General features: G+C 49.2%; 1 protein-coding gene and 1 pseudogene across 2 annotated transcripts; both read right to left on the bottom strand.

Moving 5' to 3' along the window:
• Positions 1-31,686: 31,686 nt before the first annotated feature.
• LOC149434974 (proteinase-activated receptor 1-like) lies at positions 31,687-110,058 on the bottom strand. Of its 2 annotated transcripts, XM_089663151.1 has the most exons (8): positions 110,001-110,058; positions 102,637-102,699; positions 91,108-91,170; positions 62,480-62,530; positions 50,604-50,621; positions 47,382-47,420; positions 46,189-46,245; positions 31,843-33,282 (listed from the first exon to the last, which is right to left on the bottom strand). In XM_089663151.1, the coding sequence occupies exons 5-8, from the start codon at positions 50,614-50,616 to the stop codon at positions 32,267-32,269; spliced, it is 1,125 nt and encodes a 374-aa protein (XP_089519277.1). In that variant the 5' UTR covers positions 50,617-50,621; positions 62,480-62,530; positions 91,108-91,170; positions 102,637-102,699; positions 110,001-110,058; the 3' UTR covers positions 31,843-32,266. The 2 variants fall into 2 exon arrangements, with proteins under 2 accessions (XP_089519278.1, XP_089519277.1); XM_089663152.1 differs by lacking the exons at positions 46,189-46,245; positions 47,382-47,420; positions 50,604-50,621; ... (2 more) ...; positions 102,637-102,699; positions 110,001-110,058 and having other exon boundaries at positions 31,687-31,910; positions 32,285-33,292.
• A 17,007-nt stretch (positions 110,059-127,065) lies between these two features.
• Positions 127,066-127,197, bottom strand: LOC149434973 (U2 spliceosomal RNA; annotated as a pseudogene).
• Between the last annotated feature and the right edge of the window lie 16,982 nt (positions 127,198-144,179).

Raw genomic sequence — 144,179 nt, 5'->3', positions numbered from 1 at the left:
TAAATAAACATAAAAATGATCCATGTGAATCAGGCCGGGTTCGGAGTCATACAAAATATTACAATTCTGAGGTAACATCTGCAAATGTCCATTCATAAAAAATACAGAAAGTCCATTTCAGTCTTTCAACGAATCCCTACTTTCCAAATAGGAACAACGTCTCCCCCCCCGCGTTCTATTCCTTCAGCCATGAAGTCCAACCCAAAGTCATCCCTTCCACCGGACAATCAGGTCCTTCCTCACCAGACAGCAATGCCGACCCGTGTCAAGAAAAGCACATGAATCCAAGCAGGGGCAGACTGAGAACTCATGGGGCCCCCAGGCAATAGGGGATCATGGGACCCCTGTGTCCTTGCCCACACTCAAACCACACCCAAAAAAGCCTATGAAAGGTACCAGGGGCATGTCATGGGGCCCCTTACTGACCCTGGGCCCTCGGGCAGTGCCCGAGTTCCCGAATGGTCAGTCCGCCCCTGGCTCCAAGTGATCTCAGGGGGAATCGTCCTCCACCTGTGTGCCGCTGCTCAGGACTCTACGGAGGACGAGTCACCCACAGGAAGAAATCGCTCACATAGTGCAGTACATGCAATACAAGGATTAGTAAAACCCAGAATCTACTCCCAGGTAAGGAGAACAGAAAGGCAGACTACAAAACACAGTCCAGGTGAACTCCCAATCAGCTGATACCTCTTGTAGGAAGGTTAAAATAAGTTAGGTGCTGCCCCCCCACATGGGGGGGAGGGGTAGGGATTAATTAGTCTTCCTGGTTTTGGTGGCATTCTTTGGACCTGGCCCACTGAGCCTGTAATATTAATTGGGACAGTGGTCCAGGGCCCAGGGAGCTGACTGGTAAAGTTGGAGGGAGGGGCGTTGTTGCAGATGCTGCCCACTTTAACCCTGGGAGATGTGACCAGTCCATGCCCTGAAGATGTGACCAGTCCATGCCCATAGAGTGTACCCGAAGATGCCAACATCTGCAGTCCTTGGAACCTTGGACTTTGCCATCTTGGATTCCACCCCTGCAAGTACACTGGGGCAGGTTAGGTTAGGGCTTTGGGATTACGGTGTTTTGTGGAACTTTTCTGCCTTGAACTGGTGTAATGTTTGCACTTTATTCAAAGTAAACTGTTGAACCTTGAATTCTGCCTTGTCTGAAGTCCTTCAAAGGGGTACAATGCAAGTAAACAGCACTGGTGTCACACTTGGTCCACTACTTGGGTCATTAACCATGGGGTATGAAGAGTAACCTGCTAAAGTCACCTTAATGCCCATTACATGTGGTTGCTACTAGCAACGGGAAGGTACAGGTCAGCAAGCAGCCTGTCTACAGAGTGTACATGGTGCAGATGGATTAGGTGTGAGGGAGATGTTGTCAGGACTCCCATTCCATTTCTCACAGCAACTGGATTGGAACTGCTTTGCAGTGGTCCCCATTCTGCACATGGAAGGTCAAGAGTTACAAGTGCAGGTTGAAATGCTATGTGCATGGTGGGGTCCAGCTAGAGGACAGGTGGCTGTGGTCAGTGTTGGGCACTGCCCGCCTAATTGCACGCTACCTGGAAGAAATACATCAGTACAGGAACCCCAGAGTATCTGAGGAATAGTCATGTGTAATGTACATCATGCATTGTCCACCTCGGATGTTGGAGGTCCACCTTTAGGTTGAATTTCCTCCACAATGACCACAGCCTTGTTTGAAGGCCTGGAGGCAATTTCCGGCATGTTGGAACAGGAAGGGGCCATCCCCAAACTCTTCCCACAAAGTTGGGAGCATGAAATTGTCCAAAATGTCACCTTAAGAGTTTCCTTTACTGGAACTAGGGGGCCAAGCCCACCCCCTGAGAAACAATCCCACACCATAATCCCCCCTCCACCAAACTTTACACTTGGCACAATGCAGTCAGGCAAGTACCGTTCTCCTGGCCACCACCAAACCCAGACACGTCCATTGGATTGCCAGACAGAAGAGTGACTGGTCACTCCAGAGAACACATCTCCTCTGCTCTAGAGTCCAGTGGCAGCGTGCTTTACACCACGACATCCGACGCTTTGCATTGCACTTGGTGATGGAAGGCTTGGATGCAGCCGCTCAGCCATGGAAACCCATTCCATGAAGCTCTCTACGCACTGTTGTTGGGCTCATCTGAAGGCCACACCAAGTTTGGAGGTCTTTAGCTATTGACTCTGCAGACAGTTGGTGACTTCTGCGCACTGTGCGCTTCAGCATGCTCTGACCCCACCCTGTCATGTGACATGGCCTACCACTTGGTGGCTGAGTGGCTGTTGTTCCCAGTTGCTTCCACTTTGTTATAATCCCACTAACAGTTGAGCGTGGAATATTTAGTAGCCAGGAAATGTCACGGATGGACTTATTGCCCAGGTGGCCACCTATCACGGGACCACGCTTGGAGTCACTGAGCTCCTGAGAGCGACCCATTCTTTCACCAATGTTTGTAGAAGCCGTCTGCATGCCTAGGGGCTTGATTGTATACACCTGTGTCCATGGAGGGGATTGGAACACCTGAATCACATGATATGGAGGGGATTAGAGCACCTGAATCACATGATATGGAGGGGATTGGAACACCTGAATCACATGATTGGGAGGGGATTGGAACACCTGAATCACATGATATGAAGGGGATAGGAACACCTGAATCACATGATATGGAGGGGATAGGAACACCTGAATCACATGATATGGAGGGAATTGGAACACCTGAATCAGATGATATGGAGGGGATTGGAATACCTGAATCACATGATATGGAGGGGATTGGAATACCTGAATCACATGATATGGAGGGGATTGGAACACCTGAATCACATGATATGGAGGGGATTGGAACACCTGAACCACATGATTGGGAGGGGATTGGAACACCTGAATCACATGATATGGAGGGGATTGGAACACCTGAATCACATGATATGGAGGGGATTGGAACACCTGAATCACATGATTTAGAGGGCTGGCCCAATACTTTTGGCAATATAGTGTATCTAGCCATGGGAAATGGATGGAGAAGTGACAGACTTACATGTCCATAACTCCTCATTAAACTAGGGACATATAAACATACTGCTACCCCAGTGCCAGGACAAGGTCATCCAGGGCAAAAATGCCAAACTGCGCCGCCCTTCCCCCGGTTCATGATGTGCAAGCAGAGGGGATCCTACACCCAACTGTCACTTACATGTCACAATCACTGCCACTGTTGCTGCTCCAGAAGAATGGTACCCCCATTGAGTGCGTCTAGAGAAGCCGCTTCTTCTGCCCACCCTTGTCCCAGCCCTGGCCTATCCACTACAACACCAAGGATGGTCCATATCTCCACACAACCTCAGAAGATGGACATCAGAATCTGAAAATCCCTAATCACTGATAGAACAGTCACTATTTAGTCCGCTATTCAACCCCTTCGGATGCAATGTGTCCATCTGGACTCTTTTAGTGAGATATCCCTCTGTTACCCCTCCCCAATGGGGTCCAAGACACTCAAGTAGTAGACTGGCATCCATATTATGTACTTCCCTATAGAGTAATGAAACACTGTGATATCACCCTACAATACTGAAATGGGGGTACTCACCCTCCGTCTCATTGTCCTCTATGGAGAGCGAGGTGGGGGGACACAATACATGATATCACCCTACAATACTGAAATGGGGGTACTCATCCTCCGTCTCATTGTCCTCTATGGAGAGCGAGGTGGGGGGACACAATACATGATATCACCCTACAATACTGAAATGGGGGTACTCACCCTCCGTCTCATTGTCCTCTATGGAGAGTGAGATGGGGACACAATACATGATATCACCCTACAATTCTGAAATGGGGGTACTCACCCTCCGTCTCATTGTCCTCTATGGAGAGCGAGGTGGGGGGACACAATACATGATATCACCCTACAATACTGAAATGGGGGTACTCACCCTCCGTCTCATTTTCCTCTATGGAGAGTGAGGTGGGGGGACACAATACATGATATCACCCTACAATACTGAAATGGGGGTGCTCACCCTCCATCTCATTGTCCTCTATGGAGAGCGAGGTGGGGGACACAATACATGATATCACCCTACAATACTGAAATGGGGGTACTCACCCTCCATCTCATTGTCCTCTATGGAGAGTGAGGTGGGGGGACACAATACATGATATCACCCTACAATACTGAAATGGGGGTACTCACCCTCCGTCTCATTGTCCTCTATGGGGAGTGAGGTGGGGGGGACAATACATGATATCACCCTACAATACAGAAATGGGGGTACTCACCCTCCGTCTCATTGTCCTCTATGGAGAGCGAGGTGGGGGGACACAATACATGATATCACCCTACAATACTGAAATGGGGGTACTCACCCTCCGTCTCATTGTCCTCTATGGGGAGTGAGGTGGGGGGACACAATACATGATATCACCCTACAATACTGAAATGGGGGTACTCACCCTCCGTCTCATTGTCCTCTATGGGGAGCGAGGTGGGGGGACAATACATGATATCACCCTACAATACTGAAATGGGGGTACTCACCCTCCGTCTCATTGTCCTCTATGGAGAGTGAGTTGGGGGGACACAATACATGATATCACCCTACAATACTGAAATGTGGGTACTCACCCTCCGTCTCATTGTCCTCTATGGAGAGCGAGGTGGGGGGACACAATACATGATATCACCCTACAATACTGAAATGGGGGTACTCACCCTCCGTCTCATTGTCCTCTATGGAGAGTGAGTTGGGGGGACACAATACATGATATCACCCTACAATACTGAAATGGGGGTACTCACCCTCCGTCTCATTGTCCTCTATGGAGAGTGAGGTGGGGGGACACAATACATGATATCACCCTACAATACTGAAATGGGGGTACTCACCCTCCATCTCATTGTCCTCTATGGAGAGTGAGGTGGGGGGGACACAATACATATCACCCTACAATACTGAAATGGGGGTACTCACCCTCCATCTCATTGTCCTCTATGGAGAGTGAGGTGGGGGGACACAATACATGATATCACCCTACAATACTGAAATGGGGGTACTCACCCTCCGTCTCATTGTCCTCTATGGGGAGCGAGGTGGGGGGACACAATACATGATATCACCCTACAATACTGAAATGGGGGTACTCACCCTCCATCTCATTGTCCTCTATGGAGAGTGAGGTGGGGGGACACAATACATGATATCACCCTACAATACTGAAATGGGGGTACTCACCCTCCGTCTCATTGTCCTCTATGGAGAGTGAGGTGGGGGGACACAATACATGATATCACCCTACAATACAGAAATGGGGGTACTCATCCTCCGTCTCATTGTCCTCTATGGAGAGCGAGGTGGGGACACAATACATGATATCACCCTACAATACTGAAATGGGGGTACTCACCCTCCGTCTCATTGTCCTCTATGGAGAGTGAGGTGGGGACACAATACATGATATCACCCTACAATACTGAAATGGGGGTACTCACCCTCCGTCTCATTGTCCTCTATGGAGAGTGAGGTGGGGGGACACAATACATGATATCACCCTACAATACTGAAATGGGGGTACTCACCCTCCGTCTCATTGTCCTCTATGGAGAGTGAGGTGGGGACACAATACATGATATCACCCTACAATACTGAAATGGGGGTACTCACCCTCCGTCTCATTGTCCTCTATGGAGAGTGAGGTGGGGGGACACAATACATGATATCACCCTACAATACTGAATTGGGGGTACTCACCCTCCGTCTCATTGTCCTCTATGGAGAGTGAGGTGGGGGGACACAATACATGATATCACCCTACAATACTGAAATGGGGGTACTCACCCTCCGTCTCATTGTCCTCTATGGAGAGTGAGGTGGACACACACAGAAGGATGAGAGGAAGACGGAGCTCCATCTCTGCACAGTGAAAGCACGAATAATAATGAGGAGACTTCTCTCTGTAGATGATGGGTTGGGTTCTTTATCTGAGTTGGAGGAGATGACAGTTGGAGATAATCTCAGCACAGACTTTGTGATTTCCCCAAACATGATCTCCATACATGATCTCCATACATGATCTCCATACATGATCTCCGTATGTGACGGCCAGCAGCTTCAAGCCAACTGAGCAGAGGATGAAATTGTCTCTCACCAACAATCCCATTACAGGGAATACCATTGTTATACAGACATGAGGGCCCGGAGCCCACACACCCTGTGCACGTCATGATGGACAACCTCAGGGTCCAGGCACATACTGTATATAATATGGTCATATTTCCATTATACATTACAAAATATATTGAATGATGGAGCAAATACTGGAGTCCTCTGTGTACCCCTCTGCATAGCAGATCCATTCGGCGATAAGAGAGCTGAAAACCAAGCTGGAGGGATGTCCACTCTTCTCTTCTTATAAGACTTTGATATTAAACTGCAGACTTCTCTGAATCAGATGGAAACGGAGATAATGGAACCTAAACTTACCAAATATGTTGTCTGAGATCATCAAGACCACGAAGGTTTTATCAGAGACTCACCATCCATCTCAGGCCCTTTACTGGAATACTCTTGGAGGACATTTATGGATGACTCTAGACATGAGATCCCTTTATGCCTCCATCCCCCATGATGAGTGTTGAGCTGAACATACCTGGGTCCGGTTTGAGACGGGTTCAGGTCATATCAGACACTAAATCTGATCCCCATAGACATTAGTGGGAGCTGAATGTTAAAAAACAGAGACGGCTATTTTCTAGGTTGGTTGGCAATGAATTGTCATAGAAATGGAATGGGGGGTTGGGCAGTATTGAAAAAAATGGCATTGGTTAGTAATGGTATGAATGCTTTAAGGATATCATTAAAAATACTGTCATTCCTTAAATACCACGAGAGATTCCCCGACCCTGAAGTGGCACATCTGTACGATGTATAGGACCTACTACAGCAACACTGAGGCTCCCGTCACACGTCAGCTGAAGCACTGACAACAAGGCGGAGTGCCTCTGGCCTTTGTCTTCTCATGGTCTATGATCACCACCAAGTAAAAACATTTTTTTTTTACTTTCTGATATAAAACATATCCAGAAATGTTTTTAAAAATAAAATCAAATTTCTTCATAAATTTTGCTCAAAATGTATTCTGCTCTATGCCTGCTGATTGGTTTGTGTGAACGTCATAGTGTCTGCATACTATGGGATATATACTGGAATTTGTATTTATTTATGGGTGTTAATAATAATAAATGAATGAATAAATGTAAAATAAATACACAAATAAATAAAAATATTCCTAAATAATTACAATGTAATAATAATTAACCCTTAACCTTAACTCCCTACCCGTAAAAGAGCAATAAAATATTAGAAACATAGAAGTGACGGCAGAAAAGGACTGAGTGGTCCATCGAGTCTGCACATTATTTTTTGTGTGTGTGCTTTGTTTTTGGGGGGGTTTGGGGGGGCTGTTAACTTTTGTCTGAGTATAAATCTATGCTTGTCCCAAGCATGTTTGAAGCATTTACTGTTTAATAATAACAATAACGAATTATTTTTATTATTATTATTGTATTTGTTTGTTCGCGATTGGGTTTATTTAATATTTTTGTATTATTATTATTATTATTATTATTAATAATAATAATGTATCAGATATATATTTTTTTAGGGTTGGGGGTTAAGGTTAGGGGTTCGTTATTTATTTATTATTTATCAATCATTATTTATTTTATTTATTTGTGTATTTATTTTACATTTATTCATATATTATTAATTTTGTTATTTTTAATTTGGGCAGAAAATCGTGCAAAATGCACGAAAGGTACCTTCTTATCTTGATGATGGCAGGGTCCTCTTCTCCTCATCTTGATGATGGCAAGGTCCTCTTCTCCTCATCTTGATGATGGCAGGGTCCGCTTCTCCTCATCTTGATGATGGCAGGGTCCGCTTCTCCTCATCTTGATGATGGCAAGGTCCTCTTCTCCTCATCTTGATGTTGGCAGGGTCCTCTTCTCCTCATCTTGATGATGGCAGGGTCCTCTTCTCCTCATCTTGATGATGGCAGGGTCCTCTTCTCCTCATCTTGATGATGGCAGGGTCCGCTTCTCCTCATCTTGATGATGGCAGGGTCCTCTTCTCCTCATCTTGATGATGGCCAGGTCCTCTTCTCCTCATCTTGATGATGGCAGGGTCCGCTTCTCCTCATCTTGATGATGGCAGGGTCCTCTTCTCCTCATCTTGATGATGGCCAGGTCCTCTTCTCCTCATCTTGATGATGGCAGGGTCCTCTTCTCCTCATCTTGATGATGGCAGGGTCCTCTTCTCCTCATCTTGATGATGGCCAGGTCCTCTTCTCCTCATCTTGATGATGACCAGGTCCTCTTCTCCTCATCTTGATGATGGCAGGGTCCTCTTCTCCTCATCTTGATGATGGCAGGGTCCTCTTCTCCTCATCTTGATGATGGCAGGGTCCTCTTCTCCTCATCTTGATGATGGCAGGGTCCTCTTCTCCTCATCTTGATGATGGCCAGGTCCTCTTCTCCTCATCTTGATGATGACCAGGTCCTCTTCTCCTCATCTTGATGTTGGCAGGGTCCTCTTCTCCTCATCTTGATGATGGCAGGGTCCTCTTCTCCTCATCTTGATGATGGCAGGGTCCTCTTCTCCTCATCTTGATGATGGCAGGGTCCTCTTCTCCTCATCTTGATGATGGCAGGGTCCTCTTCTCCTCATCTTGATGATGGCAGGGTCCTCTTCTCCTCATCTTGATGATGGCAGGGTCCTCTTCTCCTCATCTTGATGATGGCAGGGTCCGCTTCTCCTCATCTTGATGATGGCAGGGTCCTCTTCTCCTCATCTTGATGATGGCAGGGTCCTCTTCTCCTCATCTTGATGATGGCAGGGTCCTCTTCTCCTCATCTTGATGATGACCAGGTCCTCTTCTCCTCATCTTGATGATGGCAGGGTCCTCTTCTCATCTTGATGATGGCAGGGTCCTCTTCTCATCTTGATGATGGCAGGGTCCTCTTCTCATCTTGATGATGACAAGGTCGTCTGATCCTCATCTTGATGATGGCAGGGTCCTCTTCTCCTCATCTTGATGATGACCAGGTCCTCTTCCCCACAACTCTGACCCAGCGGTTGTGCTGGCGTGGAGGTGGGGGGCTTATCAGAATCTGGAACCTCCCTTTAAACAATCGGAGGGGAACCCAGAACCTGCCCCCCCCCTGTACATGTGTAAGGGGTTCACAGAACATAGCGATTCCCAGTAGAATTAGAACATGTAAAGCTCACAGACACAGTTTTCGAAAAGAAGTCCCAGGAAAGTCTCCCTCTGTACATCCATCATCAATGACGTCATCCAGCAATGTAGATCCACATCCATGATGTCCTCTGCCTGACAACCTGCCATATGACCATATATGGTCATGTCCATGGTAGGGACCCTGTCCTGCCAAGCCGGGTGTGAATTTTTGAAAAAAAATCATTTTTTTCCCATGATTTTTACGTGGGGTCCCTCTTAAAGTCCAAACCAGACTCAAACTGTTTGGTATAGAATTTGGGGGGACTTCATGCTGTGTTTTTGTTTCTTTTGTGTGGCACCCCCTTAAAAAGCCTTAGTATGAAGTAGGGGGGACCCCCATGCTTTTTTTTGTAAACTATCCCCACCTCCTTTGCTTTTATGGATGGGGATTTCTGCCCATGTGACTGGGGAGGATGATGTCATTGGTTGCAGGATCTACAGTAAGGAGCCACCCGACCTTCACCAGAGCCAGGTGTGGCGTGGTACTGCGAGGAACCCCCCAGTAGCGACAACCTGGCTCTCTAACACACCCATACAGGCACAGTGCAACCAAACAGCGCGCTGGAAGGACACGGGGTACCCACAGGATACTAGTGACCTACTGCAGCAAGCTAGGAGGGGGCCCTGGGGCAGAGGCCGCAGGGTACAGCGCAGGAGAGGGGGGATGCTGGGCAATGGTGTGGAGGTAGGGGGACTCAGCAAGCTAGAAGGGGGCCCTGGGGCAGAGGATGCAGGAGACAGCACAGGAGAGAGGGGGATGCTGGGAAATGGTGCAGAGGTAGGGGGACTCAGCAAGCTAGAAGGGGGCCCTGGGGCAGAGGATGCAGGAGACAGTGCTGGGGGGGGGGGGTGCTGGGCAATGGTGCAGAGGTAGGGGGACTCAGCAAGCTAGGAGGGGGCCCTGGGGCAGAGGATGCAGGAGACAGCACAGGAGAGGGGGGGATGCTGGGCAATGGTGCAGAGGTAGGGGGACTCAGCAAGCTAGGAGGGGGCCCTGGGGCAGAGGATGCAGGAGACAGCACAGGAGAGGGGGGGATGCTGGGCAATGGTGCAGAGGTAGGGGGACTCAGCAAGCTAGGAGGGGGCCCTGGGGCAGAGGATGCAGGAGACAGTGCTGGGGGGGGGGGGGGGGGGTGCTGGGCAATGGTGCAGAGGTAGGGGGACTAAGCAAGCTAGGAGGGGGCCCTGGGGCAGAGGATGCAGGGGACAGTGCTGGGGGGGGGGGGTGCTGGGCAATGGTGCAGAGGTAGGGGGACTCAGCAAGCTAGGAGGGGGCCCTGGGGCAGAGGATGCAGGAGACAGTGCTGGGGGGGGGGGGGGTGCTGGGCAATGGTGCAGAGGTAGGGGGACTCAGCAAGCTAGGAGGGGGCCCTGGGGCAGAGGATGCAGGGGACAGTGCTGGGGGGGGGTGCTGGGCAATGGTGCAGAGGTAGGGGGACTCAGGGGCTGCAGAGCAAACAATAGCAGGAAGCAATGCAGAGAAGGACAACAGCAACAGGAACTGAAGGGATTCACAGACAGAAACCAAAGGGAACATAACTGCACAGCCAGAGGGAAAACACTGAGAACAGAGACAGGATCAAACAGCACCCCAAATCTGGGAATACTCGGCGGCAGCGAACACCACAGGAACCTGAGGGGTCCGGCTTCCATGTGAACACTCGTTGCTCAAACACCAACACATGTCTGCAATTCCCTGTCCTGTGTTGATTCTGCACAGAGCAGTCCGGATCCTCCTCTTCTCGGGTCCCCCACCGGTGCTCCTGGCCCCTCCCTCCTCCCGGTGCCCCCGCAGCAAGCAGCTTACTATGGAGGCACCCTCTGCTCTGTGTGTCCATTCACATGGTTATGGTGGATATTGTGTATATAGGATTGGATGTGTGTCCATTGGGTAATATTGATCAGGAGGACGATGATGTCACAGCTGATATAGTATATGTAGTATTAAATGCATGCCCATTGGATGGCGGTGATCAGGAGGATGATTTCTGCCTATTGGGCGGCACTGCTGAGGATGATGTCTGCCTATTGGGCGGCACCGAGGAGGATGATGTCTGCCTATTGGGCGGCACCGCTGAGGATGATGTCTGCCTATTGGGCGGCAATGAGGAGGATGATGTCTGCCTATTGGGCGGCACCGCTGAGGATGATGTCTGGACTTCTATTGTATATTTCTTTCCCCACAATACTGTATATTAGAGCCAGGAAGGTTACATGGAGTCATGGAGTCATTAGTGTTGGGGAAAATCTAACGACATGAAAAGTGTGATAATATCTCAGCTTCTCCTCTGACTGACTTCCCCATCAGGAAGATCTGAAGCTTCTCAACGTCTGTCTGTAATCTAGATGAAGAATTCTGAATAATCCGATGATTGGTTTCCTCCGACACTCAGACATTGTCCTCCTGATATTTCTGGTATTGTCCTTCTATATTCTGCAAGTCACCATTCCTGAGGTCTTCCCCTATTAGGTACCCCACTATGGTCACTCCTGCTGATCAGAACTGCCAACTCAACCCAGAACCACCACCAGGTCCAAACTGGGACAAAAAATAGGCCCGGGCACTTTGGACTGAGCAGCCCAAAGCCTGGGGACCCTTTCCTCAGAGCCCGTTGGCGGGACGCCAGGGCTTGGTCGTAAGAGCGACCTTTGTGACCCTGGTAGTTCAGTCACTAGTGTCAGTAGGTTTTTATTTTCATTTCATTTTTCACTATTTTATATTTTATAATTTGTTTACATTTTTTTGTAAGAAAGAAAGAAAGAGGGAAAGACAGATAGACGGGGGAGAAAGGGAGAAGAGAGAGATAGGAGAGGAGAGCGAGAGGGGGGGGGGAGAAAGGGAGAAGAGAGAGAGAGGAAGGAGAGAGAGAGGGGGGGGAGAAAGGGAGAAGAGAGAGATGGGGGAGAAAGGGAGAAGAGAGAGAGAGGAGAGGAGAGAGAGAGGAAGGAGAGAGGGGGGAGAAAGATGGGGGAGAAAGGGAGAAGAGAGAGAGAGGAAGGAGAGAGAGAGGGGGAGAGAAAGGGAGAAGAGAGAGAGAGGAAGGAGAGAGAGAGGGGGGGAGAAAGGGAGAAGAGAGAGAGAGGAAGGAGAGGGGGGGGGGAGAGGGGAGAGAGAGATGGGGGAGAAAGGGAGAAGAGAGAGAGAGGAAGGAGAGAGAGAGGGGGGACACGGGGAGAAGAGAGAGAGAGGAAGGAGAGGGGGGGGAGAGGGGAGAGAGAGATGGGGGAGAAAGGGAGAAGAGAGAGAGAGGAAGGAGAGAGAGAGGGGGGACACGGGGAGAAGAGAGAGAGAGGAAGGAGAGAGAGAGGGGGGGAGAAAGGGAGAAGAGAGAGAGAGGAAGGAGAGAGAGAGAGGGGGGGGAGTGGGAGAAAGGGAGAAGAGAGAGAGAGGAAGGAGAGGGGGGAGACGGGAGAAAGGGAGAAGAGAGAGAGAGGAAGGAGAGAGGGGGGGAGAGGGGAGAGAGAGATGGGGGAGAAAGGGAGAAGAGAGAGAGAGGGGGGAGAGAGGAGAGAGGTCTTCTGCCCGATGACCCACCTGCCTCTGATGGTCCAATGCCCGATGACCCACCTGCCTCTGATGGTCCCCTGCCCGATGACCCACCTGCCTCTGATGGTCCCCTGCCCGATGACCCACCTGCCTCTGATGGTCCCCTGCCCGATGACCCACCTGCCTCTGATGGTCCCCTGCCCGATGACCCACCTGCCTCTGATGGTCCAATGCCCGATGACCCACCTGCCTCTGATGGTCCCCTGCCCGATGACCCACCTGCCTCTGATGGTCTGCTGTCCAATGCCTGATGACCCACCTGCCTCTGATGGTCTGCTGTCCAATGCCTGATGACCCACCTGCCTCTGATGGTCTGCTGTCCAATGCCTGATGACCCACCTGCCTCTGATGGTCTGCTGTCCAATGCCTGATGACCCACCTGCCTCTGATGGTCTGCTGTCCAATGCCTGATGACCCACCTGCCTCTGATGGTCTGCTGTCCAATGCCTGATGACCCACCTGCCTCTGATGGTCTGCTGTCCAATGCCTTTGACAATCCAGCCTGCCACTGATCCTCTGTGCGATGTCCAGTCTGCCACCCAGCCAGGTTTTCCTGACTTTGTTTCTGATGCCCAGATAGATTCCATCAGTTCTATGGCTGCTGCTCAGCTGAAATATAATGCAAAGGTTAAGTGATCACCGGCTAATAGGTCTTCATGGGCCTTTTATGGGTTACCTGCATGGCCTGAGATTCTTTTTAAGGTTGCCATGGTTGAGTCCCTCTGGTAGGGTGTTGCTTCTAGGGTGCCAAAGGTTGGTGGTCCAGACATAACTTCTGTAACTGTTAGCTGCATATGCCTTCATGGCCCTGGTAGTGGCGAATTTCTAGGGAATGGCGGAGTATCATTTGTGCTTTGTCATTATCTGGATGTGATTGCCACGACTCCGGGGGCACTAAGGGACCCGGGTTGGGTAACCAGTGCCTTGGAGAGACCTAGGTGGCCACTGAAGTGTGGACCAAATCCTGGAAACCAGGCAAGCTACATTGTTATGACAAGACACTTCGGTGTAAGAAGTCCAGTATTGTCACCTGACCCCAGTCCCTGCTGTCTTGTGGGACTTGGCGTATTGAATGTTGTGCCTCTTCGAGAATGTTGCCAACAGGTCTCCCAGCTGGTTGCTTGACCCCAGCGGTGGGGTGCCCAGCCAGTCACCTAACCCTGGAGGTAGAACACTTTGCCTATTGATTGATCTTGGCAACAGGGCATCTCACTTGGAACCCAGAACTTCTTCAGCTTATGAGGAACTTTTTCTCCATAAAATATGATTTTTGTTCAACTACGGCTGGTTGGAGCATCTGGAGGCCACTTCTTAGAGGGGGGGGGGGACTGTCAGGAATGAGTTCACCTGCTGGTGGCACTGTGGCTATAAGATCTATAGGCTGCAGTTCTGGCATCTCTCAGCAGCCGGAATCTCATGGTAATTTGGTGTCACCGGATGCTTTTATATAAATCTTGCCTGTGATTCTCCTCGTTGCCTTGGTGTTTGTCCGTGTGCTCCTGACCGGTGGTCCTGCGTCACCTCTCATTGTCCCGGCTTGCTGTGTTGACCTCCCATGTATGTCCCTGGCATCGCAGTCCTCTAGTCTTACCTTGCCGGCTGTAAATAGCTCAGTTATCTGGTTCAGGTCATTTATTGTGATCGCTCCCACCCATCTCCCTTCTCTGGTTTCCATTCTTGAGGTTTGGACCGTCTGGGTGAATGTGTGTTATATTGTTGTTTTACTGGCATTATCCTTTCATAGAGCACATTATATCCGACTCATGCCTGGTGTTGTCTGTGCGGCTCCACACGTCTGGTCACTCCTATTCCCCAGGATACCAACACTTGGCACTCCTGACAGTGGCCCCACAATCATGTTGGTAGGTAATTGCCCAACGTCTTCCCTAGACAGTCCTGTTGTGATGGTGTCTCTGCACAAATCAGTGTGAATGGAGGCTCTGCACAAATCAGTGTGAATGGAGGCTCTGCACAAGTCAGTGTGAATGGAGGCTCTGCACAAGTCAGTGTGAATGGAGGCTCTGCACAAGTCAGTGTGAATGGAGGCTCTGCACAAGTCGGTGTGAATGGAGGCTCTGCACAAGTCGGTGTGAATGGAGGCTCTGCACAAGTCGGTGTGAATGGAGGCTCTGCACAAGTCGGTGTGAATGGAGGCTCTGCACAAGTCGGTGTGAATGGAGGCTCTGCACAAGTCAGTGTGAATGGAGGCTCTGCACAAGTCGGTGTGAATGGAGGCTCTGCACAAGTCGGTGTGAATGGAGGCTCTGCACAAGTCGGTGTGAATGGAGGCTCTGCACAAGTCGGTGTGAATGGAGGCTCTGCACAAGTCGGTGTGAATGGAGGCTCTGCACAAGTCAGTGTGAATGGAGGCTCTGCACAAGTCAGTGTGAATGGAGGCTCTGCACAAGTCGGTGTGAATGGAGGCTCTGCACAAGTCGGTGTGAATGGAGGCTCTGCACAAGTCAGTGTGAATGGAGGCTCTGCACAAGTCAGTGTGAATGGAGGCTCTGCACAAGTCAGTGTGAATGGAGGCTCTGCACAAGTCAGTGTGAATGGAAGCTCTGCTTTAGGTGGTATTTTTGTTTTTCCATTTATTATGAAACTTTTATGGTTTAACACTATGTGGAGTTCTATTTTCCTTTACAGCAATGTGAGGAAGAGATGACCCCCATATCAGAGGTGGTTCCATCATGGGTGATATGTAAAGATTGGGGGATGAGATTGGAGCGTGATTGATAGTTCACACATTAACCACCTTCTTGAAATATAGAGGTCATTATGTTCAGGTAAGTTCCATAGTTAGTCTGGCTGAAAAAAGACAAAAGTCCATCCAGTTCAACCATAGAAGAAAGTTATAATCCTCCACCCACAGATGATCCAGAGGAAGGCAAACAACCCAGCAAAGCACGATCCAATCTCCTCCTGCAGGGGAAACATTCCTCCCTGACCCCCCGAGAGGCAATCAGATATTCCCGGGATCAATAATCGGATATTCCCAGGATCAATAATCGGATATTCCCGGGATCAATAATCGGATATTCCCGGGATCAATAATCGGATATTCCCGGGATCAATAATCGGATATTCCCGGGATCAATAATCGGATATTCCCGGGATCAATAATCGGATATTCCCGGGATCAATAATCGGATATTCCCTGGATCAACGTTCCCTATAAATGTTATATCCAGTTATATTCTGTGTATCCAAGAAAGGATCCAGGACTTTCCTACAGCAATCCACTGATTGGCCACACCCACCTCTGGAGGGAGTCTATTCCACATTCTCACAGCTCTTACTGTGAAGAAACCTTTCCATGCCAGCTGCTTGGGCCCCCCTGCGGGCCTGGGCCCCATACAAGAGGACTGGTGGACTTTCCTCCAGCAATCCACTGAGCTGGCCACACCCACCTCCGGAGGGAGTCTCTTCCACATTCACAGCTCTTACTGTGAAGAAAGCTGATCTCAGAGGTGGTGGAATCAGCAATACAAGGAGATTGCTGCACTTTCCCCGCATGATGTATAGAAGGCGTTTATAAGCCAAAAAGGTTCCAAAAGAGCACAACCTGTCATTTGCCATCACATACTACACCAGCCATTCCCCCCCCCTCAGGGTTCCTCCAGGGTGGGGTCTGCGTAGTTCCAGGTCCAAGGCAGTGACTAGACAGCACGGGGGGCATTCGGGGCAATTCTTCTCACTTGCTGCCACCAATGGGGCATTTCCCTCTGACCCACAATGACTCATCTTACCAGGGGAGCTGACATTTATTTCACGGGTTCCTCGGGGGCACAAAGGTTCTACTCTACTGTTTGGACTTTTTTTGACTCTTTGATATTTATTTGATGAAGGAATGTTTTGTGTTTATTTTACTTTGATACTCGGAGGGGCTTGTTTGACAAATGTGGGGATAGCAGTACTTTTTCTTTATTTTCAGAGGACAAGGGGGCGCTCCTTACATCTGGAGGAAAAGAAATGTCATCTCCAAACACGGAAAGGTTTCTTCACAGTAAGAGCTGAGAATGTGGAATAGACTCCCTCCAGAGGTGGGTGTGGCCAATCAGTGGGTTGCTGGAGGAAAGTCCTGGATTCTTATTGGATACACAGAATATAACTGGATATAACATTTATAGGGAAAGGTGATCCCGGGAATATCCGATTATTGATCCAGGGAATATCCGATTATTGATCCTGGGAATATCCGATTATTGATCCCGGGAATATCCGATTATTGATCCAGGGAATATCCGATTATTGATCCCGGGAATATCCGATTATTGATCCCGGGAGTATCCGATTATTGATCCAGGGAATATCCGATTATTGATCCAGGGAATATCCGATTATTGATCCCGGGAATATCCGATTATTGATCTCAGGAATATCCGATTATTGATCCCGGGAATATCCGATTATTGATCCAGGGAATATCCGATTATTGATCCCGGGAATATCCGATTATTGATCCCGGGAATATCCGATTATTGATCCAGGGAATATCCGATTATTGATCCCGGGAATATCCGATTATTGATCCTGGGAATATCCGATTATTGATCCAGGGAATATCCGATTATTGATCTCAGGAATATCCGATTATTGATCCAGGGAATATCCGATTATTGATCCCGGGAATATCCGATTATTGATCTCAGGAATATCCGATTATTGATCCAGGGAATATCCAATTATTGATCCCGGGAATATCCGATTATTGATCTCAGGAATATCCGATTATTGATCCCGGGAATATCCGATTATTGATTCCGGGAATATCCGATTATTGATCTCAGGAATATCCGATTATTGATCCCGGGAATATCCGATTATTGATCTCAGGAATATCCGATTATTGGTCCCGGGAATATCCGATTATTGATCCAGGGAATATCCGATTATTGATCCAGGGAATATCCGATTATTGATCCCGGGAATATCCGATTATTGATCCAGGGAATATCCGATTATTGATCCCGGGAATATCCGATTATTAATCCCGGGAATATCCGATTATTGATCCCGGGAATATCCGATTATTGATCCCAGGAATATCTGATTATTGATCCCGGGAATATCCAAATATTGATCTAGGCAATATCTGAATATTGATCCCGGGAATATCCAAATATTGATCCCAGGAATATCCAAATATTGATCCCGGGAATATCCGATTATTGATCCCGGGAATATCCGATTATTGATCCTGGGAATATCCAATTATTGATCCAGGGAATATCCGATTATTGATCCCAGGAATATCCGATTATTGATCCCGGGAATATCCGATTATTGATCCCGGGAATATCCGAGTATTGATCCGGGGAATATCCGATTATTGATCCCGGGAATATCCGATTATTGATCCCGGGAATATCCGATTGCCTCTCGGGGGATCCGGAAGGAATGTTTCCCCTGCAGGAGGAGATTGGATCGTGCTTTGCTGGGTTTTTGCCTTCCTCTGGATCCACTGTGGATGTCGGATTATACATTTTTTTATTTTTTAATGGTTGAACTGGATGGACTTTTGTCTTTTTTCAACCAGACTAACTATGTAACTATGTAATTTATAGATGTAGTACAAATCATTATTATTTCAGTCTATTATGACCCTAAGCCTGAGTAAAGCTTCTGGTCCAAATGGAATTTCTCTTGAAGTCTATAGAAGCAGCATGAATGTTCTAATCCCCGCTATGGCCAGACAAACGCCCTCAAAACAGGTTCTTGGCCTACCTCTTTGTAGGATGCAGTGATCTAGAGCAGCTTTTCTCAACCAGGGTGTCCAGGCAGCCTGGGGTGCCTTGAGGTTTCTTCAGGGGTGGCTTGGCAAAATGTCTAAAAATTGCCCAAAACTTGTATAAAAAACCTGCCTTTTAGTGACACAAAGCCACAGGTTTTCATTGTGTACCATTACGACCTTATAGCTGCTGCCACCCTGACAACCAATGACATCATCAGTTGATAAGGAGGCTGTCAGCTGCCTGCACAGCATCCTAGTTTGCCCCTCCCCCACCCCTCTCCATCAGTGCTGGGGTCACATTAGCCCCGTGATGGAGAAAAACCGGGGGAGAGGAGAAACATTGGGATACTAGTCAGTACCAGTATGCAGAAGTGTATTTGATTTGGAGGAATAAATCACCTCTAATGTTGGGGGTCCTCCATATGTGGGTGTTGCTGCGTTATATAAAACTCTTAGCATAGCTTTTCACATTTTGGAATGTGGGGCCTCGGGACTGTCTATAATTTTAAAGGGGGCCTTGACTGAAAAAAGGTTGAGAAACACTGATCTAGCATGTTGTATTTTATTAAAGAAAATCAGAGTAATTGCAAGATTTTGGGCTCCCTGGAGTCTTTTGTCATAATGTGCAAATATGCAAAGCCACTGAGGAAAGCAATATCTTCCATCTCTGTGATGGCCATGTTCTCCTCCATGGATCTCTGTGATGGCCATGTTCTCCTCCATGGATCTCTGTGATGGCCATGTTCTCCTCCATGGATCTCTGTGATGGCCATGTTCTCCTCCATGGATCTCTGTGATGGCCATGTTCTCCTCCATGGATCTCTGTGTTGGCCATGTTCTCCTCCATGGATCTCTGTGATGGCCATGTTCTCCTCCATGGATCTCTGTGATGGCCATGTTCTCCTCCATGGATCTCTGTGATGGCCATGTTCTCCTCCATGGATCTCTGTGATGGCCATGTTCTCCTCCATGGATCTCTGTGATGGCCATGTTCTCCTCCATGGATCTCTGTGATGGCCATGTTCTCCTCCATGGATCTCTGTGATGGCCATGTTCTCCTCCATGGTGGCTGATCCATCTTCTCTGGGTCTTCTTCCAGGTTCAGAGTTTTGGCGGTCTTGATTAGCTGGGCTGGGATAACTGTCATGCATGGGCATGGAGATACTTCTTCTGAGCATCTCTGATGGACGATACATACACAGTCTACTGCCATTAATAGGCCTCTGCCCATCAAGCATCTATACCAAACAGACGTCCCTAACTTTTCAATTGTAGCTCATCACTCCTCCTCATATATCTATGTATGAATATGGGAGCTTCATGAACCAGCACCAGAACTGTGTAAGGGTGCTCCATTCATGAACCATCACCAGACCTGTGTAAGGGGACTCCATTCATGAACCAGCACCAGAACTGTGTAAGGGTACTCCATTCATGATCCAGCACCAGAACTGTGTAAGGGTACTCCATTCATGAACCAGCACCAGAACTGTGTAAGGGTACTCCATTCATGAACCAGAACTGTGTAAGGGTACTCCATTCATGAACCAGCACCAGAACTGTGTAAGGGGACTCCATTCATGAACCAGCACCAGAACTGTGTAAGGGTACTCCATTCATGAACCATCACCAGAACTGTGTAAGGGGACTCCATTCATGAACCATCACCAGAACTGTGTAAGGGGACTCCATTCATGAACCATCACCAGAACTGTGTAAGGGTACTCCATTCATGAACCATCACCAGAACTGTGTAAGGGTACTCCATTCATGATCCATCACCAGAACTGTGTAAGGGTACTCCATTCATGAACCAGAACTGTGTAAGGGTACTCCATTCATGAACCATCACCAGAACTGTGTAAGGGTACTCCATTCATGAACCAGCACCAGAACTGTGTAAGGGTACTCCATTCATGAACCATCACCAGAACTGTGTAAGGGTTCTCCATTCATGAACCATCACCAGAACTGTGTAAGGGTACTCCATTCATGAACCAGCACCAGAACTGTGTAAGGGTACTCCATTCATGATCCATCACCAGAACTGTGTAAGGGTTCTCCATTCATGAACCAGCACCAGAACTGTGTAAGGGGACTCCATTCATGAACCAGAACTGTGTAAGGGGACTCCATTCATGAACCATCACCAGAATTGTGAGTCTAAGGGGTTTCCAAAGCCTAAAGGTGACCTTCGCCCATCCAGAGCACGAAGCTCCATGTCGCTCCTCCTTCCTCCTTCCTCCTGCACAATGTCAAACACAAATATCGCGCTTGTTTACCTTTTTACTTTTTTCATTTGTGAAGTTGGCTCCACCCTTCTAGGCGAGAATGACATCTTTTGTGCCGTGAAGCCTCCTGGGTCACGCATGTCACATATCCCAGGATGCTTCAGGTTCCATCCATACAACTGGAGGTGTGCCAACCCAATGACATGCTAGTGGAACCAGGCTGCCCAAACCAGGAAGAGAGCACCCAGCCCCCCTTCAGGACCCCGACTCTGGTAGCAGGACAACGCTGGATCTGATGGGCTGGTGAGTCTCTGAATTGAGGAGGACACTGCATGACCGATAAGAGTGGGGGAGGGGGGACTGGACAGGGTGACTGAATTTCCTCTCTCTGTTATCTGATATGAAAAACAACATCCTCTGATCACAGCGATTGGATGAGAAAGTTTATTTAGAAGAGAAGAGTTACAAAGTAAAAGTAAAGATTAGAAAGTAGATCAGAGATCGGCACATACATGTGAGGTCAGACATAGTCCATGTGCCAAGATGTGTCATCTCTAATCTAGGAACGTTGCAATGTATGATCTCCAAAAACATATCATTTTACCGCATTCATTGAGGGGTTGGATGAGTAACACGGAACAATGACCAGAGACGAGTAACACGGAACAATGACCAGAGACGAGTAACACGGAACAATGACCAGAGACGAGTAACACGGAACAATGACCAGAGACGAGTAACACGTAACAATGGCCAGAGACGAGTAACACGTAACAATGGCCAGAGACGAGTAACACGTAACAATGGCCAGAGACGAGTAACACGTAACAATGGCCAGAGACCAGTAACACGTAACAATGGCCAGAGACCAGTAACACGTAACAATGGCCAGAGACGAGTAACACGTAACAATGGCCAGAGACGAGTAACACGTAACAATGGCCAGAGACGAGTAACACGTAACAATGACCAGAGACGAGTAACACGTAACAATGGCCAGAGACGAGTAACACGTAACAATGGCCAGAGACGAGTAACACGTAACAATGACCAGAGACGAGTAACACGTAACAATGACCAGAGACGAGTAACACGTAACAATGACCAGAGACGAGTAACACGTAACAATGACCAGAGACGAGTAACACGGAACAATGGCCAGAGACGAGTAACACGTAACAATGACCAGAGACGAGTAACACGTAACAATGACCAGAGACGAGTAACACGTAACAATGACCAGAGACGAGTAACACGTAACAATGGCCAGAGACGAGTAACACGTAACAATGACCAGAGACGAGTAACACGTAACAATGACCAGAGACGAGTAACACGTAACAATGGCCAGAGACGAGTAACACGTAACAATGACCAGAGACGAGTAACACGGAACAATGACCAGAGACGAGTAACACGTAACAATGACCAGAGACGAGTAACACGTAACAATGACCAGAGACGAGTAACACGGAACAATGACCAGAGACGAGTAACACGGAACAATGACCAGAGACGAGTAACACGGAACAATGACCAGAGACGAGTAACACGTAACAATGACCAGAGACGAGTACCACGTAACAATGGCCAGAGACGAGTACCACGTAACAATGGCCAGAGACGAGTACCACGTAACAATGGCCAGAGACGAGTACCACGTAACAATGGCCAGAGACGAGTAACACGTAACAATGACCAGAGACGAGTAACACGTAACAATGACCAGAGACGAGTAACACGTAACAATGACCAGAGACGAGTAACACGTGACAATGACCAGAGACGAGTAACACGTGACAATGGCCAGAGACGAGTACCACGTAACAATGGCCAGAGACGAGTACCACGTAACAATGGCCAGAGACGAGTACCACGTAACAATGGCCAGAGACGAGTACCACGTAACAATGGCCAGAGACCAGTAACACGTAACAATGGCCAGAGACGAGTAACACGTAACAATGGCCAGAGACGAGTAACACGTAACAATGGCCAGAGACGAGTAACACGTAACAATGGCCAGAGACGAGTAACACGTAACAATGGCCAGAGACGAGTAACACGTAACAATGACCAGAGACGAGTAACACGTAACAATGACCAGAGACGAGTAACACGTAACAATGGCCAGAGACGAGTAACACGTAACAATGGCCAGAGACGAGTACCACGTAACAATGGCCAGAGACGAGTACCACGTAACAATGGCCAGAGACGAGTAACACGTAACAATGGCCAGAGACGAGTACCACGTAACAATGGCCAGAGACGAGTAACACGTAACAATGACCAGAGACGAGTAACACGTAACAATGACCAGAGACGAGTAACACGTAACAATGACCAGAGACGAGTAACACGTAACAATGACCAGAGACGAGTAACACGTGACAATGGCCAGAGACGAGTACCACGTAACAATGGCCAGAGACGAGTACCACGTAACAATGGCCAGAGACGAGTACCACGTAACAATGGCCAGAGACGAGTACCACGTAACAATGGCCAGAGACGAGTACCACGTAACAATGGCCAGAGACGAGTAACACGTAACAATGGCCAGAGACGAGTAACACGTAACAATGGCCAGAGACGAGTAACACGTAACAATGGCCAGAGACGAGTAACACGTAACAATGGCCAGAGACGAGTAACACGTAACAATGACCAGAGACGAGTAACACGTAACAATGACCAGAGACGAGTAACACGTAACAATGACCAGAGACGAGTAACACGTAACAATGGCCAGAGACGAGTAACACGTAACAATGGCCAGAGACGAGTAACACGTAACAATGGCCAGAGACGAGTAACACGTAACAATGACCAGAGACGAGTACCACGTAACAATGGCCAGAGACGAGTAACACGGAACAATGGCCAGAGACGAGTAACACGTAACAATGACCAGAGACGAGTAACACGTAACAATGACCAGAGACGAGTAACACGTAACAATGACCAGAGACGAGTAACACGTAACAATGGCCAGAGACGAGTAACACGTAACAATGACCAGAGACGAGTAACACGTAACAATGGCCAGAGACGAGTAACACGTAACAATGACCAGAGACGGTCATTTCTGTGATTTTGGAGTCTTGACCCAGATTGGGAAATGCCTCTGTACAGTATTAGGAGACAAGCCGTCTTTCTACAGAATGAATCACAACATGTTCCAGGGATCCTAGGGGACTCTAACAAGCCATTCCAGGGACCGTTCATAGATGACTCTAACAAGCCATTCCAGGGACCGTTCATAGGGTATACTAACAAACCATTCCAGGGACCGTTCCTAGGATATACTAACAAGACATTCCAGGGACCGTTCCTAGGATATACTAACAAGCCATTCCAGGGACCGTTCATAGGATATACTAACAAGCCATTCCAGGGACCGTTCATAGGATATACTAACAAGACATTCCAGGGACCGTTCCTAGGATATACTAACAAGACATTCCAGGGACCGTTCCTAGGATATACTAACAAGCCATTCCAGGGACCGTTCCTAGGATATACTAACAAGCCATTCCAGGGACCGTTCATAGGATATAATAACAAGCCATTCCAGGGACCGTTCCTAGGATATACTAACAAGCCATTCCAGGGACCGTTCCTAGGATATACTAACAAGACATTCCAGGGACCGTTCCTAGGATATACTAACAAGACATTCCAGGGACCGTTCCTAGGATATACTAACAAGCCATTCCAGGGACCGTTCATAGGATATACTAACAAGCCATTCCAGGGACCGTTCCTAGGATATACTAACAAGACATTCCAGGGACCGTTCCTAGGATATACTAACAAGCCATTCCAGGGACCGTTCATAGGATATACTAACAAGCCATTCCAGGGACCGTTCATAGGATATACTAACAAGCCATTCCAGGGACCGTTCATAGGATATACTAACAAGCCATTCCAGGGACCGTTCATAGGATATACTAACAAGCCATTCCAGGGACCGTTCATAGGATATACTAACAAGACATTCCAGGGACCGTTCCTAGGATATACTAACAAGCCATTCCAGGGACCGTTCATAGGATATACTAACAAGCCATTCCAGGGACCGTTCATAGGATATACTAACAAGCCATTCCAGGGACCGTTCATAGGATATACTAACAAGCCATTCCAGGGACCGTTCATAGGATATACTAACAAGCCATTCCAGGGACCGTTCATAGGATATACTAACAAGCCATTCCAGGGACCGTTCATAGGATATACTAACAAGCCATTCCAGGGACCGTTCCTAGGGGATTCTAACAAGCCATTCCAGGGACCGTTCCTAGGGGATTCTAACAAGCCATTCCAGGGACCGTTCCTAGGGGATTCTAACAAGCCATTCCAGGGACCGTTCCTAGGATATACTAACAAGCCATTCCAGGGACCGTTCCTAGGACCTATTACTGAGAAGTTCCATTGACATCCTAATAACATCTTTCTGCAAAGCAATCCCATTCTATGAAGAAGCCAACATCCACCTATAGTGTCCGCACTGAAAGGGAACCTCCACCCGATACTACAGCCATCCAACGCTCGTTCTTTCTTTTTGATTTGCTTTTCTATCTTCTGTCTACTTCCTGGTTTCCCTGAAGGCATTGATGATGTGGCCCCGGCCGCACAGTTGGCCCCTGAGAAGGCAACACCATCCGGGCCCTCAGGTAGGTCTTGCACCTCTTCGGCCAGATCTCACCGTATTGTCACCCTGCACATGTGGGATGAAGCACATAATGTCATGAACTCCATCTCACTAAAACTATATTGCTAGCTGACCCATGGCCGGATCTAGGGGGGTGCTGGGGTGGACTGTGCCCCCCATCAGATTTCTCCCCCCCAGGCAACTCCCCCCACCATGGTTGTTGTGCCTGAGAGAAGCTGCCCTAAACCTAGGAGAGGACTGGCTGCAGCTGTGAAGGCCGAGTGTCCGTGACGCTCACACAGACCAGCCAGCACAACCCCCCCCCCCCCGCATGGATGAGAGAAGAGAGGGATCTGTTCTGCCTTCTCCCCCCCCATCCTCTGTCTCTGCCCCACCCACACTGCAATCCCCCATGTGCAGCCAGTATTGGGCCTGACAGAGGGGATGTGTGAGCGGGAGATTGGAGGTACAGCCTCCTGCAGACCCATCGTGACTGCATGATTGATGCCTCTTCCTGAGCCTTCAGATCCCAGTCTGGGGAGAGTGAGCAGTCCGCTGAATTCTCCCCATCCCCCACCTGTCTCTCCTCTCCCGTTCTTCCAGGAGCTTCACACACTTACACAGCTAATTCCATGTCCAGATAGCACTTAGGGACAACTAAACTCTGATCTAAGGGGGCACTCTGATGGATTCTGATGTAAGGGGGCACGCTGATGGATTCTGATGTAAGGGGGCAGTCTGCTGGATTCTGATGTAAGGGGGCACTCTGATGGATTCTGATGTAAGGGGGCACGCTGATGGATTCTGATGTAAGGGGGCACGCTGATGGATTCTGATGTAAGGGGGCACGCTGATGGATTCTGATGTAAGGGGACACTCTGATGGATTCTGATGTAAGGGGGCACGCTGATGGATTCTCATGTAAGGGGACACTCTGATGGATTCTGATGTAATGGGGCACTCTGATGGATTCTGATGTAAGGGGGCACTCTGATGGATTCTGATGTAATGGGGCACTCTGATGGATTCTAATGTAAGGGGACACTCTGATGGATTCTAATGTAAAGGGACACTCTGATGGATTCTGATGTAAGGGGACACTCTGATGGATTCTGATGTAAGGGGACACTCTGATGGATTCTGATGTAAGGGGGCACTCTGATGGATTCTGATGTAAGGGGGCACTCTGATGGATTCTGATGTAATGGGGCACTCTGATGGATTCTAATGTAAGGGGACACTCTGATGGATTCTGATGTAAGGGGGCACTCTGATGGATTCTGATGTAATGGGGCACTCTGATGGATTCTAATGTAAGGGGGCACGCTGATGGATTCTGATGTAAGGGGACACTCTGATGGATTCTGATGTAAGGGGACACTCTGATGGATTCTAATGTAAAGGGGCACTCTGATGGATTCTGATGTAATGGGGCACTCTGATGGATTCTAATGTAAGGGGGCACTCTGCTGGATTCTGATGTAAGGGGACACTCTGATGGATTCTAATGTAAAGGGGCACTCTGATGGATTCTGATGTAAGGGGACACTCTGATGGATTCTGATGTAATGGGGCACTCTGATGGATTCTAATGTAAGGGGGCGCTCTGCTGGATTCTGATGTAAGGGGACACTCTGATGGATTCTGATGTAAGGGGACACTCTGATGGATTCTAATGTAAGGGGACACTCTGATGGATTCTAATGTAAAGGGACATTCTGATGGATTCTGATGTAAGAGGGCACTCTGATGGATTCTGATGTAATGGGGCACTCTGATGGATTCTAATGTAAGGGGGCACTCTGCTGGATTCTGATGTAAGGGGACACTCTGATGGATTCTGATGTAAAGGGACACTCTGATGGATTCTGATGTAAGGGGGCACTCTGATGGATTCTGATGTAATGGGGCACTCTGATGGATTCTAATGTAAGGGGGCACTCTGCTGGATTCTGATGTAAGGGGGCACTCTGATGGATTCTGATGTAAGGGGGCACTCTGCTGGATTCTGATGTAAGGGGGCACTCTGCTGGATTCTGATGTAAGGGGGCACGCTGATGGATTCTGATGTAAGGGGGCACTCTGATGGATTCTGATGTAATGGGGCACTCTGATGGATTCTAATGTAAGGGGACACTCTGATGGATTCTGATGTAAGGGGACACTCTGCTGGATTCTGATCTAAGGGGACACTCTGATGGACTCTGATCTAAGGGGACACTCTGATGTACTCTGATCTAAGGGGCACTCTGTTGGAATCTGATCTAAGGGGGCACTCTGATGGATTCTGATCTAAGGGGACACTCTGATGGATTCTGATGTAAGGGGCACTCTGATGGATTCTGATCTAAGGGGGCACTCTGATGGATTCTGATGTAAGGGGACACTCTGCTGGATTCTGATCTAAGGGGACACTCTGATGGACTCTGATCTAAGGGGACACTCTGATGTACTCTGATCTAAGGGGCACTCTGTTGGAATCTGATCTAAGGGGGCACTCTGCTGGATTCTGATCTAAGGGGACACTCTGATGGATTCTGATGTAAGGGGCACTCTGATGGATTCTGATCTAAGGGGGCACTCTGATGGATTCTGATCTAAGGGGGCACTCTGCTGGATTCTGATCTAAGGGGGAACTCCACTGGATTATGATGTAAGTGGTCACTGTCATGCCCACAGCAACTAGCTAACCGGGATGTGGCCCATGACTGGGGTAAGAGGGAATGAGGGGGACTTTGAGCATATAAGACCGGCCGTGATACACTTTCACAGCCCGCACTACCTCTGGCCACCACTAGAGGGAGACTCCACTCCAATCCAGCTGGCTGACCACACACAGGCAGATACGAATCTTATATACAATCTGGTGCACTCTAAGGGTTGGGGAGCAGCCTAGAAATTGGCGCACCCTTCTAGGATTCCTCCCGCTATCCTACAAGCTAGAATCCCGGTGTTAATCACTCTTCCACTGTCCACACACCCCACCCCTCCCCCACACCAGACACTCGCCTTCCCCACACACTCCCACACAGACATACAACAAAAGGTAGCTTGCCACCACCCAACAGTTTGTACGCAGAACGGTCTTCTGGGACACCCCACACATACACACAGATCTCCGTCTGGCAGATCTGCTACTTTACAATCTGCATGCAATCTGCCAACACGCAGTGCAATTGCATACAGATTGGCAATGAACTTAGACTGAGCACATAGACACTACAATACAATACAATCTAATCTCTCCGGAGAGATGAGCCCGAGCTTAGTACACAGAAGTCACTTATTAATTTTATGATCTAATATCCCGAAAAGTGGGCGGAGCATAAAATATAAACAAAGAAAAAATATTTACAGAAAATACAAAAAAGACAAAAAGACACACAATTGGCTATTGACTATAAAATAAAAAGGGAATAAAAACAGAAATAAAACTTTTACCGAGATCTATCCTGCGACTGGAGCAAGTCAGAGAAAGTCAGCGATCCGCCAGTCATGTGGAACCGGCTCTGTATGAATCACAACGTCCATAACTCAGGTCCTCAATTTAATGAAATATGGACATGGGCTGGACATTAGTCCTTGGCCAATCAACCCTGGGGGGTGTTCCTGTACCAGCCCACAGGACGTTCTGGGTTCTGAAGTCGATTGGACCAGGAACGGTTTGGATCACCAAGTCAGGCATAGAATTTCCGACACCAGCGCATCAGTCCGATGGTGACAGTAACAATCACTGGTCAGCTGTCGCAATCAGGCGCCATATAACCGTTTTCTGCGTTTCTCTGGGATTCTACAGAGGCTACAAATACAGTTTTACATGTAGATGTAGCCTACAGTGTGTCCAATCAGAAGGAAGTATTTTCATCTCTCTGCAACTAATATTTTAGCTTTTATGAGAGGTGAACCCAATTCCTCTGATCTGTGGATATAAATCAGAGCTGGCAGACAGATCGGAGCCCCCTCCTGGTCCCCTGCAGTTTCTTAAAGCTGAAATGGCTGGAGCTCTTCTTTTAGATTTCAAGAAGGTGGCAAACTGTGGCTACATACTGTAGGTGACAACGTTTTATTGGCATCCAGGTGTCACCTCCAGCCTAGAAGCTGCTCTGTCCTTTCAGATGCTGATTGGTGAACATATGTCTCTGACTGAATACTGAACACTTATTGGTGAACATATGTCTCTGACTGAATACTGAACACTTATTGGTGAACATATGTCTCTGACTGAATACTGATTGGAGGACATATGTCTCTGACTGAATACTGATTGGAGGACATATGTCTCTGACTGAATGCTGATCACTGATTGGTGAACATATGTCTCTGACTCAATACTGAACACTGATTGGTGAACATATGTCTTTGACCGAATACTGAAAACTGATTGGAGGACATATGTCTCTGACTGAATAATGAACACTGATTGGTGAACATATGTCTCTGACTGAATACTGAAAACTGATTGGAGGACATATGTCTCTGACTGAATAATGAACACTGATTGGTGAACATATGTCTCTGACTGAATACTGAACACAGATTGGTGAACATATGTCTCTGACTGAATACTGAACACTGATTGGTGAACATATGTCTCTGACTGAATACTGAACACTGATTGGTGAACATATGTCTCTGACTGAATACTGAACACAGATTGGTGAACATATGTCTCTGACTGAATGCTGAACACTGATTGGTGAACATATGTCTCTGACTGAATACTGAACACTGATTGGTGAACATATGTCTCTGACTGAATGCTGAACACTGATTGGAGGACATATGTTTCTGACTGAATGCTGAACACTGATTGGTGAACATATGTCTCTGACTGAATGCTGAACACTGATTGGTGAACATATGTCTCTGACTGAATGCTGAACACTGATTGGAGGACGTATGTCTCTGACTGAATACTGAACACTGATTGGTGAACATATGTCTCTGACTGAATGCTGAACACTGATTGGAGGACATATGTCTCTGACTGAATACTGATTGGTGAACATATGTCTCTGACTGAATAATGAACACTTATTGGTGAACATATGTCTCTGACTGAATGCTGAACACTGATTGGAGGACGTATGTCTCTGACTGAATACTGATTGGTGGACATATGTCTCTGACTGAATACTGAACACTGATTGGAGGACATATGTCTCTGACTGAATACTGAACACTGATTGGAAGACATATGTCTCTGACTGAATACTGAACACTGATTGGAAGACATATGTCTCTGACTGAATACTGAACACTGATTGGAGGACATATGTCTCTGACTGAATATTGAACACTGATTGGAGGACGTATGTCTCTGACTGAATACTGAACACTGATTGGTGAACATATGTCTCTGACTGAATATTGAACACTGATTGGAGGACGTATGTCTCTGACTGAATACTGAACACTGATTGGTGGACATATGTCTCTGACTGAATACTGAACACTGATCTGTAATAACATGGAATGAGACGAGATCTACAATGACATATTTCTACAGATCACATGACATCCCCACTACTGACACAATGATTCTACTCTGACATTTATGTCACAGGCACTACTTGGCCAAACTTCAGAGGGAACTCCGAGACCCACCCAGCGCCTCACAGCACTTATCTTTATAGCAAGGATAACAAAAGCAAGATCTTGGAAATCCCCCGGGATACCCTTTGATCTTTTGAAGGCCAAATCTTTCTGGATAATGCTTCATGAACGCCTCTCTGCCATTCTGCAGGATAAAATGCCCAGATTTGAAAAAACTTGGGATCCTTGGTTCGCTTACCTGACAAGGGCCCACCTCATCTGGATCTTAGTGAACCTTTTAGAGATGCGGGAGCTGCTCGCTGCTTTTCCTTTCTTTTTCTATTTCTATTACTTTTTCTATCCTTTTCCTTTATTCCTTAACCTTCTCTATTGTCTTTTTCTGCATGGTCTCTTGGCCACTTGGGAGGGCCCATGGGGCTATAGGATGGTCACCATGGACCATGTTCCTACCTGAGAAGCTAATTATTTGGATTAAGAGGGTTTAATGACAATGCTAATTTTAGGTTGGGGTGACCCCTCCCTTCGGGGAGAGAGACCCGTGGTAAGTTGACAGGATACTTAATATTCAGGGAATGCAGCCATGGCCTTAGCTTTTCATATGCCAGACTCTATGGATGTGACGATGCATGGAAGCCATGCAACTGTACTGCGCCATTTTTCTTGCATTGTACCGTTTTATTTCTGATTTGTTGAAACTTCCATAAACAGATTGGAAATGAAAAAAAGGGGATCATGTTCAATACTGTCATTTTGTTATTTTTCTATATAAAGGGGATCACTTTCTGGAGAAGTTCTGCCTCCTCCAGTTATATAATCTGGGAAATCTCAGGAGGTTTGTTGGGAATTCTCTGTATCTGGTCTTTATGGAGGAGGACCCGCTGCTGGTCTACTGGTGGAGGAGGACCCGCTGCTGGCCTACTGGTGGAGGAGGACCCGCTGCTGGTCTACTGGTGGAGGAGGACCCGCTGCTGGTCTACTGGTGGAGGAGGACCCGCTGCTGGTCTACTGGTGGAGGAGGACCCGCTGCTGGTCTACTGGTGGAGGAGGACCCGCTGCTGGTCTACTGGTGGAGGAGGACCCGCTGTTGGTCTACTGGTGGAGGAGGACCACCTGCTGGTCTACTGGTGGAGGAGGACCCGCTGCTGGCCTACTGGTGGAGGAGGACCCGCTGCTGGTCTACTGGTGGAGGAGGACCCGCTGCTGGTCTACTGGTGGAGGAGGACCCGCTGCTGGCCTACTGGTGGAGGAGGACCCGCTGCTGGTCTACTGGTGGTGTATGTTCTCTCTTCCATCCCAGCAGGCTGTACACGTGTCTCTGCCACTGGGAGGATGCGTAGTAATAGATCAGAGGATCCAGACAACAACTGACACTGCTCATACTGACACTGATGACGTAGACGATGTACAGGAAGTTGCCGGCTTGGTGATAGACCTTCAGGAAATGCATGAACCAAATGACATTGGCTGGGCCAAAGCAGAGGACAAACACACACATCACAACCACAGACAGGAGGACGGCTCGGGATCTCTTCTGGGCGCCCTTCATTTTTGGAGCGCTGAGACTGCGGACGATTCCAATGTAACAGAAGGTTGTGATAATTAAAGGCAAGAAATATAAAAGTGAGATAAAAAAGGGGAAAATGTAGTAAACATGAAACCTTTCAACCAATTCGGCATCCTGAACATCAGAACAGGTTGTGATCTTTAGGTCGGGAAATGTTTGGGTTTGTTGCGCTATGAGAATCGGCGCAGTGCTGGCCATCGATATCGCCCAGATGCAGCAACACACCAGCCAGGCTCGTCTCACTGTGCGCCAGGGAAGGGACTGGATTGGGTAGACCAGAGCCAGGAACCGGTCCACACTGATACTCATCATCAGCAGGATAGATCCACGCATGTTACTTAAATACATGGACGTGACAAATCGGCACATCCCTTCCCCCACCACCCAGTTATTTCCTGAGAATCGGTATACGATGTGGAAGGGAAGAATACTAACAAAGAGAACATCAGCAGTGGCTAGGTTCAGCAGGTACACCGCTGCCGGCTTCTTCACCTTCACCTTCACCAAGAACACGACGATCGCCATTATATTGAGAGGAAGAGCCACGAGGAGAACCACGGTATAGATGGAGGGCACAAACCTCGTCACCAACCAGCTGTTCATATACTCCCTAAATTCATGTAAAAATGTTTTTTGCAGTATGTGGACCTCAATTTGTTGGGTTGTATTCACCGTGGTTTCATTACCTGAAAACATCAAAATATGAGCTGAAGTCATCGTACGAGAAACATTTTGCAGCATTTTTTACATTACATCAAACAGGAGGACAGCTGTGATCTCTTGTGTGTCCCCTTAATGTTGGGTGCCCTGAGATCTGCTGATGACTCCAATGTAAGAGGAAGGTCACAGCAGATCTCGGGTTATATGCCTCGGCTCTAGAAGGTTGGACACTAGGCAAATCAAAAGGCACAGCAGCTCGTCTTGATATGGTCCTGTCCACCTTAGATGGGGGCTCCTTGATACAGAGTGTAAAATATTTGCCACGTGCTATTTCTGATCATTGACCTGTGGAGGTTGGGCTACAACTGGGTGCACTTCCTGGGATTAAACATTGGCGTAGGAATGCGTAATGATTACAGGAGGATTATGTGAAACTCAATTGGGTGTCGGCTATAAGTCACTATTGGGCAGAAAATAGCAGAGATACCGATCTTCCCACACACAGTGGGAGGCGTTTAAGGTTACTCTTCGAGGAGCGTTTCTGAAAACTGTTAGAGACCTTTCCAGAGCTTTGGGGGTGGACATTGCTAAGGCAGGGTCACAGGTAGCCTCGATGGAGTGCTATGTGCGCAATTCATCTCCAACCAATTACATAATGCGGCAGGAATGTTCACGTGCATATCGTCTGCTCTTGGCAAGACAATCTAGTAACAATCAATGACATCAATGTAGACACATTTTTGGTGGCCTTATGGCTTTGTAAGCAACACCCTCCTATACCCTGATATCTATTTTGCATCTCTGGACATCTCAGGGATGCACTGTAGAGGACTCCCAGGGAGTGTTACATATGTTTGAGCAGTTTTGTCAAGTTCTCTATCAATCACAAGGAGGGGTTTCAGATTCTGATATCTCCTCGTATCTCTCCTCTATTCCATTACCTAGATTGCTCAGGGAACGTAGTGAAGCATCGGATCAAGCCATTACGACTGACGAGTCTAAAGCTGCAATGGCTTCTTTCGCCCTTCATAAATCTCTATGGTTGGATGGCTACCGAATTGAGTGGTATCAAACATATAAGGAATTGTGGCTCTACTTACTCCGAGTATATAATTTAGCTGGACGGGAGGGAAAATGACCATCTTCTATGAGAGAGGCTTCTTTCGCTCTTTGTAAGTCGGGGTTGGATGGCTACCCAATTGAGTGGTATCAAACATAGGAATTGTGGCCCTACTTACTCCGAGTATATAATTTAGCTGGACGGGAGGGAAAATGACCATCTTCTATGAGAGAGGCTTCTTTCGTTCGTTATAAGTCGGGGTTGGATGGCTACCCAATTGAATGGTATCAAACATAGGAATTGTGGCCCTACTTACTCCGAGTATATAATTTAGCTGGACGGGAGGGAAAATGACCATCTTCTATGAGAGAGGCTTCTTTCGTTCGTTATAAGTCGGGGTTGGATGGCTACCCAATTGAATGGTATCAAACATAGGAATTGTGGCCCTACTTACTCCGAGTATATAATTTAGCTGGACGGGAGGGAAAATGACCATCTTCTATGAGAGAGGCTTCTTTCGCTCTTTGTAAGTCGGGGTTGGATGGCTACCCAATTGAGTGGTATCAAACATATACGGAATTGTGGCCCTACTTACTCCGAGTATATAATTTAGCTGGACGGGAGGGAAAATGACCATCTTCTATGAGAGAGGCTTCTTTCGCTCTTTGTAAGTCGGGGTTGGATGGCTACCCAATTGAGTGGTATCAAACATAGGAATTGTGGCCCTACTTACTCCGAGTATATAATTTAGCTGGACGGGAGGGAAAATGACCATCTTCTATGAGAGAGGCTTCTTTCGCTCTTTGTAAGTCGGGGTTGGATGGCTACCCAATTGAGTGGTATCAAACATATACGGAATTGTGGCCCTACTTACTCCGAGTATATAATTTAGCTGGACGGGAGGGAAAATGACCATCTTCTATGAGAGAGGCTTCTTTCGCTCTTTGTAAGTCGGGGTTGGATGGCTACCCAATTGAGTGGTATCAAACATAGGAATTGTGGCCCTACTTACTCCGAGTATATAATTTAGCTGGACGGGAGGGAAAATGACCATCTTCTATGAGAGAGGCTTCTTTCGCTCTTTGTAAGTCGGGGTTGGATGGCTACCCAATTGAGTGGTATCAAACATAGGAATTGTGGCCCTACTTACTCCGAGTATATAATTTAGCTGGACGGGAGGGAAAATGACCATCTTCTATGAGAGAGGCTTCTTTCGCTCTTTGTAAGTCGGGGTTGGATGGCTACCCAATTGAATGGTATCAAACATATAAGGAATTGTGGCCCTACTTACTCCGAGTATATAATTTAGCTGGACGGGAGGGAAAATGACCATCTTCTATGAGAGAGGCTTCTTTCGTTCGTTATAAGTCGGGGTTGGATGGCTACCCAATTGAATGGTATCAAACATAGGAATTGTGGCCCTACTTACTCCGAGTATATAATTTAGCTAGACAAGAGGGAAAATGACCATCATCTATGAAAGAGGCTTCTTTCGCTCTTTATAAGTCTCTGTGGTTGGATGGCTACCCAATTGAATGGTATCAAACATATAAGGAATTGTGGCCCTACTTACTCCGAGTATATAATTTAGCTGGACGGGAGGGAAAATGACCATCTTCTATGAGAGAGGCTTCTTTCGCTCTTTGTAAGTCGGGGTTGGATGGCTACCCAATTGAATGGTATCAAACATATAAGGAATTGTGGCCCTACTTACTCCGAGTATATAATTTAGCTGGACGGGAGGGAAAATGACCATCTTCTATGAGAGAGGCTTCTTTCGTTCGTTATAAGTCGGGGTTGGATGGCTACCCAATTGAATGGTATCAAACATAGGAATTGTGGCCCTACTTACTCCGAGTATATAATTTAGCTAGACAAGAGGGAAAATGACCATCATCTATGAAAGAGGCTTCTTTCGCTCTTTATAAGTCTCTGTGGTTGGATGGCTACCCAATTGAATGGTATCAAACATATAAGGAATTGTGGCCCTACTTACTCCGAGTATATAATTTAGCTGGACGAGAGGGAAAATGACCATCTTCTATGAGAGAGGCTTCTTTCGCTCTTTGTAAGTCGGGATTGGATGGCTACCCAATTGAATGGTATCAAACATATAAGGAATTCCAGGTGCCCTACTAACTATGAGTATATCATTTAGCTAGATGGGAGGGAAAATTACCATCTTCTACGAGGCATTGATAGTATCGTTACCTAAGCTGGGGAAGGATCCCTAGGTGTGCGGATCATATCGCCCCATCTCATTGAACAATGTGGACATCAAGATTTTGGCGAAAGTGTTGGCGAGGAGGCTGCAGTCTGTGATTACCAAGTTATGTTGGAGCAAATCAAATGGGTTTTGTGACGGGAGTGACTTTTGGGGGTGGGGGGACCTCTGTATCATCTTCCCAAATTCTTATGTTTAAGTGACCCTGTGCCTGTTAAAGGGTACAGGGTGTGTAAATGTGAATGTCCCAGCTTGTGTATAGTGTGTGTTCCTTTGTTCTCGGCCACATGGCTGTCCATTGTTTGTTTGCCATGTGCTTCATCCCATTGTTCTGTGTCTTGGTTGGATGGGGAGGGGTGATGAGGTGTTTCCTGCAGCCTCCCACTGATGGGGCGGGCTGATGATGTGTTTCCTGTCCCAGGTTGTCTTTCCCCGCCCTCTGTATAAAACATGTTGATTGTGTACAATAAAGGTAGTTTGCTTCCTGTATTAAGAAGAGCTGGGTGCTGTCTATTTCCTGAGGGATTTCAAGGGTGTGGTCCGTGGATGGTGTTCGGACAGGGGAAGCTGCGGTATAACGGAATATACCCAAGTGCGGTCGGGTACCGGTTCCGTTACAGGTTTTATGCCGAGTAGATGTGCGTACATTAACATCAGGCAATTGTTCATAAACGTACAAGGTACTCATGATAATTCTGCCCGTAGAGTAATTGCATCCTTAGATACAAAAAAAGGCTTTTGATTCTGTGGAATGGACATATCTTTTTCCACTCCTGGACAGGTATGGTTTTGGATCTAGATTTATCACTTGGGTGAAATTTCTCTATAGTGAACCTGTGGCTTGAGTAAGGGTCATTGGGCTTATCTTGGACCCGTTTCAGATTTATAGGGGAACCAGACAGGGTTGCCCTTTATCTCTTATTCGCACTGACCATTGAGCCATTGGCTGTGAAAGTAAGAGAGGATGTTAATGTAAAGGGCCTATGTATAGGGGAACTTGAAGAGCGTGTGTTACGTACGCTGATGATATGCTCTTATATTTAAATGATCCAGACTCTTTACCATCTGCAGACTTCTCAATTATTCAGGAATTTGGAGATTTTGGATAAATCGACTTTATTTCCGTTAGACGCACAACCCGACCTGCGGCCCCCTCCTCAATGTCCCATTGCTGTCTCAGGTACTTTTATAGGGGTTCAGGTTAAGGCAAGGCATGCGCTCTCAGCACATATGTATTTTCAAATGGTACGTATATATGTGGCCAATCGCCGTCAAGGCCCAGATGTCGAGAGGCCGCATATTTGCGTGCGCTCAGCGTCAAGGGGTTAAGATGGGTAGGAGAGACTCTGCAACCTGTCATGAATGCCTTGTAACTGAGGGAACATTCGTACATATGGTGTGTGAATGTGCTAAAGTCCGACCACAGTGGTTCCCCAAGTTACCCAGCTGGCACTTTCGATTTCCAAACATATGTAACCCACTCAGTGGCCTCCTGGGGGTAATTGAGGATGATATTATGGATAATGCCACAAGAACTTTTCTGAGGAGACTATTTTTCTATGTAAGTAATATTACATTAGACACGAACAGATGTCCTTGGCTTAGCAGACTGGAAAAAAAATGGTGAATTTTAATGTTCCTCTATGAAGCTAGAAGATGTCCAAAGACATTTTTATGAATATGGTCTATATGGACAGGATCCTCAGTGGAAGACAGCCCTTGAGCGATATAACTGGTATGTTGTGTAGGATATACAATATATTTGTGCATATGGCAATAAACTTCTTTTAAAAAAAATTCACAGCAGATCTCTGGGTATATGCTTCAGCTCTAGGAGGTTGGACACTAGGTAAACCAAGAGGTCCAGCAGATCTCTGGGAATATGCTTCAGCTCTAGGAGGCTGGACACTAGGCAAACCAAGAAGTCCAGCAGATCTCTGGGTATATGCTTCAGCTCTAGGAGGTTGGACACTAGGCAAACCAAGAAGTCCAGCAGATCTCTGGGAATATGCTTCAGCTCTAGGAGTCTGGACACTAGGCAAACCAAGAGGTCCATCAGATCTTTGGGAATATGCTTCAGCTCTAGGAGGCTGGACACTAGGCTAACCAAGAGGTCCAGCAGATCTCTGGGAATATTCTTTGGCTCTTGGAAGTTGGATACTAGGCAAACCAAGAAGTCCAGCAGATCTCTGGGTATATGCTTCAGCTCTAGGAGGTTGGATACTAGGCAAACCAAGAACTCCAGCAGATCTCTGGGAATATTCTTTGGGTCTTGGAAGTTGGATACTAGGCAAACCAAGAGGTCCAGCAGATCTCTGGGAATATTCTTTGGCTCTAGGAGGTTGGATACTAGGCAAACCAAGAGGTCCAGCAGATCTCTGGGAATATTCTTTGGGTCTTGGAAGTTGGATACTAGGCAAACCAAGAGGTCCAGCAGATCTCTGGGAATATTCTTTGGCTCTAGGAGGTTGGATACTAGGCAAACCAAGAGGTCCAGCAGATCATTGGGAATATTCTTTGGCTCTAGGAGGTTGGATACTAGGCAAACCAAGAGGTCCAACAGATCTTTGTGAATATTTTTTGGCTCTAGGGGGTTGGACACTAGGTAAACCAAGGAGTCCAGCAGATCTCTGGGAATATTTTTTGGCTCTAGGAGGTTGGATGCTAGGCAAACCAAGAAGTCCAGCAGATCTTTGGGTATATGCTTCAGCTCTAGGAGGTTGGATGCTAGGCAAACCAAGAGGTCCAGAAGATCTCTGGGAATATTTTTTGGCTCTAGGAGGTTGAACACTAGGTAAACCAAGAGGTCCAGCAGATTTCTGGGTATATGCTTCAGCTCTAGGAGGTTGGACACTAGGTAAACCAAGAGGGCCAGCAGATCTTTGGGTATATGCTTCAGCTCTAGGAGGTTGGATGCTAGGCAAATCAAAAGGTCCAGCAGATCTCTGGGAATATTTTTGGGCTCTAGGAGGTTGCACACTACGTAAACCAAGAGGTCCAGCAGATCTCTGGGTATATGCTTTGGCTCCAGGAGGCTGGACACTAGGCAAACCAAGAGGTCCAGCAACTTTCTTGGAATATGCTTTGACTCCAGAAGGTTGGACACCAGGCAAACCTTAAGGCACAGCTGATTCTAGTGGTTGTAGATTCTGTAAGCAAGCCCAGGAAGGTCAAATATTTAACAGCCTCCGGCACACCATATAAGGGAATGACGGGCGGGCGGCGGTCCTCTCGTTCTAGGAGGACGTCATATGACATCCTCCCACTCTGCGGCAATTGGTGGTGCGCTGTGTCCCTGGGACACAGTGGATCACTGATCAGCAGAAAGAGCTGATGACGTCGGCACGGTCATGTGATCAGCTGTGTCCAATCACAGCTGATCACATGTAAAAAAAAAATTGCTTATTTATACAATTTTATAACAGAAACTAAGAAAAAAGGGGGGAAGTGCCCAGTGGGCAGGAAGGGGGTAGGAGTGACCGGTAGGCAGGAAGGGGGTAGAAGTGTCCTGTGGGCAGGAAGGGGGTAGAAGTGCCCTGTAGGCAGGAAGGGGTAGAAGTGCCCTGTAGGCAGGAAGGGGGTAGAAGTGCCCTGTAGGCAGGAAGGGGGTAGAAGTGCCCTGTAGGCAGGAAGGGGGTAGAAGTGTCCTGTAGGCAGGAAGGGGGTAGAAGTGCCCTGTAGGCAGGAAGGGGGTAGAAGTGCCCGGTAGGCAGGAAGGGGGTAGAAGTGTCCGGTGGGCCGGAAGGGGGTAGAAGTGCCCGGTGGGCAGGAAGGGGGTAGAAGTGTCCTGTAGGCAGGAAGGGGGTGACAGTGCCCGGTAGGCAGGAAGGGGGTAGAAGTGCCCGGTAGGCAGGAAGGGGGTGGAAGTGCCCGGTAGGCAGGAAGGGGGTAGAAGTGCCCAATAGGCAGGAAGGGGGTAGAAGTGCCCTGTAGGCAGGAGGGGGGTAGAAGTGCCCTGTAGGCAGGAAGGGGGTGACAGTGCCCGGTAGGCAGGAAGGGGGTAGAAGTGCCCGGTAGGCAGGAAGGGGGTAGAAGTGCCCTGTAGGCAGGAAGGGGGTAGAAGTGCCCGGTAGGCAGGAAGGGGGTAGAAGTGCCCGGTAGGCAGGAAGGGGGTAGAAGTGCCCTGTAGGCAGGAAGGGGTAGAAGTGCCCTGTAGGCAGGAAGGGGGTAGAAGTGCCCTGTAGGCAGGAAGGGGGTAGAAGTGCCCGGTAGGCAGGAAGGGGGTAGAAGTGCCCAGTGGGCAGGAAGGGGGTAGAAGTGTCCGGTAGGCAGGAAGGGGGTAGAAGTGCCCTGTAGGCAGGAAGGGGGTAGAAGTGCCCTGTAGGCAGGAAGGGGGTAGAAGTGTCCTGTAGGCAGGAAGGGGGTAGAAGTGCCCGGTGGGCAGGAAGGGGGTAGAAGTGTCCGGTGGGCCGGAAGGGGGTAGAAGTGTCCGGTGGGCAGGAAGGGGGTAGAAGTGTCCTGTAGGCAGGAAGGGGGTGACAGTGCCCGGTAGGCAGGAAGGGGGTAGAAGTGCCCGGTAGGCAGGAAGGGGGTGGAAGTGCCCGGTAGGCAGGAAGGGGGTAGAAGTACCCAATAGGCAGGAAGGGGGTAGAAGTGCCCTGTAGGCAGGAGGGGGGTAGAAGTGCCCTGTAGGCAGGAAGGGGGTGACAGTGCCCGGTAGGCAGGAAGGGGGTAGAAGTGCCCGGTAGGCAGGAAGGGGGTAGAAGTGCCCGGTAGGCAGGAAGGGGGTAGAAGTGCCCTGTGGGCGGGAAGGGGGTAGAGGTGCCCGGTGGGCGGGAAGGGGGTAGAAGTGCCCTGTAGGCAGGAAGGGGGTAGAGGTGCCCGGTAGGCAGGAAGGGGGTAGAGGTGCCCTGTAGGCAGGAAGGGGGTAGAAGTGCCCTGTAGGCAGGAAGGGGGTGACAGTGCCCAGTAGGCAGGAAAGAGGTAGAAGTGTCCGGTAGGCAGGAAGGGGTTAAAGAAGATACTACAGGACTACAGGAGGAAAAGATTTTACCCTTTACACTGAGTAATAATTATTTTTTTTCCAATTTCATTGGGTACACAGTAGACATCTGAGATGCCCAAAAACATCCTTAAACAGTGGATTATACCAGGAGGCAACCCTTTAGGTGTCATGTCTTGGCTGGTTTCCACAGCCACCGGTGATAGAACATGGTGAATGTGTGATTTGAGGACCAGGTACCAGCTCTTCATACCTGTAGACAGATGTCTGGTGCCCACCAGGTACCTTCTGACCTGTAAGAATGAGCAGTGACATGGACCATGGAACACTGTCTGTTGGTTGAGTTCGATCGGGATATCATCTGGGAAGTCCATCGTGTAATAGACAATGTGGGAACCCTCAGAAATGACCACACCTAAGTCCACCTTACAGAAGGAAGCCATGGAGGACAGATGAATACTGGCCACTGTGTGACATTCAGGGAGTGAAAAGCAATCTGGGATGAGAGAAATGAACAAGAGGAGGCAACACATTGATCTCTCAGAGATGGAAAAGCAATACTAACTTCAGAAGAACCCCCTTGTCCTTGTGGAGGATGGGGTGATGAAAGCTAGCCATACATGGTTCAATTTCTCTTGTTCAGCCCACCTCCAGTCTACTTCCCATTCATGCTAAACAGTATGGATGAAGGAACCTCCATTGCTGGCTACTGTATTCTGGCAGCTGCAGCAACCATGGCTGCCTGAATACCAACCAGTGACCTCCTCTGATAGGATGCAGTCACTGTTCAGCAGATTTCCATTGAATTTCGACTTTTGTTGAGTCGATGAGCCGGGTGGTGCTGACAGGGCTGTGTAAGGCCGGCTTTAGAGCCCCCAACTATGACATCCTTCAGGTCAAAGATATGGCAATCCTAAAAACCACCTTCTGTCAGGGAAGTAACTGTAGCACCCTCCCAGGTAGGTTCTAGGGTAGGTAAATGTAGTTCTTTGCTCACTGTGATCAGTGTATCTGCATGCAATTACTTTGGTCTGTTCTGTATTTCACTGGCTTTAGGGTTGACTGCTTCCCCCTGTTTGGCTGGATGAATTCTACCAGATAGAGGGCAAGGAGATTCAAATCAGCAGCTGAACATTTATGCAGCCCTGGCCAATCCCTGGGGACGGTGTGCCAAGATGGCGGCTGGGAGGGGGTATAAATTCTCTGAAACTTGGAGCAGAGGAGTCTTCTTCTAGAAGGAGGAGATCACAGCCTTGGGGACTGCTGCCGGGCCTGCCACATGCTTGCTGTGGAACGAGGTCCCAGTTCGGCTAGTGGGGGGGCTATTCTTCTTCTTGCTGGAGCTGAGGGACTTTCAGCTGGGGGAGGTGTCTGGAAGATAGTGGAAGAAGGTGTTCAATTGTCCGAGGACATTACTGAGTACAGACTGGTGTGAGAAATCCCCTCTTGTGCTAGAGTCAGCAATACTCAAAGGGGGACATTGTTCATGGCGTCCTGGTATAGCTCAGTTTTGTGGAAGGACTCTGAGGGACTTTAGTGTCCTCTAATCGCTCCTTAAAGTTACTAGAACATCCCACAGTTACCCCACACCTATCCAAGGTCACGTTCTGCAACAAAGCATCAGGAAAGCCTACACCTATCCAAGTTCTGCAACAAAGCATCAGGAAAGCCTACACCTAGACTGGTCATTGAGCCAACGGAGTGCCTGTGTGCCTGGCTGCAGGGAAATCTTGGGGAAACTACTTAAGGGACCTTACATACCGCCGGCTCCTTTGGGGGTACCGCTACAAGGGTTTGATTAACCAATCAGTTCCTTTGCTTAGAAGTAAATAATGAAAAAACTGTATATAAAGGGAAGATTTGGTTGCAAAAAGAAAAATATGATGGAAGGAAAGACCCAGGAAGGAAGCAAACAGAAATACATAGAAGACAAAAAGGTGTATAAACACTATATTGCCAAAAGTATTGTCCCCGCCCTCCAAATCATGTGATTCAGGTGTTCCAATCCCCTCCCAATCATGTGATTTAGGTGTCCCAATCCCCTCCATAACATGTGATTCAGGTGTTCCAATCCCCTCCATATCATGTGATTCAGGTGTTCCAATCCCCTCCATATCATGTGATTCAGGTGTTCCAATCCCCTCCATATCATGTGATTCAGGTGTTCCAATCCCCTCCATATCATGTGATTCAGGTGTTCCAATCCCCTCCAAATCATGTGATTCAGGTGTTCCAATCCCCTCCAAATCATGTGATTCGGGTGTTCCAATCCCCTCCAAATCATGTGATTCAGGTGTTCCAATCCCCTCCCAATCATGTGATTCGGGTGTTCCAATCCCCTCCATATCATGTGATTCAGGTGTTCCATTCCCCTCCATATCATGTGATTCAGGTGTTCCAATCCCCTCCCAATCATGTGATTCAGGTGTTCCAATCCCCTCCATATCATGTGATTCAGGTGCTCCAATCCCCTCCATGGACACAGGTGTATACAATCCATCCCCTAGGCATGCAGACAGCTTCTACAAACATTGGTGAAAGAATGGGTCGCTCTCAGGAGCTCAGTGACTCCAAGCGTGGTCCCGTGATAGGTGGCCACCTGGGCAATAAGTCCATCCGTGACATTTCCTGGCTACTAAATATTCCACGCTCAACTGTTAGTGGGATTATAACAAAGTGGAAGCCACTGGGAACAACAGCCACTCAGCCACCAAGTGGTAGGCCACGTCACATGACAGGGCGGGGTCAGCACATGCTGAAGCGCACAGTGCGCAGAAGTCACCAACTGTCTGCAGAGTCAATAGCTAAAGACCTCCAAACTTGGTGTGGCCTTCAGATGAGCCCAACAACAGTGCGTAGAGAGCTTCATGGAATGGGTTTCCATGGCCGAGCAGCTGCATCCAAGCCTTCCATCACCAAGTGCAATGCAAAGCGTCGGATGCCGTGGTGTAAAGCACGCCGCCACTGGACTCTAGAGCAGTGGAGATGCGTTCTCTGGAGTGACCAATCACACTTCTCTGTCGGGCAATCCGATGGATGTGTCTGGGTTTGGTGGTTGCCAGGAGAACAGTCGCAAAAATAAAACAGAAAAAAGCCACCTATAATGGCACAAGTAACTTGTGTCATAATGATATCTCCGACTCACTTATCATAGAAGTGTGGATCCATAAACCCGAGAAATGCATACTAAACAATATGGTAGTGTGACAAGAGCATCACCACCCAGAAAAAAGAGGTTACTTAGGAAATCCACGCGGAGTAATATGGGTTCAAAAATTAACAAACAGTACTTTATACTAAATAAATAAGTAATTTATACTTTATACTAAATAAAGTACTGTTTGTTAATTTTTGAACCCATATTACTCCGCGTGGATTTCCTAAGTAACCTCTTTTTTCTGGGTGGTGATGCTCTTGTCACACTACCATATTGTTTAGCCAGGAGAACGGTACTTGCCTGACTGCATTGTGCCAAGTGTAAGGTTTGGTGGAGGGAGAATTATGGTATGGGGGTGTTTTTCAGGGGTTGGGCTTGGCCCCCTAGTTCCTGTGAAGGGAACTCTTAAGGCGACATTTTGGACAATTTCATGCTCCCAACTTTGTGGGAGGAGTTTGGGGATGGCCCCTTCCTGTTCCAACATGACTGCCCACCAGTGCATAAAGCAAGGTCCATAAAGACATGGAGGAGCCAGTTTGGGGTGGAGGAACTTGACTGTCCTGCACAGAGTCCTGACCTCAACCCCATAGAACACCTTTGGGATGAATTAGAGCGGAGACTGCGAGCCAGGCCCCCTCCCCCGACATCAGTGCCCCTCCCCCGACATCAGTGCCCCTCCCCCGACATCAGGCCTCCTCCCCCAACATCAGTGCCTGACCTGACAAATGTGCTTCTGGAAGAATGGTCCAACCTTCCCATAGACACCCTCCTAAACCTTGTGGACGGCCTTCCCAGAAGATTTGAAGCTGTTATAGCTGCAAAGGGCGGGGCCAACTCAATATTGAACCCTACGGACTAAGACTGGGGGGGCCATTAAAGGTCATGTGTGTGGAAAGGGCGGGGCCAACTCAATATTGAACCCTACGGACTAAGACTGGGGGGGCCATTAAAGGTCATGTGCGTGGAAGAGCGGGGCCAAATCAATATTGAACCCTACGGACTAAGAATGAGAGGCCATTAAAGTTTGTGTGTGTGGGAAGGCTGGTGGCCCAATACTTTGGGCAGTATGGTGTCAATCGGCTATGTATGCTGGATGTGCGGAGTGTCTATGTGCTTGTTAGGAGCAGAAGGAAAGGATATTCAAAAGGGGATCAATAGGTGTTCTTATTTTATTGAATAATTTTGTACATACTCTTTTGGACTTGTCATCAGCCGCTGGAATCAAATAAACTAGGACCAGCTGTGCCTTTCACTTTCCTAGTGTCCCACCTCCTGAGGACATTGGGTCAAACTGGGCGTACTCAGCATGTGCCGGGTTATAGGCACCACTACCAGCTCTGCCTTTGGTTTTCCTAGTGTCCATCCTCCTAGAGCAGAGTCTATACCACAGACAAGATGTCGTCTCCTCCAAAGTCCAAGGTCACATTATAAACTGAGAAGCCCCTGAGATGCCTCCACCCCCTTGTCCTGATATCTGAGAGGAGTTTATTGAAGACTGATTGGATACATATTGAACATAAAATAATAATCAGATCAATAATGTCTCTACCTGAGTTCTCAGTGAACTTGAGCTCATCATCTGGTGGTAATGGGTAACTGACCACATCTGCAGGAACATAATAGAAAACCAGAATTCAGTGAGAACGTTGTCTGTGAGGTTCTTCGGATACAACACACGGACAGGAAATCGGCCGGAATATTCTCCTTGTGTTCTGTAATCTCACATTGTATATAATGTGCAGTATGTGGCCGACGAATGGCAGTGTTGTCACAGTGAGCAGTACGGTGACCCAGTAGCAAACACTTCTACCTTGCAATTGCGCGGTCATGCAACACTGTACCCATATGAATTTTTACCATTTTTTTGAGACAGATAAAGCTTTATTTTGGTGGTATTTATTCACCGCTGGGATTTTTTATTTTTTTTGCTATGTAAATGAAAAAGTCCCAAAATTTTGAAAAAAAAGTGTTTTTCTTATAAATTTTTGCAAATAAATATTTCATCATAAATCTCGGCCAAAATTTATTCCGTTATCTTTTTAGTAAAACAAAAAAATAAGCCAAATTAGTTTATAACCAAAAATTATAATTTTTAAACATTTTTTTTACATTTTTGTTTTATTTTGTTATATTATTTATTTTTTAATTTTTTTACATCCTGTCACCCTAGCAGTGTGGGGTCACCATGGTGACACTGTACTACTTGTGGGGGGAGATGAAGATTTTTCTTTTTTTTTTTTTACACTGATTGCTTTTACACCCATAAAGGCTGAACAAGCAATCATTTCTCTCTGTCTGCATTCCTGCAGCCATTGAGAAGTACTGAGTGAGCTGTGATTGGTCACAGCTTGTCACATGGTACAAGCCTGTTGTGAATAGCCCTGTACCATGTGACCTCGGTGACCATTCACAGATTTCACACGTAGTAAGCAATGATGTCACAAGTGACATCTTGCTTACTACTTTGCATGTGATCACTGATTGGCCAATCGGTGATCAGATGATCTGACCTCACACAGAGGTCCCGTCCGACGATCGGTGTTTCACTGTGTCTGGAGGACACAGCGGGCACCGGATTGCGGTGCTGCGCGCTCCCAGGGAGCGCGCACAAGCAGGGTGCGGGGAGGCCGTTCATAAACGTCCACCCGTCCCTGTACTGCCACCGTCTGGCCGGTTTAGTGAAGGCTGATTGGACGCAGACTGATCATAGAGTAACAAATACGAGAGAAATGATGTCTTTACCTGAGGGACCTCCATCGGAATTCTTTATACGCTTCATCCCTGACAGAAAAAAGAATTCAATTACAGCATTGTGGAGAGAGATATCTCATATATAATATATATATATATACCAGGGTGGAGGGGGGGATCACAGAGCTGTACTGGAGGAGAGATCACAGAGCTGCACTGGAGGATGATGGAGGAGAGATCACAGAGCTGTACTGGAGGAGAGATCACAGAGCTGCACTGGAGGATGATGGAGGAGAGATCACAGAGCTGTACTGGAGGATGATGGAGGAGAGATCACAGAGCTGAACTGGAGGATGATGGAAAAGAGATCACAGCGCTGTGCCGGGGGATGATGGAGGAGAGATCACAGAGCTGAACTGGAGGATGATGGACGAGAGATCACAGAGCTGTACTGGAGGATGATGGACATCGAGATCACAGAGTTGTACTGGAGGATGATGGAGGAGAGATCACAGAGCTGTACTGGAGGGTGATGGAGGAGAGATCACAGAGCTGTACTGGAGGGTGATGGAGGAGAGATCACAGAGCTGTACCGGCGGATAATGGAAGAGAAATCACAGAGCTGTACCGGAGGGTGATGGAAGAGATCACAGAGCTGTACTGGAGGATGATGGACAAGAGATCACAGAGCTGTACTGGAGGATGATGGACGAGAGATCACAGAGCTGTACTGGAAGGTGATGGACGAGAGATCACAGAGCTGTACTGGAGGATGATGGACAAGAGATCACAGAGCTGTACTGGAGGATGATGGAAAAGAGATCACAGCGCTGTACTGGAGGATGATGGAAGAGAGATCACAGAGCTGTACTGGAGGATGATGGAGGAGAGATCACAGAGCTGTACTGGAGGATGATGGAGGAGAGATCACAGAGCTGTACTGGAGGGTGATGGAGGAGAGATCACAGAGCTGTACTGGAGGATGATGGACAAGAGATCACAGAGCTGTACTGGAGGGTGATGGAGGAGAGATCACTGAGCTGCACTGGAGGATGATGGAGGAGAGATCACAGAGCTGTACTGGAGGGTGATGGAGGAGAGATCACAGAGCTGTACTGGAGGATGATGGAAGAGAGATCACAGAGCTGTACTGGAGGATGATGGAGGAGAGATCACTGAGCTGCACTGGAGGATGATGGAAGAGAGATCACAGAGCTGTACTGGAGGATGATGGAGGAGAGATCACTGAGCTGTACTGGAGGATGATGGAGGAGAGATCACAGAGCTGTACTGGAGGATGATGGAGGAGAGATCACAGAGCTGTGCTGGGGGATGATGGAGGAGAGATCACAGAGCTGAACTGGAGGATGATGGAAAAGAGATCACAGCGCTGTGCCGGGGGATGATGGAGGAGAGATCACAGAGCTGAACTGGAGGATGATGGACAAGAGATCACAGAGCTGTACTGGAAGATGATGGACATCGAGATCACAGAGCTGCACTGGAGGATGATGGAGGAGAGATCACAGAGCTGAACTGGAGGATGATGGAAAAGAGATCACAGCGCTGTGCCGGGGGATGATGGAGGAGAGATTACAGAGCTGAACTGGAGGATGATGGACGAGAGATCACAGAGCTGTACTGGAGGATGATGGACATCGAGATCACAGAGTTGTACTGGAGGATGATGGAGGAGAGATCACAGAGCTGTACTGGAGGGTGATGGAGGAGAGATCACAGAGCTGTACTGGAGGGTGATGGAGGAGAGATCACAGAGCTGTACCGGCGGATAATGGAAGAGAGATCACAGAGCTGTACCGGAGGGTGATGTAATAGATAACAGAGCTGTACTGGAGGATGATGGAAAAGAGATCACAGCGCTGTACTGGAGGATGATGGAAGAGAGATCACAGAGCTGTACTGGAGGATGATGGAGGAGAGATCACAGAGCTGTACTGGAGGGTGATGGAGGAGAGATCACAGAGCTGTACTGGAGGGTGATGGAAGAGAGATCACAGAGCTGTACTGGGGATGATGGAAGAGAGATCACAGAGCTGTACTGGGGATGATGGAAGAGAGATCACAGAGCTGTACTGGAGGATGATGGAGGAGAGATCACAGAGCTGTACTGGAGGGTGATGGAGGAGAGATCACAGAGCTGTACTGGAGGGTGATGGAAGAGAGATCACAGAGCTGTACTGGAGGATGATGGAAGAGAGATCACAGAGCTGTACTGGAGGATGATGGAAGAGAGATCACAGAGCTGTACTGGAGGATGATAGAGGAGAGATCACAGAGCTGTGCTGGGGGATGATGGAAGAGATATCACAGCGCTGTACTGGAGGATGATGGAAGAGAGATCACAGAGCTGTGCTGGGGGATGATGGAAGAGAGATCACAGAGCTGTACTGGAGGATGATGGAGGAGTGATCACAGAGCTGTACTGGAGGATGATGGAAGAGAGATCACAGAGCTGTGCTGGGGGATGATGGAAGAGATATCACAGCGCTGTACTGGAGGATGATGGAAGAGAGATCACAGAGCTGTGTTGGGGGATGAGGGAAGAGATATCACAGCGCTGTACTGAAGGATGATGGAAGAGAGATCACAGAGCTGTGTTGGGGGATGATGGAAGAGATATCACAGAGCTGTACTGGAGGATGATGGAGGAGTGATCACAGAGCTGTACTGGAGGATGATGGAAGAGAGATCACAGAGCTGTACTGGAGGATGATGGAAGAGAGATCACAGAGCTGTACTGGAGGATGATGGAAGAGAGATCACAGAGCTGTACTGGGGAATGATGGAGGAGAGATCACAGAGGTGTGTTGGGTAGCAGGGGAGGGCCTTGCTCTTCTCCTCTGGTACTGTCATGGCCGCCCCCCTACACACGGCTTACATTGTATTAATTCTCATGGGGTGTAACTCCAGACAAACGTTCTCTGGGTGGAGCAGGAAAGGGGTTTATGGCTGACTGTCCCTGCTGGGTGATTTCCCTCACATTCTCTCCAGGTGACACCGCTTTAATCAGAATCTGATATGGTGTCACACGGACAGGAAGTAATGGGGAGAACACAGACACTTACCTTTAGACATTGCAGCTAAAAGAAAACTTTGGCTAGAGTTCCACTTTAAGTGACGTTTTCAATACAGAATGATGGAAACATTATTATTATTATTATTATTACTACGAGTTTATATAGCGCCAAAGGGTTTGCTCAGCGCTGTACAATAGGGGGGGACATAAAAAGACTTAATAATGGAGCTCCTTACCAGGATAGACCATGGGTGCTGAAAAGAGGAGAAGACACAGAGTTAGGTTTCATCTTCCATTGATACAAGTTACTTTATACAGAGTAACGGGGATGTACCATGTGACCTGAGCCCAACAACCAATCAGAATTCAGCCCACTGTGGTCACATGATAGAAGATATGATTTTTGTCAATGAGCCCTTAGGGTGTTCACTCCTCTGTACAACAAATGAATCCGAGGACCATCTATGTCTGTGGTGGCCAAAGAGGCCCTTGTCCCCATCAACATGGGGGGCAGGAGCTTTCCTGGGGGATTCGCTCCTCACCACCTTCTCTGTCCAGGTTGCATTCTCAGATTAGGGTTCAGTATGGAATGTTTGGAGGGACCTCAAGCCTCTATTTCCTGAAAATCATCTAGACACATTTTGGTGGATCATTTTTTTCCTATTAGTGGGTGTTGGGCACCATGATTGAGGTGGAAGATGTGATGATTGTGGATGTTCATTGTGGGACTCTTTTGAATCAAAGGACTTGTCTAGAACCATGTCTTTGGTTTTATTAGTATGTTATTATTTTGTGATGGATTTCCTGGGGGGGACCTCATTCTTTTGTTGTTTTTTTTTTGCAAGGAGGACCCCCTAAAAACCATTCTGGTCTCAAACTTTGCATTTCTGGAGGCCTCTAAGCAATTTTTTCACTCTTGCCATAGGATGTGCTACAGAAAAAACGGAAATTTACACATAAAAAAGATACATTTTTAATGGCTGGAAAATGACCCCTCCAAGGTCCCCCTGAGTACACAGCAGACCGGGGGGGGCAACTCAGCTCATCCCTAAAAGGGAAGACGGTGAACAGGAATACGTACAGCCAGGTGGTGAGCAGAGTGAGACTTTCACCGACACAACACAATGGAGAAATGTTACTACTCCCGGTACTCAGGATGATGAGGATCAGGATGTTGTCACCACGTGTACCGATACAGATGGACTGACAGCATCAGACAAGCTGGTCTCTGATGTCCAGTCACAACCATCGATGGGAACCGAGAGCATGTGCCCCCCCAGCATCACTCCCCCCGGCACCATTCCCCCCCCCGGCACCGCTCCCCCCCAGCATCGCTCCCCCCGGCACCACTCCCCCCCCAGCATCGCTCCCCCCCAGCATTGCTCCCCCCGGCATCGCTCCCTCCAGCATCGCTCCCCCCCCACATCGCTCCCCCCCCCAGCATCGCTCCCCCCCAGGCTGCCTGTCATAGCATTAACATTTATACCCAAAGAAGCTGCCCCGAGGTTCCTTCTCAACTCTGATGTATCACAAGACAAGGGGGGGGCTGGGAAAAAGAGCGTCCCCAATATTCTGTTGTGCTGGGGACACAATGACCTGGGGAGCAAAATTTTGTACTAGGAGGTGGGATTGGAGAGGGGGAATCTGATGTGGGGAAGATGATTTGTGCTGGAAGGGGGGATTTGGCAGAGGGGCGTCTTGTGCTGGGAGAGGGAGAGAATTTGTGCTGGTAGCGGGGGTTTGGGGGAGAGAAGATTTTTTCTGGGGTGAGGATTTCTGCTAGTAGGAGGAATTGGGGCGGAGAAATTTATGCTGGTGGAGAGATTTGGGGGGGAAAAATTTGTGCAGAGAGTGAGGATTTGGGGGAGAAAAAGATTTTAGCTAGAAGGGTAATTTCAGCATGGGGGGTAATTTTTACATTTTTGTTTAGGAAGAATTTTGGCTTGCAGAGGAAATTTATGTTCAAGGGGTCAGGGGTGCAAGGCAAACAAGGCGTTTGCCTAGGGTGGCATTCTTAATGTGGGCGGCACCGCCCCCTGACAGAAGTCACACACATGCCAGTCGGTGACTGAGAATGGGGAGCAGGTGAGGCACAGCAGTGTGGGCTGCTGAAGGGTGTCCAACTCTCGGTTCCGGATCATTGTCAGAGACAGGCACAGTAGTGAGGACTGCGGGCTGCTGAAGGGTGTCCGACTCTCGTTCACGGATCATTGTCAGAGACAGGCACAGTAGTGGGGACTGCGGGCTGCTGAAGGGCGTCCGACTCTCGTTCACGGATCATTGTCAGAGACAGGCACAGTAGTGGGGACTGCGGGCCGCTGAAGGGCGTCCGACTCTCGTTCCCGGATTATTGTCAGAGACAGGCACAGTAGTGGGGACTGCGGGCTGCTGAAGGGCGTCCGACTCTCGTTCCCGGATCATTGTTAGAGACAGGCACAGTAGTGGGGACTGCGGGCTGCTGAAGGGCGTCCGACTCTCGTTCCCGGATCATTGTCAGAGACAGGCACAGTAGTGAGGACTGCGGGCTGCTGAAGGGCGTCCGACTCTCGTTCCCGGATCATTGTGGACTGCGGGCTGCTGAAGGGTGTCCGACTCTCGTTCCCGGATCATTGTCAGAGACAGGCACAGTAGTGAGGACTGCGGGCTGCTAAAGGGCGTCCGACTCTCGTTCCCGGATTATTGTCAGAGACAGGCACAGTAGTGGGGACTGCGGGCTGCAGAAGGGCGTCCGACTCTCGTTCCCGGATCATTGTGGACTGCGGGCTGCTGAAGGGCGTCCGACTCTCGTTCCCGGATCATTGTGGACTGCGGGCTGCTGAAGGGCGTCCGACTCTCGTTCCCGGATCATTGTGGACTGCGGGCTGCTGAAGGGCGTCCGACTCTTGTTCCCGGATCATTGTCAGAGACAGGCACAGTAGTGGGGACTGCAGGCTGCTGAAGGGCGTCCGACTCTCGTTCCCGGATCATTGTCAGAGACAGGCACAGTAGTGGGGACTGCAGGCTGCTGAAGGGTGTCCGACTCTCGTTCCCGGATCATTGTGGACTGCGGGCTGCTGAAGGGCGTCCGACTCTCATTCCCGGATCATTGTCAGAGACAGGCACAGTATTGAGGACTGCGGGCTGCTGAAGGGCGTCCGACTCTCGTTCCCGGATCATTGTCAGAGACAGGCACAGTATTGAGGACTGCGGGCTGCTGAAGGGCGTCCGACTCTCGTTCCCGGATCATTGTCAGAGACAGGCACAGTAGTGTGGACTGCGGGCTGCTGAAGGGCGTCCGACTCTCGTTTTATTTTTATCAATTTACAAAATGCAAAGTGAGAGAAAAGAAGATGTAATGCAATCAATATTTGGTGTGACCAGCGTGGATTCTTACACTTGCACAAAGTTGGGGATTTTGTAGGATTAGAGTCAGGTGTGTGATTAACCAAATATATCCAGCAGGTGCTAATGATCATCAATCTCATATGTAGGGTGAAATGGTCACTAACTGAAACAGCTGTGTAGGAGGTTCAAAACTGGGTGAGGAACAGCCAAACTCTGCTACTAAGGTGCGTTTGTGGAAGACAGTTCCATGTCACATGTCATACACCATGACAGGACTGAGCACAGCAACGAGGCACAAGGCAGTTCTATTGCATCAGCAAGGTCTTTCACAGGCAAATATTTCAAACCAGAATGGAGTTCAAACATGTTCTGTACAACCTCTTATGAAGAAGCACAAAGAAACGGGCAACGTTTAAGGACCATGAGGGTAACGGTGAGGAGTGTAGACGCAGTGGTGGGGTAACGTTGAGGAGTGTAGACGCAGTGGTGGGGTAACGTTGAGGAGTGTAGACGCAGTGGTGGGGTAATGTTGAGGAGTGTAGAGGCAGTGGTGGGGGAACGTTGAGGAGTGTAGAGGCAGTGGTGGGGTAACGTTGAGGAGTGTAGACGCAGTGGTGGGGTAATGTTGAGGAGTGTAGACGCAGTGGTGGGGTAATGTTGAGGAGTGTAGACGCAGTGGTGGGGGAATGTTGAGGAGTGTAGACGCAGTGGTGGGGGAACGTTGAGGAGTGTAGAGGCAGTGGTGGGGTAACGTTGAGGAGTGTAGACGCAGTGGTTGGGGAATGTTGAGGAGTGTAGACGCAGTGGTGGGGGAATGTTGAGGAGTGTAGACGCAGTGGTGGGGTAATGTTGAGGAGTGTAGATGCAGTGGTGGGGTAATGTTGAGGAGTGTAGATGCAGTGGTGGGGTAATGTTGAGGAGTGTAGATGCAGTGGTGGGGTAATGTTGAGGAGTGTAGATGCAGTGGTGGGGTAATGTTGAGGAGTGTAGATGCAGTGGTGGGGTAATGTTGAGGAGTGTAGACGCAGTGGTGGGGTAATGTTGGAGGAGTGTAGACGCAGTGGTGGGGGAATGTTGAGGAGTGTAGATGCAGTGGTGGGGTAATGTTGAGGAGTGTAGACGCAGTGGTGGGGTAACGTTGAGGAGTGTAGACGCAGTGGTGGGGGAATGTTGAGGAGTGTAGACGCAGTGGTGGGGTAACGTTGAGGAGTGTAGACGCAGTGGTGGGGTAACGTTGAGGAGTGTAGACGCAGTGGTGGGGGAATGTTGAGGAGTGTAGATGCAGTGGTGGGGTAACGTTGAGGAGTGTAGACGCAGTGGTGGGGGAATGTTGAGGAGTGTAGACGCAGTGGTGGGGTAATGTTGAGGAGTGTAGACGCAGTGGTGGGGTAACGTTGAGGAGTGTAGACGCAGTGGTGGGGTAACGTTGAGGAGTGTAGACGCAGTGGTGGGGTAACGTTGAGGAGTGTAGACGCAGTGGTGGGGGAACGTTGAGGAGTGTAGACGCAGTGGTGGGGTAATGTTGAGGAGTGTAGACGCAGTGGTGGGGTAATGTTGAGGAGTGTAGACGCAGTGGTGGGGTAACGTTGAGGAGTGTAGACGCAGTGGTGGGGTAACGTTGAGGAGTGTAGACGCAGTGGTGGGGTAACGTTGAGGAGTGTAGACGCAGTGGTGGGGTAATGTTGAGGAGTGTAGACGCAGTGGTGGGGTAATGTTGAGGAGTGTAGACGCAGTGGTGGGGTAACGTTGAGGAGTGTAGATGCAGTGGTGGGGTAACGTTGAGGAGTGTAGACGCAGTGGTGGGGTAACGTTGAGGAGTGTAGACGCAGTGGTGGGGTAATGTTGAGGAGTGTAGACGCAGTGGTTGGGGAATGTTGAGGAGTGTAGACGCAGTGGTGGGGGAATGTTGAGGAGTGTAGATGCAGTGGTGGGGTAATGTTGAGGAGTGTAGATGCAGTGGTGGGGTAACGTTGAGGAGTGTAGACGCAGTGGTGGGGGAATGTTGAGGAGTGTAGACGCAGTGGTGGGGTAACGTTGAGGAGTGTAGACGCAGTGGTGGGGTAACGTTGAGGAGTGTAGACGCAGTGGTGGGGGAATGTTGAGGAGTGTAGATGCAGTGGTGGGGTAACGTTGAGGAGTGTAGACGCAGTGGTGGGGGAATGTTGAGGAGTGTAGACGCAGTGGTGGGGTAATGTTGAGGAGTGTAGACGCAGTGGTGGGGTAACGTTGAGGAGTGTAGACGCAGTGGTGGGGTAATGTTGGAGGAGTGTAGCCGCAGTGGTGGGGTAACGTTGAGGAGTGTAGACGCAGTGGTGGGGTAACGTTGAGGAGTGTAGACGCAGTGGTGGGGGAACGTTGAGGAGTGTAGACGCAGTGGTGGGGTAACGTTGAGGAGTGTAGACGCAGTGGTGGGGTAATGTTGAGGAGTGTAGACGCAGTGGTGGGGTAACGTTGAGGATTGTAGACGCAGTGGTGGGGTAACGTTGAGGAGTGTAGACGCAGTGGTGGGGTAACGTTGAGGAGTGTAGACGCAGTGGTGGGGTAATGTTGAGGAGTGTAGACGCAGTGGTGGGGTAATGTTGAGGAGTGTAGACGCAGTGGTGGGGTAATGTTGAGGAGTGTAGACGCAGTGGTGGGGGAAGGTTGAGGAGTGTAGACGCAGTGGTGGGGGAATGTTGAGGAGTGTAGACGCAGTGGTGGGGGAATGTTGAGGAGTGTAGACACAGTGGTGGGGTAACGTTGAGGAGTGTAGACGCGGTGGTGGGGTAACGTTGAGGAGTGTAGACGCAGTGGTCAGGTAACATTGAGGAGTGTAGACGCAGTGGTGGGGTAACGTTGAGGAGTGTAGACGCAGTGGTGGGGTAATGTTGAGGAGTGTAGACGCAGTGGTGGGGTAATGTTGAGGAGTGTAGATGCAGTGGTGGGGTAATGTTGAGGAGCGTAGACGCAGTGGTCAGGCAGTGTTGAGGAGTGTAGACGCAGTGGTGGGGTAATGAGGAGTGTAGACGGAGTGGTGGGGTAACGTTGAGGAGTGTAGACGCAGTGGTTGGGTAATGTTGAGGAGTGTAGACGCAGTGGTGGGGGAACGTTGAGGAGTGTAGACGCAGTGGTGGGGTAACGTTGAGGAGTGTAGACGCGGTGGTGGGGTAACGTTGAGGAGTGTAGATGCAGTGGTGGGGGAAGGTTGAGGAGTGTAGACGCAGTGGTGGGGGAATGTTGAGGAGTGTAGACGCAGTGGTGGGGGAATGTTGAGGAGTGTAGACACAGTGGTGGGGTAACGTTGAGGAGTGTAGACGCAGTGGTGGGGTAATGTTGAGGAGTGTAGACGCGGTGGTGGGGTAACGTTGAGGAGTGTAGACGCAGTGGTCAGGTAACATTGAGGAGTGTAGACGCAGTGGTGGGGTAACGTTGAGGAGTGTAGACGCAGTGGTGGGGTAATGTTGAGGAGTGTAGACGCAGTGGTGGGGTAATGTTGAGGAGTGTAGATGCAGTGGTGGGGTAATGTTGAGGAGCGTAGACGCAGTGGTCAGGCAGTGTTGAGGAGTGTAGACGCAGTGGTGGGGTAATGTTGAGGAGTGTAGACGCAGTGGTGGGGTAACGTTGAGGAGTGTAGACGCAGTGGTGGGGTAATGTTGAGGAGTGTAGATGCAGTGGTGGGGTAACGTTGAGGAGTGTAGATGCAGTGGTGGGGTAACGTTGAGGAGTGTAGACGCAGTGGTCAGGCAGTGTTGAGGAGTGTAGACGCAGTGATGGGGGAACGTTGAGGAGTGTAGACGCAGTGGTGGGGGAATGTTGAGGAGTGTAGACGCAGTGGTCAGGCAGTGTTGAGGAGTGTAGATGCAGTGGTCGGGTAATGTTGAGGAGTGTAGACGCAGTGGTTGGGGAATGTTGAGGAGTGTAGACGCAGTGGTGGGGTAATGTTGAGGAGTGTAGACGCAGTGGTGGGGTAACGTTGAGGAGTGTAGAGGCAGTGGTGGGGTAACGTTGAGGAGTGTAGACGCAGTGGTGGGGTAACGTTGAGGAGTGTAGACGCAGTGGTGGGGTAACGTTGAGGAGTGTAGACGCAGTGGTGGGGTAATGAGGAGTGTAGACGCGGTGGTGGGGTAACGTTGAGGAGTGTAGACGCAGTGGTGGGGTAACGTTGAGGAGTGTAGACGCAGTGGTGGGGTAATGTTGAGGAGTGTAGACGCAGTGGTGGGGTAACGTTGAGGAGTGTAGACGCAGTGGTGGGGTAACGTTGAGGAGTGTAGACGCAGTGGTGGGGTAATGTTGAGGAGTGTAGACGCAGTGGTGGGGGTAATGTTGAGGAGTGTAGACGCAGTGGTGGGGTAACGTTGAGGAGTGTAGACGCAGTGGTGGGGTAACGTTGAGGAGTGTAGATGCAGTGGTCAGGGAATGTAGAGGAGTGTAGACGCAGTGGTCAGGGAATGTTGAGGAGTGTAGACGCAGTGGTCAGGGAATGTTGAGGAGTGTAGACGCAGTGGTCAGGGAATGTTGAGGAGTGTAGACGCAGTTGTGGGATAACGTTGAGGAGTGTAGACGCAGTGGTGGGGTAACGTTGAGGAGTGTAGACGCAGTGGTGGGGTAATGTTGAGGAGCGTAGACGCAGTGGTGGGGGAATGTTGAGGAGTGTAGACGCAGTGGTGGGGTAATGTTGAGGAGTGTAGACGCAGTGGTGGGGGAACGTTGAGGAGTGTAGACGCAGTGGTGGGATAACGTTGAGGAGTGTAGACGCAGTGGTGGGGTAACGTTGAGGAGTGTAGACGCAGTGGTGGGGTAACGTTGAGGAGTGTAGACGCAGTGGTGGGGTAACGTTGAGGAGTGTAGACGCAGTGGTGGGGTAACGTTGAGGAGTGTAGACGCAGTGGTGGGGTAATGTTGAGGAGTGTAGACGCAGTGGTGGGGGTAATGTTGAGGAGTGTAGACGCAGTGGTGGGGTAACGTTGAGGAGTGTAGATGCAGTGGTGGGGTAACGTTGAGGAGTGTAGATGCAGTGGTCAGGGAATGTAGAGGAGTGTAGACGCAGTGGTCAGGGAATGTTGAGGAGTGTAGACGCAGTGGTCAGGGAATGTTGAGGAGTGTAGACGCAGTGGTCAGGGAATGTTGAGGAGTGTAGACGCAGTTGTGGGATAACGTTGAGGAGTGTAGACGCAGTGGTGGGGTAACGTTGAGGAGTGTAGACGCAGTGGTGGGGTAATGTTGAGGAGTGTAGACGCAGTGGTGGGGGAATGTTGAGGAGTGTAGACGCAGTGGTGGGGTAATGTTGAGGAGTGTAGACGCAGTGGTGGGGGAACGTTGAGGAGTGTAGACGCAGTGGTGGGGTAACGTTGAGGAGTGTAGACGCAGTGGTGGGGTAATGTTGAGGAGTGTAGAAGCAGTGGTGGGGTAATGTTGAGGAGTGTAGACGCAGTGGTGGGGTAATGTTGGAGGAGTGTAGACGCAGTGGTGGGGTAATGTTGGAGGAGTGTAGACGCAGTGGTGGGGTAACGTTGAGGAGTGTAGACGCAGTGGTGGGGGAATGTTGAGGAGTGTAGACGCAGTGGTGGGGTAATGTTGAGGAGTGTAGACGCAGTGGTGGGGTAATGTTGAGGAGTGTAGACGCAGTGGTCAGGCAGTGTTGAGGAGTGTAGACGCAGTGGTGGGGGAACGTTGAGGAGTGTAGATGCAGTGGTGGGGTAACGTTTAGGAGTGTAGACGCAGTGGTGGGGTAATGTTGAGGAGTGTAGACGCAGTGGTGGGGTAACGTTGAGGAGTGTAGACGCAGTGGTGGGGTAACGTTGAGGAGTGTAGATGCAGTGGTCAGGCAGTGTTGAGGAGTGTAGACGCAGTGGTGGGGTAACGTTGAGGAGTGTAGACGCAGTGGTGGGGTAACGTTGAGGAGTGTAGACGCAGTGGTGGGGTAACGTTGAGGAGTGTAGACGCAGTGGTCAGGCAGTGTTGAGGAGTGTAGACGCAGTGGTGGGGTAACGTTGAGGAGCGTAGACGCAGTGGTGGGGTAACGTTGAGGAGTGTAGACGCAGTGGTGGGGTAATGTTGGAGGAGTGTAGACGCAGTGGTGGGGTAATGTTGAGGAGTGTAGACGCAGTGGTGGGGTAACGTTGAGGAGTGTAGACGCAGTGGTGGGGTAACGTTGAGGAGTGTAGATGCAGTGGTGGGGTAATGTTGAGGAGTGTAGACGCAGTGGTCAGGCAGTGTTGAGGAGTGTAGACGCAGTGGTGGGGTAACGTTGAGGAGTGTAGACGCAGTGGTGGGGTAATGTTGAGGAGTGTAGACGCAGTGGTGGGGTAACGTTGAGGAGTGTAGATGCAGTGGTCAGGGAATGTTGAGGAGTGTAGACGCAGTGGTCAGGGAATGTTGAGGAGTGTAGACGCAGTGGTCAGGGAATGTTGAGGAGTGTAGACGCAGTGGTCAGGGAATGTTGAGGAGTGTAGACGCAGTTGTGGGATAACGTTGAGGAGTGTAGACGCAGTGGTGGGGTAACGTTGAGGAGTGTAGACGCAGTGGTGGGGTAATGTTGAGGAGTGTAGACGCAGTTGTGGGATAACGTTGAGGAGTGTAGACGCAGTGGTGGGGTAACGTTGAGGAGTGTAGACGCAGTGGTGGGGTAATGTTGAGGAGTGTAGACGCAGTGGTGGGGTAATGTTGAGGAGCGTAGATGCAGTGGTGGGGGAATGTTGAGGAGTGTAGACGCAGTGGTGGGGTAATGTTGAGGAGTGTAGACGCAGTGGTGGGGGAACGTTGAGGAGTGTAGACGCAGTGGTGGGGTAACGTTGAGGAGTGTAGACGCAGTGGTGGGGTAATGTTGAGGAGTGTAGAAGCAGTGGTGGGGTAATGTTGAGGAGTGTAGACGCAGTGGTGGGGGAATGTTGAGGAGTGTAGACGCAGTGGTGGGGTAATGTTGAGGAGTGTAGATGCAGTGGTGGGGGAATGTTGAGGAGTGTAGACGCAGTGGTGGGGTAATGTTGAGGAGTGTAGACGCAGTGGTCAGGCAGTGTTGAGGAGTGTAGACGCAGTGGTCAGGCAGTGTTGAGGAGTGTAGACGCAGTGGTGGGGTAATGTTGAGGAGTGTAGACGCAGTGGTGGGGTAACGTTGAGGAGTGTAGACGCAGTGGTGGGGTAACGTTGAGGAGTGTAGATGCAGTGGTGGGGTAATGTTGAGGAGTGTAGACGCAGTGGTCAGGCAGTGTTGAGGAGTGTAGACGCAGTGGTGGGGTAACGTTGAGGAGTGTAGACGCAGTGGTGGGGTAATGTTGAGGAGTGTAGACGCAGTGGTGGGGTAACGTTGAGGAGTGTAGATGCAGTGGTCAGGGAATGTTGAGGAGTGTAGACGCAGTGGTCAGGGAATGTTGAGGAGTGTAGACGCAGTGGTCAGGGAATGTTGAGGAGTGTAGACGCAGTGGTCAGGGAATGTTGAGGAGTGTAGACGCAGTTGTGGGATAACGTTGAGGAGTGTAGACGCAGTGGTGGGGTAACGTTGAGGAGTGTAGACGCAGTGGTGGGGTAATGTTGAGGAGTGTAGACGCAGTTGTGGGATAACGTTGAGGAGTGTAGACGCAGTGGTGGGGTAACGTTGAGGAGTGTAGACGCAGTGGTGGGGTAATGTTGAGGAGTGTAGACGCAGTGGTGGGGTAATGTTGAGGAGCGTAGATGCAGTGGTGGGGGAATGTTGAGGAGTGTAGACGCAGTGGTGGGGTAATGTTGAGGAGTGTAGACGCAGTGGTGGGGGAACGTTGAGGAGTGTAGACGCAGTGGTGGGGTAACGTTGAGGAGTGTAGACGCAGTGGTGGGGTAATGTTGAGGAGTGTAGAAGCAGTGGTGGGGTAATGTTGAGGAGTGTAGACGCAGTGGTGGGGGAATGTTGAGGAGTGTAGACGCAGTGGTGGGGTAATGTTGAGGAGTGTAGATGCAGTGGTGGGGGAATGTTGAGGAGTGTAGACGCAGTGGTGGGGTAATGTTGAGGAGTGTAGACGCAGTGGTCAGGCAGTGTTGAGGAGTGTAGACGCAGTGGTCAGGCAGTGTTGAGGAGTGTAGACGCAGTGGTGGGGTAATGTTGAGGAGTGTAGACGCAGTGGTGGGGTAATGTTGAGGAGTGTAGACGCAGTGGTGGGGTAACGTTGAGGAGTGTAGACGCAGTGGTGGGGGAACGTTGAGGAGTGTAGACGCAGTGGTGGGGGAATGTTGAGGAGTGTAGACGCAGTGGTGGGGGAATGTTGAGGAGTGTAGACGCAGTGGTGGGGGAATGTTGAGGAGTGTAGATGCAGTGGTCAGGCAGTGTTGAGGAGTGTAGACGCAGTGGTCAGGCAGTGTTGAGGAGTGTAGACGCAGTGGTGGGGTAACGTTGAGGAGTGTAGACGCAGTGGTGGGGGAACGTTGAGGAGTGTAGACGCAGTGGTGGGGTAATGTTGAGGAGTGTAGACGCAGTGGTGGGGGAACGTTGAGGAGTGTAGACGCAGTGGTCAGGCAGTGTTGAGGAGTGTAGACGCAGTGGTCAGGCAGTGTTGAGGAGTGTAGACGCAGTGGTCAGGCAGTGTTGAGGAGTGTAGACGCAGTGGTCAGGCAGTGTTGAGGAGTGTAGACGCAGTGGTCAGGCAGTGTTGAGGAGTGTAGACGCAGTGGTGGGGGAATGTTGAGGTATTGAGGATGTGAGAATCCTATTGGATGGGATGATGAGGAACACCAATAGAAATGCAGAGACCATACCAATTATGGAGGGAGCCCCACCTACTGGAGATATCTCCTCCTATCCTGGACTGTGTAGATATAGAAATGTCTGCAATACTTTACTAACCATAACCACCAACTGCCTTTTCATGTTCCGATTTGTTCGATCCGGGAAGAGCTGCAAAGAGAAAATCGTTTAGAATTCACTTCATTCTCAGGATTCATCTTTCCACCCAAACAGAACATTTCTGCATCAAATAGTTCCATAGAAACATAAAAGAGTGACGGCAGATAACAGCCCATCGGTCAGCCAGTCTTCACGTCTTTTACATGTATACACGTTTTTAGGTTTTTTTGGTGATGCGGGGTGGTGCGGGGAGGTGCGGGGTGATGCAGAGTGGTGCGGGGTGGTGCGGGGAGGTGCGGGGTGATGCAGGGTGGTGCGGGGAGGTGCGGGGTGATGCGGGGTGGTGCGGGGAGGTGCGGGGTGATGCAGAGTGGTGCGGGGTGGTGCAGGGTGATGCACAGTGGTGCGGGGTGGTGCGGGGAGGTGCGGGGTGATGCAGGGTGGTGCGGGGAGGTGCGGGGTGATGCAGGGTGGTGCAGGGAGGTGCGGGGTGATGCGGGGTGGTGCGGGGAGGTGCGGGGTGATGCAGAGTGGTGCGGGGTGGTGCAGGGTGATGCACAGTGGTGCGGGGTGGTGCGGGGAGGTGCGGGGTGATGCAGGGTGGTGCGGGGAGGTGCGGGGTGATGCAGGGTGGTGCGGGGAGGTGCGGAGTGGTGCGGGGTGATGCAGGGTGGTGCGGGGAGGTGCGGGGTGGTGCAGGGTGGTGCGGGGTGATGCAGAGTGGTGCGGGGTGGTGCGGGGTGGTGCGGGGAGGTGCGGGGAGGTGCAGGGTGGTGCGGGGAGGTGCAGAATGGTGCGGGGTGGTGCGGGTTACAGAAAACAGAACTGTATTGAAATTGAAGTTTAGTTCTGCACAACAAGCCCAGCAGGAAGGCAGGCGGGGGCGCTCACAGAAGTGGCAGAAACACAACAAGCCCGGCAGGAAGGCAGGAAGGCAGGCGGGGGCGCTCACAGAAGTGGCAGAAACACAACAAGCCCGGCAGGAAGGCAGGAAGGCAGGCGGGGGCGCTCACAGAAGTGGCAGAAACACAACAAGCCCGGCAGGAAGGCAGGCGGGGGCGCTCACAGAAGTGGCAGAAACACAACAAGCCCGGCAGGAAGGCAGGAAGGCAGGAAGGCAGGCAGGGGCGCTCACAGAAGTGGCAGAAACACAACAAGCCCGGCAGGAAGGCAGGCGGGGGCGCTCACAGAAGTGGCAGAAGGTCTCGGATCAGCTGACAGCATCTAAGTTGAGGGTCTGAATGTGGCCTGGCTGGTCCAATCCCAAGTGGGGAGAGTTCCAGAAGGATGGCGTGTCTCGGCACTTTCCTTACCAAAAGGGAATTCCTGTGGGACGGTTGGCGAATACAAATGCGCACGGAAATGTCCGGAGAAGAGTGACCAGTCGTGCGCATGCGCATAGAAATGCACGATCGCGCACACGCATAAATTGGCACCAGACGGACTATTTAAAAGGTGCCTCTGCCTGTGCTGAGTGCTGATTGGTCTTCAGCTGTTCCCAGTTTCCTGCTCGTTGCTGTGTGTGATTTCCTTGTTCCTGACCCGGCTTGTTCCTGACCTGACTCTGATTGCTCTCCTGCTTGATACTGGTTCCTGACTTCGGCTCTGCTCCTGACTTTGGCTTGCTTATGATTTGGTACCTCGCTGTCCGCCCGTTGATGTCCTCGGCTATTACTATGACACTGCTCCTATCTCCCATCCCAGCCTCCTGGCCTTTTGAAGACACCAAGTGCTGCTAAAATGTGGTTCTTTCTAGGTCCAGAGCTGTTGGCATTGCTTCAGTGCTTGTCTCTTACGACTGAGCAATGGGACCTTGGTCACCTCCAGCCATTGGACATTCATCGGCTCCCAGCTGACTGGGTTTGTGAGTACCAGAGACCTTGCCTCATGCCTTGAGCCTGGTGACCTACCATACCAGCATACCACTACTGTTCCTGAATCGGTGGTCCATCAGTCCATCAGTTTTTTAAAGACTCCAGCTACAAGTGCTTCAAACATCTACTGGTGCTCTTGTCCCCCTGGTCCCTAGACTCCCTCTGTTCCGCTTCCATTGGGGTCAGGGATAGTGACACAAGTGAGGCCGACCTCGTCATTTCAGTCTCCAATCAGGTACGTGACACTCTTCCGGAACATTTTCCTGGCTCTAAATAGTGTCTCTGTAGATGGGTGATCTGTCCCTACTTAAATAGACTCTGCCTGACCCAAGATGGCTGCCAAGATCACATAGGATGCCAGCATGGGATCGGATGCTGCCTCTCTGTGACCAAGGAGATCATAAAGGAGCAAGACGCCTCTCGATTTCCTCCTCCACCTGCATTGTTGCTACAGGTGACTGCAGTGGAGAAAATAGACTACATCTGCCTACGCTCCCCCACCCCACATGCTGGTCCTCGGCATCGTAACACAGCAAAGGACAATGGAAGTGATAATAAACATGGGTAACATTTCAAACAACTAATCCGAGTACTTTGCAGGAAGCTGCCCATGGTTCTACTGCTTGGGGAGGCAAGATTCAGTGTCCACTGTGAAATCTCCAATTGCATAATCATCTTCTGCTGGTCATTCTGGACCCTCAGGTAGGTGGGAGTTGTATGGAGTAGTCGCAATTCCTTTCATACAGGCTACTCGATCAGTTGGATCTGCAGGGGCCCATGGGCTGTTCACAGGCACTGCACTGGGGCTCCCTCCTTCTGAGAGTGACAGGGCTGGAGGCTCTAGCATGAGAGGAGGTCGGTACCATTCATAGGGAACTTCTTGTACTGGTGGGACAACCATGGAGTCTGAGTCCTCTCTATCTCCAGCAGGTTTGGAAGAGCAATCACCACGTAAAAAGGGGCTCAGCAGGTTGCGGTGAAGCCATCTCTTGATAGGGTTAGGGCCCTCCAAAATTATGTCATAAACTGGAGTCAGAGGAAAGGGCTGCTTCTCAACCTGATAGAGGGTGCGCTCCTACTTGGGATCCAGTTCACTGCCTCTTTTGTTTTTGGTATTCTTCACCAACACCCAGTCCAGGTGCCTAAAATGGCCTTCAAAGGCTTTGGAGAAAATGATGATATCGTCTAAGTAGACTAGTAGAGTCTCAAAGTTTAAATCTGCCAGGAATCACTCCATTAGGCTCTGTACTGGGCCATTGCTCAGCCCGAAGGGCAGATGGTTTAACTGGAATAGTTCCAGAGATGTGATGAAGGCAGTTTTTTCATGGTCTTGATCTCTCACTGGGACTTGCCAGTAGCTGCTTGCCAATTCAAGGGTGGAGAAATACTTAGCTTTGCCCAGTGCTATGACTGACTCCTCCACTTGGGCAATAAGTGGGCATTAATCTTGCAGTAGTCCACACAGAATCACAGACTTCCTTCTTTCTATTGCACCAAGACCAAGGGAGCAGCCCATGGGCTATGGCTCTCTTGAATCACCCCATTGCACCCGAAAGAGGAGGCCTTGACCCCTTGGTCATACATATGACATTAAGGGAACTTGCCCAGGACATGTCCTCCTTGAAACAGGAAATGTCCTCATTCAAATGGGAATCGCCCCTCCTTCTAAGGGGAAGAATCCATTATGGAGGGACCCAGAGGAGTAAGTGCAGGACATGTAGCTAAGAACTGGCTGGCCTAAATCCAAAAGTACATACAGGCTACCATTAAACTAGTAGCTCCTGGGGTGAGATGGGAGAGAAATGACCCCTGGGAGAGTTAGCAAGGTCCCAGCCAATCAGAGTCTATGGTCATGCCAAGTCCAGTAGTGATCGCCATCAATATGGACAAGAGGTCTCGTGCCTGATTGACCCAGGTTCTGATACCACTGTCATAGAGTATGACTTCTACGCTCAGTGGATTTTGACGCAAGACCATCTGGAACCCTCTTTGCTATTCCTCAAGGAGGCCAATAACCTGCCCATCCTGATAGAAGGCTGTCAGCTGGGTGAAGACTCAGCTAGTCTACTAGGTGGTGGTGTCAATAGCTGCAGTGGTGAATTGTAGCACATTGAGTTCAGTGGTACCTATTGTTCTGGGCATGACAGTGCTGAAGGACTTGGACTTACCCTAGTTGCTGGCCAAATGTGAGCATTCTGGCTGGCGTGTGTGGGGATGTGTTCAGCAAGCTGTGTGGCTGTCATGATCCGGGGACAGACTCGAAGACCAGTTGCTATAGCAGTGGAAAGGCTCACCTGAAACCAGCAGGATAGGTACACAGGCAGGTCACCATGGTGGAGGAGTGGGCTCACCTGAGGTGCGGAGTCTAAGTACCAACCGGTGCTCACCAGAGCTTCTGATGGTGGAGATGGATTTTGCTGAGTGTTAGCACCAGGTCGCGGTCCTCAGGATCCCCCCACCAGGAGGTGAGCAAGTGGAGGTCCAGTAGCATATAAGCAGGTAAGGATCAAGGGGAAGCGTGGTCAGTAAACAAGCCAAGGTCGGTAAGGAGCAGTCGCAGGTTGGGATCAGGAAGAAGTGTGGTCAGTAAACAAGCCAAGAACACAGTCTGCTGAACATAATACTACACAAACATTAGATGTTCCCATGGTTTAATTGCACATAACATGTAAACATTCACAGCGCAGGGAGGAAAAAGTATGTGAACCTTTGGACTTAATAACTGGTTGACCCTCCTTTGGCAGCAATAACCTCAACCAAACGTTTCCTGTAGTTGCAGATCAGACCTGCACAACGATCTGGAGTCATTTTGGACCACTCCTCTTCACAAAACTGTTTCAGTGTAGCAATATTCTTGGGATGTCTGGTGTGAATCGCTCTCTTAAGGTCATGCCACAGCATTTCAATGGGGTTGAGGTCAGGACTCTGACTGGGCCACTCCAGAAGGCGTATTCTGTGCTGTTGCAGCCATTGTTTTGTTGAATGACTTGTATGCTTTGGGTCATCATTGTCCTGTTGCATCACCCATCCTCTGCGGAGCTTCAGTTGGCGGACAGATGGTCGTACGTTTTCCTGCAAAATGTCCTGATAAACTCTGGAATTCATTTTCCCATCAATGACAACAATCCGTCCAGCCCTGAGGCAGCAAAGCAGCCCCAAACCATGATGCTCCCTCCGCCATGTTTCACAGTGGGGATGAGGTTTTGATGTTGGTGTGCTGGGCCTTTTTTTCTCCACACATAGTGTTGTGTGTTCTTCCCAAACAACTCAATCTTGGTGTCATCTGTCCGCAGTATATTCTGCCAGTAGTGCTGTGGAACATCCAGGGGCTCTTCTGCAAACTTCAAACGTGCTGCAATCTTCTTTTTGGCCAGCAATGGCTTCCTCCGTGGTGTCCTCCCATGTACTCCATTCTTGTTTCATGTGGGAGTGGGAGGAATAGTGCCCCATCATTGGTGTCAGTGGGAGGAATAGTGCCCCATTGTGGGTGTCAGTGGGAGGAATAGTGCCCCATCGTTGGTGTCAGTGGGGGGAGGAATAGTGCCCCATCGTTGGTGTCAGTGGGGGGAGGAATAGTGCCCCACCGTTGGTGTCAGTGGGGGGAGGAATAGTGCCCCATCGTTGGTGTCAGTGGGGGGAGGAATAGTGCCCCATCGTTGGTGTCAGTGGGGGGAGGAATAGTGCCCCATCGTTGGTGTCAGTGGGGGGAAGGAATAGTGCCCCATCGTTGGTGTCAGTGGGAGGAATAGTGCCCCATCATTGGTGTCAGTGGGAGGAATAGTGCCCCATCGTTGGTATCAGTGGGAGGAATAGTGCCCCATCATTGGTGTCAGTGGGGGGAGTAGTGCTCCATCATTGGTGTCAGTGGGAGGAATAGTGCCCCATCATTGGTATCAGTGGGAGGATAGTGCCCCATCATTGGTGTCAGTGGGAGGAATAGTGCCCCATCATTGGTGTCAGTGGGAGGAATAGTGCCCCATCATTGGTGTCAGTGGGAGGAATAGTGCCCCATCATTGGTGTCAGTGGGAGGAATAGTGCCCCATCATTGGTGTCAGTGGGAGGAATAGTGCCCCATTGTGGGTGTCAGTGGGAGGAATAGTGCCCCATCATTGGTGTCAGTGGGAGGAATAGTGCCCCATCATTGGTGTCAGTGGGAGGAATAGTGCCCCATCATTGGTGTCAGTGGGAGGAATAGTGCCCCATCATTGGTGTCAGTGGGAGGAATAGTGCCCCATCATTGGTGTCAGTGGGAGGAATAGTGCCCCATCATTGGTGTCAGTGGGAGGAATAGTGCCCCATCATTGGTGTCAGTGGGAGGAATAGTGCCCCATCATTGGTGTCAGTGGGAGGAATAGTGCCCCATCATTGGTGTCAGTGGGAGGAATAGTGCCCCATCATTGGTGTCAGTGGGAGGAATAGTGCCCCATCATTGGTGTCAGTGGGAGGAATAGTGCCCCATCATTGGTGTCAGTGGGAGGAATAGTGCCCCATCATTGGTGTCAGTGGGAGGAATAGTGCCCCATCATTGGTGTCAGTGGGAGGAATAGTGCCCCATCATTGGTGTCAGTGGGAGGAATAGTGCCCCATCATTGGTGTCAGTGGGAGGAATAGTGTCCCATCATTGGTGTCAGTGGGAGGAATAGTGCCCCATCATTGGTGTCAGTGGGAGGAATAGTGCCCTATTGTGGGTGTCAGTGGGAGGAATAGTGCCCTATTGTGGGTGTCAGTGGGAGGAATAGTGCCCCATCGTTGGTGTCAGTGGGGGGAGGAATAGTGCCCCATCATTGGTGTCAGTGGGAGGAATAGTGTCCCATCATTGGTGTCAGTGGGAGGAATAGTGCCCCATCATTGGTGTCAGTGGGAGGAATAGTGCCCTATTGTGGGTGTCAGTGGGAGGAATAGTGCCCCATCGTTGGTGTCAGTGGGGGGAGGAATAGTGCCCCATCGTTGGTGTCAGTGGGGGGAGGAATAGTGCCCCATCGTTGGTGTCAGTGGGGGGAGGAATAGTGCCCCATCGTTGGTATTAGTGACACAAATGATGGGGCACTATCCCTCCCACTGACACCAATGATACTTACCTTGCTGACTCCTGCTCCAGCCTGGGCTCGCTCTCTCCCTCCCCCATCTACATCCTGCATTCCTGGCTGCAGCAGCAAAATTTGCACTTACCTGTCAGCTGTCTTCCTTCTCTGGCCGCTCTCTTCACTCGTTCCTGCAGCTCCCTCAATCTTCTTCGATCTCCGCGCGCTGCCGCTCGGCTCCTCCTCTCCAAGCTCCACCTTCTCGCCGGTGATTGGCCGCCTGTGTGCCTCTCCTGAGCTACAGTTCCGGTGGCCAATCAGCGGCGAGGAGGCGGTGACAGGGGCAGCATATCATCCCGCCCACACATCGCCGGAGACTGCAGCTGCGTCTCGGTTCCTAAGACCATCGGAAATATGTGTTTTCCGATGGTCTTAGGCGACCCCTGGGAAATGGTCGTTCGACCCCCAAAGGGGCCCCGACCCCCAGGTTGAGAACCGCTGATCTAAGACATTTTATGTTTTCAGGCCAACGAACATAACTTAATAGGAAATGATTGAAGTATCACATGAGAAAAGAGTTGCTATAGGATGAGGTGTTGTAGGAAATTCATTCTCTCTGAAAATCTGAGTACAAAGATTTCTAGTCTCGGAGAGCCACCCGGAGGCAAAGTGAGATAATGCGTAGATACACCGGAATAGCGACCTGATCCACCAATCAGAAAGGAGGTGACACCTTCTGGGACAGGTTTCTGAGATTTGTTTATGAATATACAGTTGCAAGAAAAAGTATGTGAACCTCTTGGGATTACGTGGAGTTTTGCATGAATTGGGCATAAAATGTGCTCTGAACGTCATCTAAGTCACAACAATAGAAGAACACAGTCTGCTGAACATAATACTACACAAACATTAGATGTTGCCATGGTTTAACTGCACATAACATGTAAACATTCACAGTGCAGGGAGGAAAAAGTATGTGAACCTTTGGACTTAATAACTGGTTGACCCTCCTTTGGCAGCAATAACCTCAACCAAACGTTTCCTGTAGTTGCAGATCAGACCTGCACAACGATCTGGAGTCATTTTGGACCACTCCTCTTCACAAAACTGTTTCAGTGTAGCAATATTCTTGGGATGTCTGGTGTGAATCGCTCTCTTAAGGTCATGCCACAGCATTTCAATCAGGTTGAGGTCAGGACTCTGGCTGGGCCACTCCAGAAGGCGTATTCTGTGCTGTTGCAGCCATTGTTTTGTTGAATGACTTGTATGCTTTGGGTCATCATTGTCCTGTTGCATCACCCATCCTCTGCGGAGCTTCAGTTGGCGGACAGATGGTCGTACGTTTTCCTGCAAAATGTCTTGATAAACTCTGGAATTCATTTTCCCATCAATGACAACAATCCGTCCAGCCCTGAGGCAGCAAAGCAGCCCCAAACCATGATGCTCCCTCCGCCATGTTTCACAGTGGGGATGAGGTTTTGATGTTGGTGTGCTGTGCCTTTTTTTCTCCACACATAGTGTTGTGTGTTCTTCCCAAACAACTCAATCTTGGTTTCATCTGTCCTCAGTATATTCTGCCAGTAGTGCTGTGGAACATCCAGGTGCTCTTTTGCAAACTTCAAACGTGCTGCAATCTTCTTTTTGGCCAGCAATGGCTTCCTCCGTGGTGTCCTCCCATGTACTCCATTCTTGTTTCATGTTTTCCTTATTGTAGATGTGTCAACAAAAATGTTAGCATGTGCCAGAGATTTCTGTAGGTCTTTAGCTGACACTCTGGGATTCTTCTTTACCTCATGCAGCATTCTGCGCTGTGCTCTTGCAGTCATTTTTACAGGACGACCACGCCTAGGGAGAGTAGCAACAGTGCTAAACTTTCTCCATTTGTAGACAGTCTGTCTTACCATGGACACAGGAACATCAAGGCTCAAGGAGATACTTTTGTAACCCTTTCCAGCTTCATGCAAGTCAACAATTCTTGATCGTAGGTCTTCTGAGAGCTCTTTTCTGCGAGGCATGGTTCACATCAGACAGTGCTTCTTGAAACCAGTCAACCCAAAACAGGTGTCAGCAACACATCCAATATCATCCCACTGATTGGAGTCAAGGTTGGCTCACTCCTGGCTCCAATTAGCTCTGGGAGAAGTCATTAAGCTAGGGCCGCACATACTTTTTCCTCCCTGCACTGTGAATGTTTACATGTTATGTGCAATGAAACCATGGCAACATCTAATGTTTGTGTAGAATTATGTTCAGCAGACTGTGTTCTTCTATTGTTGTGACTTAGATGACGTTCAGAGCACATTTTATGCCCAATTCATGCAAAACTCCACGGAATCCCAAGGGGTTCACATACTTTTTCTTGCAACTGTATCATCTGCAACTGGATATAATAGTAATTAATAGTAAGTCAGGTAGACGGGGGGGGGGGGGGCACATCGGAAGACACAGATTGGGAGACTTCATCACGCTAGGACATATTTTTTAGAATAACTTAGGATATCTACAAAAGGGAATATTAATTATTCAACACAATCCAATATATGGATCCCCGAGTTTTATCCAAGTAGTCTAAGCAATTCCCTACAACCTAGAAAAGCTACAATTTCTGGGGAAACTGTGTGAAGTGTTCTTGCCTCCACCAGTAGTCTACAACTAGAGTGAGCGGAGTAACTGGGGGGAGTGGCTTGTCACTCTGCTGCCTGCTCACACACCTGGGTTCCTACGGCAACTCACTCTACAGCAAGGGCAGAGAAGAGCGGTTAAAAACAAACTGCTCCAACTTGCTCACTTCACTGGCAGATGGCATCTTCAAACGGTTGTAGTTTCAAAACTATAAATCCTACACAGAAGAGCTTTATATTGTGAGAATCACAAGACCCAGACCTACATTTTGATGCATAGTATGTCTCTGAAATATTAAAAACGAAGGCGCAGTTGCAGTTTAGAAATTGCCCTCCAAATTTGAGGTGGCTAGAGCAGGGGCGGACTGACAACTCATGGGGCCCCCGGGCAATAGGGGATCATGGGGCCCCTGTGTCCTTGCCCAAACTCACAAAAGCCTATGAAAAAGGTACCAGGGGCATCTCATGGGGCCCCCTACTGACCCCGGGCCCTCGGCAGTGCCCGAGTTTCCAAATGGTCAGTCTGCCACTGGGCTAGAGTGGAGTGTCAATGAATGTCAATGGGCGGCGTGAGTTGCAAACAAATGGTCACATTGTGAAAACTATCAGGACTATGGCTTAGCCGTGGACATTTTTAGTGGCAGGAGGGATAGCTGAACGTTTGATATAAGATATGTGTAGGTGGGCGGGACAATGAGGGAGTGACGGCAGTTCAGATATCATGTCCTGATTTTTCAGCTCACACTCTAGTGTTGAACATTCCGCCATTCATTCCTATGGGACCAATTTCACCACAAAAACGGCGATATTTCATGAACCATTATCCAAAACGTTCCACAAAGTAATAGCGCACCAATCGGGAACAATCCGCACGTTTCCGTATATTACTGTCTATGGAGTGTAAGGACTGTGGGAGGAGTTAGGGGGGTAAATTTGGCTATAATAATAAGAATATATATGTGAGATAACAGGAAGTGGTCGCCAGGCAACAACACCTAAATAAAGCGTCTGTATCAATCTATTAATCCGGCTGTTAGAGGTGTTTGTAAAGTGACTTATTGTAAATAAATATCATTTTTTTTTTTTCAGTCTCAGTACATACTTACACTGATCTTATCGTTGTTATTCAAAGGATTTCTGCATGGGCAAAATAACTCAGGAATATTTATTTAACTCAGTTAAATTATTTTTAGAAATTATGTTTGTATTGGAGCCGCTATGCTTCATTGATCTATTAAAAAAATAAATTTAGCTGACTAACTTTATTGTTCAGATATTCTGTGACAAATTTTAGTTCATCACCCCTGCACCAGTCCATCAAGTTCAGCCTGAGAAAGGGTTTTTAAAAGCATGGAGGGATTGTACAGGCATCACACAATTTATATTAAAAATGATTAATTTGTATTCACATTGAAAAGCATTTTTTCAAAAAGAAGGTATCTCTGCACATATATAAAAGCCTGAGATATGATTGGGCAAAATAACTCAGGAATAATTATTTAAGTCACTTAAGTTATTTTTATAAATTATGATTGTATTGGAGGCACTGTGGCTCAAACGATCTGGTCCTTCACCACCTCACTCACCCACTAGACACCCTCCTACCCCCACGAACCGCTGCAACCCCCTCAACCTTATACCTGTCCCCCTCCTCCCCACATCCATCCCTCCACTCTCGGTTGCACTCTTGAATGCCCGATCGGTTTGCAACAAGCTCACTGCCATCCAGACCTCTTTATCAACCTCCTAGCGGTCACTGAAACCTGGATCCAAGCCACTGACTCCGCCTCCCCTGCGGCACTCTCCTATGGAGGTCTCATCTGGTCCCATTCACCCAGACCGAGCGGCCGTAGAGGTGGTGGGGTCGGCGTGCTCTTGTCACCGCTGAGCACCTTCCAGGTCCTCCCAAACCCCCCCTCTCTATCCTTCTCCTCCTTCGAGGCCCACTGCATCCGGCTCTTCTCCCCCACCCCTCTGAGGATTGCAGTCATCTATCGGCCTCCTGGACCCGTTTCCCGTTTCCTTGATGACTTTTCCGCCTGGCTACCCTTCTTCCTCTCCTCTGAGCTACCCACCATCATCCTTGGGGACTTCAATATCCCTGTCAATCCCAACAATATAGCTACATCCCAACTCCTCCACCTAACCTCTTCTTTTGCACTCACACAGCACACAGTCCTCCACCCACACCAATGGAAACACCCTGGGCCTCATTTTCTCCCATCTCTGCACCCTCCACAACCTCACAAACACCCCCTTCCCTCTCTAACCACAACCTCATTACGTTCTCCATCTCCCCATCCTATAACGCCTCCTCCCCCAAACGTCAAACCATCACCAACCGTAACCTCCGCAACCTGAACCCGGCCCCCCTCCACTCTGCAGCTGACCGTCTGTACGACAGTATCCTTCCCCTGTCCTGCCCTGACCTGGCCACTACTGCGTACAACGACTCACTGTCAGCTACCTTAGACTCCTTAGCACCCCTAACCACACGTAGCACCAGATCCCGACCGCTTCAACCCTGGCAGAACGACCACACTAAAAATCTTACATGACGCAGTCGTGCGCTGGAGCAATTATGGCGCAAAACCAGATCGCCTCGAGCGTTCTCCCTCTACAAATCCGCCTTCCTCACCTACACCTCCTCCCTCCATGCCGCCAAACAAGCCTACTTCGTAACCCTCATCAACACCCTCTCCAACTGTCCTCGCCGGCTCTTCTCCACTTTCAACTCCCTACTCTCTCCCCCCCCCCCCACCCAGCACCTCACACACTGCCCATGAGATTGCCAATCACTTCCAAAACAAGATTGACGCAATCCGTAAGGACATCGCCAGTGCTCAACCTACCTCCCCACCCAGCCTCCCTCCCACTATAACCCCATCAACTCTCCCCTCCTCTGACCTCGCAACTGCCCTACCCCCACCACACCTAACATCCCGCACACTATAACCTCGCCAACACTCCGCTCCTTCAGCCTTGCTACCACTGAGGAGGTCACTAAGGTCTTCTCAGAAGCCCACCTCACCACTTGCCCCCTTGACCCTGTCCCCACACAACTCCTCCGGTCACCCTCCTCCTCCATCCTACGCTCCCTCAACAACATCTTCAATCTCTCCCTCTCTACTGGCGCATTCCCCTCCCCCCTAAAGCACGCACACATCACCCCCATACTCAAAAAACCCTCCCTGGACCCCACTGACCTGAACAACCTCAGACCCATCTCCCTGCTGCCATTCACTTCCAAGCTCCTCGAGCCCCTAGTCTACACCCGCCTATGCTTTCACCTCACTGACAACAACCTCCTCGATCCCCTACAGTCCGGCTTCCGTCCCCTACACTCCACCAAAACCGCCCTACACTCTACCGAAACCGCCCTACACTCTACCGAAACCGCCCTACTCAAACTCACCAACGACCTGCTAACCGCCAAAGCTAATGGCCACTATTCAGTCCTCCTACTCCTCGACCTCTCCGCTGCCTTCGACACCATCCACCACCCCCTCCTCCTTAATAAACTGCACTCCCTCTGCATCAAAGACTCCGCCCTCTCCTGGTTCTCCTCCTATCTATCCCAACGCTCCTTCAGCGTTACCTATAACGCCACCACCTCCTCCTCTCTCCCCCTCTCTGTTGGGGTCCCCCAAGGCTTGGTCCTCGGGCCCCTTCTCTTCTCCATCTACACCTCCTCCTTCGGCCAACTCATACACTCCCACGGCTTCAGCTATCACCTCTATGCCGACGACACACAAATTTACCTCTCCACCCCCCACCTCACCCCTTCAGTCTCCGCCCCCCACCTCACCCCTTCAGTCTCCGCCCGAATCACCCACCTACTGAACGACATATCAGACTGGATATCATAAACCTTTTCTGAATAGGATGGATGGTTATATCTATATATATGTAAGCAGTTATTACATTTTGAATTTTTATTCATTTACTCCACTGAGTGTTCTCTTCTCTGCCGTGTGAGGAGCGCGGAGGATTCCATAAGAGGAAAGTTATCTCTCCCTCTGGATTGTGTGACACGCCTGTGCAAGCTGCAAGAGGGTATCGCATGTTATCCTAGCAGAGTGGGGGCTCCAATTTGGACTATTGCACCTTATCATTAGTTATATCATTGGATTTGCTGTGATGTCACCTGTTGGAGAGATTAATACACGATGTCACGAGTTGGGTTTTTGTGAACTATATTAACCTCCCGCGTGGGGTATATAGGTGGGTTCACTTCATACACATTGTTTACAATATTGTATCATTTGGGATATATTTATTTCATTTATATATATATATATTTTCTCTCTTCCTCTCCTGTCACGAGGGGTTTTGCATGACTTCACAGATTATTATATTATTAGAAAGATAATGCACTATATTCAGTTTCATTTTTTTGAGGTATCTTGGGCTTGAAGTAGGGAATTGGATACTTATCACGTCTGGAAGATTGAATAGAGTGGACATTTTGTGGACTTTTTGTGGACTTTGCTTTGAATTCATTTGGGGAATCTGTAGTAAAGAATCTGAGTTTTGGGGAAGGATTGTAGAAAAGGTTTATGATGTTTGTACTTTCAAGGGTGAAAGATTTACTTTTCTTTGGGGATACACAGAGATTTTGGTTTGAATATCAGACTGGATGTCGCTCCATTTCCTCAAATTGAACCTTTCCAAAACCGAGCTCCTGATTTTCCCCCCAGCCCGTGCCCCCCTCCCCCCCACCCTCTCCATCATGACCAACAACGCCACCATCAGTCCCCACCCCACAAGCCAAAGTCCTGGGTGTCACTCTAGACTCAGACCTGTCCTTCCAACCCCATGTCCAATCGTTGGCAAACCCATGCAGACTCCGCCTCCGCAACATCTCCAAGATACGTTCGTTCCTCACCCCAGACACTACTAAACAACTCGTACACTCCCTCATCATCTCACGCCTGGACTACTGCAACTCCCTCCTCACCGGCCTCCCTCATCACAGACTATCCCCGCTTCAGTCTATCCTGAACTCAGCGGCCAGACTCATCCACCTCACCAACCGCTCCACCTCTGCCTCCCCCCCTCTGCCAATCCCTCCACTGGCCTCCACTCAGTGTCCTCCACCCCCTCTCTGCCAATCCCTCCACTGGCCTCCATTCAGTGTCCTCCACCCCCCTCTGCCAATCCCTCCACTGGCCTCCATTCAGTGTCCTCCACCCCCCTCTGCCAATCCCTCCACTGGCCTCCACTCAGTGTCCTCCACCCCCTCTCTGCCAATCCCTCCACTGGCCTCCACTCAGTGTCCTCCACCCCCTCTCTGCCAATCCCTCCACTGGCCTCCACTCAGTGTCCTCCACCCCCCTCTGCCAATCCCTCACTGGCCTCCACTCAGTGTCCTCCACCCCCTCTCTGCCAATCCCTCCACTGGCCTCCACTCAGTGTCCTCCACCCCTCTCTGTCATTCCCTCCACTGGCCTCCACTCAGTGTCCTCCACCCCTCTCTGCAAATCCCTCCACTGGCCTCCATTCAGTGTCCTCCACCCCTCTCTGCAAATCCCTCCACTGGCTCCCGATTGCCCAACGCATCAAATTCAAACTACTGACACAGACATACAAAGCCATTCACAACGCCGCCCCAAACTACCTCACCGACCTGATACCCAAATACCACCCTACCCGTAATCTCCGCTCCTCACAAGACCTCCTACTTTCTAGCTCCCTGGTCTCCACCTCCCACGCCTGACTGCAGGACTTCTCCAGGACTTCCCCCATCCTCTGGAACTTCCTGCCCCAACCCATCAGACTATCACCTACTCTCCTCTCCTTTAGGCGCACCCTGAAAACCCATCTCTTCAGGGAAGCCTACCCCACCCTCACCTAACAGCCGATCTCCTCCACTTTTCCTACCACTCCATCCCCCACAGCCGCTTCCTCCTGTACCACTCTCCCCTCCCTCCTCTTGAACATGAACTCCTCTTCCACCCAGCAATCTGGTAGCTTTCCTTCCTGAGCAGGGGACCTGGATCCTGTTCCTTTAAGCAAAGTGCACAGTCACGAGTAGGGTGGTAATCTGGTTTCCCACCAGAGTGCTCCTTCCCCTATCCACCCAGGGGGTGTAGGAGTACTCAGTCCGATCCTCTCCTGCACAGCTTGCAGAAAAGGCTTCCTTGCCTCACCAGTGGTCCTCTCTTAGTGGGCCAGTGAGTCCTGAGCTTTCCTCCTTTCCAGCTCCTGGCTCGCAGGCAGGCCCCATCCCAGCAGGCCTCCTGGCAGACTTCTTCCTCCAGTCTCAAATCTTTCTGTCTCACACCTCTCTCCCTCCACCACTCTCCTGCTACTGAGCAGGCTCCAACACTTTTTAAGGGAATCCAGCCCCTTGCCAAGTCTCCTGTTGGGGATGATCAGTGCCCAGTAGTGCTTCCCACCAGTGCCCAGCAGTGCTACCCATCAGCACTTCCCAGAAGTGCAGCCAAGCAGTTGTGCCCAGCAGTGCCACCCATCAGTGCCCAGTGCTACCGATCAGCACTGCCCAGCAGTGTTGCCAAGCAGTTGTGCCCAGCAGTGCCACCCATCAGTGCCACCAAGCAGTTGTCCCCAGCAGTGCCACCCATCAGTGCCCAGCAATGCCACCCATCAGTGCTATCTGTCAGTGCGCCCATCAGTGCCCATCATTACCACCTATCCATGTCCATCAGTGCCGCCTATCAGTGCCCACCAGTGCTGAATATCAGCACATCATCAGTACCTCCTCATAAATGCTCACCAGTGCCGCTTCATCAGCGCCACTTCAGTGGTGCTACCTCATCAGTGCTGTCTATCAGTGCTAATCAGTGCTGCCTATCAGTGCCCATCAGTGCTGCCTATCAGTGCCCATCAGTGCTGCCTATCAGTGCCCATCAGTGCCCATCATTGCTGTCTATCAGTGCCCATCAGTGCTGCCTATCAGTGCCCATCAGTGCTGCCTATCAGTGCCCATCAGTGCTGCCTATCAGTGCCCATCAGTGCCCATCATTGCTGTCTATCAGTGCCCATCAGTGCTGCCTATCAGTGTCCATCAGTGCTGCCTATCAGTGAAGGCTCATCAACACACATCAGTGAGGGAGATAAGTTACCTGTTTGCAAAATTTTATAATAGAAACAATGAAAAACTTTTTTTTTCTTCAAATTTTTTGCTCTTTTTTTGTTTATAGCGTACTTGGGGCAATATTATGTATATATTATGTATATTGTGTATATTATGTATATTATGTATATTGTGTATATTATGTATATTGTGTATATTATGTATATTGACCTGAGAAACCAAAAACATGGAATTCACTGATAAGGGCTCTTATTTTATTCACCTGTGCATAAGAAGTATACAAATCTGTGTTTATTACCACATAAATGGGGTTTGGAGGAAAAACATTTCTCTATACAATTCCGTTTAAATGTAATAACGAACAAGGTCACTCATAAAAAAAAAAAAAAATATATATATATATATTTTTTTTTAAATATATTGAGTAAGGCCAAAATTGTAGTATTTCAAATATATTTCTCTTCCATGTGGGCTATTACAGCTATATACAGTATTACTCCACCACCATTAAAGAATTGATGCCCCCCCACATGGAGAAAAAATATATTTAAAAAATATCCTTCCCAAATATATTGACATATATTTGAAATACTACAATTTTGACCTTATTCAATATATTTAAAAAAAATTATATATATATATACACACATACACACAGACACAGACACAGAAGGTTGCAATGCATTTTTATTACAAAATATATATAAAAAATATTTAAAAATACATTTTCAAATATATTGTATGTCTTTAAAAATACATTTAATCTACATTTTTGGAATGCATCTACAAATATATGTTAAATTTACTTTTTTCATATGTTAGAAAAATCTGAAGAATATAAGAATATATTAAAATATATATATATATATATTACAGCAAATATGAACAATTTAAAAAAAAATAATGTTGAAATGCATTTTTTGTATATGTGTGTGTGTGTGTGTATATATATATATGTATATATATATATATGTGTATATATATATATATATAAAATATATTCAATACGGCCAAAATTGTAGTATTTCAAATATATGTCAATATATTTGGGAAGAATATTTTTAAAATATATTTAAACGATATTTTTCTTCCATGTGGGCTCTTACAGCTATATACAGTATCACTCCACCACAGTCACCTAGTTATGACCAGTTGCTTTGAATGTGGTTCACATTTCTCTGGATGCGGCTTACATTTGGGTAACTATGTGGGTCTAATTGCTGAAACACAATACATTTTGTTATTTGTACGATTTTGGTAATTATGCTTTTTTTTTTTACATTTAGAACAATCATACACCTTATCTATGGCTCCTGATGAAGTGAAGATTTTTCAAGAAACTCGTTGAGCATAAGGAACAGATATACATGTACATGTTAATAAGGACAGAATATAATTGGCAGAAGGTTACACCAAAGAGATAACCCGCTGTAATGTGAAATCATATCTCAGGCTTTTATTCATGCGCAGAGATACCATCTTTTTAAAAATGCTTTTCAACGTGAATAAAAATTAATCATTTCAAAATAAATTGTGTGATTCCTTTAAAATCCCGCCATGTTTTTTGAAACCATTTCTCAGGCTGAACTTGGTGGACTGACACAAGGGTAATGAACTAAAATTTGTCACAGAATATCTGAACAATTAATTTAGTCAGCTAAATAGATACAATCATAATTTATAAAAATAACTTAACTGACTTAAATTCCTGAGTTATTTTGCCCATGCAGAAATCCATTGAATTACAACGATGATGTGAAATCATATCTTGTGCTTTTATATATACCGTCTTTTTAAAACTGCTTTTCAATGTGAATAAAGATTAATAATTTTTGTGATAAATTGTGTGATTCCTTTAAAGTCCTGCCATGTTTTCTGACACCCTTTGTATTGAACTAGTGGGGGTGTGACACTACTAGGCTGTATATGTTCATCTTCCACCTGAGTGTGTGTTTATGTCACCGCCATCCTCCATATCTCCTTACATTGTGTTCACTGAGAGATACATCCAGACCTTTCTGAATTCATCAACACTCCTCCCTGACACCACCAACCATGGAAGGGAGTTCCACATCCTTACTGCTCTGATGGTAAAGATCCCCTTCCACAGGGTGAGATTGAAGTGCTTCCCATCCATCCGTGTGGCCGTGTGTCTTCTTGAATGACCTTACGTGAAAACGTTTCCATCCAATGTCCGTTCACAGGTTTGTACATTGCTATCCCCTCTAGCATCTCTTCCTCCAGGAGAATACATTTATTGTGTGCAGTCATTTCTCATAACTGAGCTCATCCACCCCCCATACCCAAGGTCCTCCGTCCCCCACAACTGGGCTCCTCCATCCCCCACAACTGGGCTCCTCCATTCCCCACAACTGGGCTCCTTCGTCCCCCACAACTGGGCTCCTCCATTCCCCACAACTGGGCTCCTCTGTCCCCACAACTGGGCTCCTCTGTCCCCACAACTGGGCTCCTCCATTCACCATAAATGAGCTCCTCCAGCCCACATACCTGAGGTTTTCCTCTGTCCTCCATAGCTGAACTCCTCCATCCCCTATAACTGAGGTCCTTCATGTCCCTTATCTGAGCTCCTCCTTTCCCCATAAATGGGCTCCTCCATAGCTGAGCGCCTCCATTCCCCATAACTGAGCTCCTCCAGCCCCCATAACTGAGCTCCTGCATCCCCCAAATATGAACATCTCCATCCCCCGTAACTGAGCTCCTCCATCCCCGATAACTGAGCTCCTCCATTCCCCATAACTAGGATCCTCCATTCCCCATAACTGGGGTCCTCCATCCCCCTTAACTGAGGTCCTGCATCCCCCATAACTGAAGTCCACCATCCCCCATAACTGAGGTCCTCCATCCCCAAAACCTGAGGTTCTCCATAGCTGGGATCCTCCATCCCCCATACCTGGGATCCTCCATCCCCCATAACTGGTGTCCTCCATCCCCCATAACCAAGCTCCCCCACCCCCCATAACTGAGCTCCTCCATCCCCCTTATCAGCTTTGTTGCCCTTCTGTGGACTCTCTCCAGTTCCAGCTCATCCTTCCTGAGGACTGGTGACCAGAAGTGGACTGAATACTCCGGATGTGGCCGGACCAGAGTCGTGTAAAGAGGTAGAATGATAGTTTTCGCTGTGGAGTAACCCCCCCGTTACTCCCCTGATATGTTGATCTTTACAAAAAATAAATAAACAGGTAAAAAATCTGCATTTGTTATTTTTCTTGTTAGGGACCTGTAAAGATTGCCCCCATGGTCAGCAGATGGTGGGTGGAATGCCACTGTCCTGTAGACTGTCCGTGTAGCTGTCTGTCCATCCAACACAGGCAGGTAGTCACACACTGACAGGAGGTTCAATGACCTACCTGAGGTGCTCACCAGCTCCATGATAGCATATTGACAACTACAAGCTGACAGCCGCAGAGGTTCTCGGGATTTGTTGTTGTCTCATTCAGGGAGCACTGTGAATGGGTGATGTGGCCAGAAGGGTGGGGCGCCGCATGGCCGACTTTTTGTCAGATTGTGACAGCTAGTGGGGGAGAAGGTCTACCAGCTAGCTGCCAAAGGGGGGATCTGAGGGAAGAGGGCGGAGGGTGGAGGGCAGAGGGAAGAGGGTGGAGGGAAGAGGACAAAGGATGGAGGGCAGAGGGAAGAGGGTGGAGGGAAGAGGGCGGAGGATGGAGGGAAGAGGGCGGAGGGAAGAGGATGGAGGGAAGAGGGCGGAGGGTGAAGGGCAGAGGGAAGAGGGCGGAGGATGGAGGGAAGAGGGCGGAGCATGGAGGGAAGAAGGCGGAGGGTGAAGGGCAGAGGGAAGAGGGCGGAGGGCGGAGGGAAGAGGGTGAAGGGCACAGGGAAGAGGGCGGAGGATGGAGGGAAGAGGGCGGAGGGAAGAGGGCGGAGGATAGAGAGCAGAGGGTGGAGGGAAGAGGGCGGAGGGAAGAGGGCGGAGGATAGAGGGCAGAGGGTGGAGGGAAGAGGACGGAGGGAAGAGGGCAGAGGGTGGAGGGCACAGGGAAGAGGGCGGAGGATGGAGGGAAGAGGGCGGAGGGTGAAGGGCAGAGGGCGGAGGATGGAGGGAAGAGGGCGGAGGGAAGAGGACGAAGGATGGAGGGCAGAAGGAAGAGGGTGGAGGATGGAGGGAAGAGGGCGGAGGGAAGAGGGCGGAGGGTGAAGGGCAGAGAGAAGAGGGTGGAGGATAGAGGGAAGAGGGTGGAGGATGGAGGGTGGAGGGAAGAGGGCGGAGGATGGAGGGAAGAGGGCGGAGGGAAGAGGGCGGAGGATGGAGGGTGGAGGGAAGAGGACGGAGGGAAGAGGGCGGAGGATGGAGGGCAGAGGGTGGAGGGAAGAGGACGGAGGGAAGAGGGCGGAGGGTGGAGGGCAGAGGGCGGAGGATGGAGGGAAGAGGGCGGAGGGTGAAGGGCAGAGGGAAGAGGGCGGAGGATTGAAGGAAGAGGGCGGAGGGAAGAGGGCGAAGGATGGAAGGCAGAGGGAAGAGGGTGGAGGATGGAGGGAAGAGAGCGGAGGGAAGAGGGCGGAGGGTGAAGGGCAGAGAGAAGAGGGCGGAGGATGGAGGGAAGAGGGTTGAGAATGGACGGCAGAGGGCGGAGGATAGAGAGCAGAGGGTGGAGGGAAGAGGGCGGAGGATGGAGGGCAGAGGACGGAGGGAAGAGGACGGAGGGAAGAGGGCGGAGGATGGAGGGCAGATGGTGGAGGGAAGAGGGCGGAGGGAAGAGGGCGGAGGATGAAGGGCAGAGGGTGGAGGGAAGAGGACGGAGGGAAGAGAGCGGAGGGTGGAGGGCAGAGGGCGGAGGATGGAGGGAAGAGGGCGGAGGGTGAAGGGCAGAGGGAAGAGGGCAGAGGATGGAAGGAAGAGGGCGGAGGGAAGAGGGCAGAGGGAAGAGGGCGGCGGGAAGAGGACGAAGGATGGAGGGCAGAGGGAAGAGGGTGGAGGCTGGAGGGAAGAGGGCGGAGGGAAGAGGGCAGAGGGTGAAGGGCAGAAGGAAGAGGGCGGAGGATGGAGGGAAGAGGGTGGAGGATGGAGGACAGAGGGAAGAGGGCAGAGGATAGAGAGCAGAGGGTGGAGGGAAGAGGACGGAGGGAAGAGGGCGGAGGATGGAGGGCAGAGGACAGAGGGAAGAGGGCGGAGGATGGAGGGAAGAGGGTGGAGGGAAGAGGGCGGAGGGAAGAGGGCGGAGGATGGAGGGCAGAGGGTGGAGGGAAGAAAACGGAGGGAAGAGGGCGAAGGATGGAGGGCAGAGGGTGGAGGACAGAGGGAAGAGGGCGGAGGATGGAGGGCAGAGGGTGGAGGGAAGAGGGCGGAGGGAAGAGGGCGGAGGATGGAGGGCAGAGGGTGGAGGGAAGAGGACGGAGGGAAGAGGGCGGAGGATGGAGGGCAGAGGGTGGAGGGCAGAGGGCGGAGGATGGAGGGCAGAGGGTGGAGGGAAGAGGGCAGAGGGAAGAGGGCGGCGGGAAGAGGACGAAGGATGGAGGGCAGAGGGAAGAGGGTGGAGGCTGGAGGGAAGAGGGCGGAGGGAAGAGGGCAGAGGGTGAAGGGCAGAAGGAAGAGGGCGGAGGATGGAGGGAAGAGGGTGGAGGATGGAGGACAGAGGGAAGAGGGCAGAGGATAGAGAGCAGAGGGTGGAGGGAAGAGGACGGAGGGAAGAGGGCGGAGGATGGAGGGCAGAGGACAGAGGGAAGAGGGCGGAGGATGGAGGGAAGAGGGTGGAGGGAAGAGGGCGGAGGGAAGAGGGCGGAGGATGGAGGGCAGAGGGTGGAGGGAAGAAAACGGAGGGAAGAGGGCGAAGGATGGAGGGCAGAGGGTGGAGGACAGAGGGAAGAGGGCGGAGGATGGAGGGCAGAGGGTGGAGGGAAGAGGGCGGAGGGAAGAGGGCGGAGGATGGAGGGCAGAGGGTGGAGGGAAGAGGACGGAGGGAAGAGGGCGGAGGATGGAGGGCAGAGGGTGGAGGGCAGAGGGCGGAGGATGGAGGGCAGAGGGTGGAGGGAAGAGGGCGCAGGGAAGAGGGCGGAGGATGGAGGGCAGAGGGTGGAGGGAAGAGGGCGGAGGATGGAGGGCAGAGGGTGAGGGAAGAAGGCGGAGGGTGGAGGGCAGAGGGCGAAGGATGGAGGAAAGAGGGCGGAGGGAAGAGGGCGGAGGGTGAAGGGCAGAGGGCGGAGGATGGAGGGAAGAGGGCGGAGGGTGAAGGGAAGAGGGCGGAGGATAGAGGGCAGAGGGTGGAGGGAAGAGGGCGGAGGATGGAGGGCAGAGGGTGGAGGGAAGAGGGTGGAGGGAAGAGGGTGGAGGATGTAGGGCAGAGGGAAGAGTGCGGAGAAAAGAGGGCAGGGGGCGGAGGGTGGAGGGCAGAGGGTAGAGGGAAGAGGGCGGAGGATGGAGGGCAGAGGGTGGATGGAAGAGGGCGGAGGAAAGAGGGCGGAGGATGGAGGGCAGAGGGTGGAGGGAAGAGGGCAGAGGGTGAAGGGAAGAGGGTGGAGGGAAGAGGGTGGAGGATGGAGGGCAGAGGGAAGAGGGCAGGGGGCAGAGAGTGGAGGGCAGAGGGTGGAGGGAAGAGGGCGGAGGATGGAGGGGTGACAGTACCCGGTAGGCAGGAAGGGGGTGACAGTGCCCTGTAGGCAGGAAGGGGGTAGAAGTGCCCAGTAGACAGGAAGGGGGTAGAAAAGCCCAGTAGGCAGGAAGGGGGTGACAGTGCCCGGTAGGCAGGAAGGGGGTAGAAGTGTCCGGTAGGCAGGAAGGGGGTAGAAATGTCCGGTAGGCAGGAAGGGGGTAGAAGTGCCGGTGGCCAGGAAGGGAATAGAAGTACCGGTAGGCAGGAAGGGGGTAGAAGTGCCTGGTGGGCAGGAAGGGGATAAAAGTACCGGTAGGCGGGAAGGGAATAGAAGTGCCCTGTAGGCAGGAAGGGGGTAGAAGTGCCCTGTAGGCAGGAAGGGGGTATAAGTGCCCGGTAGGCAGGAAGGGGGTAGAAGTGCCCTGTAGGCAGGAAGGGGGTAGAAGTGCCCGGTAGGCAGGAAGGGGGTAGAAGTGCCCGGTAGGCAGGAAGGGGGTAGAAGTGCCCTGTAGGCAGGAAGGAGGTAGAAGTGTCCGGTGGGCAGGAAGGGGGTAGAAGTGCCCGGTAGGCAGGAAGGGGGTAGAAGTACTCGGTGGGCAGGAAGGGGGTAGAAGTGCCCTGTAGGCAGGAAGGGGGTAGAAGTGCCCCGTAGGCAGGAAGGGGGTAGAAGTGCCCTGTAGGCAGGAAGAGGGTAGAAGTGCCCTGTAGACGGGAAGGGGGTAGAAGTGTCCTGTAGGCAGGAAGGGGGTAGAAGTGCCTGGTAGGCAGGAAGGGGGTAGAAGTGCCCTGTAGGTAGGAAGGGGGTAGAAGTGTCCTGTAGGCAGGAAGGGGGTAGAAGTGCCCGGTAGGCAGGAAGGGGGTAGAAGTGTCCTGTAGGCAGGAAAGGGGGTAGAAGTGTCCTGTAGGCAGGAAGGGGGTAGAAGTGCCCTGTAGGCAGGGAGGGAGTAGAAGTGTCCGGTAGGCAGGGAGGGGGTAGAAGTACTCGGTGGGCAGGAAGGGGGTAGAAGTGCCCCGTAGGCAAGAAGGGGGTAGAAGTGCCCTGTAGGCAGGAAGGGGGTAGAAGTGCCCTGTAGACGGGAAGGGGGTAGAAGTGTCCTGTAGGCAGGAAGGGGGTAGAAGTGCCTGGTAGGCAGGAAGGGGGTAGAAGTGCCCGGTAGGCAGGAAGGGGGTAGAAGTGTCCTGTAGGCAGGAAGGGGGTAGAAGTGCCCGGTAGGCAGGAAGGGGGTAGAAGTGTCCTGTAGGCAGGAAAGGGGGTAGAAGTGTCCTGTAGGCAGGAAGGGGGTAGAAGTGCCCTGTAGGCAGGGAGGGAGTAGAAGTGACCGGTAGGCAGGAAGGGGGTAGAAGTGCCCGGCAGGCAGGAAGGGGGTAGAAGTGTCTGGTAGGCAGGAAGGGGGTAGAAGTGTCCGGTAGGCAGGAAGGGGGTAGAAGTGCCCGGCAGGCAGGAAGGGGGTAGAAGTGCCCGGCAGGCAGGGAGGGGGTAGAAGTGTCCTGTAGGCAGGAAGGGGGTAGAAGTGTCCGGTAGGCAGGAAGGGGGTAGAAGTGTCCGGTAGGCAGGAAGGGGGTAGAAGTGCCCGGCAGGCAGGGAGGGGGTAGAAGTGCCCTGTAGGCAGGGAGGGGGTAGAAGTGTCCTGTAGGCAGGAAGGGGGTAGAAGTGCCCGGCAGGCAGGAAGGGGGTAGAAGTGCCCGGTAGGCAGGGAGGGGGTAGAAGTGTCCTGTAGGCAGGAAGGGGGTAGAAGTGCCCGGCAGGCAGGAAGGGGGTAGAAGTGTCCTGTAGGCAGGAAGGGGGTAGAAGTGCCCTGTAGGCAGGAAGAGGGTAGAAGTGTCCTGTAGGCAGGAAGGGGGTAGAAGTGCCCGGTAGGCAGGAAGGGGGTAGAAGTGCCCTGTAGGCAGGAAGGGGGTAGAAGTGCCCTGTAGGCAGGAAGGGGGTAGAAGTGCCCGGTAGGCAGGAAGGGGGTAGAAGTGCCCTGTAGGCAGGAAGAGGGTAGAAGTGCCCGGTAGGCGAGGGGTTAATGCTAATAGTCTGCTGACCTTGCTTGATGCAGCTTGGCAGTGAACTCCATTGCTGAGCCCATCATCTACTCGGACCCCCAGATCCTTTCCCATCCTTGACTCCTTGACTCCCCCTAGTATGTAGCATTCATATGTTCAGCTCCCAAGGGCATCACTTTACATTTGTCAACATTCAACCTCATCTGATAGCTGCCCCCCCCCCCTAATTTTATGGAGGTCTTCTTGTAGAGTTGTTATATGCTGTGAAGTTATTGTCCTGCTTAGTTTTGTGTCATCCGTCAGCACTGAGATTGAACAACTCCGCTCCAAAAAAAGACAGGCTTTGAGAACCCATCAGATCCCAATGGGGAGGAATCTCCTGCTGGATCTCTATACTGACATGGGCGGGGGATGGGTGAGGAACGTAAGGACGCCCCATCATTGGATGGAAATGATCGACCTACAGAGGACTGAATTCACAGACACCCCAAAAAACAAAGTGAAGAAATGATGCAGCAGGCGAGTCCATGTTGGTGAAATGTCATTGCAGCAACTCAGAATGGCCCTCAGTATTTTGTGTGGCCCCCACATGCTTGTATGCATGCCTGACAACATCGGGGGAGGGTCCTAATGAGACCACGAATGGTGACCTGGGGGATTTCCTCCCAGATCTGGACCATCACTGAGCTCCTGGGCAGTCTGAGGTGCAACCTGGTGGCGTCGGATAGACCAAAACATGACATCCCAGAGGGGTTCTATTGGATTTAGGTCAGGAGAGTGTGGGGGCCAATCAATGGTATCAATTCCTTCATCCTCCAGGAACTGCCTGTATACTCTCCCCACATGAGGCCGGGCATTGTCCTGCACCAGGAGGAACCCGGGACCCACTGTGCCAGGAGGAACCCAGGACCCACTGCACCAGGAGGAACCCAGGACCCACTGCACCAGGAGGAACCCAGGACCCGCTGCACCAGGAGGAACCCAGGACCCGCTGCACCAGGAGGAACCCAGGACCCGCTGCACCAGGAGGAACCCAGGACCCGCTGCGCCAGGAGGAACCCAGGACCCGCTGCACCAGGAGGAACCCAGGATCCACTGCGCCAGGAGGAACTCAGGACCCGCTGCACCAGGAGGAACCCAGGACCCGCTGCACCAGGAGGAACCCAGGACCCACTGCACCAGGAGGAACCCAGGACCCACTGCACCAGGAGGAACCCAGGACCCGCTGCACCAGGAGGAACCCAGGACCCACTGCACCAGCGTAGGGTCTGACAATGGGTCCAAGAAATTCATCCTGATACCTAATGGCAGTCAGGGGGCCATTGTCCGGCCTGTAGAGGTCTGTGCATTCAGAGGACAAGTCATCAATCACGATTTTCCATCTGGGTACATACAATAACAGACCTCAGTTTGTCATTTGACATTTCCTGAATATAACTGATCATTAATAGTATGTAGTATGAAGACGGATTTCTGCGGTCTTATTATCTGGCCGTAACATTTGTGATAAGAAGAATAAAACCTGAAATGTGAACAGTCAGCAATGGCAGATTGATTGAAAGCCTCAGCTCTGTTCCTTCCTGTGAAGGAGGAGGGGGGGGGGGCTCCCTCCAATCAGCTGTCAGAGCTCTCCTCAGTGGGATCTGCAGAATGTAATTTCAGCTCTCTGCCCCTGCTATCTGACAGCTCAGACAAGCTGAATAAGTTCAGCACTTTGGATGGCTGTAGAGAAGAGATGGCCTCAGATAAACAGGTACAACTTATGTAAGAGGATTTGTATTATCTCCATGTATCACCTGAGGCCAGTCACTTCCCTGGCTATACTGAAGGGTTTACAACCACATTAATAATACTGAACTGAAATCTTCCTTATTAATCAATCAGTAGAATGACCCAGAACCCTTCCAGGGGCAGATCATTCCTCTACAATCTCTGATGAAAGGTCACCCCTCCCTCCTGACACCACTCTGCTCAGGGTGACCCAGAACCCTTCCAGGGGCAGATCATTCCTCTACAATTCTGTCATGGAAGGTCACCCCTCCCTCCTGACACCACTCTGCTCAGGGTGACCCAGAACCCTTCCAGGGGCAGATCATTCCTCTACAATCTCTGTCATGGAAGGTCACCCCTTCCTCCTGACACCGCTCTGCTCAGGGTGACCCAGAACAATCCCAGGGACAGATCATTCCTCTACAATCTCTGTGATGGAAGGTCACCCCTTCCTCCTGACACCACTCCTGCTCAGGGTGACCCAGAACCCTTCCAGGAGCAGATCTTCAATCTCTGTGACCCCCTATGACAGAATGTCTCTAGCACAGTCCCTCCTAGCAAAAGTCTTTCCCATCATAAAAATCCCCCTCAGTACAAAGTTCCGTCTTTTCTAGAATAAATCCCCCTTCCTAGCACAGTCACTGTTCAGCACAAATCTCCTCCATTCCTCAGCAAATCCCCTCTGAGGTGGAGGGAGCTGCATATCAGACATTGGGGGACAGAATGGTGGCTGTGGCTGTCATGTCTCCTCCCATGTAGTTTGGGTGGTGTGGTGGGAGATGTGTGGGGGGGCCATGGCAAACATTAAATTACAGAATGGCTTATGTAGTAATTATGAGTTTTATCATTTCTCAAACAGAAGTGGAATTTTCCTCAATGAAATGCTAAAAAATGTCTGCGCTGTTAGTGGAACCCCGACCAACACTGATCATAGAGACACTACAAACCGTCCGAATACAAACATTATCTGCACATCAATTCCTCCACCACTGTATTCTGCATATTACGGATATAACGGTAAATAAATATAAAAAATCAGGGATATGGTACTATATAAATGCTGCAAAAGCCCTGATACCCAAGTTCTGGAGGCAAGTAGAGGCACCAAAGGAAGAGGACTGGATGAAAGAGTCGAGCAGATTAAAAAGATGGAAAGGTTGTACCATACCCAAGAAGATAAGATGGAGGTTTATTATGGGAAATGGGAGAACTGGGAAAAAGCTAGATTATATATGAGGTGTAGGAAAGAATAAAGATAACAAACAGAAAAATTCCACTTGCTGATATAAGAAGACGCAGAGAAAAGATAGAATAGGCAGAGGGGATATGGGGGGGGGGGGTGGAGAAGGGGGGGAAAGGTTACATAGAGTATATAAAGTAGAAATGTTGGTTAATATAATATTATAGAATATATTTTTATATATATATATTTATACTGTGATGATGAAATGTAATTAAAATGGAAAATTAATAAATATTTAAATTATAAAAAAAAAAAAAAATTCCTCCACCACTGGACAATGATCTCCTCTCCAGGGACACACCGGTGGAGGACACGGCATGGACACAATGTGTTGGGGATCTGGAAATGGCATTGGATGGGATGATGAACCTGAGAACAAATACAACTCCAGAGGCCCCATCAGTCATGAATGGACCCCGACCTTATTCACACAGAGATGTCTCCACCCAAAACTGGTGTGTGTAGAATGTACAATACATTACATACCATAGAAATCAAGTATCCATTCATATTTGTCAGAAGAGATGTTGAGGTCAGATATGGGAGGACCTGAAAAGAGAAAATCATTTAGAATTTCCATCCACTCTCAGAATTTATATATATATATTTTTTATTTAATCCATTTTTATTAATATTTTCATATCCATAAGATACAGAAAAAACATCATAAACATTTCCATGTACAGAAAAAATAAAAATATACACTATCTATATAATGTATAAGAGGAAGTCAGTTTTATCTAAACCGACTTCCTCTTATACCGGCTCTTATTAAATTGCTGTAACCGTCTTAATGACAGAATGCAGAGTAATAGCACGCAGAAATCCCGTCCATTAATCCATCAACCAGGAAAGAAGGAAGACAAAAAGGAGGAGAATACTTCACTGCTTCTTCATAAGAACGAGTCCTCAGCTTCCATTTGTTACCTCCAAATAAATGTAAAAAAAAAAAACAAATGCCAAACGGGCAGCACAGTGGCTCAGTGGTTAGCACTTCCAACCGGCAGTACTAGGGTTACTGGTTCAAATCCCAACTATGGCACCACCTGCCTGGAGTTTGCATGTTCTCCCTGTGCCTGTGTGGGCTTCCTCCTACACTCCCCTAAGACATGCTGGGAGGATAACTGGCTTCTCTCTAAGTTGGCCTTAGTATGTGTATGTATGAATGTGAGTTAGGGATCTTAGATTGTACACTCCTCGGGGGCGGGGCCTGATGTGATGTACAATATATATGTAAAGTGCTGCATACATTAACGACACTATAACAGTAACGTGTGATAAATAAATTCTCAGGTCAGAAGCCCAATTCCATGTGTATTGGGGAAAACAAAAGGCCATTAGGTGGACTTTATAGGCACTACAACAGTAGTGAATACAATGACTACTTTATTGAACATACATAGACGTACAACAATGAATACAACCCTCTGCAGAGAACGCACTCCCACAGTAATTGGAATTGTACGCTCATTGCAGTTACATGTCTTGTAGGTACATACAATATTAATACATCCCACAATAAAAGTACACCGTGACCCGGGAAGGGTTTGAAAACAGATATTCTGATCAATGGCTGAAGTGACTCGACATGTTTCACAATAAAATAGCTTCTTCAAGGCGTTCGATTTCTCAATCCACAGATGTAACGGAACCGACCCCAAAGTACACTTGGGTACTTCCGTTATTATACCGCTTCCCGGTCCGAACACCAACCACTGACACCACCGCTGACCATACAGGACTAGACGACACCAATCTGTCCGAACACCGACCACTGACACCACCGCTGACCATACAGGACTAGACGACACCAATCTGTCCGAACACCGACCACTGACACCACCGCTGACCATACAGGACTAGACGACACCAATCTGTCCGAACACCGACCACAGACACCACCGCTGACCATACAAGACTAGATGCCACCAATCTGTCCGAACACCGACCACAGACACCACCGCTGACCATACAAGACTAGACGACACCAATCTGTCCGAACACCGACCACAGACACCACCGCTGACCATACAAGACTAGACGACACCAATCTGTCCGAACACCGACCACAGACACCACCGCTGACCATACAAGACTAGACGACACCAATCTGTCCGAACACCGACCACAGACACCACCGCTGACCATACAAGACTAGACGCCACCAATCTGTCCGAACACCGACCACAGACACCACCGCTGACCATACAAGACTAGACGACACCAATCTGTCCGAACACCGACCACTGACACCACCGCTGACCATACAGGACTAGACGACACCAATCCTGAAGTAAACCAGGAAATAGACTACATTATTGAACACAGATACAAGATATATACACTCAGAGGACAATCCCCCCTCCCTGCATAATGACACAGGGCGGGGCAATCCCCCCTCCCTACATAATGACACAGGGCGGAGCAATCTACCTTTAGTAACAAGAGACACACCAACAGACAGTCCCAACAGGAGGGAGGGCTGATGGAAACACCCCCCACCAAGCCAATACACAAACACATACATCCCATAATAGTTTGCTCCCAAGCAAGACACCCAATAGAACAACCACATGGCATTAAACCATGACCAACCCCCACCCCAATATTAAGACAGATCACCCTGTACCCCTAACAGGCACAGGGTGACTTACACATAAGAGGGATATGGGGAGTTGAGATGGGTCTCCCCACCTCTCCAAAGTGAGCTGTGTTCCATGGACCCCCCACCCAAAGTGAGCTGTGTTCCATGGGCCCCCCACCCAAAGTCAGCTGTGTTCCATGGGCCCCCCACCCAAAGTAACTCCGATCACAACAGGCATCAGAGCGCGGGCTAAGAAAGAGGACCTCAGGCCCTCCCAACCAGGGCCAGTCAATGGGGGGATCCCAGTAAACCAAAAGGGCAGGCGACAGCCCCTCAAAGGGCTTCCTCCCTACTGATGGAGGTACGTTAGCGTCACCAATTCCGGGCACATATAACAGAAACCAGCGGTGTGTTGATATAGTATGAGGATATAGTCATATCGCCAGTTCTGGTCCAAACAAAGTAGGTACAAAGACCACTGATAAACAGCAAGTATGATGTATAGGAAGATCCCTACGTATATGGAAAGGACCAGGAAACGTCAATGTAGTGGCACAATATTTGCATTACAATGATCAGGAAGGGTCAATCAAAATTCCATCTGTACCATTAAACAGAATACACCGACCATAAATGGTCCCAGAACCACCAGCTGCTGAAGCCTTCAAAGCCACCTCGCCCACCAGGACCTGTCCACAAACCGCCTGCGCTGTCCGCCATTATAGCCTAGGCTTGTGGCTCACTCTACTGTAACCCACCTCTTAGTATGGGACATATCCAACCAATCCAATATGTCTGCTAAATGGGAGGCTTTCCCGTACAATCCAATATTGGACACACCTACTCCGCCATGATTCTGTGTTCTAGTAAGAGTTTGACAGATAAGTCCAAGTGACCTCCCTCCCCCAACAGATTTTATTGTCGTTGTTTTCATCCTGGCAAAAAAAATATTTTTGGACGTGAGACAGGCAATATGGACACAGTGCCCAGGGCAAAGGTGCCAAATGGCTCCCCCTCCTCAGCAAAAATCCCCTCCCCAATGATTTGAGCACTCATCTCCATACTTACCCCATACATTTCCTTTGCAAGCCACAATTCTCCCCAAACAAAAAGTTTCCCACCAGTACAAATCCTCTCCCTCCCCAAATCCCCCCTCCTAGTACAAATCTTCTACCCCACAAATTTCCCCACTGAGCATAAATCCTCTCCCCCCCCTCTCCAAATACCCCACTTCCAGAACAAATCCCCCCAAATCCCCTCTCCTAGCACTAATCCTCCCCCCAAATGTCCCCTCCTAGCATAAATCCCCCCAATCATCTCTACTAGCACAACTCCTCCCCACAAATCCCCACTACTAGTACAAATCCTCTACCCCACAAATTTCCCCTCTGAGCATAAATGCTCTCCCACTCTCTCCAAATCACCCTCTCCCAGCACTAATCCCCCCAAATCACCCTCTCCCAGCACTAATCCCCCCAAATCCCCTCTCCCAGCACTAATCCCCCCAAATCACCCTCTCCCAGCACTAATCCCCCCAAATCCCCTCTCCTAGCACTAATCCCCCCAAATTACCCTCTCCCAGCACTAATCCCCCCAAATCCCCTCTCCTAGCACTAATCCCCCCAAATCCCCTCTCCCAGCACTAATCCCCCCAAATCACCCTCTCTTAGCACTAATCCCCCCAAATCCCCTCTCCCAGCACTAATCCCCCCAAATCACCCTCTCTTAGCACTAATCCCCCCAAATCCCCTCTCCCAGCACTAATCCCCCCAAATCACCCTCTCTTAGCACTAATCCCCCCAAATCCCCTCTCCCAGCACTAATCCCCCCAAATCACCCTCTCCTAGCACTAATCCCCCCAAATCACTCTCTCCCAGCACTAATCCCCCCAATCATCCCTATTAGCACAATTCCTTCCCTCAAATCCCCCTTCCTAACAAAAATCCACCATCCTAGTAAAAATAACCTCCCCTCCAAATCAAGCCTTCTAGCACAACCCCCCCCCCTCCAAATCCCCACCATGCCCACGGCAGCCGCCCCTCCTGCCCACCCCTGGTCCCACCACTATCTGGAATAGATAGCCAGTGAGGTAACCAAGCACCCGATGGTCACTCTGAAAGAGCTCCAGCGTTTCTCTGTGGAGAGAGGAGAACCTTCCAGAAGAACAACCATCTCTGCAGCACTCCACCAATCAGGCCTGTATGATAGAGTGGCCAGACGGAAGCCATTCCTTAGTAAAAGGCAAATGGCAGCCCGCCTGGAGTTTGCCAAAAGGCACCTGAGGGTCTCTCAGACCATGAGAAACAAAACTCTCTGGTCTGATGAAGCAAAGATTGAACTCTTTGGCCTGAATGCCAAGCGTCATGTCTGGAGGAAACCAGGCACCGCTCACCACCTGGCCAATACCATCCCTACAGTGAAGCATGGTGGTGGCAGCATCATGCTGTGGGGATTTCTCTCAGCGGCAGGAACTGGGAGACGAGTCAGGATCGAAGGACCTTAGACTGGGGCAATGGTTCATCTTTCAACAGCACAACGACCCGCAGCACACGGCCCACATAATAAAGGAGTGGCTACGGGCCAACTCTGGGAATGTCCTGGAGTGACCCAGCCAGAGCCCAGACTTGAACCCGATTGAACATCTCTGGAGAGATCTGACAATGGCTGTGCACCGACACCCCCCATCCAACCTGATGGAGCTTGAGAGGTCCTGCAAAGATGAATGGGAGAAATTGCCCCAAAATAGGTGTCCAGGCTTGTAGCATCATCCTCCAAATGACTCGAGGCCGGAATGGGGGCTAAAGGGGCTTCAACAAAGGATGGGGCAAAGGCTGGGAATACTTATGTACATCTGTTATTTTTACATTTTTTATTTTTAATAAATTGCAAAGATTTCCAAATGAACTTCTCTCTTGTCATTATGGGGGATTGTTTGTAGAATGTGGAGGAAAAAAATGAATTTAATTCATTTTGGAATAAGGTTGTAACATAACAAAATGTGGCAAAAGGTAAGCGATGGGAATACTTTCTGGATGCAATGTAGTAAGGGAACAGGGGTATCCTCTCATCCTCTACTCCCCCCCCCCCCCATCGGCACCACCCTAGTCACCAACACCCGAAAAACACCTGCAAAATAAGCAGCCAGCCATCCCCACACCCTCCTGCAGAGAGGAGCCTCCTCACCAGGTCCCCCGTCACTGCCACTTCTTCCAGGGGCGGAGACACCCCCCTGAAAACTGCCACCCCAGGCCAGGCAAACAGTTTTCCTCACAGAAAATACGCCACTGCCATGGAGCCATACTCTGGTTGTTTTTATTACAAACTCAATAGAGAACCTGCATGTGTTAATGTAAAGTATAAAACCGCCAGGTAACTATCGAAAGTCTTTTCAGCATCGACAAATATCGAACAAAATGGGATTGAATGCAATTGGGCATAATGTATCAAAATAAATAGTCCTCTTAGTGTTGTCCCCCGCTCCTCTATGTGGGATAATCCCCACCTGTTCCTGACCCACATGAAGGGGCATTAACGATGTCAAGCGATTAGCTAACATTTTAGTGTCAATTTTGATAAAGCTTGGTTGTTAAACCCTTCCAGGGCTGGACTTTTCCCAGACGGAAAATGTTTCTTTTCCAATAATTTTTATTGAAGTTTAGACAATAAAGTAAAAATATGTACAGTTCAATGTCAAGCGATGGTGTCACATCAGAAAATAAAGCCAATTCCCTCTTATCATACAACATCTAAGCAGTACTAAAGTGGTAGTCCTCAACCAACTGCACCCTGAGGGGTGAGATGATAGCGTGCAGAAAGCTTAGGGAGCTGTGGTTGGGGTCATCCATGTGCTGGGAATAGTTTAGGGGTCATAGTCTCATGGAGTACAGATCTACAATCGGAGTACAGATCTACAATCAGAGTACAGATCTACAATGCAGATACTGTACCTGGAAGGCTATGAAAACAGGTCCTTTGAAACCCAAATTCCCATTGCCCAACAAGAGAACACCATGCTTCCATACCTGGGCCAGGCTAGGACAGGCTCTAAAGCCGCACCAAAGCATTCATAGGGAATTAGTATGGAAACCAAAAGGGAGATGAGAAAGAAGAGAAAGAAAAGGGATAGAAGAGATATGAAGCTGATCCCCATGTCCCAGACTTCTGCCCCCACCCGCTAAGGAGATTGGAGGCATCTAATATCTAATCCAGGGGTTCCAGACTTTTTCAGACTGAAGTTGTTTGTCCCGGAGGATACTAGCCAATTTTTCATTAATCATGGTCCAAGAGACTTTATGTTTGACTAGTGCAAAGTTAATCACAGGGGATTTTCATGCTCGCTCGCTCGCGCTATGGTGATTTTGGCTGCTAAAAAGGTAAAGGAGGCAAGAGTTCAGAGATGTTTGGTTATCTCGCTCAACAGGACAGAAAATAATGCCGTCTTGACATTTTCGGGAACAATCAACCCAGTCACAGCATAAAGTAAATTACCTATCCTGGTCCAGAACCATTAGACCTTCAGGGGACCACCAAGCATGTAGCATATTACCCTCCTGCCCACACCCCTTGAAACATAGGGGGTGAGGAGTTGGGGTAGATCTTAGCCAATCGTGTGGGGACAAGATACCAATGGGACAATACTTTGTAGTTTGCCTCCATCAAGGAGGTATTGAAGATTCCCCTTTGCACCATGGTCAACCATTTGGACCACACGTCCTCCTCCATAGCCTCACCCAGGTCTGACTCACAAGCTAATTGGTAAGAAAGTGTAAAGCCTTTCTCCACAAACTGAGTCTACATCTCCGAGATACTTCCACGTGTCCACGGAGCACAAACACCTATTTTTATAGATGATCCGGATAGAGATATCCACCTGATCCCCACTCAGTGTCTGTAAATCGGGAGTAATCTGGCAAAGGTGGAAAGTCTCCAAAAAGGGTATTTTTATTTATGGTACTTATATATCACTGTCAATTTACACATATATACATTCACATCAGTCCCCGCCCCCGAGGAGCATACAATCTAAGGTCCCTAACTCACATTCATACATACACATATTAGGACCAATTTAAACAGGATCCAATTAATCTACTAGCATGTCTTTGGAGGGTGGGAGGAAACTGGAGCAAACCCAAGCAGGCACAGGGAGAACATGCAAACTCCATGCAGGAGGCGCCATGGTTGGGAATCGAACCCATGACCCATTTACTGCAAGGCAGACATGCTAACCACTAAGCCACTGTGCCGCCCTGTAAAGTCTCCAGAAAATCAGATGGAAGATGTTTAATAGCTGGAAATATTTCATGTTCTCTGAATGGGGTAAGCAAAGTTTTTAATATTTCCAAAGATGTTTGGGGTAAAGCAGTTCGCTGCAAATATTCCTGTAGGTGTGTCTCATACGAGGCCAATGTTGAAGAAGGGGAAATATTATGTAGAAAGGAGAAAAACCGTATGAAATTCATGGACCACCCCTAAAGGGGAATTCACATTTGGAATATATGTTGCTGCTTGTTGCTTTCTCCCTGAATGTGCCGTACTCACCCGCATTTATTCCCCTTGGCATGAGAAACACTCTTTGCCCGTTCTGGAATCAGTACGACTTATTTCTGGTACACAACTAGCGGTTTCTGCATATCAGATCTTATCTTAGTAAGTTCTGAGGAAAGGAAGAGAAGGTTATCTCTTGTGTGTCAGCAGTTGTAACAAATGAGTCAGGTTTGCACCCGTCTCTTCCTTTAAACAAGACCCACACCTAATATTAACACCCCTCAAAACGGCCTTTAGAGCTTCCCATGTTATTGGTTCCGCTGTAGAATCTGGTTTATTATCCTCAATAAAATTATCAATAGCAGAGTTCATATCTGTTCGGCACTCTATATTATATACAGGGGGGGAGGGGGAGGGGGGGTGATATCTCTCTCTGGAGTCTATACCTCTCCTAATACAAGAGAGGATTTTTCTCGCTTTAGAACCCGCAGCTGGGCATTGCTGCCATTATTAAGCTTGTGATCTACCAGAACCCCCAGATCCTTCTCCACCATTGACCCCCCCCCAGATCCTTCTCCGCCACTGACCCCCCCAGATCCTTCTCCGCCACTGACCCCCCCAGATCCTTCTCCGCCACTGACCCCCCCAGATCCTTCACCACTGACCCCCCCAGATCCTTCTCCACCACTGACCCCCCCAGATCCTTTTCCACCATTGACCCCCAGATCCTTCTCCACCACTGACCCCCCCAGATCCTTCTCCCCCACTGACCCCCCCCAGATCCTTCACCACTGACCCCCCCAGATCCTTCTCCACCATTGACCCCCCCAGATCCTTCTCCACCATTGACCCCCCCCCCAGATCCTTCTCCACCATTGACCCCCCCAGATCCTTCTCCACCAATGACCCCCCCCCAGATCCTTCTCCACCACTGACCCCCCCAGATCCTTTTCCACCACTGACCCCCCCAGATCCTTTTCCACCATTGACCCCCAGATCCTTCTCCACCACTGACCTCCCCAGATCCTTCTCCACCACTGACCCCCCCAGATCCTTCTCCACCATTGAGCCTCCCAGATCCTTCTCCACCATTGACCCCCCCAGATCCTTCTCCACCATTGACCCCCCCCAGATCCTTCACCATTGACCCTCCCAGATCCTTCTCCACCATTGACCCCCCCAGATACTTCTCCACCATTGACCCCCCCAGATCCTTCTCCACCATTGACCCCCAGATCCTTCTCCACCACTGACCCCTCCAGATCCTTCTCCACCACTGACCCTCCCAGATCCTTCTCTACCACTGACCCCCCCAGCTCCACTCCCCCTAGTATGTATGATGCATATATATTCTTAGCCCCCAAGTGCAGAACCTTACATCACCATTAGCCCTCATTGGCCCCATAGTCCCCCAATTACACAGAGCATTGAGGTCGGATGTAAGTTGGAGACATCCTGTAAGGACGTTATTCCCCGGCACAGCTTGGTGTCATCTGCAGACTGAGATCCCCGACACCATATTGTATATATAGATTACAAAGAAAGGGTCCCAAACTGAACCTTGGGGTAACCCATTAACAACACTGAACCTTGGGGTCACCCACTAACATTGAACCTTGGGGTACACTGCTAACACTGAACCTTGAGGTACCCCACTAACAGCAATAAACCTTAGGGTACCCCACAAATTACACTGAACCTTGGGGTACCCCACTGACACCCCTAGACCATTCAGAGTATGAATCATTAACCACAACTCTCTGAAGATTTTATATACAGTATATATATATATATATATATATAAGTTTTTCGTTTTGTTTTCGTTCAAGAAAGGGAAGTCTTCAGTATCTTGGAGAATTGCAAACTCAGAAATATCGGTGGATGGTCCGACCAAAATTGGCTACCGATTTTTGACCGAGGGATCCAGGACAAAGCATAATGAGAAATCAAAAAATAATCTACTCTGCTGTATGAATTATGCACATTAGATTGTAGAGAGTGACCCAGAACCCTTCCAGAAGCAGATCATTCCTCTACAATCTCTGTGATGGAAGATCATCCTTTCCTCCTGACACCACTCTGCTCAGGGTGACCCAGAACCCTTCCAGGAGCAGATCATTCCTCTACAATCTCTGTGATGGAAGATCATCCTTTCCTCCTGACACCACTCTGCTCAGGGTGACCCAGAACCCTTCCAGGAGCAGATCATTCCTCTACAATCTCTGTGATGGAAGGTCACCCCTCCCTCCTGACACCGCTCTGCTCAGGGTGACCCAGAACCCTTCCAGAAGCAGATCATTCCTCTACAATCTCTGTGATGGAAGGTCACCCCCCCTCCTGACACCGCTCTGCTCAGGGTGACCCAGAACCCTTCCAGAAGCAGATCGTTCCTCTACAATCTCTGTGATGGAAGGTCACCCCTCCCTCCTGACACCACTCTGCTCAGGGTGACCCAGAACCCTTCCAGGAGCAGATCATTCCTCTACAATCTCTGTGATGGAAGATCATCCTTTCCTCCTGACACCACTCTGCTCAGGGTGACCCAGAACCCTTCCAGGAGCAGATCATTCCTCTACAATCTCTGATATGGAAGATCATCCTTTCCTCCTGACACCACTCTGCTCAGGGTGACCCAGAACCCCAACGGGGGCAGATCATTCCTATACAATCTCTGCGACTCCCTATGATGGAATGTCTCTAGCACAGTCCCTCCTAGTAAAAATCTTTCCAATCACAAAAATCCCCCTCAGTACAAACTTCCCTCTTTTTTAGAATAAATCCCCCTTCCTAGCACAGTCACTCTTCAGCACAAATCTCCTCCATTCCTCAGCAAATCCCCCCTGAGGTGGAGGGAGCTGCATATGAGGCATTGGGGGACAGAATGGTGGCTGTGGCTGGCATGTCTCCTCCCATGTAGTTTGGGTGGTGTGGTGGGAGATGTGTGGGGGGGGCCATGGCAAACATTAAATTACAGAATGGCTTATGTAGCAATTATGAGTTTTATCATTTCTTAGACAAAAGTGGAATTTTCCTCAATGAAATGCTAAAAAAAAAAAAACATTTCTGCGCAGAGCAACCCCGACCCAACACTTATCATAGAGACACTACAAACCGTCCGAATACAAACATTATCTGCACATCAATTCCTCCACCACTGGACAATGATCTCCTCTCCAGGGACACACCAGTGGAGGACATCAGCGGAGGACACGGCATGGACGCAGTGAGCAGGGGTTGGGGATCTGGAAATGGTATTGGATGGGATGATGAACCTGAGAACAAATACAACTCCAGAGGTCCCATCAGCCATGAAGAGACCCTGGCTGTAACGGAACCGGACCCAGACCGCACTTGGGTATTTCCGTTAGACTTCAGCTTCCCCGTCCGAACACAAATCCCCAGACACCACCGTTGATCATAGAGGAAATAGACGGCACCAGACTCTCTTAATACAGGAAGTCAACTGCTTTATTTTAACACAAACACAAGATATATACACAGGGCGGGGCAATACAATCAGGAACAGGAAACACATCACCAGGCCGTCCCATCAGGGGGAAGGGCTGCCAGAAACACCCCCCACCAAACCAAGACACACAATAGAACAATGGGATACACCAAGTAACAGTAGACAATACAGGAACACATACTGTACATCCCATAATAGTTTGCTGGCAAGCAAGACACAAAAGAAAAATGGGGCAACCACATGGCAGTCAACAATGGACAACCCCCACACCCAACCTATATATGTCTACACAATATCCGGACAGAGCACCCTGCGCCCCTAACAGGCACAGGATGCCTTTACACATAAGAGGAATTTGGGGAGATGATACAGGGGTCCCCGCACCCCCAAAAGTCACTCCCGTCACACCGAACTTACTCAGAGATATTTCTCCACCCAAAACTGGTGTTTGTAGAATATACAATACATTACATACCATCTAAAAATTGTGTCCGTCCATAATCTTCAGAAGAGATGTTGAGGTCAGATATGGGAGGATCTGAAAAGAGAAAATCATTTAGAATTCCATCCACTCTCAGAATTTACATTTCTTTTTTTTTAATTTAATCCATTTTTATTAATATTTTCATATCCGTAAGATACAGAGGAGAAAAAAAATCATAAACATTTCCATGTACAGAAAAAATAAAAATATACATTACACACTCCTATATTTATCTAAAAACAACTTCCTCTTATACTGGCTCTTATTAAATTGCTGTAACTGTCTTAATGACAAAATGTAGAGTAATAGCATGCAGCAATCCCGTCCATTAATCCATCAACCAGGCAAGAGGAGTGCGACGAACCGTCCCTTTGTGATAACATTTCTGTTCCGGATTTATCCCCTCGGTAAGCGGTCTTCCCGTCCTCCCCTCGGTAAGCGGTCTCCCGTTCTCCCCTCGGTAAGCGGTCTCCCGTTCTCCCCTCGGTAAGCGGTCTCCCCGTTCTCCCCTCGGTAAGCGGTCTCCCCGTTCTCCCCTCGGTAAGCGGTCTTCCCGTTCTCCCCTCGGTAAGCGGTCTCCCCGCTCTCCCCTCGGTAAGCGGTCTTCCCGTTCTCCCCTCGGAAAGCGGTCTCCCCGTTCTCCCCTCGGTAAGCGGTCTTCCCGTTCTCCCCTCGGTAAGCGGTCTTCCCGTTCTCCCCTCGGAAAGCGGTCTTCCCGTTCTCCCCTCGGTAAGTGGTCTTCAACTTCTCCCCTCGGTAAGCGGTCTTCCCGTTCTCCCCTCGGTAAGCGGTCTTCCCGTTCTCCCCTCGGTAAGAGGTCTTCCCGTTCTCCCCTCGGTAAGCGGTCTTCCCGTTCTCCCCTCAGTAAGAGGTCTTCCTGTTCTCCCCTCGGTAAGCGGTCTCCCCGTTCTCCCCTGGGTAAGCGGTCTCGCCGTTCTCCCCTCGGTAAGCGGTCTCCCCGTACTCCCCTCGGTAAGAGGTCTTCCCGTTCTCCCCTCGGTAAGTGGTCTCCCCGTTCTCCCCTCGGTACGTGGTCTTCCCGTTCTCCCCTCGGTAAGTGGTCTTCTCGTTCTCCCCTCTGTAAGCGGTCTTCCCGTTCTCCCCTCGGTAAGCGGTCTCCCCGTTCTCCCCTCGGTACGTGGTCTTCCCGTTCTCCCCTCGGTAAGTGGTCTTCTCGTTCTCCCCTCTGTAAGCGGTCTTCCCGTTCTCCCCTCGGTAAGCGGTCTCCCCGTTCTCCCCTCGGTACGTGGTCTTCCCGTTCTCCCCTCGGTAAGCGGTCTTCTCGTTCTCCCCTCGGTAAGGGACCTTCCCGTTCTCCCCTCGGTAAGCGGTCTCCCCGTTCTCCCCTCGGTAAGCGGTCTTCCCGTTCTCCCCTCGGTAAGCGGTCTTCCCGTTCTCCCCTCGGTAAGCGGTCTCCCCGTTCTCCCCTCGGTAAGCGGCCTTCCCGTTCTCCCCTCGGTAAGCGGTCTTCCCTTTCTCCCCTCGGTAAGCGGTCTTCCCGTTCTCCCCTCGGTAAGCGGCCTCCCCGTTCTCCCCTCGGTAAGCGGCTTCCCCGTTCTCCCCTCGGTAAGCTGCCTTCCCGTTCTCCCCTGGGTAAGCGTTCTTCTCGTTCTCCCCTGGGCAAGGTGTTGAATAAAGATTAATTCATTTCACCCTACATGAAGTTCCGACTCGTGGTTTGGGATATCAGGGAAGGATTGTCTTTGAGCTCTAATACCTTCCTTGGCAGAGCGCTGGAAGACTTGCAGGACAAGGGGACCATTGGCTGAGACGCACTGCTCCACACGAGGAAGCCCAGGCAGAACGGTTCCACCACAAGGAGAAAGACAAAAAGGAGAGGGGGAGAATACTTTCACTGCTTCTTCATAAGAATGATTCCTCAGCTTCCATTCGTTACCTCCAAATAAATGTAAAGAAAACCCAATTCTTTCTGGTCAGAAGCCTAATTCCATGTGTAAGTATATAAAACCCATTGGCTCCATGGGACCCTGACCTCCTGACCTCCTGATGTCTATCCTGTTGTTGGCCAGTCATTTCCTCCGTCCTCATCAGACAATATCTCTACTATCCCTTCCCCCACCTCTGCAGGTTTTATAGACTGCCAATGTCTACGAATTTAGGCTCTAGCTGCATGAAGAAGGAACCTAAGTTGTGATTTCTCTGTTGAGGACATGGAGCCGGGAATCACCAACAGCAAAGGTAGTGGCCTGTATATCGTAGAAGAATGGCCATCATTGGAAATCTCTTTCCGCATTCTCATTGACGTAAAAAAAGGCTCAGGAAATACCGGGAAGGGCAACCGAGGTGATGTGGATACAGGTATTGGGCTCACTCTACTGTAACCCACCTCTTAGTATGGGACATATCCAACCAATCCAATATGTCTGCTAAATGGGAGGCTTTCCCGTACAATCCTATATTGGGCAGATCTACTCCGCCATGATTCTGGGTTCTAGTAAGAGTTTGACAGATACGTCCAAGTGACCTCCCTCCCCCAACAGATTTTATTGTCGTTGTTTTCATCCTGGCAAAAAAAAATATTTTTGGATGTGAGATAGGCAATATCGACAGTGCCCAGGGCAAAGGTGCCAAATGGTGCCCCCTCCCCAGCAAAAATCCCCTCCCCCAATGATTTGAGCACTAATCTTCATACTTACCCCATACATTTTCTTTGCAAGCCAAAATTCTCCCCAAACAAAAGTTTCCCCCCTAGTAAAAATTCACTCCCTCCCCAAATCCACCCTCCTAGTACAAATCTTCTACCCCACAAATTTCCCCCCTGAGCATAAATCCCCCCTCTCCAAATCCCCTACTCCCAGCACTCATCCTCCCCCCCAAAATCCCCTCTCCTAGCACTAATCCTCCACCCAAATTTCCCCTCCTAGCACAGATCCCCCCAATCATCCCTACTAGCAAACTCCTTCCACCAAATCCCCCCTCCTAGTACAAATCCTCTACCCCACAAATTTCCCCTCTGAGAATAAATCCCCCCCGGTTCTCCAAACTCCCCTGTCCCAGCACATATCCCCTCTCCTAGCACTAATCCTCCCCCAAATTTCCCCTCCTAGCACAAATCCCCCCCCCCCCAATAATCTCTATTAGCACAACTTCTCCCCTCAAATCCACCATTCTAGTAAAAATCACCACCCCTCCACATCATCCCTTCTAGCAAACTCCCTCCCCCCAAATCCTCTCCGCGCCCATGGCAGCTGTCCCTCATGCCCACCCCTTGTCCCACCACTGTCTGGAATAGATATAAACCTTGAGGAAGTGGGTTCATGTTAAAAAGAGAAAGTCTTCCAAATCAAGTCTAGTGATGTCCTTTTGATCATGGTTGCACTTTTGCGCACAGGCCATCAAGTAGCGGCTTATCATGTAGATTTGACAGTTGATCAGATATATCACCCCCTCCTATGAGCGTGTTCTCCCATTGGGATGCCCTGGATAGACATAATTTGTTGTATAGAGTTTGCCAGATGTTCCATTAACAAGATAGTGTATATAGATAAAGGGAAAGAGGCGTCCTTCACCCCCCCCCCCCCCGCGCCCTCAACACCCAATCACCCGCTATCCACACCCCCCCGATCAGCACCACCCTCCACCACCAACACCCAAAAAACACCTGCAAAAGAAGCAGCCAGCCAGAAGAGGAAATATTATATAGAAAGGAGAAAACTGTATGAAATTCTGCGGCTATTTGTTCCATGATATGGACCACCTCTAAAGGGGAATTCATTTTTGGAATATATGTTGCTGCTTGTTGCTTTCTCACTGAATGTGCCGTACTCACCCGCATTTATTCCCCTTGGCATGAAAAACACTCTTTGCCCGTTCTGGAATCAGTACGACTTATTTCTGGTATACAACTAGCGGTTTCTGCATATCAGATCTTATCTTAGTAAGTTCTGAGGAAAGGAAGAGATGAGTTATCTTGAGGAACTCTCTTTGTGGGTCAGCAGTTGTAACAAATGAGTTAGATTTGCACCCGTCTCTTCCTTTAAACAAGACCCACACCTAATATTACCGCCCCTCAAAACAGCCTCTAGAGCTTCCCATGTTATTGGTTCCGCTGTAGAATCTGGTTTAGGATCTTCAACAACATCATCAATAGCAGAGTTCATATCTGTTCGGCACTCTAAATCATATAGAAGATCCTCATTCAACTGCCAAGAAAAAGAAGTCTTCAATATATCCGAGAAATGCAAACGCAGAAATATCGGAGGATCTGACCAAAATACGTTACTAATCTTAGGTTGAGGGGTCTAGGATAGAGCATAATGAGAAATCAAAAAATAATCTTTTGTACTGTATGAATTAAACACATGAGAATGATATGTCAACCAACTGCATGAAGTGCAAATATTTCTTTAGTTTCCTGGACATCAATTTCAAAAATGGGGATCTGTCAGATGGATTGCAACAGCGGTTCAAGAGAATGAAAACCTCGACCCAAAACGATCATTCCTTCTGCAAATTCTCCAAGCTGGGAAATCAACGCAATAAAAATGTTCCTTGATGTTGAGTCGGTAGATACAGCCAAGGTCATTGTTTTTTGGAATACCAGGGCACTCACAGGTAGCAGTCCACTCACCATCATGCACAGGAGCTCTAACCAGGATTTAGATTTCTATACAAAATTTACATTTCTCCTTTTCATATTTTACATTTTAATGACCTTCAATAATGTGCAGTATAAAGGCAAATTTCCACATTCTAATTGTATGATCAGTATATGTAAAAAGGATAAAAGTCAGAATGTGAGCGCTCAATAAGTACTGTCCTCTCACCCAATAACAAAAAAGAAAAATCTGCCATACAATTGATCCCAGAGGAGGACCCCAGAACTTTTCCAGGAGGAGATCATTCCTCTACAAGCTCTGCAATGGAAGGTCACCCCTTCCTCCTGACACCGCTCTGCTCAGGGTGACCCAGGTCCCTTCTAGGAGAAGATCATTGCTCTACAAACTCAGTGATGAAAGATCACTCCTTCCTCCTGACATGGCTCCACTCAGGGTGACCCAGAACCCTTCCAGGGGCAGATCATTCCTCTACAATCTCTATGGTGGAATATCACCCCTTCCTCCTGACACCACTCTGCTCAGGGTGACCCAGAACCCTTCCAGGGGCAGATCATTCCTCTACAATCTCTGTGATGGAAGGTCACCCCTTCCTCCTGACATGGCTCCACTCAGGGTGACCCAGGAGCAGATCACTCCTCTACAATCTCTGTGATGGAAGATCACATTTTCCTCCTGACACCACTCCCCTCAGGATGTCCCAGAACCCTTCCAGGAGCCAGGGGCGGACTGACAACTCATGGGGCCCCTGTGTCCTTGCCCAAACAAAAAAGAAAAATCTGCCATACAATTGATCCCAGGGGAAGGACCCAGAACTTTTCCAGGAGGAGATCATTCCTCTACAATCTCTGTGATGGAATATCACCCCTTCCTCCTGACACCACTCTGCTCAGGGTGACCCAGAACCCTTCCAGGGGCAGATCATTCCTCTACAATCTCTGATTGAAGGTCACCTCTTCCTCCTGACACCGCTTGTGATGGGAGTCACTTTGGGTGGGGGGCCCATGGAACACAGCCCCCTTTGGAGAGGTGGGGAGACCCCTGTCTCAGCTCCCCATATCCCTCTTATGTGTAAGTCACCCTGTGCCTGTTAGGGGTACAGGGTGAAATGTCTTTCTATTGAATAGACATATATAGGTGGGATGTGGGGTTTGTTAATTGTTTACTGCCATGTGGTCCCATTGTTCTATTGTGTGTCTGGCTTGGGAGCAAACTACTATGGGATGTATGTGTTTGTGTATTGTCTTGGTAGGGGGTGTGTTCCCAGCAGCCCTGCTGATGGGAGTCTCTGCTGATGTGTCTCTGATTGCTAAATTTGGTTTGCCCCTCCCTGTGCCCATATGCAGGGAGGTGGGTTGTACATGTGAATGTTTATATCTTGTGTCTATGTTAAAATAAAGGAGTCCATTTCCTGTTTTAAGACAAGTCTGGTGCTGTTTCGTCTTGTATGGCCAGCGGTGGTGTCCGTGGATCTGTGTTCGGACAGGGAAGCGGAAGTCTCACGGAAATACCCGAGTGCAGTTGGGGGTCCAGTTCCATTACACCACTCTTCTAAGAGTAACCCTGAACCCTTCCAAAGTTCAGCACTTTGGATGGCTGTAGAGAAGAGATGGCCTCAGATAAACAGGTACAACTTATGTAATAGGATTTGTATTATCTCCATGTATCACCTGAGGCCAGTCACTTCCCTGGCTATACTGAAGGGTTTACAACCACATTAATAATACTGAACTGAAATCTTCCTTATTAATCAATCAGTAGAATGACCCAGAACCCTTCCAGGGGCAGAACATTCCTCTACAATCTCTGATGAAAGGTCACCCCTCCCTCCTGACACCGCTCTGTTCAGGGTGACCCAGAACCCTTCCAGTGGCAGAACATTCGTCTACAATCTCTAATGGAAGGTCACCCCTCCCTCCTGACACCACTGTGCTCACGGTGACCCAGAAACCTTCCAGGAGCAGATAATTCCTCTACAATCTCTGTGATGGAAGGTCACCCCTTTCTCCTGACACCACTCTGCTCAGGGTGACCCAGAACCCTAACGGGGGCAGATCATTCCTATACAATCTCTGTGACCCCCTATGATGGAATGTCTCTAGCACAGTCCCTCCTAGTAAAAATCTTTCCAATCACAAAAATCCCCCTCAGTACAAAGTTCCCTCTTTTCTAGAATAAATCCCCCTACCTAGCACAGTCACTGTTCAGCACAAATCTCCTCCATTCCTCAGCAAATCCCCCCTGAGGTGGAGGGAGCTGCATATGAGGCATTGGGGGACAGAATGGTGGCTGTGGCTGTCATGTCTCCTCCCATATAGTTGGGGTGGGGTGGTGGGAGATGTGTGGGGGGGCCATGGCAAACATAAAATTACAGAATGGCTTATGTAGTAATTATGAGTTTTATCATTTCTTAAACAAAAGTGGAATTTTCCTCAATGAAATGCTAAAAAAAAAAAAAACATTTCTGCGCAGAGCAACCCCGACCCAACACTTATCATAGAGACACTACAAACCGTCCGAATACAAACATTATCTGCACATCAATTCCTCCACCACTGGACAATGATCTCCTCTCCAGGGACACACCAGTGGAGGACACGGCATGGACACAAAGAGCAGGGGTTGGGGATCTGGAAATGGTATTGGGTGGGATGATGAACAGGAGCACCAATGGAACGTCACAGGCCCCATCAGTCATGAATGGACCCCGACCTTATCACACAGAGATGTCTCCCCACATACAACTGGTGTGTGCAGAACATACAATCCATTACATACCATAGAAATCATTTTCCCATTCATCATCTTCGGAAGAGATGTTGGGGTCAGATATGGGAGGACCTGAAAAGAGAAAATCATTTAGAATTCCGCCCATTCTCAGAATTTATATTTCTATGCAAAATATCCATTTCTCCTTTTCATTATTTACATTTAATGACCTTCAGTAATGTGAACATTTACAGGTTAGAATTATATTGTCCTCCCACCCAATTAATCTGAACAGAAGGCTGCAGAACTAAAGATCCCAACAGAACGACCCAGAACCCTTCCAGGAGCAGATCCTTCCTCTACAAACTCAGTGATGAATGGTCACCCATTCCTCCTGACACCACTCTACTCAGGGTGACCCAGAACCCTTCCAGGAGCAGATCCTTCCTCTACAAACTCAGTGATGAATGGTCACCGATTCCTCCTGACACCACTCTACCCAGGGTGACCCAGAACCCTTCCAGGAGCAGATCATTCCTCTACAAACTCAGTGATGAATGGTCACCCCTTTTTCTATCACTGCTCTGCTCAGGGTGACTTAGAACCCTTCCAGGGGCAGATCATTCCTCTACAAACTCAGTGATGAAAGGTCACCCCATCCTCCTGACAACGCTCTGCTCTAGGTGACCCAGAAACCTTCCAGAGGCAGATCATTCCTCTACAAACTCGGTGATGAAAGGTCACCCCTTCCTCTTGACCCCACTCTGCTCAGTGTGACCCAGAACCCTTCCAGGGGCAGTTCATTCCTCTACAAACTCGGTGATGAAAGGTCACCCCTTCCTCTTGACCCCACTCTGCTCAGCGTGACCTAAAACCCTTCCAGGGGCAGTTCATTCCTCTACCATTTCTGTGATGAAAGATCACCCCTTCCTCCTGACCCCACTCTGCCAGGGTGACCCAGAACCCTTCCAGGGGCAGATTATTCCTCTACCATCTCTGTGATGGAAGGTCACTCATCCCTCCTAACACCACTCTGCTCACGATAACCCAGAACCCTTCCATGAGCAGAACATTCCTCAGCAATCCTTGTCATAGAAGATCACCACTTCCTCCAGACACCATGCTGCTAAGGGTGGCCCAAAACCCTTCCAGAAGAACATTCCTCTACAATCTCTGTCATGGAAGGTCACCCCTTCCTCCTGACACCACTCCACTCAGGGTGACCCAGAACCCTTCCAGGGGCAGATCTTATCCTTCTTCAATTACTGCGACCCCCTATGATGGAATGTCTCTAGCACAGTCCCTCCTAGCAAAAATGTTTCCCATCATAAAAATCCCCCTTAGTACAAATATCCATCTTTTCTAGAATAAATCCCCCTTCCTAGCACAGTCACTGTTCAGCACAAATCTCCTCCATTCCTCAGCAAATCCCCCCGAGGTGGAGGGAGCTGCATATGAGGCATTGGGGGACAGAATGGTGGCTGTCATGTCTCCTCCCATGTAGTTGGGGTGGGGTGGTGGGAGATGTGTGGGGGGCCATAGCAAACATAAAATTACAAAATGGCTTATGTAGTAATTATGAGTTTTATCATTTCTTAAACAAAAGTGGAATTTTCCTCAATGAAATGCTAAAAAAAAACAAAACCCTTTGTGGGCAGAGCAACCCCGACCCAACACTGATTATAGAGACACTACAAACCGTCCGAATACAAACATTATCTGCACATCAACTCCTCCACCACTGGACAATGATCTCCTCTCCACGGACACACCGGTTGGGGACACGGCATGGACACAAAGAGCAGGTGTTGGGGATCTGGAAATGGGATTGGGTGGGATGATGAACAGGAGCACCAATGGAACGTCAGAGGCCCCATCAGTCATGAATAGACCCCGACCTTATCACACAGAGATGTCTCCCCACGTACAACTGGTGTGTGCAGAACATACAATCCATTACATACCATAGAAATCATTTTCCCATTCATCATCTTCGGAAGAGATGTTGGGGTCAGATATGGGAGGACCTGAAAAGAGAAAATCATTTAGAATTCCATCCACTCTCAGAATTTATATTTCTATGCAAAATATCCATTTCTCCTTTTCATTATTTACATTTAATGACCTTCAGTAATGAGCACATTTCCAGGTTAGAATTATATTGTCCTCCCACCCAATTAATCTGAACAGAAGGCTGCAATACTAAAGATCCCAACAGAAAGACCCAGAACCCTTCCAGGAGCAGATCATTCCTCTACAAACTCAGTGATGAATGGTCACCGATTCCTCCTGACACCACTCTACTCAGGGTGACCCAGAACCCTTCCAGGAGCAGATCATTCCTCTACAAACTCAGTGATGAATGGTCACCAATTCCTCCTAACACCACTCTACTCAGGGTGACCCAGAACCCTTCCAGGAGCAGATCATTCCTCTACAGACGCGGTGATGAAAGATCATCCCTTCCTCCTGACACCACTCTGCTCAGGGTGACCCAGAACCCTTCCAGAAGCAGATCCTTCCTCTACAGACGCGGTGATGAAAGATCATCCCTTCCTCCTGACACCACTCTGCTCAGGGTGACCCAGAACCCTTCCAGGAGCAGATCCTTCCTCTACAGACGCGGTGATGAAAGATCATCCCTTCCTCCTGACACTGCTCTGCTTAGGGTGACCTAAAACCCTTCCAGGGGCAGATCATTCCTCTACAAACTCAGTGATGAATGGTCACCGATTCCTCCTGACACCACTCTACTCAGGGTGACCCAGAACCCTTCCAGGAGCAGATCATTCCTCTACAAACTCAGTGATGAATGGTCACCAATTCCTCCTAACACCACTCTACTCAGGGTGACCCAGAACCCTTCCAGGAGCAGATCATTCCTCTACAAACTCGGTGGTGAAAGACCACCCCTTCCTCCTGACACCACTCCGCCCAGGGTGACCTAAAACCCTTCCAGGAGCAGATCCTTCCTCTACAAACTTATGATGAAAGGGCACCCTTTCCTCCTGACACCATTCTGCCCAGGGTGACCCAGAACCCTTCCAGGGGCAGATCATTCCTCTAGAATCTCTGTGACTGCTCATTGTCTCTTTTATATGCTGCACATTCCATCCAGGGTCTTCCTCTTAGGCTATGGACACATGTTGGGATTTTTACAGCCTAAGACTGTGTTAGACATACAGAGTTAATTTCAGTGCTGGCCGGGATATCCACAAGACAGCTACACAAATTCTTCTTCCTGCACAGAATGAATACAAAGCAGATATGTGACTATCCAATATGGACAATTCTAAAGACTCTTTCTGTGGATCTGACGCCAGCTGTTCTTGGCTGGAAACATCAAAGAGGGATACGGGGGGTACAGGGGGTACAGCGGGTACAGGGCGTACAGGGGGTACAGGGCGTACAGGGCGATTGTCACCTGCAACTTCCCCATCTATTAATGATACAGAGCTGGATCTGTCCAATCTGTACATGGAGATTAGATTTTTTATGTTTCATTTGTCTCAAACTCTCAAATGGGGGTACTCACCCTCCGTCTCATTGTCTTCTATGGGGAGTGAGGTGGGGGGACACAATACATGATATCACCCTACAATACTGAAATGGGGGTACTCACCCTCCGTCTCATTGTCCTCTATGGAGAGTGAGGTGGGGGGACACAATACATGATATCACCCTACAATATTGAAATGGGGGTACTCACCCTCCGTCTCATTGTCCTCTATGGAGAGTGAGGTGGGGGGACACAATACATGATATCACCCTACAATACTGAAATGGGGGTACTCACCCTCCGTCTCATTGTCCTCTATGGAGAGTGAGGTGGGGGGACACAATACATGATATCACCCTACAATACTGAAATGGGGGTACTCACCCTCCGTCTCATTGTCTTCTATGGGGAGCGAGGTGGGGGGACACAATACATGATATCACCCTACAATACTGAAATGGGGGTACTCACCCTCCGTCTCATTGTCCTCTATGGAGAGTGAGGTGGGGGGACACAATACATGATATCACCCTACAATACTGAAATGGGGGTACTCACCCTCCGTCTCATTGTCCTCTATGGAGAGTGAGGTGGGGGGACACAATACATGATATCACCCTACAATACTGAAATGGGGGTACTCACCCTCCGTCTCATTGTCTTCTATGGGGAGCGAGGTGGGGGGACACAATACATGATATCACCCTACAATACTGAAATGGGGGTACTCACCCTCCGTCTCATTGTCCTCTATGGAGAGTGAGGTGGGGGGACACAATACATGATATCACCCTACAATACTGAAATGGGGGTACTCACCCTCCGTCTCATTGTCCTCTATGGAGAGTGAGGTGGGGGGACACAATACATGATATCACCCTACAATACTGAAATGGGGGTACTCACCCTCCGTCTCATTGTCCTCTATGGAGAGTGAGGTGGGGGGACACAATACATGATATCACCCTACAATACTGAAATGGGGGTACTCACCCTCCGTCTCATTGTCCTCTATGGAGAGCGAGGTGGGGGGACACAATACATGATAACACCCTACAATACTGAAATGGGGGTACTCACCCTCCGTCTCATTGTCCTCTATGGAGAGCGAGGTGGGGGGACACAATACATGATATCACCCTACAATACTGAAATGGGGGTACTCACCCTCCGTCTCATTGTCCTCTATGGAGAGCGAGGTGGGGGGACACAATACATGATATCACCCTACAATGCTGAAATGGGGGTACTCACCCTCCGTCTCATTGTCCTCTATGGAGAGTGAGGTGGGGGGACACAATACATGATATCACCCTACAATACTGAAATGGGGGTACTCACCCTCCGTCTCATTGTCCTCTATGGAGAGCAAGGTGGGGGGACACAATACATGATATCACCCTACAATACTGAAATGGGGGTACTCACCCTCCGTCTCATTGTCCTCTATGGGGAGTGAGGTGGGGGGACACAATACATGATATCACCCTACAATACTGAAATGGGGGTACTCACCCTCCGTCTCATTGTCCTCTATGGAGAGCGAGGTGGGGGGACACAATACATGATATCACCCTACAATACTGAAATGGGGGTACTCACCCTCCGTCTCATTGTCCTCTATGGAGAGCGAGGTGGGGGGACAATACATGATATCACCCTACAATACTGAAATGGGGGTACTCACCCTCCGTCTCATTGTCCTCTATGGAGAGTGAGGTGGGGACACAATACATGATATCACCCTACAATACTGAAATGGGGGTACTCACCCTCCCTCTCATTGTCCTCTATGGAGAGCGAGGTGGGGGGACACAATACATGATATCACCCTACAATACTGAAATGGGGGTACTCACCCTCCGTCTCATTGTCCTCTATGGAGAGTGAGGTGGGGGGACACAATACATGATATCACCCTACAATACTGAAATGGGGGTACTCACCCTCCGTCTCATTGTCCTCTATGGAGAGCGAGGTGGGGGGACACAATACATGATATCACCCTACAATACTGAAATGGGGGTACTCACCCTCCGTCTCATTGTCCTCTATGGAGAGCGAGGTGGGGGGACACAATACATGATATCACCCTACAATACTGAAATGGGGGTACTCACCCTCCGTCTCATTGTCCTCTATGGAGAGTGAGGTGGGGGGACACAATACATAATATCACCCTACAATACTGAAATGGGGGTACTCACCCTCCGTCTCATTGTCCTCTATGGAGAGCGAGGTGGGGGGACACAATACATGATATCACACTACAATACTGAAATGGGGGTACTCACCGTCCGTCTCATTGTCCTCTATGGAGAGTGAGGTGGGGGGGACACAATACATGATATCACCCTACAATACTGAAATGGGGGTACTCACCCTCCGTCTCATTGTCCTCTATGGGGAGCGAGGTGGGGACACAATACATGATATCACCCTACAATACTGAAATGGGGGTACTCACCCTCCTCATTGTCCTCTATGGAGAGTGAGGTGGGGGGACACAATACATGATATCACCCTACAATACTGAAATGGGGGTACTCACCCTCCGTCTCATTGTCCTCTATGGGGAGTGAGGTGGGGGGACACAATACATGATATCGCCCTACAATACTGAAATGGGGGTACTCACCCTCCGTCTCATTGTCCTCTATGGGGAGTGAGGTGGGGGGACACAATACATGATATCGCCCTACAATACTGAAATGGGGGTACTCACCCTCCGTCTCATTGTCCTCTATGGGGAGTGAGGTGGGGGGACACAATACATGATATCACCCTACAATACTGAAATGGGGGTACTCACCCTCCCTCTCATTGTCCTCTATGGAGAGTGAGGTGGGGGGACACAATACATGATATCACCCTACAATACTGAAATGGGGGTACTCACCCTCCGTCTCATTGTCCTCTATGGAGAGTGAGGTGGGGGGGCACAATACATGATATCACCCTACAATACTGAAATGGGGGTACTCACCCTCCGTCTCATTGTCCTCTATGGAGAGTGAGGTGGGGGGACACAATACATGATATCACCCTACAATACTGAAATGGGGGTACTCACCCTCCGTCTCATTGTCCTCTATGGGGAGTGAGGTGGGGGGACACAATACATGATATCACCCTACAATACTGAAATGGGGGTACTCACCCTCCGTCTCATTGTCCTCTATGGGGAGTGAGGTGGGGGGACACAATACATGATATCACCCTACAATACTGAAATGGGGGTACTCACCCTCCCTCTCATTGTCCTCTATGGAGAGTGAGGTGGGGGGACACAATACATGATATCACCCTACAATACTGAAATGGGGGTACTCACCCTCCGTCTCATTGTCCTCTATGGAGAGTGAGGTGGGGGGACACAATACATGATATCACCCTACAATACTGAAATGGGGGTACTCACCCTCCGTCTCATTGTCCTCTATGGAGAGCGAGGTGGGGGGACACAATACATGATATCACCCTACAATACTGAAATGGGGGTACTCACCCTCCGTCTCATTGTCCTCTATGGAGAGTGAGGTGGGGGGACACAATACATGATATCACCCTACAATACTGAAATGGGGGTACTCACCCTCCGTCTCATTGTCCTCTATGGAGAGTGAGGTGGGGGGACACAATACATAATATCACCCTACAATACTGAAATGGGGGTACTCACCCTCCGTCTCATTGTCCTCTATGGGGAGTGAGGTGGGGGGACACAATACATGATATCACACTACAATACTGAAATGGGGGTACTCACCGTCCGTCTCATTGTCCTCTATGGAGAGTGAGGTGGGGGGGACACAATACATGATATCACCCTACAATACTGAAATGGGGGTACTCACCCTCCGTCTCATTGTCCTCTATGGGGAGCGAGGTGGGGACACAATACATGATATCACCCTACAATACTGAAATGGGGGTACTCACCCTCCGTCTCATTGTCCTCTATGGAGAGTGAGGTGGGGGGACACAATACATGATATCACCCTACAATACTGAAATGGGGGTACTCACCCTCCGTCTCATTGTCCTCTATGGGGAGTGAGGTGGGGGGACACAATACATGATATCGCCCTACAATACTGAAATGGGGGTACTCACCCTCCGTCTCATTGTCCTCTATGGGGAGTGAGGTGGGGGGACACAATACATGATATCGCCCTACAATACTGAAATGGGGGTACTCACCCTCCGTCTCATTGTCCTCTATGGGGAGTGAGGTGGGGGGACACAATACATGATATCACCCTACAATACTGAAATGGGGGTACTCACCCTCCCTCTCATTGTCCTCTATGGAGAGTGAGGTGGGGGGACACAATACATGATATCACCCTACAATACTGAAATGGGGGTACTCACCCTCCGTCTCATTGTCCTCTATGGGGAGTGAGGTGGGGGGACACAATACATGATATCACCCTACAATACTGAAATGGGGGTACTCACCCTCCGTCTCATTGTCCTCTATGGGGAGTGAGGTGGGGGGACACAATACATGATATCACCCTACAATACTGAAATGGGGGTACTCACCCTCCCTCTCATTGTCCTCTATGGAGAGTGAGGTGGGGGGACACAATACATGATATCACCCTACAATACTGAAATGGGGGTACTCACCCTCCGTCTCATTGTCCTCTATGGAGAGCGAGGTGGGGGGACACAATACATAATATCACCCTACAATACTGAAATGGGGGTACTCACCCTCCGTCTCATTGTCCTCTATGGGGAGTGAGGTGGGGGGACACAATACATGATATCACCCTACAATACTGAAATGGGGGTACTCACCCTCCCTCTCATTGTCCTCTATGGAGAGTGAGGTGGGGGGACACAATACATGATATCACCCTACAATACTGAAATGGGGGTACTCACCCTCCGTCTCATTGTCCTCTATGGGGAGTGAGGTGGGGGGACACAATACATGATATCACCCTACAATACTGAAATGGGGGTACTCACCCTCCGTCTCATTGTCCTCTATGGGGAGTGAGGTGGGGGGACACAATACATGATATCACCCTACAATACTGAAATGGGGGTACTCACCCTCCCTCTCATTGTCCTCTATGGAGAGTGAGGTGGGGGGACACAATACATGATATCACCCTACAATACTGAAATGGGGGTACTCACCCTCCGTCTCATTGTCCTCTATGGAGAGCGAGGTGGGGGGACACAATACATAATATCACCCTACAATACTGAAATGGGGGTACTCACCCTCCGTCTCATTGTCCTCTATGGAGAGCGAGGTGGGGGGACACAATACATGATATCACCCTACAATACTGAAATGGGGGTACTCACCCTCCGTCTCATTGTCCTCTATGGAGAGTGAGGTGGGGGGACACAATACATGATATCGCCCTACAATACTGAAATGGGGGTACTCATCCTCCGTCTCATTGTCCTCTATGGAGAGTGAGGTGGGGGGACACAATACATGATATCACCCTACAACACTGAAATGGGGGTACTCACCCTCCGTCTCATTGTCCTCTATGGAGAGTGAGGTGGGGGGACACAATACATGATATCACCCTACAATACTGAAATGGGGGTACTCACCCTCCGTCTCATTGTCCTCTATGGAGAGTGAGGTGGGGGGACACAATACATGATATCACCCTACAATACTGAAATGGGGGTACTCACCCTCCGTCTCATTGTCCTCTATGGAGAGTGAGGTGGGGGGACACAATACATGATATCACCCTACAATACTGAAATGGGGGTACTCATCCTCCTTCTCATTGTCCTCTATGGAGAGTGAGGTGGGGACACAATACATGATATCACCCTACAATACTGAAATGGGGGTACTCACCCTCCGTCTCATTGTCCTCTATGGAGAGTGAGGTGGGGGGACACAATACATGATATCACCCTACAATACTGAAATGGGGGTACTCATCCTCCTTCTCATTGTCCTCTATGGAGAGTGAGGTGGGGGGACACAATACATGATATCACCCTACAATACTGAAATGGGGGTACTCACCCTCCGTCTCATTGTCCTCTATGGGGAGTGAGGTGGGGGGACACAATACATGATATCACCCTACAATACTGAAATGGGGGTACTCACCCTCCGTCTCATTGTCCTCTATGGAGAGTGAGGTGGGGGGACACAATACATGATATCACCCTACAATACTGAAATGGGGGTACTCCCCCTCCGTCTCATTGTCCTCTATGGAGAGTGAGGTGGGGGGACACAATACATGATATCGCCCTACAATACTGAAATGGGGGTACTCACCCTCCGTCTCATTGTCCTCTATGGAGAGTGAGGTGGGGGGACACAATACATGATATCACCCTACAATACTGAAATGGGGGTACTCACCCTCCGTCTCATTGTCCTCTATGGAGAGCGAGGTGGGGGGACACAATACATAATATCACCCTACAATACTGAAATGGGGGTACTCACCCTCCGTCTCATTGTCCTCTATGGAGAGTGAGGTGGGGGACACAATACATGATATCACCCTACAATACTGAAATGGGGGTACTCACCCTCCCTCTCATTGTCCTCTATGGAGAGTGAGGTGGGGGGACACAATACATGATATCACCCTACAATACTGAAATGGGGGTACTCACCCTCCGTCTCATTGTCCTCTATGGGGAGTGAGGTGGGGGGACACAATACATGATATCACCCTACAATACTGAAATGGGGGTACTCACCCTCCGTCTCATTGTCCTCTATGGGGAGTGAGGTGGGGGGACACAATACATGATATCACCCTACAATACTGAAATGGGGGTACTCACCCTCCCTCTCATTGTCCTCTATGGAGAGTGAGGTGGGGGGACACAATACATGATATCACCCTACAATACTGAAATGGGGGTACTCACCCTCCGTCTCATTGTCCTCTATGGAGAGCGAGGTGGGGGGACACAATACATGATATCACCCTACAATATTGAAATGGGGGTACTCACCCTCTGTCTCATTGTCCTCTATGGGGAGTGAGGTGGGGGGACACAATACATGATATCGCCCTACAATACTGAAATGGGGGTACTCACCCTCCGTCTCATTGTCCTCTATGGAGAGTGAGGTGGGGGGACACACAATACATGATATCACCCTACAATACTGAAATGGGGGTACTCACCCTCCGTCTCATTGTCCTCTATGGAGAGCGAGGTGGGGACACAATACATGATATCACCCTACAATACTGAAATGGGGGTACTCACCCTCCGTCTCATTGTCCTCTATGGAGAGTGAGGTGGGGGGACACAATACATGATATCACCCTACAATACTGAAATGGGGGTACTCACCCTCCGTCTCATTGTCCTCTATGGGGAGTGAGGTGGGGGGACACAATACATGATATCGCCCTACAATACTGAAATGGGGGTACTCACCCTCCGTCTCATTGTCCTCTATGGAGAGTGAGGTGGGGGGACACAATACATGATATCACCCTACAATACTGAAATGGGGGTACTCACCCTCCCTCTCATTGTCCTCTATGGAGAGCGAGGTGGGGGGACACAATACATGATATCACCCTACAATACTGAAATGGGGGTACTCACCCTCCGTCTCATTGTCCTCTATGGAGGGTGAGGTGGGGGGACACAATACATGATATCACCCTACAATACTGAAATGGGGGTACTCACCCTCCGTCTCATTGTCCTCTATGGAGAGTGAGGTGGGGGGACACAATACATGATATCACCCTACAATACTGAAATGGGGGTACTCACCCTCCGTCTCATTGTCCTCTATGGGGAGTGAGGTGGGGGGACACAATACATGATATCACCCTACAATATTGAATTGGGGGTACTCACCCTCCGTCTCATTGTCCTCTATGGAGAGTGAGGTGGGGGGACACAATACATGATATCACCCTACAATACTGAAATGGGGGTACTCACCCTCTGTCTCATTGTCCTCTATGGAGAGTGAGGTGGACACACACAGAAGGATGAGAGGAAGACGGAGCTCCATCTCTGCACAGTGAAATCAGGAAGAATAATGAGGAGACTTCTCTCTGTAGATGATGGGTTGGGTTCTTTATCTGATTTGGTGGAGATGACAGTTGGAGATAATCTCAGCACAGACTTTGTGATTTCCCCAAACATGATCTCCAAACATGATCTCCGTATGTGACGGCCAGCAGCTTCAAGCCAACTGAGCAGTGGATGTCATTGGTTCTCACCAACAATCACATTACAGGGAATAAATTGTTATACAGACATGAGGGTCCAGACAATCGTTTAGGCCAGCCATAGACAGACTGAAATTTGTCCGGTTCAGCAGGAAGTGGCCAAAGTTCGATGTTTTTATGGGCATGCTGGATGTACTGAAGCCGATCAGCACAATCAGTCTGTCGGGTTTTTTCTATACGATCACTGCTGTCGGCTAGAGCTGCCTTCAGTGGTCATTGTATTGCGGCAGCTGGGAAACCTCCCACTGTCAGAATACAATAGCGCAATGGGAGGGATTGAGCAAGAAAATTGTATAATGTTGTAACGGAACCGGACCCAGACTGCACTCCAGTATTTTCTGTTATACTGCAGCTTCCCTGTCCGAACACAGATCCCCGGACACCACCGCTGACCATACAGGAAATAGACAGCACCAGACTCTTCTTAAGACAGGAAGTCAACTCCTTTATTTTTACACAAACAACAAGTGATATACAGAGGGCGGGGAAACACAACCAGGAACAGGAAACACATCGTCAGCCCGCCCCATCAGTGGGCAGGACTACAGGAAACACATCGTCAGCCCGCCCCATCAGTGGGCAGGACTACAGGAAACACATCGTCAGCCCGCCCCATCAGTGGGCAGGACTACAGGAAACAACCCCCACCAAACCAAGACACACAATAGAACAATGGGATGCAGCACATGGCAGAGAACAAAGAACAATCCCCACACCAATACACAAAACTAGGACATTCACATTCACACCCTGTACCCCTTAACAGGCACAGGGTGGGTTAAACATAATGAGGGGGACATGAGCTGACACAGGGCCCCCCCCCCCTACACCCAAAAGTCACTCCCATCACAAATGTATGGATAGCTTTACACCCCAGGCAATATAAAATGATGATGCTGTTCGATTTGCATTATAGACCTTTAACTGCTACGTCTACGTATCCCCCTTCAGAGCAGCAATCAGACCGGGTGTCAGGGTGGTGTCCTGCTGCAGTGCACATTGAGGGTCTGGATGTGCTGCCATAGAATCGCGATCCTTTGGATTAGCTGCTTGCTTGACGCTCTTATTTTACCAGACGCACACCGCATGCATACAACGCACACCGCATGCATACAACGCACACCCAACACATCGCCATCAAAGTACACAAGGCGTTACTGAACCGAGGGCCCTAGAAATCCCGCAGGAACCCTCTGCACACTGCTAACTGCCCCTTCCAGCAGTACAAATGAGGGATTTAGTTCAGACATATATACATGTGTAAAGTGTGACGGGACTGACTTTGGGTGGGGGGCCCATGGAACACAGCCCCCTTTAGAGAGGTGGGGAGACCCCTGTCTCAGCTCCCCATATCCCTCTTATGTGCCTCTTAGGGGTGCAGGGTGGAATGTCCTGATGTTGTGCAGACATGTATAGGTGGGGGTTGTCCATTGTTCACTACCATGTGGTGCATCCCATTGTTCTATTGTGTGTCTTGCTTGGGAGCACACTATTATGGGATGTATGTGTTTGTGTACTGACTTGGTGGGGGGTGTTTCTGGCAGCCCTTCCCCCTGATTGGACGGCATGCTGATGTGTTTCCTGTTCCTGGGTGTATTTCCCCGCCCCCCTGTGTATATAACTTGTATCTGTGTTAAAATAAAGCCGTCCGTTTCCTGTTTTAATATGAGGCTGGTCGTCTAGCCTTGTATGGTCAGCGGTGGTGTCCGTGGTCGGTGTTCGGACAGGGAAGCGGGAGTTTAACGGAAATACCCGAGTGCAGTCTGGGGTCCGGTTCCGTTACATAAAGCGATAGTAAACTGCAGCTTGAGAAAAAAAAATTAAAAATCCCCTGAAAGGTGAAAATCCCCTGAAAGGTGAAAATCCCCTGAAAGGTCATATCGTACTTAAAATGCAGCCCTCCGTCAGTGTGGTGTCCCCTCTGCAGAGGCTTCCATGTTACCTGGTCTTCCTCTCGGGTTCACGGGTCCTGGCTGCCCGACTGGCATGTGCACGGGGGTCTCGGGACACGGCACAGCGATGGCGTCCCTTCAGAGCGCATGCGTCAGTGGACAAAAAGAGCGATTATCTCCTCAGCGGCTCACGTTTAGGAGATCTTCATTTTACAGGTAAGCTTTATTATAACTTATACAAAAAAAAAAAAGTGCCAAACGACGTGTGTATCCACCCATTGCCATGCATTTCCCCGACTCGCCACTATCACGGTGTGGATTCTTAACCTCCCTGGCGGTCTGATTATGTCAGTATTTCTGTGCTCAAAGCGGTACTTTTTTTCCATGGAAATATGTATTTTTTTTATTGTAGGCTGTAATTCTCAGGAATAACTTCCTGAAATCTGTCCGGACAAGAGTCTAGTAAACATCCCGGGGAGGATAAAATTTGAAACACAAAATCATAAATTATAATTAATAATAAAAAATAATAATATAATAATAATAAATGTAATTCAATAATATAGTAAAACCAAAAACACTGAAATGTGAAATATAGCGCCAAGTCGGCCCATCGCTGAGCTCAGTCGCAGAATCGTTTTCAGTGTCTGATGAGGAATTTCCCCCACCAATCATTATCACTCAATTCTGCAAGTGGTTCTGATTTACTATCGCTGTTCTCTAGCCGGTCTAAAACCGCGTCTGACCTAAAGGGACGCTTTTTGGACGCCATGGACGTTTCTCAGTTTCCAGGCAGAAAGGGCGGTAAAAATGCAGGCAGGGCGCCGGACAAAGCACTCGGGACACAATGTATGTGAAATGGTTGGATACAGGAATGTTATACGATGTGATTTTAGTGTATTTAGTGAAGATCACTTTTACAATTTTCAAATTTCCCGCCAGTTCCATCCCCCGTACGTCCCGACGTCACAGGGAACGGAACCCGGAAGACGGATGCCGGCATCGGCCGGAGGACATTGCCGGGGCCACTGCAGGAGGGACATTACAGGGGACACTGCAGGGAGGACATTACAGGGGACACTGCAGGGAGGACATTACAGGGGACACTGCCTGGAGGAAATTACAGGGGATACTGCAGGGAGGAAATTACAGGGGACACTGCAGGGAGGACAATACAGGGGACACTGCCTGGAGGAAATTACAGGGGATACTGCAGGGAGGACATTACAGGGGACACTGCAGGGAGGACATTACAGGGGACACTGCAGGGAGGACAATACAGGGGACACTGCCGGGAGGACATTACAGGGGACACTGCCTGGAGGAAATTACAGGGGACACTGCCTGGAGGAAATTACAGGGGACACTGCAGGGAGGACATTACAGGGTACAGGGGACACTGCCGGGAGGACATTACAGGGGACACTGCCTGGAGGAAATTACAGGGGATACTGCAGGGAGGAAATTACAGGGGACACTGCAGGGAGGACATTACAGGGGACACTGCAGGGAGGACATTACAGGGGACACTGCCTGGAGGAAATTACAGGGGATACTGCAGGGAGTACAATACAGGGGACACTGCAGGGAGGACAATACAGGGGACACTGCCTGGAGCAAATTACAGGGGACACTGCAGGGAGGACATTACAGGGGACACTGCAGGGAGGACAATACAGGGGACACTGCAGGGAGGACAATACAGGGGACACTGCCTGGAGGAAATTACAGGGGACACTGCAGGGAGGACATTACAGGGGACACTGCAGGGAGGACAATACAGGGGACACTGCCTGGAGGAAATTACAGGGGACACTGCAGGGAGGACATTACAGGGGACACTGCAGGGGGGACATTACAGGGGACACTGCAGGGAGGACATTACAGGGGACACTGCAGGGGGGACATCGTGGGAGCGCAGGACAAGGTAAGTGCAGGAGAGATCCCGGAGCAATGCTGCAGTGTATTCCCGAGTGTAGCTCGGGGGGGGGGGGTTACCGCTTGTGGTGCTGAAACTTTCGGGAATACCGCCGGGGGGGGGGGGGGGGGTAAACCAAACAACATATAAATAGACATTAGCAGCTGACAAGGGCGGACCTGCCACCTGCCGCGGTATATAGCGACTCCCATGCGGAGAGATAATTCACTATTATAGCAGATGCAGTTATATTTATTAAGATCACACGGATCATGGAAATGGTGGACATTTATGTCATGGTGATCACGTTGTCAGTAATGAAAGTAAAATAAAAAAAATAAAAACAAAAAACAAAATAAGTTCTGCGTTTTCACTTCGCTGCAAAAAGATCCAGAATAAAAGAGGTGAAGACTACTTCTGTATTCACTGTGGAAAGTCCATGAATGGAATCCAGATACATAAATCTCCAGTATTGTCAACCTGTATCTTCTCTCTCAGAGGAATCATTGTAATTCCTTCCAATTCAGCAAAGTGTGGTGATGGGAGATGAACAGCAGAAATCCTGCAGAATAAACATGCAATGAATACAAAAGTCCTCGATTATTAAATATCTGTCATGAACTTGTGATGTCAGGATAAATCCTATCAGAAAATCGTACGGCCCTGATGGAGATGTAATGGGATAGAAGAATTATCCACCTTCCTAGCCCATCATCATCACTTGGATTGATTGAAGGAGATTCACAATGTATGGCTGGTTTCAATTGGCCGATATTACTAATATAAGTTGTTTTTTTTTAAGTCCGCAAACGTGCAACTATAACGTAAAAACCCGTAAGTGTATCACAAAAAAAGTGCAAGTGCAAAACACCACACGAAAAAGTGCACTTAGGGGTGTGCTGTGTCCTACCCCTAAAGGGGCTTGGACCGCTTACCCTGATCCCCCGGGGCACGAAGCTCCTGACAGGGACAAGGTTCCCAATTGGTCCTCCTGGCCAAAAGGCCTGGTGGACCACCGTTCCTTGTGTCCAGCTGAAGCCAGACACCCAGTACTTGGTCAGGGGGCTCTCCCGAAGAAAGGCCCCCTAGGGATCAGGGGAGGAAGGAACCAAAAGGCCCCACATCCTCCCCCTAGACTTCAGGATAGGCCCGAGGACCCCCACCCTCCATCCTGTGAAAACACACGCATAAGTAACAGAAAAAGTGACAAACGTGGGAGGTGAAATAAATTAAATAAATAGAAAATAAAAAAGTGGTACCGTGCCAAATTGTCCACAGACCAGGCCCTGAGGCCCGTAGCAAAAATTGCCCCGGACTTAGCCAAAAGGCCTGGTCCTTAGGGCGCTGTGCAAAAAGAGTGTAAAAACAGTGACCATGTGCCATCTTCACACTGTGGGGTCCCACACCCAGGTGTTACTAGTGGCACCCCTGAGAGCGTCTACTCAGGGGGCACCGAGTTTGCGGACTTTCTGCCTCCTCAGCCCCTGGCCAGACCAAGGTAGATCCGTCCAAATCAGGAGGTACTGGGTCTTTCCAGCTTTCCCACAGGAATTACTCCCAAGGCCCCAGAACGAATCATGGCGCTCCCCGGTTTCTGTCCCTCCGGTACTAGCCTTCCGGACCCCCATCATACCAGTGAGGGTACTATACAACAGCCACCCCCACTGGACACTGATAAGAACAGATACTACACTTGATCTTAGCCAAAAGGCCGAAAAGTTATTAATAAATGTTATAGTAACAAGTTCACATGAAATCATTGGTACTCCAAATGAAGGAAATAATGACCCCAATAGAGACCATAATGTTCCCATTGGTGAGATATATCTCTGTGTAAATCCTCTGCGGTGATGACAGACGTGTTCTCCTTTACACCAAACAATTGTAGAACTATTATAGAGACATCATGATTGAGGCATTAAACGTTCAATAATCTGCCTAAAAATGTCTCCTTTACTGTATGTAAGAGGAAGGCGGTTCCTTTAAGGGATTCTTAGGACCGGTCGTCCCGTTTTGCATATAGTAACACTAATGAGATAAAAGCTCAGTATTCACCTAAAAAAGGCCCCAAAAAGTCTCTATATATAAGAGCGCCGGAATTCCTAATTGAGGCTCGGAACATATATATCCCGTGTCACTTAACCCCCCCGGCGGTATTCCTGAGTGTAGCTCGGGGTGAAGTTTCAGCACTACAAGCGGTGACCCCCCCGAGCTACACTCGGGAATACCCTGCAGCGTTGCTCCGGGATCTCTTCTTCAATTACCTTGTCCTGCGCTCCCGCGATCTCCCCCCTGCAGTGTATCCGGTGGATGCCGGCATTCGTCTTCCGGGTTCCGTTCCCTGCGACGTCAGGACATATGCGGACGGAACTGGCGGGAAATTTGAAAATTGTAAAAGTGACATGTGACGGGAGTGACTTTGGGTGGGGGGCCCATGGAACACAGCTCACTTTGGGTGGGGGGCCCATGGAACACAGCTCACTTTGGAGAGGTGGGGAGACCCCTGTCTCAGTTCCCCATATCCCTCTTATGTGTAAGTCACCCTGTGCCGGTTAGGAGTACAGGGTGAAATGTCCTGATATTGTGTAGACATGTATAGGTGGGGTGGGGGGTGGTTCATTGTTCACTGCCATGCAGCTTCATCCCATTGTTCTATTATGTGTCTTGCTTGGGAGCAAACTATTATGGGATATATGTGTTTGTACTGGCTTGGTGAGGGGTTGTTTCTGGCAGCCCTTCCCCCTGATGGGACGGCCTGCTGATGTGTTTCCTGTTCCTGGGTGTATTGCCCCGCCCTGTGTATATATCTTGTGTCTGTGTTAAAATAAAGCCATCCACTTCCTGTTCTAAGAAGAGTCTGGTGCTGTCTCGTCTTGTATGGTCAGCGGTGGTGTGCGTGGATCTGTGTTCGGACAGGGAAGGGGGAGGATAACGAAAATACCTGAGTGCAGTCGGGGTCCAGTTCTATTACATGACATTCACTAAATACACTAAAATCACATCGTATAACATTCCTGTATCCAACCATTTCACATACATTGTGTCCCGAGTGCTTTGTCCGGCGCTCTGCCTGCATTGTTACTGCCCTTTCTGCCTGGAAACTGAGAAACGTCCATGGCGGCCAAAAAGCGTCCCTTTAGGTCAGACGCGGTGTTAGACCGGCTAGAGAACAGCGATAGTAAATCAGAACCACTTGCAGAATTGAGTGATAATGATTGGTGGGGGAAATTCCTCATCAGACACTGAAAACGATTCTGAGACTTTGCTCAGCGATGGGCCAACTTGGCGCTCTATTTCACATTTCAGTGGTTTTGGTTTCATTATATTATTGAATTACATTTATTATTATTATATTATTTTTTATGATTATTTATTAAATTATAATTTATGATTTCATGTTTCAAGTTTTATCCTCCCCGGGATGTTTACTAGACTCTTGTCCGGACAGATTTCAGGGAGTTATTCCTGAGAATTACAGCCTACAATAAAAAAAATACATATTTCCATGCAAAATAATGTACCGCTTTGAGCACAGAAATCTGACATCATCAGGCCACTAGGGAGGTTACATAGCAAGATATGACTTAGCTCCAATCAAGGGTGACTTGCCACCGGTGGAAGTGATATAATGCCACTTGAATTTGTAATGAACTCCCGGGAGTCATAGATATTGGTGATTTTCCGTCTTGCCTCGTGTTTGTCCAAGATGGAGGCGTATGGCTTGCCTCTTTCTCCTCATGGACACCACAACATGGAAGGACGCAGAGCGTGATGATGTCACTACGTTGACTCATTTCATCCGCCAATCATCGCGGACTTCGTCAGAACTGGGAGGGGATAAGTCTTCTCATTCCTTTTATAGTACACAATTTGCATATTTCCATCATTTTGTCGCCCTCTTGAAATGCCATCACTGCATTGTTAGTCCAAACTGAATTATAAAATAAATATGAGTGGCGTTGGGCATTAAAGAACGGCTGTACATCAGACTGAGATTCCGACAGTATTATTAATAATTGAATTATCATTATTTAATACCATTCATTTTAACATTAGCAGTTAAATGCACTGAATACACAAACCTTCTAGAATCGGCACCATCACATGGTCATGCCTTCAGCATATTTTTATGTTATGTCCTTCATCTTCTGGAATGAGTGGAGGAAGCAGGACCTATCCAGTCTACAGATCAGACACAAACGGCGAGTCAGCAAGCCCAGCTTGGAACCTGGCACCATTGTTCTCGTGAAAGACTCTCAGTCATGGAGAAACGAAAGGCCTTTGGGCCTGATAACCCAAGTGTTTCCAAGCGAAGATGGGAAAGTCAGGAAAGTCGAGGTTAAGGTCATGAGCCTAAACTTTTCCTCAGACCTGTGTCTGACCTAATTGTACTACTCTCCCCAGAAGGACTGTCACAGTTGGTATCCATGGGATACCAGGCGGGGAGTGTCATGCCTTCAGCATATTTTTATGTCATGTCCTTTGTTAGTTTATTATGTTATGGAATGTAAAGTAAATTGTAATATCGCCATCTAGTGGCTCTTTTGTATAATTACAGTTTTTTATAGATTATTTTCTGTAGTTACACATATTACTGCTTAAACGCCACCGTAGTTTTCCCATCATCCTATGGGCTTCACCATGAGGTCTTAGAGACATTTCCTAGCAGCCATCTTACATCTCCTCCAGAGGACTCCACACTTATCCAGCTGCAGTTCTGTCGTCAGCCTATCGGAAACATCGCCGGTATGTTTAAAACCCTTTCCAGATAGACTAGCGTGTCAGGACCGTGTGAGGACCGTGTCAGGACCGTGTCAGGACCGTATATTGTGTATATTGTAGACACTGATTGAATGTTATTTCTTTCATTTGTAGTTTTATTTCCCTGCAATAAAAGTTGAAAAGAGGACGTAGCGCCTGCATCAGTGAGTTGTATGGGAGGAGGGAAGTTGGACGTAGCGCCTGCATCAGTGAGTTGTATGGGAGGAGGGAAGGAGGACGTAGCGCCTGCATCAGTGAGTTGTATGGGAGGAGGGAAGGAGGACGTAGCGCCTGCATCAGTGAGTTGTATGGGAGGAGGGAAGGAGGACGTAGCGCCTGCATCAGTGAGTTGTATGGGAGGAGGGAAGGAGGACGTAGCGCCTGCATCAGTGAGTTGTATGGGAGGAGGGAAGGAGGACGTAGCGCCTGCATCAGTGAGTTGTATGGGAGGAGGGAAGGAGGACGTAGCGCCTGCATCAGTGAGTTGTATGGGAGGAGGGAAGGAGGACGTAGCGCCTGCATCAGTGAGTTGTAAGGGAGGAGGGAAGGAGGACGTAGCGCCTGCATCAGTGAGTTGTATGGGAGGAGGGAAGGAGGACGTAGCGCCTGCATCAGTGAGTTGTATGGGAGGAGGGAAGGAGGACGTAGCGCCTGCATCAGTGAGTTGTAAGGGAGGAGGGTTATCTGTCTGTCTAATTATACCTCAGCCACGTGTAGTGAGGGCAGAACAGCAAAACAGAGGCTCCAAACAGGCTTCCACATTGCAAGACATCATGTCAGAAAAAAAGTCAGAGCCATTAGAGACACGGTCCCTAGTCTCAGTTAGCTCCAGGAGCTCAAGGAGGTCACTGAGCAGTGACATGGTCGCTATTGCCCGCGCAAAAGCAGAAGCTGCAAAGGTAAAGGTTACCTTTGCCGAAAAAGAGATGTAAATGAAACTAGAGATGCCACGCATAGAAGCTGTGTTTCAGGGCAGGGCTGAGGAACGGACAGGCAGGCCTAATAACAATGTAACGCACTGGCTGGCGACAACCACCACCCACAGACCGAAGTCCCTCAGGGCGCGGAGTCTAAGTCCCAGGCTGCCCTTCACCAGGGCCCCTGATGGTGGGGATGGACTTGATGCAGCCAGGAACCAGTTCGCGGCCCCCGAGACACCCCAGTTGCGGTAATGGCCGCCACCAATGGCGTGTAGCTGGTGGAAAGGACAATAGAGTAGTTGGGCAGCCCGGGTCGTCAACAACGGGACAAAACGGTACAGGACAGCAGACGAGAATCACAGGTCACGGGCCGGGATCAGCAACAGAAGGTCAGATCAAAGGAGAACACAAAGAATGGTCGAGTCACAAGCCGAGTCAGATTCCAGGAGAGTCACGAGAGTCAGAACAGAGTAATAGCAACACAAAGACACAAGACACAAGTGCAAAGAGCATGTGCAGGCCACAGGCTTATATGTCATCAGCCACACCCCTCTGGGGGATGGACCTCAGAGATCAGAAGGCATAAAAAGATTCCCACCATGCACAGCAGAAATCCAACATGGATGCCAGCACATGGAGTAACACAACCTCTGGGAAAAGGTAGAACCTTGACACTGTGTTAGAGACGCCACCCTTAGAAGCTGTGTTAGGGACGCCACGTATAGAAGCTGTGTTAGGGACGCCACGTATAGAAGCTGTGTTAGGGACGCCACGCACAGAAGCTGTGTTAGGGACGCCACGTATAGAAGCTGTGTTAGGGACGCCACGTATAGAAGCTGTGTTAGGGACACCACGTATAGAAGCTGTGTTAGAGACGCCACGTATAGAAGCTGTGTTAGAGACGCCACGTATAGAAGCTGTGTTAGAGACGCCACGTATAGAAGCTGTGTTAGAGACGCCACGCATAGAAGCTGTGTTAGGGACGCCATGCACAGAAGCTGTGTTAGAGACGCCACCCATAGAAGCTGTGTTAGAGACGCCACGTATAGAAGCTGTGTTAGGGACGCCACGTATAGAAGCTGTGTTAGGGACGCCACGCACAGAAGCTGTGTTAGAGACGCCACGTATAGAAGCTGTGTTAGAGACGCCACCCATAGAAGCTGTGTTAGAGACGCCACGTATAGAAGCTGTGTTAGAGACGCCACCCATAGAAGCTGTGTTAGAGACGCCACGTATAGAAGCTGTGTTAGAGACGCCACCCATAGAAGCTGTGTTAGAGACGCCACGTATAGAAGCTGTGTTAGGGACGCCACGCACAGAAGCTGTGTTAGAGACGCCACGTATAGAAGCTGTGTTAGAGACGCCACCCATAGAAGCTGTGTTAGAGACGCCACGTATAGAAGCTGTGTTAGAGACGCCACCCATAGAAGCTGTGTTAGAGACGCCACCCATAGAAGCTGTGTTAGAGACGCCACGTATAGAAGCTGTGTTAGAGACGCCACCCATAGAAGCTGTGTTAGAGACGCCACGTATAGAAGCTGTGTTAGGGACGCCACGCACAGAAGCTGTGTTAGAGACGCCACGTATAGAAGCTGTGTTAGAGACGCCACCCATAGAAGCTGTGTTAGAGACGCCACGTATAGAAGCTGTGTTAGAGACGCCACGTATAGAAGCTGTGTTAGGGACGCCACGCATAGAAGCTGTGTTAGAGACGCCACCCATAGAAGCTGTGTTAGGGACGCCACGCATAGAAGCTGTGTTAGGGACACCACGCATAGAAGCTGTGTTAGAGACGCCACCCTTAGAAGCTGTGTTAGGGACGCCACGTATAGAAGCTGTGTTAGAGACGCCACCCATAGAAGCTGTGTTAGAGACGCCACCCATAGAAGCTGTGTTAGGGACGCCACGTATAGAAGCTGTGTTAGAGACGCCACCCATAGAAGCTGTGTTAGAGATGCCACCCATAGAAGCTGTGTTAGAGACGCCACGTATAGAAGCTGTGTTAGAGACGCCACCCATAGAAGCTGTGTTAGAGACGCCACGTATAGAAGCTGTGTTAGGGATGCCACGTATAGAAGCTGTGTTAGGGATGCCACGTATAGAAGTTGTGTTAGGGACGCCACGCACAGAAGCTGTGTTAGAGACGCCACGTATAGAAGCTGCATTAGAGACGCCACGTATAGAAGCTGCGTTAGAGACGCCACCCATAGAAGCTGTGTTAGAGCAATTGGCTGCAGAGAAGGAAGCAGCGGCTACAGTCGCTGAGGCAGACATCTTAGAGGAACTTGCAGACCCCACCAGTGAGAGACTCAGCAACATACTTGACATTAAACCTGATCATCATGACAATTTGCAGAGTACTTCAGACTATGTGCTGCATCATGCCAAATGACTGCCTGCATTCATCTCCAAGAGCAGAGTCGCCTCCTGCAGTCCATACACCCTACATCAAGCCAGAAAATAATCCCATACTGGGTGAGCCTTCAGTGAATCCTGCATCCAAGCTATCAAACCTCTGTGATACAGTCGCCCACCTCAGAAAGGAAGGGTTGAGGGGTAGAAATCACAGCGACAGCATTTCTGATGACCACAAATACCCACCAAGTCCTCCGCACAACAGAACACCTCCAGACTACAAAGATGAAGGTATGTTGGATTTCCTCAAGTTCTTCGCACGCCGTGAGCTGTTGACAAAAAGACTCACAAGGTTTAATGACCGACCTGAAGGCTATAGAGCATGGCGATCGTCCTTCAGAAATGCAATAAAAGATCTAGATCTATCTGCAAGTGAGGGGGCCGATCTCTTAGTCCAGGGGTCTGCAACCTTTAGGACATAAAGAGCCACTTGGACCCGTTTCCGAAGGGAAAAAAAAGACTGGGAGCCGCAAAACCATTGCAACATTTAAAACAAATCCGACACTGCATATATTGTTTCTTACCTTAATGCAGTGGTGGGCAACCTTTTTTTTCAACTGAGCCAAAACCACGATTGAAATTTATTTTGAGAGCCACATTTTTAAAACTCAAAATACATCCCCCATATAGTAATTCATCCCCCATATAGTAATTCATCCCCCATAGTAATTCATCCCCCATATAGTAATTCATCCCCCATATAGTAATTCATCCCCCATAGTAATTCATCCCCCCTATAGTAATTCATCCCCCATACAGTAATTCATCCCCCATATAGTAATTCATCCCCCATATAGTAATTCATCCCCCCTATAGTAATTCATCCCCCCTATAGTAATTCATCCCCCATATAGTAATTCATCCCCCATAGTAATTCATCCCCCATATAGTAATTCATCCCCCATATAGTAATTCATCCCCCATAGTAATTCATCCCTCATATAGTAATTCATCCCCCATAGTAATTCATCCCCCATATAGTAATTCATCCCCCATATAGTAATTCATCCCCCATATAGTAATTCATCCCTCATATAGTAATTCATCCCCCATAGTAATTCATCCCCCATATAGTAATTCATCCCCCATAGTAATTCATCCCCCATATAGTAATTCATCCCCCATAGTAATTCATCCCCCATATAGTAATTCATCCCCCATAGTAATTCATCCCCCATATAGTAATTCATCCCCCATATAGTAATTCATCCCTCATATAGTAATTCATCCCCCATAGTAATTCATCCCCCATATAGTAATTCATCCCCCATATAGTAATTCATTCCCCATATTGTGTCAATTCACTTACCTTTGCTCCGCGCGTTCCTCTCGCCGTGTTCCCGCGCCGTTCCGGTCTTCAGGGCGGACTGTGAGAGGAGAGGAGTTTGTCACGCTGCCCCGCCTACATCCTGGCTGCCCCGCCTACATCCTGACAGCCAATGTTTGCCACGCTCCGCGGGCCGGATTAAAAGGTCTGCCGGGCCATAGTTTGCCCATTGCTGGGCTAGCTGCAGAGTCCTGACTTTTGGGGCGGCCGCCCGAGAGGAGGGAGGGGAGCGGGCGCACGGCACACAGAAGAGCCGCATTAAAATGTGTAAAGAGGCTGCGGCTTGCCGACCACTGAGCTACGGCAACCCTATTGCCTGTCACCTGGTGGGCAGTGTGCTCCGGAGCTGCAGCAAAGGTGAAAAAGAGCCGCGGGTTGCCGACACCCGTCTTAGTCAAATGGCTGGGGAATGAGTCAGCAGAACATGCAAGAAGAATCAGAGATATCAATGTTAACTTCCCAAGTAGAGGACTGAGCATGATATGGGAGAGAATTGAGGAGTGTTACGGTTCCCCAGCAGCCATAGAAAATTCACTCTTCAAAAGAATAGAGGACTTCCCTAAGATTCCTAACAAAGGCTTCCAGAAGCTGAGAGAGTTAAGCGACGTGGTGTCAGAGCTCCAAGTAGCCAAGGAAGAAGGAGATTTGCCAGGCCTTGCCTTTCTAGATACAGTCAGGTCCATAAATATTGGGACATGGACACAATTCTAACATTTTTGGCTCTATACACCACAATGGATTTGAAATGAAAGGAACAAGATGTGCTTTAACTGCAGACTGTCAGCTTTAATTTGAGGGTATTTACATCCAAATCAGGTGAACGGTGTAGGAATGACAACACTTTGCATATGTGCCTCCCACTTGTTAAGGGACCAAAAGTAATGGGACAGAATAATAATCATAAATCACACTTTCACTTTTTAATAGTTGGTTACAAATCCTTTGCAGTCAATGACAGCCTGAAGTGTGGAACGCATAGACATCACCAGACGCTGGGTGTCATCCCTGGTGATGCTCTGCCAGGCCTCTACTGCAACTGTCTTCAGTTCCTGCTTGTTCTTGGGGCATTTTCCCTTCAGTTTTGTCTTCAGCAAGTGAAATGCTCCATCGGATTCAGGTCAGGTGATTGGCCATTGCAGAACATTCCACTTCTTTGGTGTCTTTTGCAGTCTGCTTTGGGTCATTGTCCATCTGCACTGTGAAGCGTCCAATGAGTTGTGAAGCATTTGGCTGAATATGAGCCGATAATATTCCCGAAACACTTCACAATTCATCCGGCTGCTTCTGTCAGCAGTCACATCATCAATAAATACAAGAGAAGCAGTTCCATTGGCAGCCATACATGCCCACGCCATGACACTACCACCACCATGATCACTGATGAGGTGGTATGCTGAGGACCATGAGCAGTTCCTTCTCCATCCTCTTCTCTTCCCATCACTCTGGTACAAGTTGATGTCGGTCTCATCTGTCCATAGGATGTTGTTCCAGAACTGTGAAGGCTTTTTTACATGTCGTTTGGCAAACTCTAATCTGGCCTTCCTGTGTTTGAGGCTCACCAATGGTTTCCATCTTGTGGTGAACCCTCTGTATTCACTCTGGTGAAGTCTTCTCTTGATTGGTGACTTTGACACACATACACCTACCTCCTGGAGAGTGTTCTTGATCTGGCCAACTGTTGTGAAGGGTGTTTTCTTCACCAGGGAAAGAATTCTTCGCTCATCCACCACAGTTGTTTTCTGTGGTCTTCCGGGTCTTTTGGTGTTGCTGAGCTCACCGGGGCGTTCCTTCTTTTTAAGAATGTTCCAAGCAGTTGTTTTGGCCACGCCTAATGTTTTTGCTATCTCTCTGATGGGTTTGTTTTGTTTTTTCAGCCTAATGATGGCTTCACTGATAGTGACAGCTCTTTGGATCTCATCTTGAGAGTTGACAGCAACAGATTCCAAATGCAAATAGCACACTTGGAATGAACTCTGGACCTTTTATCTGCTCATTGTAATTGGGATAATGAGGGAATAACACACACCTGGCCATGGAACAGCTGAGAAGCCAATTGTCCCATTACTTTTGGTCCCTTAACAAGTGGGAGGCACATATGCAAACTGTTGTAATTCCTAAACCGTTCACCTGATTTGGATGTAAATACCCTCAAATTAAAGCTGACAGTCTGCAGTTAAAGCACATCTTGTTCGTTTCATTTCAAATCCATTGTGGTGTATAGAGCCAAAAATGTTAGAATTGTGTCCATGTCCCAATATTTATGGACCTGACTGTAGATCCCAAGGTGTTAATCGCATCGTGCAAAAACTACCTTACAGCCTTCAAGAAATGTGGGTTACACGAGACTCCAACCACTAGCAAAATCATAGCGTCCCTTTCCCACCATTCTCTTTCTTTACAGACTTTATTTGCCAACAAGCAAAGATTAAACTTGATCCCAGTTCTGACTTCTCATCATGTGACTCTACTTATCCTAGGACAGGTAAGCCTACTTCAACTCGCAGCTTCAAAGACATATCTGTGCAGAACACAAAACAAGCGTATCACCAACAGATGACCCGAGCAGAGAGGGTCCCTTCACAAGAAGCCCCACCCATTGCTAAAGTGCAGAGGTTTCAGAGAAAAAACTGTCCAAGATCGCAAAACCTTCCTCAGAGAAAACAGAATTTGCTACAGATGCTGTGCATCAACTTCACACCTTGCAAAGAACTGCAAAGAAGGCATAAAGTGTTTAGAGTGACACCACAGAGCACAATACGGCTCTACATCCAGGGCCAGCGCAATGGACTCTTACCCCCTCAAACCAGGCTGAAGAGCACGGCGGGGAGCAGCGAGACACAGAATCTCCTGTAGTGACACCCCAGTGCACCCAAGTCTGTGGAGAAGGTCTCTTTGGCAAATCCTGCTCCAAGATTTGTCTTGTCACAGCTTACCCCATAGATCAGACAAAAAGCAGTAAAGCTGTGCGCAATCTTGGACGATCAAAGCAACAGATCCCTTGCTAGCTCAGCCTTCTTCAACACCTTTAAAATCGAGGGAGCCAGCTCTTCATACCCACTCAGGACTTGTATGGGCACGAGTGAAGAAACTGGGAGAAGGGCCATTGGTTACCAGATCGAATCTATGGATGGCCAAACATCCCTGCCTTTTACCAACCTTAATTGATTGCAATCAGTTCCCAACTGAAAGAGGGGAGATCCCTAAACCTGAGGTGGCATTTCACCACAGACATCTTAAGAGCATGGCACGTCTCATCCCGAAGCTTGATCCCCAGGCTCAGATAGCGCTCCTGCTTGGGAGAGATATCATCAGAGTTCACATGGTGACAAAACAAATCAATGGCCCCACAACTCCTCTTACGCTCAGAAGCTGGACCTAGGATGGGTCAATATAGGCAATGTTTGCCTCGGAAATTCTCACAAACCAACCAGCGTGAACTCTCTATTTACAAAGACATTGGAGATTGGGCGTCCATCCCTTTCCCAACCTTGCCCCAACAGATTCCTTGTAAAAGAGAAACCTGCAAGTGTCATACATTCCAACCTTTACAGCAATTTTCCCTGCGATGAAGACAACGATCAGTTAGGATGCTCAGTTTTCCAAATGATAAAAGAAGACCACAAAATTGCCCCATCTATTGAGGGTCAGATCTTCTTGAAGATAATGGAACAAGGATTCTACAAAAATGATACAGCTGGGTAGCTCCCCTGCCTTTCAAAACACAGAGCCTGTGCCTTCCTAACAACAAGGCTCTAAAACGCTTTTCTGCTCTCAGGCACAATTTTCAAAGGAAACCAGAAATGAAAGAGCATTTCTTCTCGTTCATGAGCAAGATGTTTGAAGACAGCCATGCAGAGGTGGCCCCACCTTTGAAAGAGAAAGATGAGTGCTGGTACCTACCTATTTTCGGTGTTTACCACCCCAAGAAGCCAGGGGAAATCTGAGTAGTATTTGACTCCAGCTTCCGGAATGAGGGAATCTCTCTCAACGACGTCCTCTTAAAAGGACCAGATCTCAACAACACACTTCTTGGCATTCTCATCAGATTCCGCAAGGAAGCCATCGCCATAGTTGCTGACATACAACAAATGCTTCAGTTTTCAAGTCAAGGAAGAACACAGGAACTTTCTGAGATTCTTCGGGTTTAGGGATAGCAACCCCACTAAAGACACTATAGAACACCATGGAAGTGCACGTTTTTGGCAACAGCCCATCGCCTGCTGTTGCAATCTATGGACTGAAGCTATCTGCCCAGGATGGTGAAAAAGATTATGGGCAAGATGTTAGACAGTTCATTGAGAGAGACTTTTATGTAGATGATGGCCTGAAGTCACTTCCATCGCCTGAGGCTGCAATCAGTCTACTTAAGGGGACCCAAAGCACATTTGCCTGTTCCTGTCCCAACCTCAACCTCAGGTTGGATAAGATAGCTTCAAACAGCAAAACTGTTATGGGGGCCTTCCCTTCTCAAGATCACGCCAGTGATTTGAAAGACCTAGACTTGGCAACAGACTTGCTATCCATGCAGCACAGCCTAGGACTCAATTGGGCTTCTCGTCTTTCCCCCTTCCCGCGCCCCCCCCCCATCCTTTCCATCACTACCAACAACACCACCATCAATCCCGCCAAGCAAGCCAAAGTCCTTGGCGTCATTCTTGACTCGTACCTCTCCTTCCAACCTCATGTCAAATCACTTACAAACACCTGCAGGCTCCACCTCCGCAACATTGTCAAGATACGTACGTTCCTTACCCCAGACACCACCAAACTTCTTGTACACTCCCTCATCATCTCACGCCTTGACTACTGCAACTCCCTCCTCACCGGCCTACCCCAGTGCAGGCTCTCCCCGCTCCAGACCATCCTGAACTCAGCTGCCAGACTCATCCACCTCACCAGCCGCTCCACCTCTGCCTCCCCCCTCTGCCTCTCCCTCCACTGACTCCCCATTGCCCAACGCATTAAATTCAAACTGCTCACTCTGACCTATAAGGCCATTCACAACACTGCCCCTAACTACCTCACCAACCTGATTCCCAGGTACCACCCTACCTGTACCCTTCGCTCTTCACAGGACCTCCTTCTATCTTGCTCCCTGGTCTCCTCCTCCCATGCACGACTGCAAGACTTCTCCAGGTCCTCCCCCATCCTCTGGAACTCACTGCCCCAATCCATCCGACTGTCACCTTCCCTCCTCACCTTCAGGCGCTCCCTGAAAACCCACCTCTTCAGGGAAGCCTACCCCACCCTCACCTAACAGCCGCTGCCCTTCCCTCCTCCTACCACTCCATCCCCCACAGCCATTTCCTCCTGTACCTCTACCCCCTCCCTCCTAGATTGTAAGCTCGAAAGAGTAGGGCCCTCTTACCCCTTGTGTGCTGTTTGATGTTACTGTACTGTTTCATGTATTGTCCCCCCCTCTATTGTACAGCGCTGAGCAAACCCTTTGGCGCTATATAAACTCGATAAATAAATAAATAATTGGTATCTCAAGTCTGACACCCTCACCCTCTAGGTTGACCAGGAGCCAAAGCCTTTCACACGACGAGGTGTCTTGTCTACCATAAACAGTCTGTATGACCCACTCGGGTTTGCAGCACCTGTGACCATCCAAGGTAAGATTCTGCTCAGAGAGCTTGCTGCAGACATGTGATTGGGATTCTCCACTTCCTCCAAAGAGACATTATGGGTAGCATGGAGAGACTCTTTAAAGGCATTATTTAGCCTACACATACATAGGCCATATGCTCACATTTTCCCTGAAGAAGTTCAGTCTAGAAATCGGTGTATTCTGTGACGCTTCAGTAAAAGCAATAGCCGCAGTAGCCGACCTTAATTCAGTGGACATCAAGGGTCCATATTGGATTTGTAATGGGTAAGACCAAGCTAGCACCATGTCCGGAAACCACCATTCCAAGATTAGAACTTTGTGCTGCTGTTCTAGCAGAGGAGCTAACAGAACCGATTATGTCTGAAGTAGATGTAGAACTTGAAGACAGCAAGGTACTGCTGGGATACATTTACAACGAGAGCAGGAGATTCTATGTCTATGTACATAACAGAGTCCTGAGGATCAGGATGTCTACACAGCCTGCCCAGTGGCATTATGTATCAACTGATCATAACCCAGCAGATCCTGCTACAAGGGTTGTGCCAGCATACTGCCTTAGAGATACTACATGGCTCACAGGACCACCCTTCCTGAACAAGCCAGCACCTAGCAATCCTGAAAAGGGCACATATGTACCGTTGGAGCCTGAATCTGACGCAGAAATCCGCCCTCGGGTCTCAGCACTACACGCAACGGTTTCTAACAAATTGTTGGGATCCAAACGCTTTCATAGATTCTCCACTTGGAAGTCTCTATGCAGAGCTATAGCTTGCTTAATGCACATTGCCAGATCTTTTAGAGCCACACCTACAGGATCCAGACATGGAAAGGTTGGCATTACTGTCACATGGCACACAGTGGAGGAGCCCACACGGGCTACACATGTTATCATCCATTGTGTCCAACAAGAGACACGCACTAACACTAGAATGCCTCCAAATCACAAGAATGTTCCAAAAGAATGTCCTCTAAAGAAACTTCATCCCTTTGTAGACCATAAAGGACTGTTGAAAGTCGGAGGGCGCATTTCCAACGCAAGACTTGAAAGTGGTGAAAGCAATCCAGTAGTGATCCCAAGTCACCATATTGCTTCACCGTTTGTGGAACATTACCACGTACATACCAGACACCAAGGGCGCTTGTTCACAGAGGGAGCCTTACGTGCAGCCGGACTCTGGATAATGGGAGCCAAGAGACTCGTGAGTACAATTATTTTCCAATGCATCACTTGCCGTAAGCTTCGTGGCATGTTTCAAACTCAGAAAATGGCTAACCTCCCTGCTGACCGACTCAGCACAGAACCTCCCTTCACAAATGGCGGTCTCGATGTGTTTGGGCCCTGGGCTGTCATCACATGGTGTAGCAATTGTGCATACAGAGATAGACACGGTCATCCATCTTGCTAAGGATCCTCCATCTTGTATCTCTCTCCCTCCAAATCCCCCCTCCCTCTCCATCGAGTGACATGTGGTCTGTATGATGCCGAGAGATCACAGGCAACAGGCCCCAGCTGGAGAGCTTCATGGTTATAAACCCCAATTAGCCTGGCCCCAGTATGTCTGTGAGACTCTTGCTTGGAAAAGGATCGTAAAGCCATAAACCAATCCTTCACTGGGCTTCAAAGACATTCCAGCTAGCTGTAAAACAGACTCACATTTACTTTTTCATATACTTTTATATCTTAAGGTAGGAAATAATTACATAAACATAAAGCATATATTCGGATAGTTCAGTTTCATGCAAGTCGCCTGATATCTTACACCCCCTAGTTGAAGTCTACAGGAGAGCAGAAAGCATATAGCTCTAGCTGAAATAGTGAATTATGCCATGTTTGATATCTAGACGTTCAGCAGATGATTCTGCATATTAATCTACCCGTGGATAGAATGTTACATGTACCTAGGGAAGGTTATTGCCCTGGTATCAACTTGGGAGGGTTTTTGGCTCTAGCCTGAGTCCCCCGCCTCTAACACCCTCCCCAATTGAGGCGATTGGTTCTCTGTTTCAAAGAGACACCCTGCTGAGTTCCTAGAAAAAGTCTGTTATGCTTGGAGCAGAGAGTTGAGTTGAGTTGAAGAAATCTCCCTTTTTAACATGGGAACCAACTTGGGAGAACGGCACCCTTTTGCTCTGAAACTTGATCTGCTTAACCCAGGACTTTTGGCAAGTACTCTACCTCCCTAAACTTCTTTCTGTTACCTCTTTGCTGTGTTATTGCTCTCTGTATTTATATATATATTGGCTACATCTTTTTCTGTAAATATTGTTATTGCACCCTTTTGACCCTTTTAGTAATAAACCCTATAATCTGAAAAGTGTTGAACTGTTTCTAAAGCTCTTTAATGCAAACTAAGAATCCCTGCCTCTGAAGAGCGCTACTGTGTGTGTTTAACCCTCTGTATAACCTGCCTGCGGTAACAGTGGTATACAGACGATTATTCAAACATCATAGTGTTATTGCTAATATTGCCGAGTTTCCTCCTTCTCTGTACAAAAAGGAGGTGGTGGCAGTGTGAAGGGTTAATTGCGTAATTAACCTGACCCAGTAACAATCGCTCTCAGGCTGCCGGTACATCGATTGTGGCTGGAAAATCGTTGTGCAGGGTGCAGCTGGGCGTGGCATTGTTACGCACGTGGCATCGTGGGTATAGATTGGCTAGTCCTTCGGTCACGAGTTGGTGAGAAGGGCTGGGGTCCGATGCTGCGATTGTCACACACGGCAAACTAGAGGAGGCAGTGCTAACAGCAAAAGTTGGGCTGTCATGTTCACTTGCATGTGCATCCGGTCTGTACACATCCAGCTTTATAAATGCCCTCAGACACTTCGCTTCGATTAGAGGCCTTCTCAAACATCTTCGCTCTGATAGAGGCACCAGCTTTGTCGGAGCTTCCACAGAATTGAATATCATTTCAAACCTTGACAGAGAACGTGTAGAGGGACACCTTTCAGAACAAGGTTGTATATGGACATTGAACCTGCCACATGCTTCCAATATGGGAGGCGCTTGGGAGCGCATGATCGGCATAGCTAGAAGAATCCTTGACTCAATATTTCTACAGTTAGGAACTTCAAGGCTCACACGTGAGACACTGACGACCTTCATGGCTGAAGTAGTGGCTATAATAAATGCCGGACCCCTGACGTCAATACCCAATGACCCGGAAGATCCTTTCTTGCTCACCCCTTCCACGTTGCTTACCCAGAGGTTGGAGTAACCACGGCTCCTCCAATCGACCTTGACACTAAACACCTATACAGATGCCAGTGGAGACGAGTGCAAGCCATGGCGGACATCTTCTGGAATGAGTGGAGGAAGCAGGACCTATCCAGTCTACAGATCAGACACAAACGGCGAGTCAGCAAGCCCAGCTTGGAACCTGGCACCATTGTTCTCGTGAAAGACTCTCAGTCAAGGAGAAACGAAAGGCCTTTGGGCCTGATAACCCAAGTGTTTCCAAGCGAAGATGGGAAAGTCAGGAAAGTCGAGGTTAAGGTCATGAGCCTAAACTTTTCCTCAGACCTGTGTCTGACCTAATTGTACTACTCTCCCCAGGAGGACCGTCATAGGTGGTATCCATGGGATACCAGGCGGGGAGTGTCATGCCTTCAGCATATTTTTATGTCATGTCCTTTGTTAGTTTATGATGCTATGGAATGTAAGGTAAATTGT

Source organism: Staurois parvus, unplaced genomic scaffold (genome assembly GCF_062004578.1).
Source record: "Staurois parvus isolate SC_StPar_1 unplaced genomic scaffold, SC_StPar_1.0 ptg001635l, whole genome shotgun sequence".
Classification (NCBI taxonomy): domain Eukaryota; kingdom Metazoa; phylum Chordata; class Amphibia; order Anura; family Ranidae; genus Staurois; species Staurois parvus.
This window is presented reverse-complemented; position numbering and strand designations above follow the sequence as displayed.

Bases quoted from the DNA above. Each gene is read 5' to 3' on its own strand.
- LOC149434974 (XM_089663151.1), bottom strand. The intron at 46,246-47,381 runs GTAAAGACATCA...ATGTTCCTGCAG, and splicing joins TTCCGATGGAGGTCCCTCAG to ATGTGGTCAGTTACCCATTA. The intron at 33,283-46,188 runs GTAGAGACATTA...TGATGTTTTCAG, and splicing joins CAAGTTCACTGAGAACTCAG to GTAATGAAACCACGGTGAAT.